Here is a 144179-nt window from a genome sequence, read left to right on the forward strand (position 1 = left end):
CGTTGACGCCGTTTGTCGTTGCGACTATTTGGCGCCTCTTGCGTGGAAGGATTTTGGAGAGGGAAAAGTTGCGGATGTATGTGTTTGTGTGCGCAACCACTCGCCGCTTAGTGCGTGCTTTGTGTGTATTTTATTTGACATGCGTAGGAGAGGGTATATGTGGCGCAATGATTGGCCAACCCATTTTAAAGGACTGCATGTTATTGGCCACAGAGTGGGGTACGTTGATTGGTCAACAGACAAAACTGGAATTTTGGGTAACGCTAAGAAAGGAGCGTTGGACGGTTGGGCTCGGAGCAGGGTTGGGATCGGAGCAGAGTTGGGCTCGGAACAGAGTTGGGCTCGGACGAGAGCGGAGAGCAGACGGGTTGTTCGAGAGGGAGGCTAGGCTGACGGAGGTCTCAAGGGACTCCGGCCTAAAGTGTAGCAGGAGGCCAAGGCCTGATTCTGCTAGCCTCTGACCTCAGATCGTTCACCAGTCGCAGTTAGCCCTCTACGTTTGATGTCGCATCCGACGACATTTGTGTAAATACGCCAATTGTAAAAAGTGTAAATAAACGTGTACAGTCCGAGAAGAGAAGTCGTCATCTCCGCACCGCAATGTGTCACTGAGCCACGGACGCAGCGGCGGTCACCAACACCACTCGGTACGAGCGAAGGCAGCAGAAGAAACAGCAAGAACACCTGCTGTAAGGGGAAGACCATCCATCCCCCACGCCTTTCGCCCGTTTAGTTTAACTGACATACACTCTCGAAATTTTTTAAAGTTAAGAAAAATAATAGACAAAAGAATCAGGCACGAGCTCCACGTAAAATCCCTTCGAATATATCTGGAATCGGAAATTGTACCGAGAGGACTTACTCTATCCCTAACCCCATCGATGAATAACCTTTCGGAATCCCATCGACTAGCATGGACCAAAGAACTACTCGGGGCATCTTTTAAACTTTTGAAAATAACAATTGAGCACTTCGAACAGACGTTGGCATCATTAAACTTCGAGGAGAGGCGGGCGCGTCACAACATGTTGCTTTCAACATCACAGGCAACCGAGCTTGAGGTCTTCCAGTCTTGCAAAATTGAGCAAATTTGAACAAAGAAACTTAAAAAGTTCTCTCGGGATAACATAATTGTTGATGCAAACATAGACCCTGCAAAAGAAATACAACCAGGGAGCCACATACACCCATCCAACGAGAACCTCAAAACCGTAACCGAACACCTAACCACATTAGACCAAACACCCGAGGAACCACACCTTCCAGAAGTTATAATTAACCTCTCAAACTCTCAACTCACCTCCGATGAAAAGTCTCTTTTGTCACGCGGCCTAAAATTTTGTCCAAGTAATAGAAAGTATAATGAATTTCAATTATTCAAAGATCTGGATAACTTTTCTCGAAATCTTAGACTACGTGAATATTTTTTTCGGTAGACCAAACTCGAGTAATCCGCACTTCCCCCGACCTCAGGAACCGTGGACGCCCAAACCTGGTAGGGAAAAATATCTTGACATGTATATAAAAGCAGTACAAGGGGATATTCTTCAGGCCTTTGGGACACGCAGATCTGGCCCACCTAACCTCACAAGGAAAGAACGTAATGCATTAGGCTCACTCGGCAAACGAACTGACATTGTTATTAAACCCGCCGACAAAGGTGGAGGTATAGTCATCTTAGACAAAGACGATTACATTCAGGAGGGCAACCGTCAACTCAATAACCCAAAATTCTATAAGAAACTCTCATCGAACCCCACCGCTGAACACCGGAGCATCATAGGAAAAACTCTGACTAAACTAACCGATGAAGGTGGATTACCCCTACGTGTAAGTAAGGCACTGACGCCAAAAAAATGCCTCAGCGGGGCGCTTCTACATGCTCCCGAAAATACACAAAGAGAATTATCCAGGGCGACCTATTGTTTCCGGTATCGGCACACTCACAGAGCCAATTTCAGATTATATCGATTCCCTAATTAAACACATACCTCCGAAACATCCATTTTACATACGCGACACCAATCATAGCCTGAGAGAATTATCCAATATTACCTTCCCTCATGGCGCTTTTCTAGTCACCCTTGACGTGGTGTCACTTTACACTAACATCCCACATGACGACGGAATCCAGGCCATGATCGGAGCATACGAGAAATATAACATTTTAGACTCTCTTAGTCCAAGTACCATCGAGACACTAGCCAATCTGGTCCTTAAACTTAACACTTTTGAATTCAACAACTCATACTATCTTCAAACTAGTGGTACAGCTATGGGCACCAAAATGGCTCCAAATTACGCAAACATATTTATGAGCAAAATTGAGTCCGACTTTCTGTCCTCATGTGCAATTAAACCAATTTTTTACAAACGCTTTCTGGATGACATATTCATGATTTGGACCGAAACAGAGGACGAACTCGTCAAGTTTATCGCCTCATTAAACAACATACACCCTAGCATCTCTTTCACACACACCTACTCAACTAGTAAAATCAACTTCTTAGATGTTTTGGTTCGAGTTGAAGGGGGCGCATTAATCACTAGCGTTTACAAAAAACCCACAGACAGACAACAATACCTTCACTTCAAAAGCTGCCATCCACGCCACTGCAAGACTTCAATCCCATACTCGCAAGCTATCAGATTCAAACGTATTTGCTCAAAATCCATAGATTTTCAAGAAAATGCTAATCGCATGCGAGTAACACTACAGAAACAACACTACCCGCCCTCTATCATCGAAGATGCCATAAAAAAGGCTGAAATAAGTAATCGCCATCACACCCTTGCGGAATCACAGCCAACACCACAACACTGTAATCTAATTCTAACCTTCGCAGACAATATCCCGAATATTAACGAAATCCTTAAAAAACATTTCAATATCATAGAGCAAAGTCAACGACTTTCCAAAATGTTCTCGACGGCTCCTCAGGTAACATACAGAAGACCAACGAATTTACAAAACCACGTTGTCCACTCAACTGTCAATAAACCGAGACCTTTGGGTTGCACGTCATGCGGAAAAAGCCGATGTCAAATCTGTAAACACATGCAATCCACAGCACTGGCTGAAAGCACCCACTCAAATTTCAAACATTTTATACCAGAAGATTTAAATTGCGATTCTAGCAACGTTGTTTACATGCTCGAGTGTGGTGACTGTGGTATGCAGTACATTGGCCAAAGAGATAATTCCTTCCGATTGAGATTTAATAACCACCGCTCGCACGCTCAAACCCTTCCCAACCTCCCCCTTTCGAAGCACCTTCGCAAGGAAGGACATGAGTTGGATAATCTTAAAGTGACAATATTACAGAGTGGCTTCAAAAACACTCGTGAGCGCGAACAACGAGAATCATATTTCATTTTTAAATTTAATACTCTACAACAGGGCTTAAACGAAAACCACGGAGTCCTGTCCTCTCTTCCGATGTCACGAACACAGGAAATGTGCACACCTGGCCAAGTCGTCTGAGGTCATCACCTTTTTTGAATACCAAAGTGTTGGTGTGTTCTGGTCTTGTCAGAGTCACTTACCTCCTACCGCCCTCCCCCTTTCTGTTTTCTTTCGCTTGCTTCGGACATTTTTTTCCCCTACTCCCACTCTTCGGCCGTCGTGGCCAAGAAGAGTGAAAATAACCCGCATTCTTTCGCAGCAGAGACTATGAATCCAGGCACCTGTGTCAGCGCAGTTCGACAGGCCTGTCGAGCACCTGCGATGCACCTGCGATGGCACACCTGCACATCATCCTTCCCTACTGTATCTGTCTTTCGTCTGTCTCCCACGTTTTGTTTTCCTACCCAGGTGTGGTCTATGTCCAAATGCTTAAAAAGCCGCAACACTATCCAAGAAGATTCACTCTTGAGAAAGATCGGTCTCCGATCGAAACGTCGAGTGAAATAAAAAATGTTTCCTTTAATGAAGCGTATACTTCGCTATATGTATACCGGGTGTCCCAACTAACTTGAACCAAGGGTTACAAAATAATATATTTGAGGTAGGTCAGCGAAACCAGTTGCATACAACTACCAGCCTGCTTGCGCACTACAGGCAATTTTTTGTTTTGCAATTGGTTAATTGGCTAATTATGTTAATTTTTCTAATTTAATAAATATTCACCTTAGACCAAAAATGTGAATTGGAAAGTTGTAGAGCACCTTCAGAAACCCCCATTCCATTAACTGCGATAAAGAGTCTCACGTGTATCTTTTTTTCCGGGCTCAAAAGAAAGCCCGCGAAATACAAATAATACCACGTGACTAGCGCATTTGAGCGCAGCGATCGTGGTGCTCTCAGTCGTGGTTTGAGCGAACGGAATCAGCTGCGGCCGTGACCCGATGGTCCCGTTGCAGCGGCAGGCAGAAATGTTGGCGATGGTTGGAGCGAGCTCGAGCTCGCCCGTCGTCACCGCGATCTTGGCCAGGCCTGTGCACCGCAGCAGCCTACATCACGACAGGCGGATGACGATAAAGAGCCGGGAAATGAAGGTGCAGCGCTAATTTTAGTCGAGTCACATGTTATCTCGCTCCTTTACCCAAGCCTGTATGCGCAGATTCAGTGGCTGATACCTTATCGCTATCAGTTTGCCGTAAAGTTCGCTGATGGGAGAGAAGGAGGGTTTGTTAGAATCGCGGTGGTGTCGGCTCGCCGCTCTCGGTGCTACTTGCACCATCACGTGGGCCGGCTGTCGGACGCAGGCGAAGGAGCCATCGCAGGCATATCGGCCTGCCGCTTTAACGGGGCAAAGGAGACACGGCCGCAGCTAATTTCGTTCGCTCAAACCACGACTGAGAGCGCCACAATCGCGGCGCACAAATGCACTAGTCACGTGGTATTATTTGTATTTCGCGGGCTTTCTTTCGAGCCCAGAAAAAAAGATACACGTGAGACTTTCTTTATCGCAATTAATGGAATGGGGGTTTCTGAAGGTGCTCTACAACTTTCCAATTCACATTTTTGGTCTAAGGTGAATATTTATTAAATTAGAAAAATTAACATAATTAGCCAATTAACTAATTGCAAAACAAAAAATTGCCTGTAGTGCGCAAGCAGGCTGGTAGTTGTATGCAACTGGTTTCGCTGACCTACCTCAAATATATTATTTTGTAACCCTTGGTTCAAGTTAGCTGGGACACCCGGTATATATATATATATATATATATATATATATATATATATATATATATATATATATATTGCCACGTGCCTAGCGCCGCGCGACAGCCGTGTTTGGCACCGACGACGACAAAGCGGTTGTTCGCACGAGCGGCGCGCTGGTGCTGGACTCTGTGATCGGAACTACAAGCCAACCTTATTCTCGGGTCCTCGGCTACGTGTACCTTCACGGCTCCCTGTGGCTTCAGTCGTGACACTGCTGGAGGTGCCATCGATTATCCCTTCTCCTGCGGACGACCCTACGCGGCCGCCTCTCGTGACCACTCCTGCTCATCGTACCAGCTTACGGCTCCGAGGCTTGCCCCCCGAGGCCTTCCCTCTTGACGAATAGACCCTAGCTGTGGCAACGACACCGCCCGCCCTTACCATGACTGTCCCTTCCACCCCTTCGTCCTGTCTCATGCTTCAGACCCCACGTACCCCTAAACCATTTCACGGTGAGCAGTTTGAAGACGCCGACGACTGGCTAGCTCACTACGGAAGGGTCGCGACGTTTAACGGCTGGGACGACGATGCGAAAATGCGGAATGTCTACTTCAGCCTTGAAGACGCTGCTCGGACATGGTTCGAGAACCGCGAGGCCACATTCTCTACGTGGCTGGCCTTCCGAAGACAGCTCCTCGGTACGTACGCCAACAGTGACCGCCGAGAGAATGCCGAGCGTGCCGAGCGTGCCCTGTCCTCTCGAGTTCAGCGTCAGAACGAAGGGGTCACAATGTACGTTGAAGATGTCATGCGCCTTTGCCATCGTGCCGACCCGTCCATGAGTGATGAGAAGAAGGTGGGCACGGCGGCACGGCTTCAAAGACCAGCTTTTTTCCGGCCTCGTGCGGAACCCGCCCACCACCGTCGCGGCGTTTCTGGCTGAAGATGTGATCATGGAGAAACTGCTACAGTAGCGATGCAGCCAGTACGCTCGGCCGCTGAATTCCATCTCCACACTACCGCCGTCTGACCGAACCGACTACAATCCCGGGGCAGATATGAGCTCCCTTCGCGACCTCATTCGCACCGTGGTTCGCGAGGAGCTCCAGCAACTTCATGGATCATTTACTCCTGGCGCGGCTTACCTGGCCAGCATCATCCGTGAGGAGGCCCAGAACGCACTCACGCCGCCGACAAGTACAGTCGTTCCACCACCATCCCCGGGCCTCACCCAGCGGATGACCTATGCTGATGTCACACGCTGCCCAGCACTGCTACCTACCCTTTCGCCTTACACGCCACCTCAGGTCTCTGTGCATGCTGCGGCACCGCTCCCGCTTTAGGCAGATCGGCGCCAGGCGCCCCGGAAGACTGATCTCTGGCGCGCTCCAGATAACCGCCCTCTCTGCTACCACTGTGGCGAGGCAGGTCACCTCTACCGGCAGTGCCCTTATCGTCAGATGGGCCTTAGCGGATTTTCCCCCGACAGCCCTCGTCCACGGCCTGGTCAGCGGCCTCAGGACATCGCCGAGTACGTCACCCGCCAGCATAGTCCGCCACATTCTCCTGGTCGCGAGTCGCGCTCGCCTTCGCCTCGTCGCTCTTCGCCCTCTGGGCCACGGTATACTGCTGGGCGCCATGGTTCCTAGAGCCCTCATCGGGAAAACTAGCTCCGGCGACTTTTGGGGGCGAGGCCGCCGCACACCGATTCGCCGTAAAGCTTCCACCGCCGTACCGCTCGATTCGCCCCGACGTCGAACGCAGAATTCCTGTCCAGTTTTCGCCGCACAGACCAGATCGCCCCGACGTCGTCCGCATCGCCGACCAGTTATCACCGCCGTGTCGCTTAAATCGCCCCGACGCAGACCACACAACTGCCGCCCAGCTTCCGCCGCCGCACCGCTTGCTTCACTCCGACCGGCTGTCGACATTGAATTGTCCCGGCTGTCGACATTGAATTGTCCCGACGTCGACCACCCAACTGCCGTCCAGCTTCCGCCGCCACACCGCTCACTTCACTCCGAACCGACATCGACAGGCCCTGGTCTTGGCCGGGTCTCCCTGGACATCCCTGTTATCGTCGACACGAAGGAGGTCAGCGCTTTAGTTGATACGGGAGCCGATTATTCTATCCTTATCAGGCGGCTTAAAAGGACACTGAAAAAGGTGACGCCATGGAACGGACCAGACATACGGACGGCAGGCGGACATGTGGTTGCACCACTGGGTATGTGTACAGCTCGGGTTACGGTTCGAGGCTGCACATTTGTTGCGACTTTTCTTGTTCTACGCGAATGCTCTCGTTATGGTATTCTTGGGATCGACTTCCTTCGTGAGCACGGTGCCACTATAGATCTACCGAACCGTTTGGTGACGTTTTCCGCCAAACTGGCCTCTGAAAAGCATGAGTACCGCGGGTCCCACTCCACGCTGCGAGTGGCCGATGATAGCCTCACAGTGCCACCACGCGCCAGCATCCTCGCCAGAGTTACTTGTGACGAGCCACATCACGGCCTCCGGGTTGTTGAGCCTAATGTCTCCCTCTCACTCGCCTTGGGAGTTCCTGTGGCAAGAGGTCTTTGTTTCCTTCGTGGAAGAGATATAGAGGTGCTTGTCACCAATTTCTCCAATGAACATCGACATCTGTTCCGTGGCACTGTCAATGCTTACGTCGACCATCTGCACGAAGTCGCCGAATGTTTTGCTTCAGAGGAAGCTACGCCTAGCAGAGAACTGGATGATGCCGTACACGCTGTCGACATCAATTCTAGCCTCTCCTTCGTTGAAAAGAGGCAACTCCAAGATCTATTGCGGGAGTTTCGTGTGTGCTTCACGTCTTCATCTAAAGTGCAGCAAACGTCGGTCATTAAACACCGGATTATCACGCATGAAGGGACTCGACCCATCCATCAGCAGCCCTATCATGTGTCTCCTCGGGAGAGAGACGCTATCCAACAGCAAGTCAAGGAGATGCTCGCCGATGGCGTCATTCAACCTTCAAGCAGCCCATGGTCGTCGCCTGTAGTCCTCGTTAAAAAGAAAGCGGAACACTTCGTTTCTGCGTTGACTATCGGAAACTTAACAGTATGACAAAAAAAGACGTCTATCCGCTGCCATGGATTGACGACTCTCTCGACCGACTTCGCCGAGCCAAGTACTTCTCCTCCATTGACATCAGGAGTGGTTATTGGCAAATTGAAGTTGATGAGAGGGACCGTGAAAAAACTGCATTTGTAACACCAGATGGGCTCTATGAATTCCGCGTCCTCCCATTCGGGCTCTGCTGTGCTCCTGCCACCTTCCAGCGGATGATGGACACTGTGCTCACAGGTCTTAAAGGGCCACTGTCCAGGGAAGGCCCTTTTAAGCAAAGGAGCCTAGTGTTTCGATCAGGTACCGGAGATAGTCTGTGCAAAATGCTACAGTGACACGTGCGCCGCAAAGCATCGAAAATACAATTCAAATCTCTCATGCTCTCCTCCGGGAAGCCAGCTTCCCCGTTTCCTGCGCTGGCCCGACGGGCCACAGCAATGACGTACGTACCGCGAACGATGTCCATTGGTCAGTCTCGCTGACTGACGGGAGAAGGATGGGTGTCTACCGCTCGCAGCGTGCTTTTCCCTCGCCACTGCCAGACTGAATCCAGCGGCGCGCACTCCCTCGACCGTTTTTTTTTTCGCGCTCGCGGAGAGCCACGCCCCACCACCCGCCAAACGCGGAGGAGGAAGGGGAATTTGTAGTGCGGAGGCTAGACGACCTCGGGCAGGAGAGTGAAAAACCTTTGCGAGGGAACGGTAGGAGAGAGGCATGACAGAATTGGGTGATTGCGGTGGCTGTAACTGCGTTATTAGTTACTCTTTTCAAAAACATTTTGCGACCTTGCGTTCTAAGGGCGATGTCTCACAGTCACCGGGGAAGAAAATATTTTCCACCGGAGGGTGGACAGTGGGCCTTCAGGTACCAGACATGCCTTGTTTATCTCGACGACGTGGTAATCTTTTCGCCGTCATTCACGGACCACCTGCGCCGCCTGAGAACTGATCTCGAAGCGGTCCGGTCTGCCAACCTTTCTCTCAAGCCTCAAAAGTGCCACTTCGGGTTCAGCGAATTGAAGTTTCTTTGTCACATCGTGAGTGCTGATGGCATCCAAGCTGACCCTGAGAAACTTGCTGCCGTTGCTGCCTTTCCCGCCCCGGCCCAAAAAAAAGCAGTCCGACGGTTTTTGGGGCTATGGTCCTATTATGGTCGCTTTATCAAAAATTTTGCACAGATGGCCAGCCCTCTGACTCTACTGACTCGAGATGACGCACCATTTTCCTGGGGCGCCGAGCAGCAGATGGCTTTCGACGAGTTACGACGCCGGCTCCAGTCACCCCCTATCCTGGCACATTCGACGATGATGCCGACACAGACTTACACACGGATGCGAGCAACGTCGGCCTTCGTGCCGTTCTAGTTCAGCACCAAGAGGGGGTCGAGAAAGTAATTGCCTACGCCCGCCGTGCACTTTCCCGTGCTGAGTGTAACTATTCCACCACTGAAAAAGAATGTTTGGCTGTAGTATAGGCCGCTGCCAAGTTCCGCCCGTATCTTTATGGCCGACCATTTCGTGTCATCACTGACCATCACTCGTTGTGTTGACTGAAAAATTTAAAGGATTTTTGTGGACGCTTAGCACGTTGGGCATTGCGCCTGCAGGAGTTCGATTACGATGTTATAAGTCTGGCTGGAAGCACACCGATGCTGATAGCCTGTCCCGCGCGCCCGTCAGCCCTCCTTCGTCAGATGCCAACGACGACGATAGCTTTCTCGGAGCAGTCGTTACGTCCGATCTCGCCTCCAGACAGCGTGCCGACGACGAGCTGCGACTGATTATTGACCATCTTGAAGGTGGGAATCCTAGAATACCCCGGTATCTTGCTCGAGGGTTGTCCTCGTATTGCCTCCGCAATGGGGTGCTTTATAAGAAGAATTCTACGTCGAGTGCAAAAACATACCTGCTAGTCATACCGGCTGATCTAAGGCACGAAATCCTCCTGGCCTGCCACGGCGAACCAACTTTAGGGCATCTTGGCTTTACACGTACCCTAAACCGAGTTCGGCAGAACTATTACTGGCCACATCTTTCTCCAAGCGTTAGACGTTACCGTACAGACTTGTCGACAATACCAGCGGCGAAAAAAACCCACCCTCAAGCCATCCGGTATGTTACAATCTATTGAACCACCCCTCACACCCTTCGAGCAAGTGGGCATGGACCTTTTAGGCCCATTTCTTTTATCCTCGAACGGACACAAGGAACGAAGGCCCTTGCTCGAGGTACTGCCGGCGAAGTTGCTCGATTCTTTATGAACGACATTGTGCTCAGACACGGTGCACCGTCGACCATCATTACTGACCGAGGAAAGGCGTTTACAGCTCGGCTACTGCGGGACACCTTAACTCTCAGCCATACCGAGCATCGCACAACAACAGCGTATCACCCTCAGACAAATGGATTAACGGAACGACTAAACAAAACTTTGGCGGACATGATCTGAATGTACATCGACGTCGAACATAACATGTGGGACAAGATCCTGCCGTTTGTCACCTTCGCCTACAATACGGCGCCGCAGGAAACCATGAAGTTTACGCCGTTCCGTCTCGTATATGGCAGAGAGGCCCGCACGATGTTAGACGCGATGCCCCCGTGCAGGGAAGAAGCGGTCGAACCCGGTGCCGCCGATTTCGCAGAACAGGCCGAGCAAGCCCGTCAGCTGGCCCGCTTGCACATCAAGGAGCAGCATGCCACCGACGATCGACACTATAACCTTCGGCACAGGGAAGTCCACTACGAACCAGGGGACAAAGTGTGGGTGTGGACCGCCGTGCGCCACAAAGGCTTCAGAGAGAAACTACTCCACCGCTTTTTCGGACCCTATAAAGTCATCCGCCGCTTAAACAGCGTTAATTACGAAGTCATTCCAGATGGAACTGTGATCGTCAGTGTTCGACGCCAGCGGCGTGAAATTGTACATGTCGTGCGCTTAAAGCCGTACTTTTCGCGTGACTGAGCGCTTCCTGCAAGTGAATCCTTGCGTTATTGTACAGTTCACCTCACGCCTAATTTTGTTTTCTTCCTCTCACCTTGTCATCGGGACGATGTTTTCTTTCACTCATATCACGTGCCAATGCGAACGCAACAAAGCATTCCCCCAACACGAAGACCCGAGTGCGGAGCAATGGGAGAGTGGGTTCAACAGCGGCGAGCTCGCGACCCAAAGGGCCTTAGTGCAGCACGCGACTGATGCAGCATGACTCAGTGGAGCCTTGGAATAGGGGCCCACCCTTGCTGACGAGAAGCCTCAAGTCGCGAGCGCCAGAGAAGACGACGAAGACGTCACAACCGCGAAACCCTTGAAATATCCAATAAAGTTTTCACTCACTCACTCACTCACTCACGGGGGGGAATAATGCCACGTGCCTAGCGCCGCGCGACAGCCGTGTTTGGTGCCGACGACGACAAAGCGGTTGTTGGCACGAGCGGCGCGCTGGTGCTGGACTCTGTGAACGGAACTACAAGCCGACCTTTTTCTCAGGTCCTCGGCTACGTGTACCTTCACGGCTCCCTGTGACTTCACTTTTGACAACATATATATATATATATATATATATATATATATATATATATATATATATATATATATATATATATATATATATATATATATATATATATATATATATATATATATATATATATATTTATTTATTTATTTATCCCTTTATAAATCATTGAAGGGTTTCCAGTAAGTCGCGGATGGTCCATCGAGGTATGGTCAGGAGCATTGAATTTTCGAGGTTGTATTGCACTCACACTCGAGTAATAGGCCAGGCTAGAATCTAAGGGATTAATAACGCCTGTGCCTAAATGGAATGACCGGGAAAATGTGTTCTAAACCAGTGTTGCACCTTCCCGGGGGTGTTGGTTTTAGCATACGGTCTTTGTCACCTTATACTGGATTTATATCTTTGTTCACTTTATACCGGTGTTCACCCCAATCATCATCATCAGCCTGATTATACCCACTGCAGGGCGAAGGCCTCTCCAATATTTCTCCACTTAACCCGGTTCTGTGCTAGCTGCATCCACTTGACCCCTGCGAACTTCTTAATCTCATCCGCCCACCTAACTTTCTGCCGCCCGCTGCTACGCTTTCCTTCCCTTGGAATCCAGTTTGTTACCATCAGCGACCATCGGTTATCCTCTCTTCGCACTACATGTCCTGCCCATGTCCATTTCTTCTTCTTAATTTCTACTAGAATGTCGGTAACTTGAGTTATTTCTCTGACCCACTCTGCACGCTTTCTATCTCTTAATGTTACCCCTACCATTTTTCGTTCCATAGCCCTCTGGGTTGTCCTCAACTTAAGTAGAACTCTCTTGGTTAGCCTCCACGTTTCAGCCCCATAGGTGAGTACAGGCAAGATGCAACTGTTGTATACTTTCCTCTTGAGCGATACCGGTAAGCTGCTAGTCATAATCTGCGAGTGCTTGCCAAATGCGCTCCATCCCAATCGTATTCTTCTTGTTACTTCCTTTTCGTGGTCCGGATCTGCGGTTACTACCTGTCCTAAGTAGACGTATTTGCCTACTTTACAGTATTTCGCTACCTAATGTAAACTGCTGTTCCTTCCCGAGGCTGTTGAACATTACCTTAGTCTTCTGCATATTGATTTTCAAGCCTACCTTTCTACTTTTCCTGTCTAGGTCATCAATCATTATTTGCAGTTCATCCCCCGAGTTGCTTAGCAAGGCAATGTCATCAGCAAATCGCAGATTACTGAGGTGTTCTCCATCTACCCTTTGTAGTTAACTACACGAGGATATACGAAGACGAGGATTAAGTAGGTGAGAATATCACGAAGACGAGGATAAGGACGACGAAGTGCCGCTGCGCTGCTCGTGCTCGCTTGTGGAGACTAAGACTGGCTGTGTTCTTGTGTGGTTCGCCGTGAAACTTCGACAGGGCTATTATCCCTGTTAAAGCACAGTAAAAACCCCCTTTCACTTGGTGGAGGTGAGCATTTCCTGCCGCCCTGGAGCTCCGCAGCCGCACACTCCCGACACAAGCAATGACCGACGCTACTACCCCCAGTCCAACCGGCCCCTCATCCGCGGTGTTCTGCGCTGGAGCTTTGCGCCAGCGTGATCCTCCAATCTTCAGCGGAACCGGCGACCATGACGTGGAAGACTGGCTGGCCTCATATGAGCGGGTCAGTATTCACAACCACTGGGACGACAACCAAAAACTCAATAACGTCATTTTCTACCTAACGGACGTTGCAAACCTATGGTTCCGCAACCACGAGGCCGATATCACATCGTGGTCTACTTTCAAAGCTAGTTTTGCCGATATTTTCGGCCGGCCTGCAGTGCGCAAATTGCGCGCTGAGCAACGCCTGCGCGGCCGTGCACAGCTTCCTGGTGAGAATTTTACCAGCTATATTGAAGATGTCGTAGACCTCTGCAAGCGCGTGGACGCTTCAATGTCAGAGAGCACCAAGATAGATCACATTATGCAAGGCATTGATGATGACGCGTTCCAGATGCTTCTGGCTAAAAATCCAGCCACCGTCGTCGACGTTATCAACGCATGCCACAACTTTGATGAATTACGCAAGCGCCGTAACATCACTCGCTCTTCGCTCTCAAACCCCGCGCCGCTTGCAGCTTTAACACCTGAAGCAGACCAGTCCACCTTGCTGCCACAAATACAGCAGTTCGTTCGAGAAGAAGTTGCCCGTCAACTATCTCTCGTTCGCCAACGTCCTGACGCTCCCACTCCTTTAGTGCCAAAGCTGCAGCAAGTCATCCGCCAACAAGTTGCGGAAGCACTCCCCACGCTTCCTGAAGCTCCTTCTGTTGCTCCTTTGACATACGTCGAATCGCCAGTCCAGTATAGTCAACCTGCTGTTCCAGCCCCTTTGACCTACGCGGCTGTGGCTGCGCGGCCACCGCCTGAGCCGTCACAACCCATGCAGCCTGTTCTACGCCCTGCACCGCTTTCTCAAACCGCCCCGCTTCATCCGCCCACTGCGCGCTATTACAACCCTTGGCGTACTTCGGACAATCGTCCTATTTGCTACTACTGTGGTTTCGCTGGACATGTGGCCCGCCGATGTCGTCGTCGCATGGCCGAGCCTGCGTCTTCTGATTACTCGCCACCGCTGCTTCGTTCTGCCCACTCTCCGCCTGCGTATGCCCCAGAACAGCGTTCATATACAACGCGTCGTTCTCCTTCTCCGCGTCGCCGGTCACTGTCACCAATGCGCCGGCGACCACCACCTGCTGACGAGGGAAACTAAGCTCCGCGGTTCCTGAGGCAAGAACTGCGTACTCTGCGAAAAGCTCAAGGCCTCATATTCCACCCACGAACATTATAATGATTTCTATCTTGGTCTGTCCGTATATGCGCTGGTCGATACGGGTGCTGCAGTGTCAGTGATTCATGAGCAACTCTGCCGACGATTACGAAAAGTTACGACGTCATTTAACGGTTTGTCGCTCCGCGCTGCCAGTGAAGAGAGGATTGCACCTTTAGCAGCATGTACAGCGCGTGTCGTCATTGAAGGTATTTTGTACAGTGTCGAGTTCGTAGTTTTGTCATCTTGTTCTCACGACGTGATCCTCGGATGGGACTTCTTGTCTAAAAATAACGCCGTGATCGATTGCGCCCGAGCTGAAGTAGAATTTTCTGCACTGTGCGACGCACTGCCCGACGACAACCGTTCAGTGTGTCCTCAAAAGCTGACCATCGCTGAAGATGTCGACGTAGCACCAGAGGCTTGTGCCCTTGTGCCTCTTTCGTGTCCTGCCGCGTCAGACGTTAGTGTTTTATTTACACCGTCTGCATCCTTCATCCACCGCAAGCACCTGCCGCTGCCATCTGCTGTTCTCGATGTTCACGGTGGCTTCACGAAGCTACTCATCTACAATCCGTCCCCACGCCCGATTACTCTGCTACGTGGGGAGTCTCCCGGTTCCATTCAACCAGCCCACCTTCTCTCTGACCTGGATGCCTCCGAGACCTACCGCAGTAACTACATTGATGCTCTGCAGTCCGATCCGACGCCTGATTCGTTGCCAGACGACTTCTTCCGAACCGCCATCGATGACGCTCTTCCTTCCACCTACCGGACTCAGCTCGTGGCCCTTTTACAGACATTTCGCTTTGCTTTCGACGCCGCCCACACACCTCTCGGCCGCACTTCAACAGTCGCGCATTACATTCAGACCGGCTCTAACTCGCCTTTTCGACAGCGCCCCTATCGTGTGTCAGCGGCAGAGCGTCGCGTGATCAATGAACAAGTTGAGGACATGCTACAACGTGGTGTAATTCGTCCATCACAAAGCCCCTGGTCCTCATCAGTGGTGCTAGTGAAAAAGAAAGATGGCTCGTTTCGCTTTTGTATTGATTATCGGCGCCTCAACAAAATTACCTACAAGGACAATTACCCCCTTCCGCGTATAGACGACGCTCTTGATTGCCTCCAAGGTGCCGAGTACTTTTCATCTCTTGATTTACGTTCAGGTTACTGGCAAGTACCAATGGCCGCCTGTGACAGAGAGAAGACCGCATTTGTGACGCCGGATGGCCTCTATGAATTTAATGTGATGCCCTTCGGTCTGTGCAATGCGCCCGCCACATTCGAGAGGATGATGGATAACATCTTGCGGAAGTTCAAGTGGCACATCTGCCTCTGCTACTTGGACGACATTGTTGTCTTTTCCACCGACTTCGCTACGCACCTAGAGCGCTTGCGGCAAGTTTTGGTTTGCCTTACTGACGCCGGCCTGCAGCTGAATCTCAAGAAGTGTCACTTCGGTGCCAGGGAGTTGACTATTTTGGGGCACATCGTCTCTAAGGAAGGTGTTCGCCCTGATCCGGCCAAGCTGCGCGCAGTGGCGGAGTTTCCTAAGCCGGTTTCTCTCAAGCAACTTCGAAGCTTCATAGGTCTATGCTCCTATTTTCGGCGCTTCGTGCAGAATTTTGCTTCGATAATTGCACCCCTGACGAAACTACTCGGAGGAAACAGTGACTTAACTGCGTGGTCGGTCGAGTGCGATGAAGCGTTCAACGCATTGCGCCGTCTTTTGACTTCGCCACCAATCCTTCGCCACTACGACCCGACAGCACCCACCGAGGTCCATACTGATGCGAGTGGCGTTGGCCTCGGAGCTGTCTTGGCACAACGGAAAAACGGTTTTCACGAATACGTCGTCGCGTACGCGAGTCGTATCCTCTCTAAAGCTGAACGCAACTACTCAGTTACAGAAAAGGAGTGTTTGGCAATTGTGTGGGCATTAACAAAATTCCGACCCTATCTTTACGGTCGCCAGTTTGACGTCGTCACGGACCACCACGCGTTATGTTGGCTGTCCTCTCCTAAAGACCCGTCCGGCCGCCTCGCACGATGGGCTCTCCGCCTACAGGAATTTGACATCCGCGTTATATATCGCTCTGGCCGTAAACACATGGACGCCGACGCACTATCTCGTTCTCCCGTCTCCAATGAACCTGCTTGCTCTACGGCGGCTGATCCCGTCCTCTCCTCTTTAACCATAGCTGACATGCCTGCGGAGCAGCGAAAAGACCCGTGGCTCGCATCTCTTATCGAGATCGTGTCCGCTTCTCCTAACGCTGCTGCGCCTTCTCGGGCTTTACGCCGTCAAGCACCACACTTTGCCCTACGAGACGGTCTTCTCTACCGCCGCAATTATATGACTGATGGTCGACGGTGGCTTCTCGTCATTCCCCGCCATTTACGACATGAAATTTGCACCTCTTTCCATGCCGACCCTCAGTGTGCCCATCCTGGTGTAGTGAAGACGTTCCAAAGGATCTCTCAACGCTACTATTGGCGCGGCATGTACGGGTATATTCGCAAATACGTCCGCTCCTGCATCGCCTGTCAGCGCCGAAAGTCATCCACACCACGTGCTTCTGGCCCCTTACAACCACTTCCATGCCCGGCCCGCCCTTTTGACCGCATTGGCGTTGACCTTTACGGGCCACTTCCCTGCACGGTTTCTGGGAACCGGTGGATTATCGTCGGCATCGACCACCTCACCCGGTATGCCGAGACCGCCGCTTTACCCGCCGCTACTGCCCGTGAAGTTGCCCTGTTCTTGCTACATTATTTTGTTCTTCGCCACGGCGCGCCGCGAGAGCTGCTGAGTGACCGAGGACGCGTCTTCCTTTCCAACGTCGTTGAATCTCTACTAGCCGAATGTCGCATCATACACCGGACCACAACAGCCTACCACCCTCAAACAAACGGGTTGACTGAGCGCTTCAATCGCACTCTCGGAAATATGCTTACGATGTACGTTGCCGCCGATCAGACTAACTGGGACGCTGTCCTTCCTTTCGTGACATACGCTTATAACACCGCCACGCAGTCAACTACTGGATTTAGCCCTTTCTTCCTCCTTTATGGGCGTGAGGCGTCGTCCACGATGGACACTATTTTACCATATCGTCCCGACTCCTCCGAGTGTACTCTCCTTTCAGACGTTGCCAAACATGCGGAGGAATGTCGCCAGTTGGCCCGGTGTTTTACATCGGAATCTCAAGGCCGCCAAAAGCATCACCGCGACAAAGATCAGATGCCACACGTTTTTCCTGCAGGATCCCTTGTTTGGCTTTGGGTTCCCGGCACCCCACCGGGATTGTCATCAAAATTTCGAACCGAGTATCACGGCCCCTACCGCATTGTCCGTCAAACCTCCCCTGTGAATTACATCGTGGAGCCACTCACTACCTCTTCGGACATGCGTCATCGCGGCCGCGAAACTGTGCACGTGAGCCGCCTCAAAACCTACTACGATCCGCTCCTCTTACCCTCACCATAGGTCGCCAGGATGGCTCCTCCTCGCTCCGGGGGAAATTGTAGTGAACTACACGAGGATATACGAAGACGAGGATTAAGTAGGTGAGAATATCACGAAGACGAGGATAAGGACGACGAAGTGCCGCTGCGCTGCTCGTGCTCGCTTGTGGAGACTAAGACTGGCTGTGTTCTTGTGTGGTTCGCCGTGAAACTTCGACAGGGCTATTATCCCTGTTAAAGCACAGTAAAAACCCCCTTTCACCTTAATCAATACGCCCAACCAATCAATCACCCCAATCAATACGCAGCAACAACGAGATTGTAATTTTCGAAATCGAAATACTTGGTATTTCGAAGGAAATATTTCGCGCCCATTCACAGAAATATCAGCCAGGCTTCGCCTTCAGAAATATTATTTGGTAGATGTATCGCTCTGAAATCTTCAATATTACGTGGAATACATTGATTTTGGTTTGACGTTTTGACAGTGTGTCGTAAGCACAGAGCAGGCTGACACATGACGCTGTGCGATGTTCAGTCGGAGTCAGTCCTTTTAAGATTTTCGTTTTTCTTCCGTCATAATTCTATAGAAACGCATCTTTGCTAATAACAAGTTTGAAATGTACCATGGAAATCTTGTCCGCAGCATTGTTCTATATAATTATTATTTATAGAAGGTACTAAAATCTTGTAGCATCTGTGCTCTGGTGTACTTGAACCTCCTTAGGAATTATGGAGAAATTATATTGTCATAGTTCCGGTAGCGTCAGCACTTGCGGCTGTGCTGATTTAAAATCATGCTTGATGATGAAAACGACGTTTCCATGTCTATAGGAGTACGTGTGCATAGGCGTTTCGCTGTTTTTAGAAGCACGCCGTTTTAAGCAAACGGCGGAAGCAAAATATGACAGTTCTGTTGTCATGTTTAATCTTTTATGTATTTCCGGCAACTGTTCGTGGAAATAACATCAAAACCCCTTCATTCTATGAAAACCTTTGATCAATTTCACTGCCATTTGGAGATTATTACCGTGTCACACCATCTGCAGTTGTCCTGCACAGCTGTCGCCACGAGTACGACGAAACGATAATTGCTACATGTATAAAAATATCAGAAATTTATTTATATCATTTTTATTAACGTCCAGCACGTAATGAACAACGCAGCTGAACAGACAACAATACAAAGAGAGACACAAATAAAAACGATGCTGCCCTGACAACTCACTTTTCAAGAGGCCAACCATAAATTCTCTCCTCTGTACACGCGACAATTATTTACGCCCGCGGATCTTAATTCCTCTTCCCATCATATAACTACCGCTGTCGTTTTCGTTGACGGTCCTGATAGTAGGAGAAAAATTCTATCTCCTTCTTCAATAAAAAAAACGGAAACGCGACACTTTTGTGCTCAGGCTTCTACAATGTCTTGCGTTAACACGTCGGTATTTTTTTTAATCTTCAGCGTTATATAGGTGGGATGGGCAACTTTATTTCTGGAAAATCTTGCAGGATTTGCATTCCAACGCAAGGTTGCTGCCAGATTTCCTCATGTTGCTTTTTCATTTTTTTACCCCATTCATTCGCACATCTCCCACTAAGGCCAATGTACTGCTTTCCGCAGAACAGCGAAATATGATACACAATCACTTGAATGCATCCAGAATATCTCGCCCGCTAAGCCGTTTGACATTTAAAGTTATATTGCTGCCCATTCATTCGCACACACTACTTTTCGCACTCTTTGAATCATTAGCAATAATCTGAATACCATGTCTCCGTCCTGTATATATGGAAAAACCTTGTTGGGGACTCGTAAATTATAATTGATGGTTCAGATTAACGCTACAAAGAGCCCTGCTGGGACACGCCTTATTGACCGTGCAAATTTCGCACAATACCTTTCGCTAGGGGAATACGAAATACGCTGACGTTCATACTTTGCTCTTATCCTGGTAATCACTCTTCATGTTTAGCAGCCCAGAACGGCATAATAATGCTTATGGAATACGAAATGCTCATTTCATATTGATGAGGCCAGACATATAGTCGATGCAACGGCTTTATCATTTCCGCAAGCGTGACTGCTATGGAATCGTGATTTCGAGAGTTTTGATGCTGCTAAAAGTGCATTTCGCATAACATTTCTTCAAGTATTATAAATGATAAAAACTTAGATGCTGTACTTAGCTTCCAAGGAAACTGCTTCCGGATTTCGCGAAACGATGAAACTCGCACTCAGCCTATGCGTTTTGCTTATGTTTGCCGTCATTGTCGAGTGAGTATTATTTTTTCCCAATATCCATGTGGTCTACTCAACAAACTTTCGCCGTACATTATCGCTCATAACAAAATTTTTCACCCCGAGTGGCGGCATAGATGCCCAAAAATGAATCAATGAACATATCGGTACCAGACAATCTTCTGCACTTTTTCTATTTGTCTGAAACCTAACTCCTAAATTTTCTATAGCTTTACGCATGCATGCACGCCCCGTAGAAACATATGATCATAAAACATAACGCTGACAGATGTCCTAAGGTCGGCTATTTAGTGTTTTTCAGGAACTCTTTGCTTTCGATACGAATTATGTTTCCGGTTTTCTGTATAGCGTGAAGGTTCTATCGCTTAGTTTAACTTAACCTACAGGCTCCTTTATTCTCTTCATATGTCACTTCTCCCAATTAACATGGGTCATTATTTACATATAACAAAAATTATTGAACTGATATTTACACATTTAGCCCTATGTCTCCTTCATGGCGTGGCCTGTCATCTATGCACTGAGTGCACTCTTCTCTTGTCTGTTTTATCGATGGGCTCTCTTCGATGTCACTCCCTCTCCACATACTATTCGCCAGAGCACTGGTTGATCGTACTTTTTTCGCAGTTCCTTTTCGTATGGCAGAAGAGTAGTGGTTGGTCTCGAAATGCCAGCGGTCGCTAGAGGTGTCCACCGGTAGCCCCGAGGTGCGGGTCGCGGCCTGGAAGAATTCAAATTCCGCCGGGCGCAGCGTTTCTCGACCATGCACTCCCCCAACACACACACACCCACACACAAACACACATTTCGATGGAGGCGAAAAGCAAGGCGTCCGTGTGCTGTACGATGTCAGTTGACGTAAAAGAACCCCAGGTGGTCGAAATTTCCGGAGTCCTCCACTACGGCGTCTCTCATAGCCTGAGTTGCTTTGGCACGTTAAACCCCACAAACCAAACCAAACCAAACGCACACACGTAGGTGCAAGCACACACACACACACGCACGCAGGCAGGCGCGCACACAAACACACACACATACACAAATTTATGGCAATTTTTTTGGTCAGTGAGACGCGAGCGCGTGCACTTGACAGCGTCCATATCCTCATATTTATGAGAGAAAAATCAACTGTAATAAATCATAGATCAAAATAATCACCCTCGAAAGAAATGGCCTTCTACCGCATTTATGGATTATGCAAGTGAAATTTCAGATCATTCAGAAACATATGGAATGTCAACGCAGTATACAGTACGAGCGTTCTAATTAAGGAAACTTTCGTCACTATAATGAGCAATGTCACACAAAACATTCGTAGAAGACCTATTTTGTAAGAGGGTGCGTTAAAATCTAGGAGACGTTTGATCTAGAAAACATGTGCCGGTAGGGTTTTCGTACCAGGCGATTTAGTGCCTCAAGGTAAGCCATTGTTTTAATATGTTACTCGGATCTCACAAGGACGCCCGCTTTTGAAGGGCTTCCAAGAAACCTTGGTTCTAGCTGGCCCGTCGATAGACTCTTTAGACGTTGCTTAAAACCGCTTTACATGTTCAGAGCGTGTTGGAGATTTTACAAATCTGGTAATATTGGCTGACGTGTAATGCCTGGGCAATAATAAAACGAGTGCAGCAGTGTTAAACGTAGACATATTCTTATCAAAACCTAACTAACTCTCGGAGACGAGCAGCGAGCAGCAAGGTAAATAATAAACAAATATAGAGCTGCCACTTTAGAGTGTTCGAGTAAAGGCTCTACACCGACTGAGCGTAAACGAAACAACAAATGCTACAATCACCCGATATGTTGAGGAATGTCGAAGCTACAGGTGTAATCTACCTAGAAATAAAACAGGTTACTGAGTGAGATGGTAAGCATCTTTCTTTTATTTATTTCGACCAGTAGCATTCAAAGTTCTGCTGGCAGACACGGAGCGTATAAAAGGAGTCTTCATGATTCTGTACAGAGTTTGAAATATTCAGCTCCAGACCGCCTAGTTCCTATGGTGGTAGGGGTGTCGGCGTATCAGTTATTGCGGGATGTTTGCCCTTGTCCCAGAGTCACGGAGCAATAGAGTGCAAGAAAGTGCAAATCGCGTTGGTCACAACGAAGCTGCTGAAAAAACTAACCACTGTTTTTGAAGTTAAGAGCAGTGTGCAGGGCTTCAATCAAGTTTAAGACGTATTGTGTTCCTGATGCATGCATTTCATATATTGTATGGTATTTATTCCCAGCGCATCTTTTACCATTTTTCATGTTTTACCAACTCTTGCCAGCCAAACAGAAAATCTGATTGGATAAACGCATTTCTTTATTGTATTTTGTCCTTATCAAGATATTTCCGCCAATATCTGGCCTTAATCGAGACAGGTTTATTTCTTCACATAGATATTGATGTCGGCCGAGGGCTAATTTTCGAAGTCGACAGCTCTGATGCCCATTAAGCAGCCGGGCAATAATTTTTAAAATTTCGCTGTTACCGTGTCCTTTTTAGAGGACTCAAGTGCTCCTGTTAAGGACCCCCCTTTACAACCGCTTCCAAGGAAATGTCCTTCTGTGTAGGTGCTTTCCTCTCAATATTACCCGTTTGATTTTTTGTGTAAGTGCGGATACAATCGCGTTTTGCTTATGCAAAAGCTTGTGTGTTGGTTAAGGAACATACCCTGCCACCTCCATCTGGGCTGAAGAGAAGAAAAATATGCGCTTATTTGCCTAAAAAAAATCGCAGATAATCAGATATTATTATCTTTTCTTTTGGCGCTTTAATTATTTCTATACGCATTGCTCTTTTCAACTGCAGGCTTAATTATAGAAAACTACTCTATATAAATGAAGTGCCGGGAGCACCGAAATAATTTACTTAACATAGGTATTATATACTTTTGTCAGGTCTCTTTTCTAAGATTTTTAAATCTGCAAATAATAAACTAAACAAGGCTCATTATAGAAGCATAGAGAAGCAAAGCGGTAACAAGCTGGAGGCTGTTTAATTGGATCGGCTGCTGTAGATATTGTTTCTTTGGCAGATGAAGCCTGTGGGTGAAAATTGTATTTTTCATTGTAAATATGGAAGAATCTTAGATTATCCGGGACTTTCTCCACCGAACCTTGAGCATTGTCGCACAAATGAAATCTGATCTATTACACCGTCCCTACCACTGCTGAAACTCCAAACTGGTTAAGGTTGGTGTTTGACTACACCAACGTCCTGTCAAATATAAAAAAATGGAAAGCTTGCAATTAAAGCACATATTTTATAAATTTTCATGGTTCATTGTAGAAGCTGCTGCGAATGCTATTATCGACAGAACAGCGGCAGTTTTTGCATGGCAGCAGCCACGCAGAAGTCATAAAAGAATGCTGTATATTGCGCAAGATATTTGCGCTTTCCGTAAACATGTTTTTTTGAGCATGCGCCAATGTGAACTGCCCAGTGCGCAAAACGGACTAGTTCTTTTTGCACACGCCAAGTTGTATTCGTTAATCAGCAAAGCATCACTTAATACTCAGGTTGAGTTTCGCCATATAGGCTTCTCTGATACGTTCGCCTGTGCCTGTGCTCTAACTTCCATCGAGAAACATCTGTTGGTGGGCGCGTAACATAACGTGTTGGGGTTGCCATTTATCCCATCAATCTGTGACGTCAGGAATCGCAGTACTGCTGCTGTGAAAAAAATGCACCGCCTATTCAAGTGAACCATGGATTTTGAAGTTGTCAGCACTATTCAGTGATCTGGTATGGAAAAACCGAAACGAGCACTAGAATAGATCAATACGGTGATGTCAGGGACTGCAGCGCTTTTCAACACCAGTCAAATGTATGGCATGATTTGAAAGGCTCCTCAGATCATCATCCGCAAGAATGTCTGGAAACAAATGACAATCGAATATCCTGATCAACTAGAATGATCGGAACCGTCTAGGGTGCAGTTTCTTGCTCTTTAGAGACGAATGTCTACAACCCGAAAAGTACACTATTGGCATATAACTATAGATTACCTTAGTGTAGGCTTCTTTATTTTTATAACCGTGTTTTTTTAAAGAAAAATTAGAAATTGTTCACTTCTGATCCCTCAGCAAAGAAGTGCCATAGTGCACCTACACAAGGATTCGCTACAAGGAAGGGTGCCAGTGAAGCAATATACTCATCAAACTTTCATAGTAGAGTTTAGAATAGTGCCAATAACATGCGCTACCAGAGATTCCTAGCAAACAAACACGTAAATATAAGGGCCAACAAGCATTCGCTTCGAGTAAAGAATTCTCCCCGACGAGGAAATAAATACAAATTTCACCAAGGGTGGAAATTTATCATGCGCGTACTGCGCATGTGTGTACCAAAAGTAGAGATGTCCCCAAAAATGGACATTCCATTATCATCTGTGCTTTCAAGAAGTGCATTAACACTAAGAATATAGGCCATATGTATAGCATATCGCGACAAACTTAACAAAGCAACTCTCAAACTTGCATATTGGCAACCAGCAACTCGTAGCGGGGACTGCGTGCTTCCCTTTGTTGCATTTCAGTTTGTTATATTCGCTAGGGGCAGTTGCTGAACATCGCAATCAATTTGAAAGTAAAGACCACATCACTCATATTGGTCTCGTTTTATTCCTATCGAGCAACTCAGGCGGCAGTGATATACATGGATGGATTTATTGAAAAGAAAGGCAGAGAGGTCTGCCCGAATGAATAAAATCTGGCCTGCAATTCTGCACTGGGGAAGGGGAATGGAGAAGAAAGAGGATAATGATGGGTGGCGATGTAAGAGACGGCATATGAAAAAACATACACGCCGGGCAGCTTGCTTTACAAGCGTGAAGCAGGTCCGCTGGCGCACTAAAACGGCAAATAGCATGCACTGCCTGGACATCCTTCCCCTTGTCTTGCCAAGCGCCCAGCGGCAGTTCCTCCGACAGAAGCCTCTTGTGAAAGCGCTTCAAGGAAACGACTACAACATTTCTTCCACGAGCATATGATGGGCACATCAATAATATATGCTCCACAGTTTCGGGGAAAACACAAGTTGAACATTAATTAAATGCAAGTACCTGCGCGCGAAAGTCATGATTTAAAGAAGTTTATGTAGCAAACATGTATGATGGTGCGGAAGTCCACGCAGAACATAAAATGTCCATATTGCCGCGAAACCTTCAAAACTCTATTTCTTGTTTTTTAACAGCCGCCGTTATGCAGGCTTACCACTCTGATTCTGGATCGCGTATCAGTTCAGTAATCTTTGTTTGTTAGTGCTCGATGTCGCGCGTCGCACCTTTATCAGTTTCGTTGTAGCGCAAGATGCACCGAGACCTGCCTCGAAGATTCCGGCCACTCGTGTGTCTTTCGACAATTTTCCAACCCGTGCTGGTAGCTGTTTGTGACGTTATCTAGATTGTTCTGTGCAGCCTTTAAATTTAGCATTGACGAGTGTGACGAGCATTCTTTGTTCGACGATCGACCAGCATGTTTGTTGCTATCGCCACCGCCGAGTTGCTTAGTTCTTTTGAGGGCGCAAGTCAGCCAAATAAAGAATTAATTTCCGTACCATCAAGCCTGTGTCCTCATTTTGTGTCATCGACCCTGGTCACCACCACGTGACAATATTTGATCAAACCTTGTTAAACGAATGTGTCGAGCGCTTGGCTGGGCTCATCTAGTGGAATTTTTATGTAGTTAGTAAGAAGATACGTCACATCCGCTCTTGCAAAAGGCACAACGGTTTAGAGGCCATTGCTTGGGGCACGTTTTGCTGCACCATCGTCCTGTTTATTTGCAAGGGGCCTGCAGTGGGCAGGGATCAATTGAAGCATTATGATGTGGCTTTGCAGTCCGGCAGATGTAAGAGGTTTCATAAAGTTTAGTACCAGAGACTGGTAAGCAGTGTGGCGTAATAAATTTTCCAAATTTTGCAATGCAGTCTTCAAGGCCGTAAATATACACCATATCTGAGGTGGGTCCATGCATATGTAGCGAATACATTGCCTCAGGGTTACAAATTCAGCGGTGGTCGACTTAGAAGTATCTCCCAACAGAAATGTAGAGTTGTTTTCTGAGCGGATATGACCTCAGCTGTGCTGCCACAGATCCGTCAGTGTATATGTGAATATAATTTGAATAATCTAACCAGATGTGAGCCAGAGAAAGTTATTTGAGCCCACTAGCTGGCACCACTGATTTCTTTAGTATCCCGGGAACACAAAGGTGCACCAAATGTTTATCCATCAGCCATTGGGGTTAGTCGGGACGATTTGGGAGGGCATATCCTGTTGGTACTTGAGACTGATGGCAGCGGAGTGCACTTTTAAAACTGAAGTCAGGCCTCTCGTCCAAAATCTTGCTCAATGAGTGAAAATGGTGTCGTGTAACCGCTCGTAAATATACTCGAAGTGGTTCGTGTGACAAGTATATATATATATGCGCGAGCATGTGCCTCTTCAATTGCACCTTTGTTAGAGGTGCATGTGAAGAGTCCAAGGCATATTTTCAGTGCATACGCTTTCACACTTTCTAAAGTTCACCAAAATAAAACACTCATATCAGAGAGTACTAGGCGTCTGTACTGGACGTAACTTACAGAGTCTCGTAAAGCCATAGTAAGGAGCGCTCAGTTGAACCTCATTTGATTCCAGCTATGAAACGAAGAAATTGACAAATATCACCTGCCGTTTCTTCACCATAATAATATAAATCGACAAAAATAGTCTGCGGTCAATAATTACTCCCAAGAGTCTAACATTGGAGAAGTAAAGTATTATAACTTGATGAAGAGTAGCCCAGCCGGGGTGGTGCAGTGGTAAGACGCTCGACTACTGTGCCGGAGTACCAGGGTTCGAACCCGACCTCGGCGGCTGCGTTTCGATGCAGGCGAAACGAAGAGGCGTCCGTGTTCTGTGCGATGTCAGCGCACGTTAAAGACCCCCGGGGGGTCGAAATTATTCCGTAGTCCTCCACTACGGCTCCTCTTTCCACTTTCACTCCCACCTTCCTCCCTTCCCTTACAGCGTGGTTGAGGTGTCCACAGGAAACAAGTGAGACAGTTACCGTACCTTTCCCTTCCTATAAATCAATAAAAAAATGTAATCGGATAGCAGCAGACACATTTTGCCATAAATGCGATAACTGCACACTTTTCTGCCGATAAAAGCAAACATGGACGCTGTAGATACATCGATGTCGATAATACAGCGTCATTGCAATCTCGCACCTAGTTGTGAGCGCGTCGAACTAGAATCCCAGATGCAGATGTCATCAGCATATGCACTGACGTTGATATTAGTTGGCAGTTCACTCCTGCAGTTAGCGCATCGTTAAATAAAGTTGGGCTGAGGATACCTCCCTGGGGAGCTCCATGACTGACCTGATAGCAGGAAGTATCTCCATCAGGCGTAGTCATGCAAACAAAGCGCCCTTTCACATACAATCCACAGGTACAACTTACCCGCCCCGTTTGGACCAGTAGTGGAGTTGCTAGAAAAGCAACCCATGCCTTACTAGGTTCAGCAGAGCTTTCTCCAGAGTAAATAGCTTTAGGCATTCTAAATATGTCAAATATTTGATTTTCCAGAAAGTGTTTCGCGTGAATTTGTTATTTTGTGATGTATTTGTTTGCTTTAGAATGCGATGTGGCCGCCATCATCATTGTATTATAAATAAAATTCACTGCGACGCATATTTACCTTGATATGTTTCATCAAAGGAGCCTCGCAACCTCCATCGCCAAACCATTTTAGCTGCATGAAGCCGGTAAGTCAATAGTTTACGCCTTGTATTTTGTATGACAAAATGAAGCGCTCTTTGTGATTAAAACGACTAATGCTCCCGCTACCGAAGACGTGCATCGCAAAGTCTTTGAACCGTGAGGTAGCGTTAATGAAGTTAACTAAAACGTATAAAACAGCGCTGGCATTTTTTCCTTCGACAAAGCGAGCGCCGATGCTCCTAATGAATTGCAAACATCATTAGCCCAGCAATACAGAAAAGCAACATCAGAATTAGATCCCTTGATGAAAACTTCAGGTTCCTCCTACGCCCCTAAATCTTTAAATTCCCATCCTGTTTTTGCTAAAAAAGTCGATTCCAAAGAAGAAAAACCTCATAAACCACTAACTTTAATCTGTACTTGTTTTGTTTTGTTTTACTTCCAAATTTAATTATATGGCCACGAAAAAAACGAGCGGCAATTCACCTGCCATAGTAACAGAAAAGTAAGAAGGAAGCCCAGCGGCGCTTAAGATCTCGCCAGTATAATACACTTATTGCGCCTCTAGGCAGAGACGCATTTGAATTAACACCATTTTGTTTTAACGATAAGCAATACCAACGCGTTAACTCAAGGTATAAATATATTTTTTTTAAATTAATGCACCTGAAGAGCGACTACGAAGAAATAAAGTAACTAACCAACGGTTGACTAATTCCAGCTACTAGTCTACTGTCTGGCTACTTCTTAGGCTTGCTTCTATAACCGATGGCCCTGGCTTTTATTTTTAGAGACATATTAAAGAATAGGAAGCCATTTGGCTTTATCAGATATGCAGAACTCTAGTAGAGCATGCTAACTGCAAAGCTTGGACTTATAATGTTTCCTAAGACATTTGATCCCATAAGGTATGCATTAAAGGATTATTGGTATGCTATATAATTCAGTTCAGTCGTTCAATTGTGTCCGACTCTTCGCGCCCTTATAGACCATATCACGCCACGCTTTCTGGTCTCTCACTATCTTCATACATCACATAACGTCATCTACAGCGCCTCGAGGATGCCATCTAGCCGTCGCGTTCGCTGCCTACCCCTTCTCCGGTGACCCTCAGCCTTTCCCAACATCAAATCTTTCTCCAGCGACTCCTCTCTTCTCATCCGATGACCAAAGTAGCTGAGCTTTAACTTTAGAATTTGGCCCTCCAATGAGCAGTCAGGGTTTATTGTCGACAATACCGACTGATTTCATCTTCTGGCAGTCCAAGGAACTCTCAAGAGTCTCCGCCAGCACCACAATTCAAACGCGTCATGCTATATAGTACATCGTGGCAAAATTACACGCCACATGAAGCAAGCTGAAGTGGTGAAGTGATGGTAAATTCAATCGTCGTAGAGTCCTAATGTGCATGCTGAGACAACACACAACACCAGGGAGCATTATCTTCCACTGCCATCGAAAAGTAGCCCAAAAGTAAGTTTTTTAGTCGGCCACCTATCGCATCTAAAACGCCACTGGCGCACTCTCGAAGGTTGACGAAACTTAGTGTTCACCCTTTAAAGATTTTACGTTTTTGTGTTGTGGCTACGTCTTTACAAGAATTGAACCTTTTGGCGTTGTTGATAGCGGAAATATTGACGAACTCTAAAAGTCGCGCGCCCGTTGCGTCCGATATTATCTATATTAGCTTCATAGAATTGTACAGCTGCTTGTTTTCCTGTGAGACAGGTTTTTTTAGCTTTTTAAAATATGGTGAGACAATGTTAGGACAAATATTCTTTCCAATAATCTACTTATTGGATTCGAATGCACAAGCGATAAGTAAATGTTCCAGTGGAAACTTAAAGACTCGGGATATCATCTACTTCTTTTTTCCGGGTTTTTAAGTTGGCTAAATACGTTTTCATGTGATTTTCCCAGCGGCTGCTATATCACACATGACAATTGTAATTACCATATATGTTTGATAAGAGTAAAAAGTATGCATTGCAACATTACAGTAGGAGCGTAAATATAAAAATTGAAGGTTAGCTTCAGCAACGCCGAGAAGCAAACGTTTTGAAAGAAATTATGCATTGCATCTAGCTTATCTATTTCCTTACACGAAGTTGTCAATTTTTTCTAACGGTGTCTGGTTCACACAGTAACGGAGCAATGCAAATATAAAAATAACTAAAGAAGGAATATGATTTCCAGTGAATCCATCAAATTGGAACAGAGCTAAGAGATTGCATAACGAAACTAATCTGTGCAGATGGTATAGTAGACGCCAACGTCAGTCACAAAATTTTGTACAAGGGTATTCAGGAAGTAAATGGAAATAACACTTTATCGTGTTAAGCGTTTTTCTGTTTCCGAGCCATGCAAATCTTAAGCATAAGCCCAACACAACTGACTTCTGAATGGATTTAACAGTCAGAAAACTAACTATATATCTTGCTGATTACGTTATCCTAATACCCTGCATTTATGAGGAAAAAATGAAGGCGCTTTGATACTTCGCACAATAAATTTTAATTATTTCAGCAGGTCATAACGGCATGCATTCTCTTGTGAGACTGCCTGGCTATGAACAGCTTATACGTTACAAGGAAATAGCCTTTCTATGTTCGAATCCGTAGCATTCAGCTTGATGTATCTCTATTTCAACTTTAGACGCTGTGCTTATCTTAAACCATGAAGACCCGCAGACCGAAATAACCAAAATACAGGTAAACATTTCCGAAGGAGAAATTCCATCCCGAAGTTGTGCCAAACGATCCATTCCAATGAACATTTCATACAAGCACTCAGTCATCGACCCGCCTCCGCCTTTCATGTGCTAAGCCTACATAGCTAGCACTCACTGCCGCTATGTGGTGCAAGTACTCGAATTCTCCAAGATACTGACCCAATCATCCCCCAACACTTCGCTCTCGCACTGCAATTTTAAGATTGCAGTGCGATTGCAATGTTATCATGCGCTAACAGCAGAATCCCCATTGATCATTTTCCCAATTCGTAACGTTGACATTGAAACTGTAGGTCTGCACCAAATCGACATTGGACGCTACAAGCTAGCGGACATACTTCCCACTTAGCACATTAAGCTAATTCGTGTTTAATTTTTATTTATATCCCTTCAGGTGTTCAATCAAGCACCTTCTTTCCCGTCTTACATAAGCAAAACTTGCTATAGGAAAGTGGAATTCCTTACGCCACAACTTGCACACATTCAACGAGAAAAATGGTATGCGCCGAGCTAAGGGGCTGTAGTTTTCACAGTGAAACCCTATATCACCTGAACGTGCACTGTATACAACCTCTAAGGTGCCGAGAACAGGACGTTCACGGCACTAAGGTTTGGAAAGCTCGTTTACGCGACACCGTTAAAGGACTCGTTCTCGGGAAAACCTGGCTTTGGCGTTGTCGCCGGCGTGAGCGACATACAGCAGGTATCCTCCTTGCAGGTGCCAATTTCTAGGTAATATAGGCACGCACAGGTTGGTGCCCAGATTGTATGGTGTCACACGTTATATATATCATTGCAGAGTTAGTAGGAGCTCCTAACATATGCAGCACATTTGATTTCAGCAGGTGTGAAGAGATCTGACCATATAGGCTGGGTCTAATCAGACAAGCCATTCCTATGGGTACGAATGTTGCATGTTTGTATGTCCAGTTTAGGGCGACCCTTTTTTATTTTATATTTGAATACTGCAGGCAGCAGCGCTGCCCGAGCAGGGAAATGTCACTATGAACATTGTCACTTTGACCCTAGAGCTTTGTAAGACAATAGTGTACGTGCATACAGAAGACTCAAGCAATACCTGGCCGACTTCACTTGCAGCAGTCAGCAGAGCGTCGTGCTGCTTACCTCGCAGCAAAAGAAATTCAGTTTTAAGCTGTTTTCAGAGCATGCGCACGCTGTGTAGATCTGCCTATTGCATTGTGCACGGAACTATTAAATCACTGAAGCCCAGTTTTAAATGTTTGCCCTCTCAGATTACGCCCCTAGTATTAAGAGTTAGCTGGAAATGAAAATGTTTTGATTCATTGGCCTATACAAAAAGTTAATTGGAAGTACAGCTCAATTACCTTTGCTGTTGAGTCCCTGCAAAACGGTCTCGTCCACAATAATTTCAAATTCATCAAACTCCCAGTTGGGATATGGTGCTTCTTTGCTGTTGGTTAGTTTCAGAGAATAGATGCTATATAATACCAAAAGCGTTAATAATTATTTCAAACTGTTTATATATCTCGCAATTATGAGAAACAAAGCCGTCTGTTGGTCTCCTAGCGTGAAAATGGTACCCAAACCTTAATGTCTGTCAAGTGACACCTGACGGTTGCTTTCAGTATCATTGCTATGCCACACATCTGCAGCTCGTAGATAATAGTGGTCAAACGCATTCTCAGGGACAAACAAGCGCACGACAATCGCCGTGTCCACGCAACTATTCTTGCTGCCGTGTAAAAATTCAAATTTGGTGGGCTGAAACCATTTCCCCTCTGCACCAGTATTAGAAAACTTAATAGATCGCTATTGCCGTATCTAGCGTAGAAGCTACAAATAAAAACTGATTTACTTGTATATCATTTCTTAAAAAAGCTTTACTAACGTACAATGTTTTGCTGTTTTCAGTGCGATCCAATGGACCTGCGAATGCAATGCAAGCTGGGATGTCATTGTTTTCCAGAGACACGAAACGAACGATCTGGAGTGTGCCTTGACCCTAGTCTTCAGCTACCTTGGGGATTTAGACCTCAGGTTCATGGGCGTCAAAGACAACGACTGTTCCCAAGTTAAAATGCACTGCTATATAGTTGAATAAACGACCATTTCGATCTGTGAATAAGTTAGTTAAAGATATATATATAAACAAATATATTGGCTATTGGCAAATTCCTCTACATCCATTCGACCGTGAGAAGACTGCGTTTGTAACACCAGATGGTTTATACGAATTTAATGTAATGGCCTTTGGATTATGCAACGCTCCCACGACGTTCGAGAGATTTATGGACACTATCCGTTGTGGCCTCAAATGGGAAATATGCATGTGTTACCTTGATGATGTTAGCATTTTTGGAAATACCTTCCAAGCGCACCCCAATGAGAGGCTCCATAATATTCTTAAATGCATTGGCAAAGCGGGCTTCATTTTGAATTCGAAGAAGTGCTGTTTAGAGAGCGACAAACTTTAGTTCTTGGGCTCCTCGTCAACGAGGATGGTGTGAGGCCGCGGTGACCATTTCTTTAATATTTCGGCGCGCGCGCCGCAGAAAACGGCGATGGAAAGTTCTGCAAGCTTCGAGAATGCGGCAAGACCAATTACGTAACCTTGGTCACCGCGCTGCGCCTCCTCATCCTCGTCGTCATGGGCGGAGTCAGGCGTGCATTCCCCCGCATGGTCCCGGCCCTCCTCCTCACTTCGCGCGGGAGGGCCGCGCGAGCTGACCATGTTCGAGTAAATTCGAGACCCCTCCACAGGGCAGAGGGGTCCCCGGGAGGCATAGCTTTGGCAGCGCTAAGCTGTTTTCCGTTCCCCCTCCGCGCCTAGAACCTTCTGCGCTGCCTATTTAAGAGCACGCCGCGCAACCATCGACGGTTCTGGTTCTTATTTTGGTTTGATTCTCGCTCGGAGAAGACAGCATAGCAGGCAGGCCCCGACTGAGAGGTCCTAAAAAGAGCGATGCGCTGAGTTTGCAGTTAGTCTTTCGCCCAGTCTCGTTTGTAAAGTGTGATGTCTCACTGCCTTGTGTAAATATGCACGTCTCGTCTGACCATCGCAACTGGGATGCAGTGTTAATGTATGTGATGTACGCTTATAACACTACAAATCATTAACTTACCGGCTATTCTCCTTTCTATTTACTCTATGCAAGAACTCCCCACGTTTTCCTAGACACCATCTTCCCATTGTCCCCCAACGAGGATGCGTCTGTTTCCCTGATACTATGCCGTGCCGAAGAAGCGCGTCGTATAGCCCGCTTACGCACACTGGCTTCTCAAAGCCGCTCGAAAGAACACTACGATCTACATCATCGTGCAGTTGCTTACTCCCCTGGAGACTACGTCTGGCTTTTGACGCCCATTCGCAAGCGAAGATTATATGAGAAGTTTGTCTGCAAGTACGATTGCCCCTTCGTCGTATTGGACCAACTTATTGACGTGAATTACGCCGATCCCGCAAGACACAAGTTGTTCACATGGCTCGCATGAAGCTCTGCCATCTTCCATCTGCCTAAGTTTCTTGAGAACGAGAATCGTTTGCCCAGGGGGAATTTTTACGCCGCGTAGCGGTGTTCCGAGAAGCAGCAGGAGCAGGAGAAGAAAAAGCAGAGGAAGCGAGGAGGCACGCGCAGACAGATCCGGGTCTCTGAGCCGTGTGCGTCCGTCCTTCATACGACGTTATATATATATATATATATATATAGGGAGGGGGTTGAAGCTCGAATGGGTCCGGTAGGTCATAAACTTGAAGTAGAATGACACACGGTGAAAAAACAACACTTTAATCCGACGTCTCGGCCGGACTATATATATATATATATATATATATAAACTTGAAGTAGGTGACACACGGTGAAAAAACAGCACTTTAATCCGACGTTTCGGCCGGAGTCCGGCCGATACGTCGGATTAAAGTGCTGTTTATATATATATATATATATATATATATATATATATATATATATATATATATATATATATATATATATATATATATAAAGTATATATATAAACTACAAATAACAAACCATGGTTAGCAGCAACTAAAGGTGCGATTCAGGCAAAAAATCAACCAAGGCAGCAACACGGCCTCCGGTGGTGTGGTGGTGAAAGACATTTATTGGCTCAAAAGAGCATTCACAGGGAGCTGTATTGGGCTCCATGAAGTGTTCCCTTTCCCGCAGTAACTTTCTCTTGAAATGCGCTGAATGCTTTGCGCATTCTGCGAATTTATTGCATGGCAGGAATGACAACATCAGTTGGAAGGCGTATCATTATAGATCCTGATCAATCCTAAATTATGTAGCAGCTGCTAGCCGAATTGAGTACAATTGCTGAATCTTAAAAAAATATTGCGAGCTTCAGTGTCTATAATGACTCCTGAATTACTAGAACATAATCAGCGGCAAGATAATATTATGTCCCAGATGGGGTGCTGAGGCGATGCGCGAATAGAAGGTATTGTACACTAATAAAACGCGCAACATTATCGAGGAGAATTCTGCACGGACTATAATTATTATACGCAGCTACATTATGATGATCTACAATGGTTCAACCATTATTATGTGTGACATATAGAGTTCTACGTCCTTTCCCCTTACATTTGTCCTTCGTGCTTAACATTCAAGAGTCGTTTTGAGCTAATAAAAACAAATTTCGTCTTCTGTGCAAACTGGTTTTTCTATTTGATATTAAAACGACTTGTGCAAAATAGAAATCTTGGAAAGGTAAGAGAATAATGAATAGAAAAATTAGCTATAAACAACGTACTACGCACGCTCTATAATGGACATGAGGGAACTTAAAAACTCACACACACTGTCCACATTCGCGAAAATGCCCACATCTTTCCGATTGTTTCTTTGGGACAGCGGAATCGCGGGAATTAAGCTGATTAACCAGCTTGCCTCCGACATCCCTGCTCACGCAATCCGCTTTCATTTACCACCGGAGAGGAAGATGCCCTTCAGTATAAAGAAAAACCTTATGGCAATGCCAAAGAGGCCCACCTCACTGCTGTGCAACTTCGCAGAATGCAACATAATAGCCATCCCTGTCCAGACCTACGTCTACCGTCTTTGAACAGAGCCTGGTAAAAAGAGCTTAGTGGCTAACAATGTTTCTAAATAAAGTCCTTTGCTACTCTCAGAACACACCAGAGCAAAAACATAATTCTTTCTGTATCTCAAACAAGCTAATCAACATCAGCAACCAAAAATGAACATAAGGAATCAATAGAAATGGAATGTCAGAACCGAGCTCTGTTTCAGCAGCCTTTTACTCAAGAGTTTTCTCTCACCTTGGTGTATTTATGTTACTCCCATCTGGATGTTTTATTTTTATATCCAGGTAACTTTTACAGAAAATTAGTTCCGCTGCTTTAACAGTTATCTTAATACCTGTCATCTCCTGTTTACCTCCTTGTATTTTATGCTAGCACAAGCTGTCAAAAGTTTTATTTCAGTACTGTAGTCAAAGAAGCGCTGCATTAGAACGCCTATGGTCCGAATGCTTTTGTATAAAATACCCCCTGAGAACCACCGATATCAGCGTGATTAATATCCTGCGTCAAATATGCACAGCAGGTATGAGATAAGAGAACAACGGTTTCCGAATTATTCTTGAACTTTCCGAGTACATGTTTTCGTTGCAAGCGATCACAACTTTCAAGAAAATCGTGTCTTGTGTGCGGAATAATTTCTTTTTGCTTTGCTTTTTTGATAAATATTTATGCCGATGAGAAAGGAAAGTTTTATTTCCTCTTTAATGTGTCGAGAGCTGTTTAGCGATTACACTCATCAATTTTTTTTTTGCTTTGCTCTTTTGATAAATATTTATGCCGATGTGAGAAGAAAAGTTTTATTTCCTCTTCAGTGTGTCGAGAGCTGTTTAGCGATTACACTCAGAAGAACTTCCGCCTCTTGCATGTCCCGAAGATGTAAAGTTTGACAAAAATGTAGAGTGCAGGTGGTGGGCCCCTGAGCCACTTAGTGTGGGTTGTATTGAATATCCAGTGTTGCGAATTAGTTGGTTATAATATTTTTTGTCGTACTCTTTCGAGTAGGAAGGACCTCTACCAATGCTAAACGAATTTTGCTACACGGCTCATAAACAGACCACGGGGGCTATACACTTTCTAACAAGGCTGTACCCGTGAGACTGGAAAACAAACGCTAATAACATTAAATTTGCTGGCAGTCCTGTCTTCATGATCTGAAAGGAAGAAAGTCTAGAAGAGAATTTTGATATGCCTGCGAAGAATATAACTTCTTAATTACCATATGGAAAAAATCCTGACTATTACCCCAGCTGCTATATATTGATTAAGAAATGCGTAGCATTGCGTTGTTACAGCAGTCATAAATAACGTTTTCACCGCAGCACGAGCTTCAGAAGAGCCATTTTGATATAAATAAGCACTTTACAACATTGAGGTTATGGTAATAAATGTCTGGTAGATTAGGTATCCTACAGTTATCATAATATATTTCAAAATGCAGAAAATATGATATTTACGGTTGTTTTAAAACTCATTTAGAGCGCGGAAGAAATTTGAAAGCGTATTGAGCTACGTGTGGGAGTTTTAATCTATTCCAATCAAATTGTAAATATATCTACTTTTCAGCATCCCACAGTAGCTTCAGAAAATAAATGGATCCCGAAAACCATCATGCGCGAGATTCTTTTGCGCTATTTTCTTATGTTAGGTCAAATATATTGCCACTCGAAACTACCTTAACGGAGACATTTCTTCAAATGTTGACTACATGATACCACATTGAGCGCTATCCATTTCAACCCCTTCTCTTTCATTCGTAATGGTATTTAGGCATCGGCACGTGGCGGCTAGCAGCTTAGCTTTCATCACCTGAGAGGAATGGGCGAGGAACGACAGCATTTTAAGCAGGAAACCGTTTTCAAGGCCGATTGATTGAAGTATCCTAACGCGGCATGCCCTTATGACGTTCCGTTGGCAGAAGTACGAAGAGAGCGGGTACATATAGATGAGAAGCGATGTAGTCCTTGCGTGCACGGTGAATGAGCTAGCAGTCACGCGGGGGATGTAGTATCTTGAGCGAAAAGACATCGTGGAGGGCACGCATAATTACTATCTCTACGTACGTGCTTGTGCGTTCGTCCTTCCATATATGGGACAGTGCGCATGCTGAAAGCGTGCGTCTACGAGCCGAAGTAGCCGCTACGCTCCCTCGAAGCCATGTCCCTCCTTCCGACCTCAGTGGCTCGTCACCCACAGTCATAACGGCGGGACGACATTTGTGAGGTTTGACAAACATCTGCTTTGATAGAGATAACTTCGATTTTTTTTTTCGACGCCAACGCAACCGGTGGAGTCGGTTGGAGTCATATGAGGGTACCTGATCTCCGCTTACAAGTCGAAGAAAGGGCTTTCTGAGGAGAACCCATCATGCTTGCACAAGTATTATGCTGGCTTCTTTGCCGACCCTGTGTGTTGCAACGTGTGAAGAGGCTGTTGTGGCCTTCGGGGCTGTTTTCACTCTTCGCAAAATCATATCTAAACAGTTTTAAAAGTAACGAAGCAAATGTTTTTCTAAGCCGACCGAGGGTATATTTTGTTCTAGCTTTCATTCAGAAAAATATTTATTATTAAGTGAGCTATGTCCTGAATAATATTTCAGTGATTGCCGGCAGCATACATAAAACCCGACGGGAGTCGGTGAATATAATTTGCTAAACGAAGGAGTACTGGGACAACAGCAAACGTTGAGCAGCACCTTTTTTTTATAAAGAAGACCACAGTTTGATGAAAATTTGATGGCATTTCTTTTGATGGGGCTATAGCAATGCAGTCAGGATGATATTGAACAAATACTTTTTCCCTTTTCACATAAGCAGTTATACACTTTTGCTGGCCCATGGAGTTGTACGTTATTCAATCTTCTCCCTTTTTACTGGAAGAATTCTCTTTTGCCAAGGAAGCTGAAAGGAAACTGCTCTGTAAATTCTCTCGTTAATATAAGGTATGTTAATCACTATGATAAGTAGGTGATATTCGTGCTGTCGAACATCATATAATAGGAACACAAGGTTCCTCCCCGCGTCCCAGTTGCAAGGAATGGTATCAGTAGTTTTTCGTCTGACTACAAATAGCCAAACAGTGCAATCGGCTTTCAGGCAGCTTTTGATGTGAGACAGGTTGGACATACTTTGTACTGTCGTTGAATTTATTAATGCCGCATCCAGAGGGATGTCTTCAAGATCTGATGAATGGCAAGAGAGAAAAGAAAGAAAAGACTAAGTAATTTTAGTAACATGCCAGGCAGCGGTCCGACTGAACCAATGAAATATATACTCTTAGTAATCACGCCGGGCACCCCAAATTTGCCAAAACTGCCATCAGAATGCACACGCGCAAACACAACATATATATATATATATATATATATATATATATATATATATATATATATATATATATATATATATATATATATTTCATACAAGTCTTCCAGGATCCAGGTAGGGCGAGAGCGAATTTATCTATAACTCGAAGTTATAGATCAGTTCGCTCTCGCCCTACCATCTGATCTGCTGACCGTCCTGGTTAGCTCAGTCGGTAGAGCGACTGCCCCGGAAATGCGGTGGTGCCGGGTTTGATTCCCGGATCAGGACGAATTTTTCTTTAACTACGAAGTTTCTGAGAAAGCTGTATAGCTTTCCTTTGTAGCCGCATGGCTGCGCTTGGGTGGATGCAATGAGTAATTACTCCCTTATTACAAATCTACTCCACCTTGGGGGATTCCCCTAAATATTTGAGTAATCATCCTTTACACACACACAAAAAATGCAAAATTCAATACACGAGGCGCAGTCGCTAGTGAAACATACAGAAAAAGATATTTTTGTATGCTGACATCTAGAAAGTTCAAATCAAGGTTACTAGAGCACTCTTTTGTATTGAAAGCAAATACATGTAAAAACGTAAACATAGTCATGCACCTTCACTTAAATACTTGCGTCTTGGGAGAAAAAGATATTTTCCCTAGGTTTTCATTGAGACCACAAGTAACTGCATTGAATATATATTAAAAAGTATTCTCGAACCTCTCTTTCATGATGAGATTTAAAACCAGATTCCAGTATTGTGGCTGTAATGTTGTGAAAAGTATGGCTCGGAATCGCGACATGTTTGAAAAGCGAAAGGTTAGGTGAGCTTTTAGCATGGATCTGTGGTTATTGAATCGTAACCTGAACGGCAGGTCAGTGTGTCCAATGTATTGGAGTTCGCACATAGAACACTGGAGCAGATAGATGACATTGCTACTGTCGCAAGTGAAATCACCTTTTATTTTACAGTAAAAGTCTGATGCTGTGCTTTTCACTACTGTAGTGGTGGTCATATGATCGCACACCTTACAACGTGGCCTTTGGCAAGGGCGGCAGCCAGTTGAAAGAGTGTTAGTCATTTTAGATGAAGTTAGCAAGTCGTGCAAATTTCGCGACCTTCGGTATGCGACACGAGGTGGTTGTGGGAAGATTTGGGTCTGGCGACAGCTCTGCATAAAGATATTGTGATGTTTTCGGAGAATTCCGTTAACACTTGGTGCTGACGCACAATGGGTTAGCACTAAAGTGGGGTTCGGTGATTGTCAAGTATGTTCATGTGAGCTAAGAAGATCCTTGCGGTCCATTACATCGGCGCGTTTTATTGCGTCGTCAATAATTTGCGTTGGATATCTTTCTCTTGTTAGGGCATCACGCAGTTTCCCGCAGTTGTCAACGAAGTCCGAATCTTTTGAACAAATTCTGTTAAAACGAAGTGCTTGGCTGTATGGTATACTGGTCTTACAGTGCCTTGCACGGCTGCTCTCGAAATGGAGGTATTGACGCCTGTCAGTCGGTTTCCTATAAAGTTTAGTCACGAGTTTAGTGCCAGACAAAGACACTGTTACGTCCAAAAAATTTATTGACGATGCCGAATATGATTCTGTAAAAGAAATGGATGGGTGCACGCTGTTGAATCTTGCTATAAAGGACAAGTTCTGATTCACCGTGGTGCCAGATGAAAAAAAATATCATCTATGTAGCGCTTGTAATAAAAGGGTTTAAGCTACATCTACCAAGGAATTTGTCCTCAAGTAATCCCATGAAAATGTTGGCGTAATTTGGGCATATCTTGGTTCCCATCGAGGTACCGCTCACTTGTACAAAATGATCCCCATTGAAACCAATCTCTAATCCCGCGCATTAGGCAATCTCGCCTCACGTTCGCCGACGAAGGAAGAGATCCCCGACAGTGACAACGGCGATTGTCTGCGGCGAAGACAAGCTCGGCACTGCTTCGTTTCCTAAGAGTATCGAGCCTTCACGATAAGCTATGACAGTAACAGCGCGTGTTACGCTTAGTGTCTGGCTTTGCTCTCTTAATCCTCTCTCCTTCATATTCTTTAGAACACTTCGTCTATTTTCTACCTTGGGGATTAGCACCCAGCTTTTTTTCCCGGTTACCTTGCCTACCTTTCCTCCTCCTGAGGACAAAATTGCTCATTTTATAGTTCTGAAAATATACCAGTTCATCATTATTCACTGGCACAAACAAGCATTTTAGTGAAAGTGTCTTTTTTGTGTGTGTTTCAGCTAACTCAATACGTAGCTCAGATATCTGAAATATGTTTCAATGAATTACAAAGCCGAGAAAGTGTACACTGCATTTCACGCAAAAAGAAGTTAGAAATATATCGCAATAAAACTCAACACATCTGCTTGGTCCGGGCCGATGATGTGGCTGCGTGCTTATGCCTAGAAGCTATGGGAGCGAACGACTACACGGTGTTCTAGATTACCCAGTATTCTAAAAGCTACACAGCAAATGCGCATTTTATTATGTACTGTATTGTGTAACTTCCTATATAGTTACAACGGCCCTGAAACCCGTTTTCTGTATTTGTTAAAGCGAGAGGAAGGCTAATGAAACGTTATAATTGTAAAACTGCTTTCCGCATTCAATCACTAATATATTTTTGTACGGATACAATTTTTAATGCCTCTACCCAGGCCTCGATGTAGTAAATTGCAGTGAAGGTGTTTTTTGGAGCTCAAGATTTTGTATAAAGCTAAATAAGGCAACAATTCCTCCCAAATACACAGCTTTTGCCCTGGACAGTCACAATACCTCGTGCAGGCTGAGTAAAAGGTTACACACACAAATTCTTCCGGAATAATTGCATGTAGTTGGAGAGTATTTATAGAGCCCATACATATCTCCGATTTGCAATGTACGCTATCACTGTTGCCCTCTAGCTCGACTATCGAGGGCGTCAATCATTGGCTTGTGAAGAAAGTCCGCGGCCTGGGAGCCAGTGATGAAATCAAAGTGTCGGAAGTCCTCCTGTGGCATTTTTTGCTGGTAGACAAGATTCGAACCCAGCCTCTTCATGAGGTCAGCAGCGTCTTCAGTGTTGGCTACTGAATCTCCCTCAGACCAGTATAATTGCACAGGAACAGCGACGAGTTCCAGGGGGTACGAAGGTGGTGTGGCCTGAAAGTATAAAATTTTATAGCGTTTAGATAATTATAGAAATACATAGCAGTAATCCATAGCACAACATAGTAATTATTTCCAGTGAGAATTATCTTGCATGCACTTTACACACTGTGCTTACGCAAGGTCGACTGAAGGGATAAGAAATGAACCGTTCTCCATTTCATCATCAGAACGTAGGTACAAGTGGTCGACTCCGTGTTGGGCAAAAGCATTGCAGGCCTAGCAAGAGCCAAGGTCATCGGTACCGCTTTTCATCCTCAAGTGAAGGAGCAGGCTGAGACGGCTGTTATGCATATGAGGTTAACACTGGATTGAGCCAGATGCTGTGACGTTCTAAATATCTAATACATTTTAGCGTGGGCAATGAGCGTACCGCGCTTTCCCCCAAAACCACCGACTTGACATTCAAAAATCTGGTGTGACATTTACCTAATAAGGGTATGTGCCTAACAATCAGCGCTGCCGATAAATTGTACACTACGCCTTCCTTTCACTAAAACCTAACTCAAAGGGTAAAATATAGCGGATCCAAAAAGTGGTGTTACAACTATTACCGTGGCTACTCGATCTTTCGTTCGTATCTATGGGTTTAAGCAATGCTTGAACTCCCCTTTTTCCAGCCATTCTTTGTTCTCCAGAACCCAAGGCAGATGACTAATCAGGGTCAGCCTGCAGTCACCTACACACAAGTTTTGCAGAGACCATTGCTGCTTAACAAACCCTAAAAGCCATTGCTGTACAAAATTCATTACAGTCGTCACAGCCGCAGCCTTTACAGGCTTACAGTCGCCTGGGTCTAACTCAATGACGCTGAATTCAGATGAAAGTTAAAGTAAGCAAACTTCATGTATATAATTGTAGACTACTAAAGGAAAAGAGTGACGCCGTAAGTGTCATATTTCCTTGCTTTACTCGCGACCACGCCAGCGGCGCAGCTATGGCTAATGACAGCTGTGGCTCTACATAGATGCTGCTGTCCTGCGCCTCAGGGACGCTATACGAGCTCAGTAATCTACGAAATACGTACATTCAGGAACTCACTTTCCGTGCCCCAAAGGTTAAACACGAAGAGGAGGTTGCCATATTATTAGCCGCTGCAGGATCAGATTCCAGGGTAATCATCACCGACTCCTTGGATGCCGGCCGGAATGTAAACCGAGTATGCATCTCGTGACGTACTGGCACAATTAGGTGCGAGTAGCAAAATCGAACCGGGACGTTTGTCATAATGTGAACGATAGTACTAGCGGGATGAGACAAAAGCAATACACCAGACGCCTCAGCTCGCGCGACCAACCATCGAGAATCGCCTTAACAATCGCCACTTGGAGTGTCAGAACTTATCCCGGATATAACTTACAAATACACTGTTGAATTATATCAATTCCAGAATAGCTCTTCTCATCTCCCTGCGTAAGTGGTAACCACAACCGATGAGAGTTAGATTAGTCATTTTACATCAACGCAGTAGTATTGATGCCCAGCAGTGCTGAAATATTTCAATCCGGCTTTGTTAAACGCAGAGAGCCTGCGTTGCCGGTGCGCGTTATCGGACGTATACAACATGGTTTTGCCAGGCCTCTATATCTCCGCTAACCCCAATTCCCTAACCTACCCAAGAGATATAGGAGGCTGCCCTGATCAGTTTCAATATCATACAAGCTAACTATCTGCCGTGGATAGAGCCCGAGCTGCCGCAGAAGCAGCAGGTGTTCCGGAGTAGGGACGACTGCTTGAATGTTTCAGGGTGTGGCCCTTAAAGCAAGCCCCACTCTCTATGCAAATAGAATTGAATCAATACTTTACACCACTACCCCCGAATTTCAGCGCAATCATCGGATCTGCGCCGTAAGGCAAGAGGCGAAAGTTGTGTTTAGAAAACGTTTTATCACGTATTAGTCATTCACATGAGCGGCGACAAATGACCAAAACAGAAAATGTGCATAATCAAGAACAAAGGAAAGAGCACTTAACATACATCCTAAGAACCAGACACATCGTAAATCAGTTTTTACTTAGAGAATTTGGCTGTTGGTGCTGATGATACATACAATTTTAATAGCATTGTACAAGATAGTGCAGACCGCGTAGAATAATTTCCCAAATAAAGAGAGATAGAAACGTATAGCGCAATCGCATGCACAGTTGTATTGTACCTATGTGTTGCGATGTGTACAGCTTTGAGTTGATATTGATATTTACATAATATTACAGGTATCAATGTGGGTCAAAACCCCCCGGACGCGTGCATCCGACATGTGTGTTTCCACATGTGTTTTGCGATCTATAAAGCTGTGAGTTGACATAGATATTTACATTATATTACAGGTACCAATGTGGGTTAAAAACCACCCGCAACTCTCCATCCGAACCGGAAACAAAAAGGCACGATCATTAGCAAAGGAACTCCAGCTGCCTAAGGTAGAAAAGTTCCTCAGGAGAAAACTTACGTTCTCCTTTCGTTGACGCATCGGGACAGGGAAAAGCGCACATTGGCGCCGGCTCGATGCCACAGCCACGCAGCAATTGCGCCATATTGCGAAAGTGCCAGCTACAATCAGCAATCGGGCAAAGCCACCGTGAGGACATCTACCATTTATCACCCTATTTCTATTAACTTTTGTTTTAGCTTCAAAATGTGCGCGGTACGGCGCTTTTCCTTTCTGCTAAACCAGTTTATGTTCATATATATGTTCTGATTGATTTATAGGAAGGGAAAAGCGCGGTAACTGTCTCACTTGTTTTCTGTGGACACCTAAACAGCGCCGTAAGGGAAGGGAGGAAGGTGGGAGTGAAAGTGGAAAGAGAGAAAGAGGAGACGTAGTCTCATATATACGTTCATAGTAGATTAATACTACTATATCTCAACACCGAAAACATGTTCGAATCCTCTGAGTTCAGTTTTTCAGACTTTTTTTCAATTCACAGCATTCAAATAAATTACATCTTTCCTGCGGTGTGTTCCTGTTTAGGTTGCAATATGTAATGTTTTTAGTCCTAAAAAGCCGTAAACCCGCCACGAACAGACTGTAATGGTTTTGTTAGCTTTAACTTGGTGAATGAAAGCCAGTGAAGAGAAAGAAATTGAGGGACACCATAGTTGGGACAATGAATTTACACAGTTTAAAGCTTGCAATAAACAATATGAAAACCTGTTCTTGAAGTGGTTAGGTGTAGGTGTCCATGATTTTATAGTGTCCACCTAGAAGCAAAAAGCATCTTATGTTCCCAAAACCATAATTTAGCCGGCTGCGGTCGGGTTTGGTGTTCACCGGCTCGAACCCGACCGCCAACGGCTGCGCTTCGAAATTATGGAAAAACAACCGCGGATTGAAAGGTGGTGTTATAGATGCTATCGCTGGAACACCTACAGCTTTAGCTGTGAGCCTTCCTATGATTGACGCGCACCCCAATGCGTTCGGTATCGCAATACCCCCTGCATTCTCTCTCCGTCTAAAAAACCTTCCTCTCCGCTCAACTTCCTTTTCTGACGGCGCTATCTCCATCCTGTGTTGTCCTCTAACGGCGTGCTCTTCAGTAGATGCTCTACAGTAGTACAGGCGTAATGAAGTAACTGAGGCGTGAAATCCAAGGAAAATACCTTCGGTTAAAATCCGTATCAAACATTTACCTCCAGCATAACCAGAAAATGAGATCTGCATGGTAATAAAAAAGTAGTACTTCACTACGGGGTGCTTTGCAAGAAAAGCGTTTCCGTCTAATATGAGCATTGAAATGTGGAAGTCAAGCACGACAGAAAGGTCAGTTGGTGAAGTCTTACGATTGATAGGCTCACCAGTTAAGACAGGGGAGACTTCTTCTACTCCTGTACCTGTTATGCATGCGATTGTGTCGCTCGCCCCTTCGGTTGCTGAACAATGCTTATCGACGCCTTCTTTTTGCGCGTCGTGGAGTGTTGACAGCAAACGTGGCAGCCGGATATCGCGCAAGTATAGGTAAGGCCGGCTTTCGCTCCGAGAACTCTATTCGACAGCCTTGGTCTTGTGAACTATGCCAGAATTGGCAAACGGTTTTGAGAGATGTCCTGAATGTACTTTGTGCTGCAGTATATCTCAGGGACCATTATCAAGGCATTACTAGCTTTAAAGAAAATATTATCAGGAACTTTTGAGCACACGCACCTTGCTGCACAAATGTGCAAATAGAAAAGCTAATTAAGAAAAGCTTTATAGCCGGGCAATGTCTTCAACATACAATTATGGCCTTATTCTACAGATCACAAATTAATGCAAGGAAACCAGCCAATTAACGTTTAACGGAAGACCTTATAGCATTGATGATAGATGTGAATAAAAGAAAAATTGCACATAATTTTCTCACCTGGCCGTAAATATTTTTATTTTGAATTAGCCCATGGTCATACATCACAAAATTCTTGGCCCTGTAAATCTAAAAAAATCAAAAGAATGTATGGGGTGAAGAGTATACAAATTTATCCATATTTCGTCATGCAGAAACAAGATATCCTTTTGTGTGCAAAATAGTTCGTATTCTTAGTAACTTTTATGACTTCGGAATAGAATTGTATTGGGCCCGCGAAAGAATGAAAAGGTTGGCGCAATTCGAGCCTAGTGCCTAGCAGACATTGCAGGTTCCGAACCGCGACGTTTAAAGGCAATCCTCAAGAGATTTTCTTCCTAAATTATAATCGCCACTCGACAAAATGTAGTGTGCCTTAGGACTGAAAAGAATTGCTTTTACTGAGGTAACAGGATTGTCTTATATAAGTACTGCCATGGATCGTGACAGGTTTAGGATTTTGTTTTTAATGCAGGTGGAACTTTCTAAGACACTAGAGCCATGTATGAGATAATAATATAGCCGAGCAAATGTATGTATACCGCTTTATCTAAGAATAAGTAATATCTTTATTAAACTTTATCAAATTATGCAAAAATAAAACATTTCCACTTAGTCATAGCAAGAAATCGGGAACATCAGATACCTCTCTTCATTTTGCAGGCTTAAGAAATAACCTGACATCGCCCACCTCCATCTTACGTACATACTAGCGTTAGCAAAAGCCGAAATCGAATCGATATGTTTCGTTTAAGACTAATTGATCTGTGAACAAAATGAAGAAAGCACCAGCAATCGACGTAATAGCCTTGCCTCCAACCTAAATATTTTTCACACACTCTTCTCTTCCACCCGTATTCATTTCATCGAAACATTCTTGCTAATGGAGACAACCACAAGGCACTAAAAGCAATTACTGAAACGAAGAAAACAATCATCATTCATAACTGCTCTTGCTTCTTTCTGGCATTACGTTTTATAATCACATACAAATTTTGCATTAAGTCTAACTATACAAGGGAAACTATTGGGAACACAAATCAAGAAATACAGCTCCTGGAGGTTCTTCGCGGATTGTATAGGTTATTGTTAACAGCTCATATGAATGGAATGTGGTTTTCTTCCTCTGCGAATGAGAGGCTTGTGTACCTGTAACAGCACTGACAGCGAGAACGCAGAAATGCAGTCATATTTGGTTCAGAATGTTTTCGGTATTTTCTGTAGTTTTGATTACTTTTATGTTCTCTAATTCTTAATCAAGTTCGCCTAATATGCGGCTGCAGCAATGCTTATACATCTCAATGGGAATCAATTGGCCCCCTTCGCAGCTGATCACTTCACCAGGTATGTAAGAGAGCAGCCTGTCCATACGCCTCAGTGGCCGACGTAGCCTCCTTCATTTTGAAACGATTCGTCCTTCACGGCGCATCTCGCGAACTGCTCAGCGACAGAGGACGCGTCTTCTAATAAGGCGTAGCCAAAGCTCTGCTTAGCAAGTGCAACGTCATTCATTGATAAAGCACCGCCTGCCATCCGCAGATTAACTCTTTATAGAACGAGTTATTCGTACGCTTTGCGATATGCTTTCTAACTACGTATTCTCCGACTAATCAAACTGGTTTCTCGTTCTTCCACCTATCCTCTACGCCTACAATGCTGCAGTGCAGTCGAATACTGGCTTCTCTCAGTCCTAAGCTCTTTACGGCCACCACCTTTCTGCTCCACTTGATATTCTCTCGTACCAACCTGATGCATATCAGTATACTCCACTATCGCAACCTGCCTGACACTCTGTTGAGTGTCGCCAAATTGTCCGCTCCCTCACCGCTGACACCCAGTATCACCAGACATCACGCCACAACCGTCATCAACGACTCTACACTTTTTCTCTTGGAGACTCACATGGCTCATGATTTACTGCAGTAATCCGTATCTCTAGAAACCTTTATACCAAGTTTCATGGTTTTTACGGAGACGTCGAACGCACCACGTCGGTTAATTATCAGATGGAAGCTCTGACACCCACTGCGGTTCTTCGCCGGCAAGAAAGTGAGACTGTTCATGTCCAGTGCCTTAAACCGTGTAATGACTCTACCATCTTGCGGACGGTGTAATGCGCCAGCATGACGGCTCTTCTCCGCGGGGCAATTAGAACGAGGAATAAGTTTCTTGAAGAACGTCTGAACGTCATAGTGAGCGGTATTACGATCGCTTCTGTGTGTTCTCGGACATGACCTGTCTGACCACGAACCGCTGCCGTCACTGCCCAAGTTGTCCTAATGCCTTCTAATAAACCCTCAAGTAACAATTAAAAAAATTATGGCGCACTCCAGAATCGGCATTTTCGTAATGCGAAAGCTCGGATGCTGCTGTTGGTTGTTTCTGGTTGCTTCTAGTTGCTTAATTCACTTCTTGTTTACCCATTGTAGCCTTTGCTACTTTCACATTATGTGCAAATTTCTTCCTATGCCCTTTTTCGGCTATACGTCTTTGTTGCGTGACGTCACATCCTTGACATCGTATTAATTGACTTCTTGTTTACCCGGTTTAGTCTTTGATGCTTTCAAATTGAGTGCCAATCCTTTCCTATGCCCTTTTGTGGCTCGACTTCAGGTTGCGGGACGTCACATACTTGACGCCACCTAATTGACTGATTTATTTAACTATTTATACATTCAAATGTGATGCCAAATCATTGGCTAATATTTCCCTTTTCCTTTGAAATGTTTTGTCTATAATTAATTACCTTACTAACGTATTGGCCAAATATGTTTACGACAACAGTACGTCACCTTCTATCGATTTCAACCACTCATTAACCTGTATCACTTCTCAATTACTTACAACCATTGCGGACACCATATTGCGAACCGTTCGGTGGACGCTTTCTGCGGAGAGATATTTGTGAAGATAGAGCAGTAATGCTTTCGCATTAATAATTGTTCTTAATGGAGAGAGTGCCGTTTACGCTGCCGTACTGCCCAGACTGATTATCTAATGAACTCAAGCACTTTGATTTTATGAGCGCTCTGATCCTCATCTTTCGAGAACTAGCAAACGTAGAATTTAGATATAGAGAAGGAATGCTGTTACTGGATTCATAAGCATCACTTTAAAGCGCAATATTCACGGCATAATTCTCAAGCATTTACTGAAGCAGAAGAAATAAATGTAGCTGGTTGATTGTTTTAAGTAACGGATCGAAATCAATTTTTTGACACGCGGTAGTTTGAAGAAAGGGCTCGAAATTCAAGCTTGAATGTAAGTGCCATTTGTGTATATCTCCATTTGTGTATATCTCCTGGAATGTAAGTGCCATTTGTGTATAGCTTTCTCCTTGTTATAAGGTAACAGGTTTTCATGCATAAAAAGGCATCAGCAAATAAAGTGTCTAGTGCATCAAGTCCACAGTTTTACTCAAAATTTCGCTCTAACCTGTACAAAGTGCCGCAGGTTTTGAAACGATGTACCGATGGGAGCGTGGGACAAAATTACTGGAGACCTCGTCTGAAAAAAATCAATTTTTTATTTAGACAAAATCAAATTTGAATCCGAGTTTTTTGAATTTATAATTGTAATTCAATCGCTTTCCCCAGGAGTGATTAGCACCGTTTGTCTCTTCATTTACTAACGATCCGAATATTTGATTTAAAATATTCACCACCAAGATTTACCAACTCTCATTGAGTGCTACCAAGATATCCATTGGTAAAATACATTTTCGGTATTTTGGTATTTGGTATTTTAGTACTTTGGTATTTTGGTACTTCAATGAGCGCGATAAACTAAAAACCTGAATGATTTGTATCACTGGAAACCTTGTCACATGACTGACATTACTCGCCGCTGAGGAGGCTTCAATCTCTATGCCTAAAATGATTTTTGGCACTCTTTGCGCAGCAACAATCGAATTAAATACAGATTATCCATTGACGTTGCTGTAACATAACGCTATAGTTATACTAAGACTAAATGTATAAATTATTAAATTTCTAAAAACTTTTTGAGCCCAAGGTTTACTTGCTTGAATTATCTTACGTATCATGCTTGGTATTTTGTACCTTCTAAGAGCATTCTGATGCCCTCTACCTTCTCAGTAAAAAGAGAACGATTGAATATAAAATTCAGAAGTAAAAAGATCACTTTGTTGACTTTACTACTAACTACAGGGGCGTTGATATAATTACAGGCTACCTTGTGATGTTTCATAGCCAAAACACCAATCTTGTAAACACAATATCAAGGACGAAAAAAACGCCCTTCTTTGGTACTTGTTATTGATGCTGATTATTGCTTCTCTCTTACACAAGAAAGATCAAGTGCAACTTCTGCCCCAAACCTCGTCCTCTTTGTGTGCATTAATGGCAGAACATTGTACAACAACATTGTCGTTTAAAGAGGGATGCATATCAGCTATATTTGATACTGCAATATGAACGTTTTCTAGGACTACACGTTGTGGTCTCCAATGCAAATCATCAAGAGTTGGGGTAATTTTACGTTTGGGGAGGCAAAAATGTTTTCTTATTAGCGTTCTCAGCAAGTTTTACTTTCTCGTACATCGCGCCTTATTGATTATCAGTATAAGTTAAAGAAATTGGCAGCAGCATATGTTCCTCTCTTGCAGTAGATGCAATAGCGCGTATAAATTCAATCTTCATTTCTCGAAATTCTGGTATCGATGAACTAGAGCAATGTTTTGCAAAGAGACGTATTTACCTGGTTTTGATTGGGGAATGAAAGGGTCTGTATATCGTACTCTCGTCAGGTACCTCACATTATAATTAACGGCATGAAATTAGAAGTTGTTCATATAGTTAGAATATCTATCGAAAAGCACCATCCAATCCCTAGCAGATGACTGATTAGTGGAAAGAGAAATGGCATGACACCAACCGTTTGACATCCCGCCCGTATTTTTCCGAAGTGTTGTTCTTAATGCTTGGTTAAGGCAATGCCCACGCATGTGGGAATGAACGAGCCATGTACGCTCTGCACAGAAGGTAATCTAGGCCATCTTCCCATTGAAGAGGCACGCTCGTTATCATGTAAGTAAAAAAAAAAATTCTAGTCACTTACTGACACTTCCGGTGCACTATTGCGAGAGCAGTGGTGTTAGAGTAACTGTGCGAATCTGTTACGGTCTTCCTTCTGTGGCTGAAATATTTACCACATCTGCATGTTGATTTGGCCGCTCCTAGCGGTTTGCGTGGCCAAGTAGTAGTCCGTGCTGATGAACATGAATTATCTCTAAAAGCCCCGTTGTTGCGGTTCCGCTTGCAGAACCGTAGGGCGTAAATGCCTCATTTGTAAATTCGCATTCTTTTGCTGTAGATCTATGTACTGTGCTCAGTTCTCAGCGCTCCGTCACTCCCCTTCCGACCTCCACGAGGAGCCGGCGCATTACTCACCGCTCTAACTGTGCGTCTTTATTTCTTCTCCACATATCCTAACATCTGTGAAGGAGGAGGAAATTGATGTGTAGGCTCGCTAAATATACCGCTATAGGAAAAAGGAATCCTGCGGTTAAAAAAGAGGAGTGCGCAATCTGCGCTGATGTTTCCCATGCATTCACGAGATTTGAGATAGATGTTTAAGAAAGTCCGAAATGTTTAATCTTTTATTTGTCTGCCCCTGACGGTCAAAATCAACCGCAAAACGTTTGATGCGAAACATAAAACAAATGACTGCGTTTGGGTGACTCCCTTACGCGTTTCCTAAATGGTAGGTCACCTTTTACGGTGACCTAGGCTCTAATGCCATTCCCTTCGTTTCAAGCAAGTATATGTCCTGGTATTACCGATGAACCACGAAGGAACATTTTTGTTTATTCATTTTAGAGATGCACCTTTGAGGAAGGAGAATGTCATGAAAGGGAAATTATTACAGGTAGCTCGTAGGACTGGCCAATTCAGCTACTACTCCGGCAAATGCAATTATTGCACCTCTAGAGAGCATTGAAAGTAATGTGTTTATCATGCGCAAATTTACACGAGAGCCTCTGTGATTGCAATAATCTAATCGAACCGTACTGAAATATTATATGCGCAGGAAAATACCTGATGGTCAAGAATACCATTGCATATTGAGGCCGTGCAGGCGTCTAGGGTTTCCATTCAGTGGTCGTTAACGTTGAACGCAGTGCCTTACCTTGTTAAACTGCTGGGGACTGCTGAGCAGTGGCAATATGTAGAGCAAAGAACACGGCATTCCTTGAAATACGTTGCAGAAAGATTCCAGGAATTCTCTCGGAGGGTCAGGAAGATAGAGATAGCCGCTGTTTCCGAAGGGGTCAACAAGAAGCTGTGAAGAATATATTCTGAGCATAAGAGAAAAATAAACCGTTGCGCATCTAAATTATCTGGCCCCTTGTTGATAACGTTTTCTGGTGCAGCAAATTTGGGGAGGTTAAATATACCTTTTACTTTTCGGTGGTAAGTGGTAAACATGAGAATAGGATGTCTAAGAGGCCAAAAGTGATTTCTTGAACAACATATTGAGTTCGTCTTATTAAAAATAAAGCCTGAATCTTAGAGACTGTCTCAAATATTGATATTAAGTCCCAATTGCGAAATATTTGCTCATCTACTACCTTTGTCAACTATAGGTCGTCGAATGTTGCAATCGAAGGAAACTAATTGTCCAATAAAATACTACGCTCTAAATTTTCTACAATTACTTTTGACATGACTGCTTGTGTTACGTGGGCAGTGAATAAATTCCACAACACTGTTGCTGTTTCACTTCCTGCAAACTTAGGTTGCAGTACATCATGGTCATTACAGAAATATCAAAGTCACTCTTGCCGCATTACATGGACCAGTAAAGGGTGTTCAATATACAAATATCAAAGTCAATCTTTCCAAAAAGCACCATGTTTAAAAGCGCTGAAGCGTTAAGGAAAACAGCATATGATAACTCCAGCCGGCTAATATTAAACTGTGAAGCGCATTTAAAGGAACAGTTCTGCGTTCTATTGCATTTTGGATGCATTTTCCGCTTTGGGCCACCTTTGAAAGTTTTTGTCAATGAAGGCTAGTGTAGCTTGTAAATTCTTATCTAAGAGGAGGCAAATAAGCTTTTTTATTTTGCGTGCTTGCTCCTACTCTTGCATTCGGTGTCTATTTAGACACACAGAAGCGAGATTTGGCATCAAAAATGACGCTCCTAGAGAGCGGACTTTTTCTGTGGTTTAACTGCTGTACTTGAAGCTCCACCGAGAGTCGTATAATAAAAGGTCCCAATAATGGCCAAGCAACTAAAACTGCCTATTTAGGTATAACTAAACTGTTGTTTCTGAAACGAGTTTTTGGATAACTTCATTTTTTGATTTGCAGCCCCGTTTGGCAGTGCATCCAGCACCGAAAGATGCTGAAGTGAACTGTGCGTGCGCAGACAAAAGCAAGGATTGTTTTGATGTATGCGGAAAGTCTTTCTCTCCAGTCAAGTGTCGAAGTTATGCTCTTTAAACATCAACATTTGACGCAAGTTTAAAAACAAAATTTCTGTAATTTCTATAGGAATGTCTCTAAAATAACTTTTACTTGTGACATTTTGACTTCTTTTAACTTCTGTATGTGTAAGAATTGTGTAGGTTCCACTGAGTGCATTGTAACCATGCACAGAATCGTTCGAGATTTTAATTTCCTCTATTATTTGAGGAGGTACAATACACGTCAAGAATAGAACCACACCCATCTCATAGCATTGTTTATCAACGTTCCACTGGGAACCGATAATGCAGTCCAGATACTAGAAGCATTCAATTCCAAATTGTTTCTAAAAATTATTAAAAGAGATCAATATCTTGCGAAGGTATTATAACTCATGCGGCACAGCTCAGTCTGCAGAGTAACCACTGCAGGCTATCTCTCATTTTAAACAGTAAAGTGTCATACGTAAGAAATGATTTCAAGTTTGTGCGAGGTTTTAAAAGACGTCACGATGCTGAAAATATTTACCTTTCTTCTTTTATTGATTTTCTTTAAAGATTTTGACTTACGTCTCATTTATACAGCTAGTCTGAATACAGGACATCTTAAGGTGTCATAGCATCCCGTTAAAGAATGCCAGTCTTTATTCTTATTTAAAGCCCTTCCATTCACACTGAACACAAAATCCAGAAACATTTCGCGGATAAATCAACACCGACTGACCCAAGCAGCACACCAGCATTGGTCCAACAATGGTTCATCACAGGAAAAGAATGGCATCAATATTGGACTGATATTGGCATTTGGGCATTTTACTACATTCTCCATTCTTGGCCCATCTTTCGTTCCAAGATTGGTCCAGTGTTCAACCAAGCTGGAGCCACCAATGTAGGCACAATATTAGACTTTCCATTCATGCACCATGATTCTTGCCAATACTGTCCAGCATTATACCATCATTGTATTACCAATATTTGTTTAATACCAGCTATTCCATTGATGGCCCATTGTCAATGCCAGTATCATACCAATGGTTAGCCATTGCAGGTGCACTGGCTACTCCATTCATGCCGCATATTGTCGATACCAATATTAATCCAATGGTTTGAGTACACCGGCTACTCCATTCATGTGCCATTGATGATGTCAAGATTACACATTTTTTGGCACTGTCTGTGCAGGCCATAAAATGCAGCCTTTTTCATTCTAGCCATATTCGTGACAGCACATCGAACTTGCTGGGACAATGTTGGCCTTTCAAATAGGAGTGGCCATATAAATTCAAATTGTTGCTCATGAGCAACCAGTAGATATTCACAAAACAAGGGCATCACAAAAAGATAATATTTATTGCAATTGTTACTATAGACGGCAGTTGTTACTAGCCAGCGCTGAGGGCACACACAGCAGCAGTTAGCGGGGCAGTGGCAGGGTTGGTCAGGGCAGGGCGGGCTCTCGGGAAGTGGAAGGGGCCAGGGAGCTGGAGGGCACACTCATAGGCGTAGTGAGGAGGCTGACCCTGCAATTGCATTCACAGGTGGCATGCCTGGTTCGCCAGGGGAGGTTTCAGCATAACGCCTTTTTCTTCCACCCCCCCCTGTCACAGGAACCAGGCAGCCACCTGCGAATAAATGCGTGTGCCTCCAAATCGTCCACCCCAACTTTTTCGCAAATGGCACCAGCACAAAAACAATGAGGAAACAAAATTTACAACACTATTACGAGGCATATAAAATCACGTGCATTATTTTAGGAAGATGTCGAAAATTCCAGGATTCATGTACCGAAATTTATGGTCAATGAGAAACACTATACTGATGAGTTCCAGACTAGTTTCAGCTGCCTTAGGTTTATTAGGATGAAAGACGCACATACATTGCATAGCATGTGCCCTGTTGCATTTTGATCGCCTCCACAGCAATATGGCTGAGACAGCCAGTGTTTCATCCCACACTAGGAATTAGTGCTTGATTATCGGCTGTCTCCGCATATGACTGGCGCGCTAGTTTTTTGCCGCTCCTATGCTTTCTGCGATGTGCAAACAGTTTATACTAATAATCGTTACCAAGAGAATGTTCGTCGACCATTTTCATTTTTTTTAAATGGCTAGATATAATATACACAAGCGATCTAAGCCCACGACTGCTGCACTGGCCGCCGGTTAGCTGATATACGCTTTTGACTGGTTTTGTGGGTAGTTCACTTAAACGGGAGCTCACTTAAACGGGTAGCTCACAGGTGCATCATTTTTACACATATACTGCTTGTCCAAGCAAATTTGATCCAAGGGATAAAAAAAAAAACATTTCGGAGGCAGGCAAAGGAAACCAGATATATATTGCTGGAAGCTACCTTGAGCGCCACAGAAAAGGTTTTGTTTGGAATCCTTATTGACATTATTTACCTAAATTCCAGATTAATGCCTTACACAATAAATGGTGTTGCTACTTTGAAGAGTACCGGCACAATCCACGTTTGAATATTTGTGATAAAGAACCCTCACGTCTGCATTTTGAACGCCAGATACAATAGAAAACCACGAAAATACAGAAATCTGATTCCCGGACAATACAATTGAGGACTTGGCTTGGCTCGACAGCCCTGTGTAGCGTTAGAACTACAAGTTGCCTATGGTTTCTTCGTCCGCGCCAGCACATCATCCAACAAGACTGTATTTGTATTTTACAGCTGAAAAATACTGTTAAACTCATTTATATCCTTACCGCTTTGTAGTCATTAGCCGCATTGCAAAGTTCGGCGCGCTCATTGTAACTTGAGCCTTCATGTGCGCCAAAGGGCCGACGCGAAGCAACCATCGCCAGCATATCACCCTTACTCATGCATGGGGCTAGCAATCTTAGCGGCAGGTTGTTTTGTCCGCTCAAAATCATGTTGTGAGCAGCACAGTTGAGGTGCGCGAATGGGCTGGTAACGGTTTCGGTATCTACATAACCCGGAATTTATCTACAGCTGGAAAAAAAGGTACACATGAGGTTTCTAACCGCAAATATTGAAACAGGGGTTTCCGAACGTGCTCACCGACTCTGTAAGTCCTATTTATTGTCTAAAGTGAATATTTAGTACTTGAAGCGAATAACCTCACTTCCCCACGTACAAAATAAAAATTTTCTGCGCTGTCCTAAGTGGCTGCCAGCAATGCACCACCGGTTTCCATCGTCTGTTTCTAATGGTTTATTTATAACCCTTGGCTCAAGCTATGGGGCGCAGCAGGTGTAATGTAGCTTGAATAAAACCTGCAAGAGATCATATATATGGGTAAATTTGTAAGGTTTACAGATTTCACTTACAAATTCTACAGGAATCGCGTCACTGCGGCCTTTCTTTAAAATTGACACGTAATAGCGCTATATTCGTGGCTAAAATAAAGTAATCAACTGCATTAATTCAGCTTAGCAAATGCAGCTGTGACAGAAAGTGAGGGCTGGCTACACCTAAGGTGTGCCTAGCTTTCTAATTTTCTTAGATGGCACAACCGTTCGAAATATGGCATATTAAAAAAATGCCCTTGATATTGGCTTTCTCACAGCGTATTATGGGTGCCTTAGATAAGAAACATAATCGAGGTCCCATGGCCATCTTTCGTTTCCAATGAAATTCTTATATGTGGTGGGCAAGTATCTATACACAAAAGAATTAACCTTAGTTTTTCAAGATACGCGTAGTTTCCTCGAAAAAAAAACAATTGTATGGTATATCTCTAGAGGTAGAAAACGCTGTTTTTGCCATTTCAAAATGTTGCAAGTTTGGATACCATGATTTTGTCATCTGCTCTTTTTTACTCACTAAATATATGCAGGTTTTATATTTACAAACACTATTAGAAACCTATTTTGTTTTTGCAGTTGTGTTATTAAAAAATCGCAGGAGCGATACGCTGCAAAAATATTCATTTTTAACCTCATGTACTGGCATATGATGCATTAGGTTGGTTGCACTAAATATGTTTTCACTTCCTGACGCATGTTTTTAATTCCAGGCAGTATCTGGAGCTCCAGACCACTAGGTGTGTTCTCCACAACGCATCAAAATTGCTCAGAATTCGAAAAGAGCAGTAAAGGGCAAATTTGCTGCAATTAAAAAAAGATCATCTTCGATTTTCATTCAAATCCCTCTCAAAAATCTTCAGTACCTCAAAAATATCCCGGACTAAAAAGTGTTGCGTTATACTGTTTAAAAATATAACATTAAATATTAAACCAAGTGCTTGTGCTGATAATGGCCAAACTCAGCCTGCATTCTTGCAAGATCCAATAATATCTTGGCACAAAAACTATTTTTCTGCATTATCTAGGTTCCATTCATTATTTCTGAAAAAATTTGAAGCTCTAGATTTGTGTGTGTATCTGCATATTATTTTGAAATTGGACAAAAGTAAGAAAATGGTAAAATAAGGAAAACTGATTAGAATTGAAGAAACGGCCGCAACATCAATTTTTATCAAAATCTGTGGAAAGAATGCAAAGTACTTTGTTAATTTGAGTCACTAAATATATTGAATTCTGCAAAATGTAATATTAGAAAGATAAAAATGCTTGTTTTTGTTCTATAGATGTGCTTATATCGCTCCTCCTTATGGAATAGGCATCAAAACTTCAATTTAGTATTTGCTTAATTTAGTAACATTTTACCTTAAGTAAAATTTAAAACATTGTCAGCGCTTAACACCGTTTTTTTGCTTCTGGGACAAATACTTAATATAGCTTAAAATGGTATTAATTCACTATTTCTGTCAATTTCATGGCAGAACGCAAGTGAAGGCTGAACTTTTTCTCTTTCCTGCATTCTTTTTATTGCTAGGTGCAATAGTATTCAATCTAGGTTATTAATATATTATTCCATTTGTCAGCTTTGACCACCACTAACAATACTATATTTTTGAAGATGATTTTTCAATGTGTAGTTTTTATAATTACAATCTTAAGCAAATCGCTTTCCAGCATAATACTTTTGGTGGCGTTACAGAGAACACACATAGCAGCTTAGAGCTCCAAATTCTGCCTTAAATTAACAATATGACCTGCGTAATAAACACAGAATAGTTTAGTGCAAACAACGCAATGCGTCACGCCAGTATGTAAGGTTGAACATTAACATTTTTGTAGCGCGTTGTTCTTGAAGCAAAGTTTGCGATTTTTTACTAAATCAACTGCATCAATGAAACACACTTTTAATACTTCTTATACAAGTAAACGTTACCAAAATGCGGTGAGTAAAAAACAGTGGATGACAAAATTTTACGCAACCAGCCGGCCTCCAAACGTGCAACTTTTTGAAACGACAAAAACGGCGTTTTCCAGCTTTAGTGATAGGCGTTTTTTTTTTTTCGAGAATACTACGCCGCATCTGGCAAACCTAAGGGTCATTCCTTTGTGTCGAGACATTAGCCCACGACATACGAAAATTTAATTTAAAAAATGGTCATGGCACCACGATTACTGTTCCTGTCCGAAGACATCCATATTTGTTTTCATTTCGTCTCTTCAACAGGCTGGTTTAGCCAATGCGGTGAATAAAAATATCATCGCATATATTAAAGATTTTCGCGCTATATGTTATACCTAAAGCTCCCTATATTGTCACAACTGTCATACATTATTTGTAGCTGAAACATTACAAAAGGGATTCGATTGCAAATTGTTCGCTAATTAAATAGACGTACGAGATGACACACGTATACTTTGCAGAATACAATTTAGGAAAGAGCAGATACAAACTGCAGGCGAATAATGCTATGATATGGAGCATATGTATTACTCCGGTTAACAAAAAATCAACTTTTAACATATTAATATATTCGACAAACTATTGCATGCTCACATAGGAACACAATTAATGAGCTCATCCACGCATCTAATGTCTATGGGCATTAGACGTGTGGATGACTTCGTTTTATTCTAATTCGTGCGTCACTCAAAATAATTGAACGAGAAAAAAGTTAATGTCTACACAATTTTCAGTGAGTATACCACAAATTATACTAAGGTGCTAGTGCTTCATATATGTCACATCACCTAGCAAGTGAAATGGGATAACAGAAGTAATCAGACTCTAACTCTGATCAGCATTTCGCTTTTGAACCATCTTTGTAAGTTTTTAGGCAGGCTTATCCACTGATTAGCCTCTTCTTTATACCCCTGCCACCCACAAGACACAAATATTCTGGGGGTATACCGAACTGTTGGTTTTCGCACCAGTGATACAACTTAATCGATCCATTTATACGTAGAAAACACTCTCGATGCGCACCTAAAAAAAATGAAAGCATGTATGTGTAGGTGAATTCATTCACCGGCGATTTAATAATATGATTTGAACAATAAAATCAAAGGATCACACTCGAAGTAACAAAAAAGTGGTGGAGAGATAGGAATTGAAGCAATGAAAGGCGGTTGCTTTCTGCAAAAAGCCAATAGCAAGAGGTCCACCGTCTATAAGAATAGGCAATAAAAATAAGGCATATTTAAAGGTGCATGCAGCAGTTACAGTGATGCAGTGCTACCTTTTTTTAGGCAGGCTTTTCCGCTGATTTTATTCTTCTTTATTGCCCTTCCAACCACAGGACACATATCTTCTGGGGGTTGTCGGTTTTCGCACCAGTGATACAACTCAATCGATCCACTTCTACGTAAAAAACGCTCCCGATGCGCATCTAAAAAAATGAAAGCATGTATGTGCAGGCTAAATCATTCACACATGATAAAACAATATGATTTGAACAATGAAATCAAATGATCACACCCAGAGCAACAAGAAAGTGGTGGAGAGATAGAAATTGAAGCAATGAAAGACGGTTGCTTACTGAACAAAGCCTATAGTAAGAGGTCCTGCGTCTATAAGAATAAGCAATAAATTAAGGCTCGTTTATAGGTGCATGCAGCAGTTAAAGTGATGCAGTGTTACCTTTCTGTTTCACTGCAGTGATTGGTATAAATATTACAGCAATTGCTAGGCATCTCAGGTAACCCCATTGAAAACTTCATCCAAGGTACCGAGGAGCAGTGGCGTGTTATTTGCAGCTGTTAACGGAAAGACACGCTATCCTATGAGTGCATGCGCATTTCCTCCTTTTTGTATACTTGAATAAAAGCGACTGAACAGTGAGTGTTGTAAGAGGTGCAGCGTCCCTAGGAATGGGGAACAAAATTAAGTTTTAGTAAACAGAGGTACAAAAAGAAGCAAATATGCCTGCAATAATAGCATGATGGCCTACCTTTTGATCAACAGCTGTAAACAACCTGTCACTGCCAGTCGGTTCTTTAGATAAGCTTATCAATGCCAGAGCTTAAAGCTAAGAGCAATATGAGTAATGTTTATTGCGGTCACGGCCGTAAACAATTCTAGCGAAACACTCCATTACTGTAACTATTCAACCGTCCATCTGTACATATCGTTCATTAAAGAACCATGCACATCATATTAAGTTGCTCTTTTCTACTCCCAAATGATTTCCTATAGAATTAGAATACGTGGATCGCTGCTTCGGTTTCAACATTCTTGCACGATGGCTATGGCGTGCACTTCATGCATGCGGTACGGCACGTGAGGTACAAAGAGCTGTGATTGCCGAACAGGCGGACCTGACGTCCTGTCCCATTTCGCCTGAAAGTGCGCGCCGTCATCGAGCGCTTCGCGAGCAATATATTTCGGACGATGTGGTTGCCTCATACCGGCCGTCAATGTTTTGTACATTGTGACCCGCATGCACGTTGTTTACTTTGCAGTGACAGGGACGCAGTGCACACACGGCTGATGTGCCTTTTTGCTTGTATTGTTATTTTCCCCCGCCCTCGAAGGGCGTCTGCGAAATCGCTCTCCTATTGTCGCCGCTTTCTGATAACGCCCTCACCTGAAGGCACGTGCTCAGAAAGGGGGCGTCGATTAAGAAAATTTTGAGAAGGGGCTCACTTGCGCTGTTCACGGCTTTCAATTCCTCAATATGATATTAACCATTATAAAAGTGGAGGTTCATTATGACTTAATTATAGCCTAGTCATCAAGCGGCATCACGCACATGTCTGCCCCACTGTAAAATTCGCTTGCACAGATGGCACGAACAGTTTTCAAAACTTCGTCTGTACATCTGAAAACAAAAAACTGCCCTTAACTCTTAACAAAATCCAAAAACTGTGTGAACATGGCTTCCTGCGCGCAGAAGAGAGGCTGTCCAAAATATATGTACAAAGCCGGGCGCATAGTATCTGGTTACTAATTGATTGCGGCGCGCTGCACAGTCAAAAAACTGCGCAAATGGCTGCCTGCAGCGTTCTGTCACGTGTTGGTGGCATACACACCTGTTACGCACGGCTCCTCTATTTTCGGCGCAAATGCTATTCATATCGCAGCCAGCAAATAAGTCCACGCACTTGCTTGCATGTAACCCGGACGAAAATTCGCTTAGTTCTTGAAGTCATGCTTCGCGCAGTTGTTTCGAGGAGAATAAGGAAAGAGAACATTTGGGACTGGTAGGAGATTATATAGAACCAATTATGAAGCAATGGCATGCTGCAAAGATATATACTCACGGTCTAAGATGACGGCGTTCACTGAGTCCGAAAATGCCGATGGTATCCCGCCGTTGCTGTAATCCGTACTCCGGCGACATTTCACAGCTCAGCTATTCACTGATATGTAGCAAGCACCAACCGGAGCACATGGACATGTATAGGCGCAAGAGAAAATTATGCACAGCACAATGAAAAAGAAAATTAATGAGGGAAGAAATTAAAGAAAGGTTTAAGAAGCTGTCACAAGTCTTGTAGCGTCTCCAACAAGCTCTGAAATGAACGCTTCGGGAGGAGGCCGCACAGCAGCGCAGCTGGGGATGCTGTCTGTTGTGTCTTGCACGTAGACGCGTAGGCGAGGGGGAACAGCGACCCGCTCAACCAGCGCGTGATTCCCGCCGCGGTGTTGTGTTCGCAAGGGCTGCGCGTGGGAACGAAGGACCAACGACCCTCTCAACATTCCATTCGTCCTTTACCCAGCCCTCTTCTGCTTGCACCGGCCAGCCGTGACTTCGGACCGTGCCGATGAGCGGCCGCCAGCGCGCACCGCTCGAGTCGAGTTCTAATAAATAGTTTTGTTTTGTGTGTTCGCAAACGCATTGTTTCTTCAAGCCAACCACGGACAAACATTTTCTAAAAAAATAGAAAGCCTCCCCATCTACCATCCACATTCTTGCGTAAATCCATACAGCTGGTGCATCGACAAATGCGCGCGTCCCCTCCCTTTCGCCACCTATGATCGAACAAAGGATGGTCGTTCGACCTTTTATATCTACTTCAAAATATTATATACTGTTGCGTGATGACTGATTAATAATGTCAAAGAGGCGGAGTTCCGAGCTTCTCTTCTATTCTGGCCAACTTTGGTTATAGATTATACAAATTATGCTCAAGTTAGATAGCTGAAAATTATTCGACTAAATATATAGTACATGTTTTTATTTGTATTCAGTTAATGTTCGCTTTTCGGGTATGAGTAGATGTTTTTATAAAAATTCTAAACATCGGCCCAGGAAACGAAAATTTTCCTAATTTGCAGGCCTTTATTTCAGAAAAGGTTCATGGTAGAGCAGCAATAATTCCACAATATGTTCTCAGCATAATTATCCGCAAACAGCTAAAGCTCATACTTTTATGACATTTGGATACAGAGATACGATCGCGCTAATTTACAGAAAACAGCGAACAGTGAAAATTTTTAGGAAAACAAAAACAGTTTTCACATTGTTTAAACTTTTTCCACCTATTCTACACTACCTCAGCTTTCAAAACCATTAATACACCTTGCATAATTTTGTTGCGCAAGTAATTATGGCCACATCGATAAAGCCTTTGTCCAATTATAGCGCACCGCGCTGTTCTGAACATTCTACGGAATTTGTGAATTGTTCAAGGTTTTTAAATTTTGGCATATAATTTTGTAACAGGGAGAAATATATTTACAAAAGAGGATTAAAGATATATACATTGAGGAACAGCCAAGGAGCCAGGCTACGAGGGCCGCCCATTCGACGCACTTCTTTTTCTTAATCTTCCACAAACGAGAGCGCCACTTCGTCCTCATCATTCTCCAGCTGTAACAATATTTCTTCGCTCATGTTTTGTCTCGACTTCGCAAATCGACGGTGACAGACACAGCAATGAATGATTCAGAATCAATTTTGTGCGCGTCGAGGTCCTGAAGCGCTGTGGCATCAGGCAATACACAGACGTTTTTCGCAATCACCTTCACCTTAACGCGGATTGCACAAAAAGACGATAACGTTCAATGAGCAAGCAACGTATTCCAAATCATTTTAGTAGAATGAAAGAATTGGAAAGGGCATGGAAAACTGCCTCATTAAAACAGTGTTTGTAGGCTGCATTCGTTTTTTCGAATGACTCGACAGCGCACAATATTTTCATTCCTGTACAGTTTTTTTTTATTCCTTTGCCACCGCCTAGCGCGGTTGGAATGGTCAAACTCTAAACTAATAGGCGGAAAAAACTATTTTTTTTTGTTTATTGGCGATATATATGTTGTGCGCCATATAAATGTACCGGGGCCTTCATGCTCGCAGTCTGCACGAAAAACTGTCATTTTTTTTTACCACCGTGTGAATGCCCAAAACTAAAATGGTAACCTCGCGAGTCTTCCAGCTTTTCATTTTCCAGTGATTGCGTCTAGAAAGTACACACATCGTATTCGGTCCTTTCTCCAGGTAAACAGACGATGCTGCGCGTAGTTCCTTATGGATAATACAAAAGCACTAGAACAAAAACATCGCTGAGAAAATGGTCATTTGTTCCTTCAACGTGAGGCAACGTTTTCCTTCTCGGCAATGAAAAAGCTACCTTCTAATCAATAATTTAAAGTCACATGAACATGCTATGGCGACACGATTTCGTTTTTATGCGCGTTCTCACTGACGACTGGATTTGCACTATAGGTTACGTATAGATGCAGGGATGTAATCGGCGTCCAATACAGGCATATTGGGTCGTGAGTGCTAGCCGGTCTGGGGTATACATATGTGGTCGCACGGTCGTGCTATCATTAGATATAATTGTGCGACAAGCGTATGCGCCTGCGACGAAATCTGCATGCATGCCAATAGGCTAAAACCATAAACACATATAGCTGACCCCCAAAAATGCGCCGCATATGAGCGCACCGAAAAGACGAATCCAGACAGTTTCAGCGGCACGTGCTTGAATGCGTTATATTAATTGTCGTCCCGTACGTGGTACTTGGTGAGGTCCGAACGATCGGCTGAAATGTTGTCGGAATTAAATGCCGCGGTTTGGCGTCCAGCGCACGTGTATTCAACCATAAAAATGGAGAATTTGTTTTGATTGAATAGTCAACAGAAAATATTCACTTCGGCAGCCCATTAAAGCTGTGTTTTTAGGATGGCAATGACATTTGCGAGATCAGGGGAAAAAGTGGTCCATCGTGGGCAGTTTTCATACAGGGATAGCTAGTACTGGAAAAACACAAGACAAATTGCAATGGTCCATTACAGCCAGTTTAAAACAACGGAACGGTCAACGTCGGAAGAACACAGGACACCTTGGTCCATTGTAGCCAGTTTTAAAAACTGAACGGGCAACGCCGGAAGAACACTGGACAACATGGTCCATTGTAGCCAGTTTTAAAAAGGAACGGCCAACGACGGCGGAACACAGGACAACTTGGTCCATTGTAGCCATCTTTAAAAAACTGAACATCCAATACTGGAAGAACAGAGGATAACATTGTCCATTGTAGCCATGTTTAAAAACCGGAACATCCAATGCCGGAAGAACACAGGACAACTTGGTCCATTGTAGCCAGTTTTAAAAAACGGGAAACCCAATGACGGAGGAAGGCAGGACAGCTTGGCCCATTATAGCCAGTTTTAAAACCCGTGCGACCATTATTGGAGGAACAACGGCAATCTCGGTCCAACATAGACATTCTGTACGTACGGCAGCGCCAATATCGGGAACTCACTGTACATCTTGGCCCAAGCTAGCCAGTGTTGGCTACTGGCAGCGCCAACACTGGGAGAGCACTGGCTAGACTGGGCCATTGTTGGACATTGTGTTGACTGGCATGTCCTATGTTGGGAGCATGCTGGTTAGGCTGGCCCAATGTAGGGCCACTGCTTGCCGTCGTACTTACAACATTGGCCCAATGCTTCGTGCTGCCTGGGGATGATCTCCTCGCGCACGAAGACTAATGTCATAATTCCGTTCATTTTCTGCCCTAATGAATAACCTTCGAATCCACTTCTCTGTTACTTACGACATTTTAGCAACGGGCGTAAGAAGATATATGCTCTTATATTTCACCTATTCTTAAGACAATTTTCCTCATAATTCGATGCATCTTCACTTTACACTTGTTCACTTGTTAATAGAACATCGGGAAGCTTGTTTCATAGTGCAAATGATGAATCGATTCCTTCGAAGTAGCAGCTCCACCCTTTTGACACCAGCACTTGCTTCAAATTAGTAGAACATGTGATGTTTTTGCAATTAGTTGGTTCCTAGCATCTCCGCTCGGCATGGCGTTTGGAAATCATACTCATATAAAACTCAGCTAGGGTCTCGTAAGAATAAACAATAACATCTTAGTCCGCCACGGCCTACGGCCTACCTATTTGCAATCTAGTATCCAGCAAGGTGCCTCAGGCTTCTACTCCCCAAACTAAAAGAAATAACTTTTCAGTGTAGTACTCTGAAATGGATTGAATCTGTCCTGACTAATCACTTCTAATTTGTTACAGTGAGAAATAAAGCTTCTCGCTTACACCTTTCTGCATTGTATCGCATAAGGATCTGCGATTGAACCCCTTTTACTCATTATCTTGATAAATAACATTTCATAAATAATAAGCTCCAATATTTTGCAGATGATTGCGCTATTTCCGACAGATGTAACTAAAGCATTTACCATGAGGTTTGCAAATAGATCCAACTGTTCTATGAAAGTTGTCTAGCGTATGGGAAAAGAGCTGAAGACTAACATGTGTAAAATTATCAGTGTATCTCAGACAGATAAGGTTCGTCACGTTACTGCACAAATATAATTGCTTTAGAATGCCTTATCTCAGAAAAAATAATTCGGCGTTATGAAGCATTGAAACTGCCCGGGATACAAATATATATATTATTAATACTGTTAATCACATGCCCCTTTACCTTCGCAGTAGTTTCTGCTCTGTTCCATCTTGCCTAAAACATCTGTTCTGTATACACAACTATGGTCGGAACTTGAGCACGTGTCATCACTATGGGACCCGGCTAATATGAGTTTATAAAATTCTTTTGAAAGTGTTCAACATAATTTGACTTCCTATATTCTTCTTAAGTTGGACTGAATAGCCTGCACGTCAGCGATGAAAATCAGCCCTCTCCTTCGTCTCTACCATTACGGCTGAAATCCTTTAAAGCCATTTAATAAACCTTTTGCCAATTTCGTGCTTATAGCGAGCTAATTATAAAGTCATTTTGTGTTCCCATCGTATTCACAACATTTCAAAGTCGGTATTTGTTGCCCTATAGAAACATGTTTTCTAGCAATTACTTCTGTGACATAAAAGGAATGGAACCGCCTTGCCAGTAAAGTTTTGTTGATGATAACGTAACCTTTCGCCGTTCTTTAGCTACAGCTTTATATTAGGAGAAGTTTGTTTCTATAACGATTTCCTGCCTTCAATGCTACTCTGTATTACATTGTTACCGCTTTAATTTCTGATTCCCATGGATTTGACAATAAATAAATAGAAAATAAAAGCTTGCCATTTCAGCTGCTTCAAATAAACAGAAAATGCATTAAGGAGCTAAGATCGGTACTACTGAAGGAAAACATTGCTTTCATCTGACTTCATTAGCTTTGACTGAACTTGAACGATTATGAGAAGGGTAAAAGGAAAAGATTGAGACCAGGGGAACAAGCAAATATTCTTATAAATGTACACGGAATGCGCAATAGCCAGCTTTTTGTTCTCAGTGTGAATTGGCGTATAGGAAAAGGCACAAACCAACCGCGATATATGCAAGTTGGGTTTATAGAAGCTAATAACAGCTAGAAGGCTAGCAAAAAAAGCGGCAACCATTTTTGTTACAACAATGATACTTCAAGCAATTTTAATAACATCAGAGAAGGAGATATTACACTTTATGCCTACTTGTCACGCTATACTACAATCCTATTAAAGACTATTAAGAAGAAGATTTGGTCAATGTCAGCATGTGCATTGTGGCGTCTCAGTACATAGTCATGATGCCTTGTGTCACGAAACACCTATTTTAACTCTCTTTTTTTTCTCCTTTCGTGGTGCTATGCAGTCCTATACGTTGCACTATTATATATAAAAAGCTTAATCATGACGTATACCGTGTATACACAATTAGTAAGGCAACGCAGCAGCGTGGTATGTAAAATGCATAAAGGCGTTACATCATCGGGGCGGCGTTCACTAAATAGACGTAAAAATAATGCCAATGAATACATTACTTTCTGATGCAAACTTTGAGCGCAGCTCATCAGCTGTTCACCTTTTGGATAGATTGAGGCAAAGATTTCGAGCAAGACACGTATGTACAATTACAGACTTTTTTTAATTTTTCACGCGCATTCCTTCAAGAAACACTCCACTTACAGTTTCTGACTGTCATGAAGATGCTTTGGGGTCGAAGAAAAGAAAGCAATTAAGTTGTCGGGAGGTTACAGGAGGCAGCACGTGGGCCCATGGGAACGTTGCGCGGCGAAAAAAACTGATGCCACAAGCTACAGACGAGAAGAAATCATCTTCGCAAATGTCTTGTAATCCAGATGACGAGTGAGATATCGGAATCATATTTTATTTCAACGGACAATAAGTGCGTCAACAAGACTTCTCTTGTTCTTTCAAGCAAAGAGGTGTCTTTTTTGAGTGATTTTTGCCCAGCATGTGAGCCCAGGGGTTGTTTCACGTGAATGTTTCGTTTTCTTCATGTTTGTTATAGCTGTGAGTCAGCGCTTGTACTGTGGCTTTCTTTCATCTTGTCCTTTGTCTTCGTGTTTGTGCTGTTGAAATTAATAATGAATCGGAGAAGACTGCCGCCGCCACGAAGGCAGACGAGGAGGGGGGTACACGCAGCGGCAAATGGTGGCGGCAGGAGTGCACGCAGCAATCGGAGAACACTCGCAGTCGCCGCCACGCAGAAAGAAGTGGAGGGGGAAGGGGGGGGGGGGGGGGTTGATGCAGCGCGCGCTGCTCCAACTGCGGAGCTGGTTATGAGAGGCAAAGCAGACGGTGGTGGCGACGCCGACGGCACTTGGACTACTAGTCCACCTATGCCACGGTATATATCTACTTAATGCATCTTACTCCACTTAGATTTTTAGCTAATGTTCGTAAGCAGCCTTAAGTGGCCTCAGGAGCATTCGTACTCCTCACACTTTCAGGGCGAATTTCTTCTTAGCCGCCGTTTAAGCACATGTGTTACTCACTCAGGTACTGCTGTAGTGTTTTAATAGTAGGGTTTGTCTTGCTAGATATTTTCACACAAGGAGCGATGAGATTTTATTTTAATATTTTTCTGTAATATATAGTTCGTGAAATTTGTGTTCCCTTGCCCTCAACCCTACATGACCTAATGTTTGCAAATGGATAGTACCTAGCATCTTTTATGCGGCGCATACCTTCGTAGCGCAGCCGAGCGGATCTGAATTGCGGAGGCTATTCGTGGTAATATGAATAATATGACGAACCTCGGCCTAATAATCGGCATAATCAGAAATTTGCACAGGTGGCTGGGATAATGCAAACGTGGATGCTTAAGTCTCTAAACCTGCATCTGAAACTTTTTCGTTGTCTTGGGGTAGCTCTATCAGATTATATAATTTAGGCAGCACGTCATAATCAAGCAATAAATAGTGATACGAATAATAAAAAAGGAACCGCACGGACGCAGTATATTTCGCGGCACATAAAATATATATTGTATACATATATTCCTTGTAGTGTTAGCGACATGTACAACAATGAATACCTTCAATGCTCACTGGAATCATATAACGTAATTGTCTCAAGTAGATTTCAGAGAGGTGTTACAAATGTCAGAGTCCTAGGTAAAAGACAACACATGAAAGATTATCATAACCTCTTCAAATTTACTTTTCAAAGCATTTTGGCTGGTCGATATTTCGAAACTATTCTAAGCATTGATTGCATGGTCAAACTGTCAGTGGAGAAGATAAAGATTTCCTTCACAAGGAACTGAGCGGACTTTTGGCGCCTAGGTAACATTTTGTACAATAGCTTTTTGAACGCTTTTAAAAGACCGGGTACATAAACAATTTTCCCACATCCTTTGGGTAAGCTTGAGCACTTCGGTATGCGTCTCAGAAAACTAAATCAGGTTATATGATGAGGGCTCTCGAGAAAACTTCTTTGAACATACAATATACTGTACGATATAAGCAGCTGGTAACGTGGTAACCTTCACTGAATACAAATAAAGCTGCGTAAATGTTAACTTTGGACAAATAATACACCTAGTGGTTTCCATTACATATTTAAATTTTTCATTCGACCACAATGTTTGTCAAGGCAAGAATTTAGAATTAGGTATGTACACAATAGTATTATTTTATTAGTATATTACCCCTGTAGAATAAACATCGCTGGATGTCACTCTATCAGTAAAACATTTTTGGTTCTCTTTAAGACACTCCGCCTTCTTAGCAGGATGATTGCATTTACCTTGGAAACCTTCTACAATGAAATGGAATGATACTTGTCCAGAGGGTTTCATAAAACTTTTTTGATATATGGTTCGCGAAAGCGATGCTAAAAAAGCGACTTTTTACACTATAGGCATAGTATAAACGCACCCCTGCACCTCGCTTAATTTCTGGACGAAATTATGAAAAGACAAAATAACAAGTGCTGTTTTCTTTATTGACATAATTTCATGAAGAATGTATCTTTCGGGTGTAGAATATTAAACACTAATAGGTTTTAAAGTTCAGCTCATAAACTATTCTTATTCGAGTGTTATACAGTTTGACGTTCTCTTTTGAGGATCCAGGTTTTATAAATAATATCTGACGCATTCATGCCACGCCAGCCCTCAAGGGGCGCTGCACAGCAACATGGCCTAGGGTATATAAAACAAATAGAACTCACGAATAATATATCCGAGATGGCTATTAACAGCGGAAAAGGAAAACCAATATGAGTCAGATTTGCAACAGGAGCGTATCCTATTAAGACATCCACCTGCGAGGTAACGTTTCAGATTATTAATTATGAGCATCTGTCATAAATAGGAAAAACATTTGATCTAGCTCAGGTCAACGCATGAACCGAAACTTCTGTTGATCGGACTGTACCTGAGGATGCGGCTGAAAACATTTTAGCGGTCTTGTACATGGGGAAATATTTGCACATACGCATTCATTGTATTTCATTCATAGAATAACTACACTTAATTCAACGCTACCACACGAAATATGCTGTAGTCTAAATAATGATTCGCATTCAATCCTTCTGCTTAAATAATAACTACTTTCTTCGAGATTATATCTGATGATTTGGTTCTGAGTTTTATAGATAGTGCATATAGTTCCTATATTCTGGCTGTCACCTGTTGTCACTCAATTGGTAGCCTTCCGTGTATATGCATGATTCATACACTGCAGTTAACATCACCTAAAGAGAACGGCACATGTAGACCAAGATTAAATAATAGCAAGGAAGAGGTTCATACATTTCTTGTGATACAATGTTAAAACGAAAGATGCGGTGATAATTGGATTTTGATGGAAATAAATATGCTTACCTGGCTCCGTGACATTTCAAGAAGCAATGTGTTGCTGCCCAAACAGTGTTTTTACAGTGTTTTACTTTTACATAAAATGCCAACTCAGCAGTTACGATTATGTACCAGTGGCATCTAAAGCAAATTTTGTAATACAGAAAGAATAATTCAAACATAATATTATTAGGGTACGCAGTCTTGGAGACGACGGCGAAGTGCTGGAGTATAGTGAAAAACACCGACGCTGAAGCTAGGTTGTGTTGGTGCGCCGATTGTGCTCCTAACGGCGAACTGTTGCCGCTACAATGGAGTGTGCTTCGTGACATTTTGCTAGAGGTGCGGGGTGCATCACCAATTTCACAATCTGGATCTCTTTTCTAAAGGCTGCCACCGTGGTGCAAGCATAATGCTGTCTGGCGCAGCCCTTTCTACAGCGGTACAACTAGCGCCAACTGTCGCCGTGGCACAGCTTCGTAATCCGGGCACCTTTTGCGGCCCCGATGACGTCGACACCGAAGACTGGCTCGCTATGTACGAGCGGGTTAGTAAGCATAACCAATGGGACGCAACCATGATGCTTGCAAACGTCATTTTGTGCCTGGCGACTGCAGCGCATGTCTGGTTTGAGACTTCCGAAGAAGATCTGACATTCTCTAATTTGTGCAAAGAGAACCTTCGGGGTTCTTTGCCAAGCCGATCGGACGCAAACATGGGGCTTAAAAGGACCTAGCATCGCGAACACAGTCGTCGACCGAATCATATATCTCCTACATACAAGACATCCTAGCTGTATGCCGCTAGGTGGACAGCGCAGCGTCCGTGTCTGACAAGGTGGACCACATCGTAAAGGGCATTGCTGATGACGCTTTGGACCTCCTCCTTTCCAAATACTGTACGAGGCGACTCTGTCCTCGCGGTATGTTGGAGGTGTGATCAAGCTAAACACCGTCATATTGATCCCCGATTAGCCCGCTAGCAAAACACAGCTGCTACATCTTCGTGTGCAGATCTCTCAACACTTCAGCGACTGTCCCATCAGCAAATTTGACCAGGAGCGTTCGCAGAAAGTTGGAGGCTATGATCCCTGCTTGCTTTATACATGAGCCGGCGGACGCTACCATAGCTCTGATCCAAGCTGCCTTTCGACAATAATTACGTAAGCCTAAGCTCTGGTCAGCTGTCCACACAGCCATCTTTCCAGCACACAATTTCAGTGGTAGCTGCTGGGGCTCCTATTGCCCCCTTCCCGTTGCGATACCGCTATCGCTAACGCAACCCGGAACAATGGCGAACCTCGGACGACCGACCCATTTGCTTCAACTGCTCACGTGTCAACCACATTTCTCGCCAATGCCGCAGCCGTTGGGTTCCGCCACCTCGACCTAACTACTACGTGATCGCAGCGAAGCCTACAAACCAAACCTAAACTCTCTCCATGATTTGCCCTCTCGTGATTCTTCCCCTCCCTCTTCGTGATACACCCCGCAACAATATATTAAACTATAAATACATTATGATTCTAGCTGTAAAAAAGAACTGATTAATCACATGACATAATATTTTTATACCCGCGGGAGGTTTATCAGCCGATAAAATTTATACACCAAAAATGTTCGCTAATGGCAGCAGAATTCCGCTATTTGTCTAGCATCTGTGATATAAAACCCGAAGTCAATACCAGCTACAGAAACCCTTTTAGCAATACAATTAACATACTTCGCACAGTATATCTTCCTGTATTACACAATACTTACTTAATATGTACGAATAGGCAGCGGAATTCCAAATTCCTCAATAGCAGTAAAAATCTAAAATGCCTATTGCACTTCAAGAATTTTTACGCTACAATATACACAGATACACAGATGCGTGTGGAACGTTTTGAATGTAACCCTGCTATCAATAAACCTTAGATGTCAGTGCGCGCTCTTCCTGTGTACGGGGTTCCTGCTTTCTTGTGTATCTGTATATCGTAGCGCGAAAATTCTTGAAATGGTAAACCAACTAGCCCCTATTGCCGCTTTGCTTACTCTTTGCATACTACGCTGAACCCCTTTTGAATAGCGCACCTTGTCGTTGTACTCAGGCCTCGTGGAGAGAAGTATTAAGCTTGCAGTGAAACCTTGGGAATAGCCAAGCAGAGCCACCTTGGCTGCCTTAGTGGCATTTCGAACGAGGTCGATGGCCGCAGAGACGTCCAGCCTGCCAATCTCATCAAAGCTGTGAGAAAAACGCTTGTTATGAGACACGCTGGGGATTAGTGGTTGTTCTATTACAAGAAAAAAGCAAGGACGTCTAATGCCACATTAATGAATAGTACTTTGCACAAAATGAAATGATCAGTGGCACACATCTCAAACCAGGAGAATACTCTGAATAGGTAGCTGACTGTGTTATTATTGGCACTTAAACTATTCCTGTCAAGAAGCACTTTTCTAACAGAGAGATAAAGGCGGTCGTTAGCAGAACTCTCATGAATAGCAACTCATGAATAGTAAAATACGTAAGAGGGAATCCATTCGGCGCGAATATTAAGCAAATTTAGGCTATCGCGCCATGTGCACTGGGCCTTACTATCAGTCCTGCAGTAGCCCATCCTCGCGTACTCTGCTTGCCTTGAGGACAGCATGTGCCGCTATTCGCTTCTACCGCCGACACCTAGAACAAGACTTTGCAACCTTTGTAAGTTTAGTGTCATCGGCTGAATGCAATTATTTGCGTCTGGGCATTTTGGAAGAGCACGCCAGATGGCGGAGGTATTACTCTGAATTTGTTAACCGCACCTCTTAGTGTATGCACCTATCCAAATTATAAAACCCTGTACGTTTCTACTTTAAAGCTGATAAATGCATTTCATGGCAACAAGGAGCTTCTTGGTAGGTAAATCTTTAGTAATGGAAATGAATTACCATCATATTGTGAGCCTTCTGTGGACCTTCTTTCATTTGTACATGCCATGATCTTCTTCTTTCATTTGTACATACCATCATCATCGTCCCGCGGCATGTAATGTTAACACATATTTTACAATATGTGTTAACATTACATGCATAAAATTTGATGTCCGCAACGTTCATAACTTATTATAACCAAAACCTTTGCCGTGCCTCAAATGCCGGGATTTGAATATCAATGGCGATTTATCTCAAAACAGCTTCTATAAGAGGCAGATAAACTAAAAGCTTTAACTCTAAAAAGAGTACTTCCTTTCCACAAAGCCACAAGTTCTCTCAGATATATCTTAATGACTTCTCATGCAGTCCTTTGATGTTCTAAAACATCTATGCTATAATTCTATTTTAAAAATATTTATGTCTGCCACAGTCAATTAGCTCTGCACTCTATAAAAAATTGCATAACTTAATAACTGCTGGAGTAAACACAGTGACAAGAGATACTTGCAGATGATAACCTTCGATCACTGCTCAGTGGTGTAATGTGCGATGGTATTACTGGGATCGACAATTTTTAAGCACTGCCGATGGCCCCGATCCGTTGAAAGTAGAAAACAAAAGGCTATGTTGTGACGGTTATTACGACTGTGTATCTGGGGTGCGCCATCTGAATTCAAGCTGAATATTGCATAAACCCCTGGTCTTGCACGGAGTATTCCTACGTTTTGTTCCACCAGAGAGTCGCCGAGAGAGCTGTCGGAATGATATGGGAGCAGACTTCATGGAAAAAAAAGGTAGCGGACAATACAACCTTTTCAAGCATTTTTTAGCTGCCGTCTTGAAAATTAGGTAGCCCATTGGTTTATCCTACCTGCAGCGCCACATGTGTCATATGTGCTTCTAGAAAAGAAATCAGACTCCACTACTGTTCTAGCTTTATAAAAGCAAGACTTGCACCTTGTCCGTCTGGCAAAAAGCAACTAGCCAGCACGCTAGCCTGCTCAAACTCACTTGCTCTGGAGCGACATTTTGGCTCCCGGATTGGAGGCATAAGCCCTATGTTTGTCAGGATTCATCAAGGCGGGCCGAATTTGAGGTATCTCTTGAAGTGAGCAAGGACCCATTAAGCTCTTGGAATAGGGCTGATCCGGACTATCATCGTGATCAACGTGATGTTTCGCTATTCAGTCATTTTCCTCACTAAAACAAGGGTTATTTATGTACCAATAAATTGGCTTGTTTTCATTCCCGAAGGTCAAAGATTCAGTGCTTCTTTAACCAAGAAACAAAGGAAACTACCAGATTAATCCCAGTTTTCACCTAATATCAGCGCCACTAGGCATGCAATGTCACAGTGCCATATTGATGACCAGACGGGGCAAAGTATTCCGAAACGTTCTGCTATGGCATGTCCCGCACTCCCTCTCTCTCTCATGTTTCTTACGCTGCATTCCTCACCCTTGATGTGATTGCGCATTCAGTGCTTCACTGATTTCTTTTTCTGGACTGTATATGCAAATATGAAAGAAACTAATACTAAAATTCAAATTTCGCTTCCTATCAGTACCCGTTTAGGCTGAATTCTTTATGGGGACTAGCTTGCTCTCCTTAAACTTTCCCGTATTGCAATGTAGTCGCGTCATCTATTCCTTCTTTCGCAAAAATATCCCTAAACCTTTCATTTCATTTCATCATTTCATCATCAGCCTGTATATACCCACTGCAGGGCGAAGGCCTCTCCCATATTTCTCCACTGAACCCGGTTCTGTGCTAGCTGCATCCACTTGACCACTGCGAACTTCTTAATCTCATCCGCCCACCTAACTTTCTGCCGTCCCCTGCTACGCTTTCCTTTCCTAGGAATCCAGTTTGTTACCCTCAGCGACCATCGGTTATCCTCTCCTCGCACTACATGTCCGGCCCATGTCCATTTCTTCATCTTAATTTCTGCTAGAATTCGGTAACTTGAGTTATTTCTCTGACCCACTCTGCACGCTTTCTATCTCTTAATGTTACCCCTACCATTTTTCGTTCCATAGCCCCCTAGGTCGTCCTCAACTTAAGTAGAACTCTCTTGGTTAACCTCCATGTTACAGCCCCATAGGTGAGTACAGGCAATATGCAACTGTTGTATACTTTCCTTTTGAGCGATACCGGCATGCTGCTAGTCATAATCTGAGAGTGCTTGCCAAATGCACTCCATCCCAATCTTATTCTTCTTGTTATTTCCTTTTCATGGTCCGAATCTGTGGTTGCTACCTGTCCTAAGTAGACGTATTCGCTTACTACTTCCAGTATTTCGCTACCTAATGTAAACTGTTGTTCCTCCCCGAGGCTGTTGAACATTACCTTAGTCTTCTGCATATTGATTTTCAAGCCTACCTTTCTACTTGCCCTGTCTAGGTCATCAATCATTATTTGCAGTTCATCCCCCGAGTTGCTTAGCAAGGCAATGTCATCAGCAAATCGCAGATTACTAAGGTATTCTCCATCTACCCTTATCCCTAACCGCTCCCATTCTAAGTCTCTTAACATATAACCTTTTTATATAAACTTTACAATAGACAATTTATATGTAGAAATGAAATTAAGGTTTTAAAGTGTCTTTTTTTTTTTTTGCTGAAAGCAAAACAAAGTGTACTTTAGGAACAGAGATTTTGAACAGGGATGCTAGCAAATTCTAACATTGCTAGCATCAGTGCAAATGTCAGAAACAACATGCCTGAATTGCCAATATCGGTCGTCCTCTTGGCTCAGCTCCAGATGATGTGCGCGGAATATTATATCCCGTGGATTCATTGCCCAAACGTCGTAGCCGCGGTCTGCCAAGAGGAAGCCTGAGAAAGAAGATACGTAAATAGCACTGAATTTATTTAGCAGAAATTGATTTACCCCCCTATTTCAGTTATCTTTTGTATAGAAAACGTTGTTAGAAATCAATACATTTTGCCTGACCGAGGCAACCTTACAAGATGCGTTCAAGGCTCATGGAGGGGCTGGGTGATAATACTACGTGAAGTATAAAAGCACACCACCTATGCAAAGTAGGAAGCTGAGTTAACCTTTGTCCGTGGTTAAGACTCACTGCCGAATGTTTTTGTGCCTAATACTTATATATATTATGCATTATATTATATTCAGGTGGAAGCCTTTCTGGGCTCCGGGTGAAAATCACGCGTTTGCATTTTGTCCGCCAGACATAACAATAGGTTTAGACGTCGACATTATTTCTCTTTTCAGGTACAAAGGCCTTCATTCTCATATGACGAGGAAAGGTGTTAGGAGTTGTCGATGGCGATGATGAAGCCAGACAAAGAAAAATAAAATTAGAACCTGTATACACAAGCATGTATTATAGAAGCAAAACGGTACAGGAAAGAGGTACAAGAGGAGGAGCGAAAGTTTCCTCATTCAAGCGCCTTAAAAAGCTAATAGAAATCATGTACTGTTAGAACGGGTCGAAGGAGATACATATGGAAATATTTCAATGATAATTTTGCCGCACAGAGAACGGCTAGATGTCTATATAGTTTTGAGTCTTCAACTGCTGTGCTCTATAGATCTCATAATGTTACTTTCCACTAAAAATTACATTGCCATCCGAGTTCCCACGTAATTTAATGTACATTTAAGACGAAATACATCATGTTCAGCCAAACTGCATCAAGTCAAACATAATGCAAAACACGTTTTGAATAAAATAATATGAGGTTTTAGAGGTAAAGAAGGATAAGATTAATGTTTCTCTTTAACCCGCTCTTCTTTACGATCCTAGCTCTTGAACAAATAGTTTTGCTGCTAACTCATTCGCTACTCCCTATTTTTATTGATCTGGCCAGTACCTTAAGCATACAGTTGTATGTGAAAGGTCGCCTGATAAGATTTATATCTCATCCTATTAAAGCGGCACTTATTTTAGAGCTAGCATGTCCGGAGTTGGCAACTTGTACCAAGTCTCTGATATCTTGTGCTCATCTGGCGTAAGAAAAACATACGGCGATTCAATTCCTCACCATTGCAGCCACCGAATGCTACCTGCCAGAATCATGCCCACAACACTAACGTCGACAACCTTGACGCCAATTTCTGGAGAAATGATATCGTACGTCTACTGGGTTAAACATAAATATAATACAATATTCGTTATTCGGAAAGTGAAGGCTCGGCTATCTACTCCAGGTCTGTCTAACGGTGAGGGCTGCTGCATGCATGGGTGGAGTAAGAGTTGAGTTTTGGTTACCACAAACTTATAGTGATGTTCTAGATTAAGAGGAATTTGCTCACACTGACTTCATGATACTGTTATATGTTTGTCCTTTTCTTTTCCAGAGTTCTAGTTTCCTCGCATTCCACTCAGCAGTGCTTGCTGATTTGTTGACACTGTCAGATTTGGAAGTTTTTTCGACATTGATTGGTACAGACGTGGCTGCACCGCCACGCATATGTAGCTCGTCGACGCCGTTGGTTTCATAAATGGTCGTACGGTTTGGACAGTACAGGTGCATAATGCGCCGTGGATGCCTTCATTTTAGGTTCTCGTCGTAAATATCGATTGGTAGTGTTTGTAGGCGACTTGTTTCTTACTTCTGCACTGTCATACATTATATTTTTATAAAACGATGTCATATAATAAACAGAAACGCTTGCATCGGTGGTCGGTTGTAGGGTGCTCGCCTGTTATCCCGAAAGATGTGGGATAGAATCCCGGCCGTGGAGGTCGCTTTTCGATGGAGGCAAAAAGCGAGACGCGTCAGTGTTTTGCGATATCCGTGTACGTTAAAGAATCAAAAGTGGTCTAAATTTCCGAGCCCTCCCCTACGGCGTCATTCATAGCCTGAGTCGCTTTGGGATGTTGAACCCCGGTAACTAAGCCAAAGCGATACATGGAAACTGCGTCGTGCAATGCCCAACCTTGGGTGTTTCAAGGAGTAACAGGGGGTGCGAAAATTAAAGACGCAGTATACTGTACTAATGGGCGACCTCAATGCCAAGGTAGGGAAAAAGCAGGCAGGAGACCAGGCAGTAGGTGAATAGGGAATTGGTTCTAGGAATAACAGGTTGGAGTTACTAGTTGAGTTTGCAGAGCGCAATAACTTAAGAATCATGAATACCTTCTTCAGCAAACGGAAGTATCGAAAATGGACATGGAAAAGTCCTAACGGAGAGACTAAAAATGAAATTGACTTCATACTATGTTCAACCCCCGCTATTATGCAAGATGTTAGAGGTAGTCGGGAATATGTGATGCAGTGATCACAGAATGATGAGGTCCCGTATGGTCTAAATCTTAAGAAGGAACGAAACAGGTTAGTAAAAAAGAAGTCCATCAAAGAATTAGCGATGAGGGGGAGGGCTGAAGAGTTCAGGATCTCGCTACAGAATAGATATTCAGCTCTAAGCTAGCATGTCGACATTACCCTTGAAGCAATAAACAATAATTTCAGAGATATCATTACCGTGTGCGCTGAAGAAGTAGGCAGTAATCTGGCTAAGGAGAGGAAAGATTTGATTAAGAAACGCCAGTGTATGAAAGCACCCGATCGAACATACCAGATAGAATTGGCCAAAGTATCAAAGCTAATAAATAAGCGTAAGGTGACCGATATAAGGAACTATAACATGGAACAAATTGAGCATGCTGTAAAGAACGGGGGAAGCCTAAAAGCGGTAAAGAAGAAATTGGGCATAGGCAAAAACCAGATGAATGCGATAAGCGACTGGGCGGGCAACGTCATCACGAATATGGACAAGAGTGTAAAGTAGCCGAGGAGTTCTATAAAGAGTTCTACAGTAGGCAAAGTAGTCAGGACCGTAATGAGATTGGCAGTAGAGAAAAACAGTCAGACGTTCCACCAGTGACGAAGGACGAGTTAATAAAGCAATAGAAACTATGAAAAGGGGTAAAGCAGCTGGGGAGGATCAAATAACTATAGATTTGTTGAAGGACGGGGGGGATATAGTGCTACAAAAACTGGCTACCCTGTATACGCAGTCCGTGGTGTCATCGACGGTACCGGAACCATGCAAGAACGTGAACATAATCCTCATTCATAAGAAAGCGGACGCTACGGACCTTAAAAATTACAGACCAATCAGCTTGCTGTCTGTTACGTATAAGGTTATTACTAAGGTAATCGCTAATAGAATCAGGACAACCTCAGACTGCAATCAAGCAAAGGATCAAGCAGGGTTTTGGAATCGGTAATCTACTATTGATCATATCCATACCATCAATAAGGTGATATAAAAATGCTCGGAATATAACCAGCCCTTATACATAGCATTCATTGATTACGAAAAAGCATTTGACTCAGTTGAAACATCGGTGGTGATGCAGGCATTGCGAAATCAGGGGGTAGACGAGCCGTACGTGAAAGTGCCGGAATATATATATAGTGGCTGCACAGTAACCATAGTTCTGCATAAGGAAAGTAACAAAATTCCCATAAAGAAAGGTGTTCGGCAAGGAGACACAATCTCCCCAGTACTATTCACAGCTTGTTTAGAAGAAGTATTCAGAGACTTGGAATGGGAGCAGTTAGGGATAAGGGTAGATGGAGAATACCTCAGTAACCTGCGATCTGCTGATGACATTGCCTTGCTAAGCAACTCGGGGGATGAACTGCAAATAATGATTGATGACCTAGACAGGAAACGTAGAAAGGTAGGCTTGAAAATCAATATGCAGAAGACTAAGGTAATGTTCAACAGCCTCGGGAAGGAACAGCAGTTTACATTAGGTAGCGAAATACTGGAAGTAGTAGGCGAATATGTCTACTTAGGACAGGTAGTAACCCCAGATCCGGACCACGAAAAGGAAATAACGAGAAGAATACGATTGGGATGGAGCGAATTTGGCAAGCACTCGCAGATTATGTCTAGCAGCTTACCGGTATCGCTCAATAGGAAAGTATACAACAGTTGCATCTTGCCCGTACTCACCTATGGGGCTGAAACGTGGAGGCTAACCAAGAGAGTTCTACTTAAGTTGAGGACAACCCAGGGGGCTATGGAACGAAAAATGGTAGGGGTAACATTAAGAGATAGAAAGCGTGCAGAGTGGGTCAGAGAAATCACTCAAGTTAACCACATTCTAGTGGAAATTAAGAAGAAATGGACATGGGCAGGACATGTTGTGCGAAGACAGGATAACCGATGGTCGCTGAGGGTAACAAACTGGATTCCAAGAAAAGGAAAGCGTAGCAGAGGGCGGCAGAAAGTTAGGTGGGCGGATGAGGTCAAAAGTTCGTGGGGGTCAAATGGATGCACCTAGCACAGAACCGGGTTAAGTGGAGAAATATGGGAGAGGCCTTCACCCTGCGGTGGGTATAGTCACGCTGATGATGATGAAGCCGAGATTTGAAAGCTTTGCGTGAAGCCGTTAATTTGCAAATGATATTAAGACGGAACCCTTATTAGGCTCAAGAACCGAAATCCCCTGCGCTCGAGTTGAGCGCGGTATCTGTGCGTCGAATCTGTGCGCTCATGTGTCACTTGCTAATAACCGCTGTATGAGGAGAAAAATTAGCTTTAATCAACCTGATGAGTCATCCGAAAATGAAAGTTCTGTCTCTTACGGGGATCGAATATCTATTTTTCGGACCCCCAGCCGAGCACTTTAAGCAACTGCGCCGCGTCTGGGATCTTGAAACACACATCCTAAGGCCCCTTTACCGCGAGGATACTAGTAGCAATGACAATGACGCTACAATTCGTGATAATGATAATGGTTAGAGTAGCGATGACAATGGCGGCCATTTATATTGATAATGATAATGGCAGCGCTCTTCATGCACCGTGTGCAGTAACAAGGCTCAGCTATTCGCATTTCTGCAGCCTAAATTCCGTACTGCTCTCGGAATTTTTAACAAGTGGCCCTCGCGATCTGTTTGCTTCATTTTACCTGCGCGTGGACACGGGTTGAGTTTATTAGGGAGAGGAGCATACTTTTTGATGGTCCGTATGTTCTGTGCTTATGCTGCTAGATTAAACATTTTTGCGTTGCAGAAAATACTGATGTGACGCCTATTGCTAATGCGCATTTTATACTCCTAAAACATAGCTTTTTCAGGGGCGTTTTACTATTCCTAAATTCTTAGGTTATTTTCCACATCACCGGGTGGTAGTTTTGAGTTAGTTTTTGCTTACATATCTATCAGCCTATTTATGCCTTTTTCTTCCGTTTTTTTCTCTTCATGTTTATTTTTTTACATCTAAACATGGGCTTTTCTTCATCACTTGATTCTCATGTATTCTAGGTTTCTGCATGATTTACATTAGTTGTTTTTTTGTTCATTTCTTCTGCTTGCATTTCGGAATTAGTGCCTACGGTGTTCACATATCCCAAAGGCATTTTTTCAAGATAATGCATGGTGATAGTCCATTGGTGAATGCAGGCCGATGGTCAATCACATTCCGTTCCGCACATAATAAAAATGAAAGCCAATGCATTCGCCCTTGGAAAAACAATTCCCTTATTGCTGCATCGCCAGTGCCGTTTAATCAACACTCTAAGACACCTCTACAATCGCACCCCGTGCAATATTTATAGTCATACGCCTTAATGTCCACACTGCAAGAGATTTGGCCCTCCTACAAACCTAAAAACCATGTCCAGCAAGCGCAATGGCTTTCATATCAGGCAACGCGTCTATTATATCCGTGCACAAACCATATTTGCAGCATTCTAAGTTTGCCTCAACATATTCCGCTTCCTACTCGCTTACACGTATTTCGGAGGTAGACATTTCAAGCTCGGGGTGTTTTAGAAATGTCAGACAGAAAGAGATGCAATGGAATGTAAATATTTAGTCACCTGGGCTTTGCTCCGGGAAATTGACGAACCATGCACCGGATTCGCAAAATATTCCTGGCACAAGCACAATGGGTTGAAGCTGTGTTGCATTTGTGGCATTCCCTTGGGCAAGTGTTTCCACTCTGTCTATTTCGAGAACGTACCCATCAGATGTGGTGGCCTCAAATGTCTCACAGGAATAGCCGAAGTCTTGGACCAGCTCACACTGTCAAAGACAGAAAAAAATTGATCATGGGTGCAACAATTCGCAATCTTTCTTCCACTGTTTTAAAGCTACTCAGAGCAGATTGTGTGGGCAAATGAGGTTGTCTAAATGACCAAATTAGTCTCAATATGTTATATTATTAAAACATGGTGCATTCCTTTCTTTGAGATTAACGCAGGATGTTGTTAGCGAGCCGTATATGCAAAATCAATGGACTGCTTCAAGTGATTACCCGCCAATACGATAACATACTTTATTATTTCCAAATAAGTGAAGGTTGACTGCGGCAATTTTATTGCATAATATACTGTATCCCACAGACATGGAGGATTATAGGTTTAAAATGCATGAGAGATGCCAAAGCTGTTGCGCACATAATGGGCATTGACTGAGATGAGGAGCAATGGACATCGAGAGTGTGGATTTCCGCACGCTGGGTGCTACAGCTACTGAACTACCTATTCGATCTCTCTTTACAAGAAAGCCTAAACTCATAATCCACTTTACTGCAATAGCTGATATCAGTGCTTATAATATAGAAGTACATCTAAATGCCCTTGTAATATTGGCTAGACGGCGAGGACCTGCGACCACCCTTGCACCTCAACACCTCTCTAGTAAGGACAAGCCACACGGAGAAACTGCTCAGAAGACAGCACTCAACGCCACTCGCTCCACGCCGCTTTGCAAAGGAGATCGCGCAAAGGACCCACAAAAGATGTCATTAGGCGACCGAGCAGCTGAAGTCATCTCCAAACACCCCCCCCCCCCCTCCCCCCCCCCGCCCCACCAGGAGGATTCATGTGGCAAGGAACTCAGGGCCCTGCGGGAAGAGGTAAGCTGTCTTTCCTCTCTTATACAGACCCCACACCAACCCTCCTCATCCACCCTCCTTTCCCCCATCCCCCCTCCTCCACTATGGCGGGGAAGGAACTTAAGTTCCCCATTTTCTAGTGAAATTGCCGCGGCTTCCGGGGCAAGCGCGCGCCTTTCCAATTACTCGGTCCCATCCTTCCCCATCACCACAAATCATCCTTCTCCAGGATAGGGCCACTAGAGCAACACTTTCTAATTTTATGCCCTACCACTCAGATGCCACGGACAAACCTAAGATGTCCACACTTATTCACCGTTCAATCACCCACCAAACACGCACCATTACGTCAAAGTCACACTGCGTTATCACACAAACAATGCATCACGCACACACAGTACCCTTCATTTTCATGGCGAATATATACTTCTGTGGTTTTTCTGTAGTATGCTTCGGTTGTCTGTAGTTCCGTAGCACGTTTCTGTTATAAGTACAAAAATTTATTATGTTGGTAAAGAGCGTGATGTTTTCACAAGAAGTTTCACGTGAAAAACCACACAGAAATGTTACCGTAACAGCAACTTTTCTGCAGTTTTTCCGATTGGGCGAGATGTCATCAATTTCATCATCATTGCCAGCAGCCTAACGATCATTCTATGGCAACAAAGTCTCCCCTTTCCTTCAAATAATATGATCTTGTGCCAGCACTCCTCATTTGAATATCGCAGGATTTAAGCTCATCCGCCCAGCCATCCTTTTGCAGACACTTTGTTTCTCTTCGGTGAGAAAACCCGTTATCTATTTCATTAGGCGAGCATATAGGCACGTATTCTGCTTAGCCGCCATGCGTTGCTTTTGTTTCCAAATGTTCTTGGTGGGCTGCAGCTACTTGGGGCACTCTTCAGTCTTCCCGCTGCCTGCCTACCTTATTAATATGCGCAAAACTGCGAATAGGCAATGCGCACGACTAAATTTATCTTTATGGCATTCTGCGCTGACCTCTAACGCTGGTCAATTCTTCAGAACATACTTCTCATCTGGTCATAATTACAATATTAATAAAAATAATAGGTTCACAGAAAGGGAAAGTCGCCGTATCTGTCACGCGTGTTTCTGTGGATACCTGAACCGCATTGTAGGGAATGGACGAAGGGAAGATGTGCTAGAAGTATCATGGTCCACTCTGAACTAATCGCAGAATTTGCTTTTTTGAATGTTTAACTTCACACTACAACAGAACTACAATTAAAGAAATAGCACCTGCAATCGTTTCAGCATCTACGCAGCCTAAGGGGTTGGTAAAATACGCTCAATAGGCTGCTAACTCAGCAGTGCCTTGCTGGTATTCATGCAACTGCGTGAGATTCTGCTTTTTATCGAAAACAAGAATGTGCAGCTGCGTGTCACCACAACAGGATAATTTGGCCTTTCATTTTTGCTGACAGAAGTGCATGAGACGGATACGCCGCATTTCCTGTAGTGTCCACACAGCTGCCTATGCATGCTAGTCTGCGCGTCAGCTGCATTAACATCTACTCTTATTTTGCCTCCAGGACATTCCTCGAAACACGCCTACACTGTTTGCGGATCGCCTAATGTAACAGACAGCCAACCTAATTTATTGAAATAACTCCCTACTTCTTTTTCTTGTATAAGTGTAAGAAACAGTTAAGGGACGAATTTGTGATAACCGCTTGCGTGCGGCTTAGTCAGCAAGAAAATTGCCCTTTGTTACGAATATCGGTAAGACAAAATTTTAGCTCAGCATCTGTTTCTCGGCCATCAATAAAGTCGCCTCCACGTCTTCATTCATTCATTCATTCATTCATTCATTCGAAGCTCTGTTGCCAAGGATATTATTAGCGGTCCTACTCTAACATTCGTAGGGGCGTAGGGGGACATGCTATGCTGCCGCTGGTGTTCTCACCCCACACCTCAGCTATGGCTCTTCGGTGAGAACGTAGGAGAGTGGGCTGCTGTCCTTCATCCTGCGCTTTATTTCGAAGTTGGCTCTTGTGAATACACAAAGGATAAAGCTGACGGTGGTTCTCGATCAACAGCTCTATAGCGGCGAGTAAGAACTGCACTTTGGGACCTGTGCCGAGGTGTTTACCAAGGAATTAATTAGTGTGCAAAAATAATGTGGGATAATAATTAACGGAAGCGCAAGGCCATTGCTGGTATATACCTCTTCTTCACATTTTTTGCGATGTGACAGCGCTTATATATTTAAATATGCCTGAGATACCTCCTTCGCAGTTGCAAGTTATCAATTGGATACCTCGCGTTAAAGAAGCAAAAACTGCCATCATGCACTAAAATGGAATGCTAAAAGTCTAAAATCGCAAGCTGATTGCCAATGAACATACCGCGTATAGGGAATTGTTCCTGTTAAGCAGCACATGGGTTCGATAAAGAGAAAGTGCTAGTGCAGAAAACACCTTCTCGAGTTGTGACATTGTTTTATCCTCTTTTTTTATTAAAGCGGCTCTCACACTGGTCAAACTATTTTATCCCTGTTTACAAAAGTATACAGGCAGCATTGGGTTATCAATATTACAAGGAACTGCCAGTGGTACGTTTTGCTTTAATATTTTACCAGGTAATGTTTCAAAGTACATGAGCCACTATAATCACTGAGGGCATGCTTCATAAGAGAAAATAGGAACGTTTCCGGCTCACAGATTATCTTAACTCTTAAAATATGCAACGGTGCCGACGCCTAACAAAAACTTCAAGAAGATCACTCAGAATATTTCTATACGTATTCATTACGTACGTATGGCTGGTAATACTCAGCACTGAGAACAACTACATAATATTTGTCTCTGATGATCTTCGAAGAGCTGTTGGTGGCCCGTGCAAAGGTCGTAAGTAAAATAGCAATAAATTGTCACTCGACACTTCTAAAGACACCATCCCTAAAATAAACGTTCATGCATTTCTCAAATTACGGAAGAAAATTGAAGCAGAACCCGTGATAGGTATTCAACCACTGATGTAATAAATTAACCATAACTGTTAAATACACACGTTAGACATCTGCATAGAGAAAATGAATAGTGAATTATTAGAATAGCCTGAATTTGATGCAGCTCCGATCAGTTCTAGCTAACCCGCAAAATTGAAAAATGCCTCCTTTAATAAAATACAGCCTTTAAGTTCCCGGCACATCATGTGGTTCCTGTTTCATCTCAAGTGCTTTCGTGTTTTACATACGTCTCTTGAAGGGCATATATATGATTAGCGAATACGTTTTTTGTTTAAAAATAGGCAGCGGTAATTATTCATTTCGCCTTCAGGCAACTTACCGTAGTCATATCTGCTTGGCGTTCCACATCAGGGGCGTAACCATTCGACAAGGTCAGAGTCATCAAGAAAGCGGCGAGGGATGTATGAAAGCACGAGAATCGGCACTCTTGTGGCATTTTGACGGCAGTACTCACGTTGACAGGAACCGGGGTTTATATGGGGCTCGAAAGGGGTTTAAAACTTTCTTTCTTTATTCAAGTTTTTTCTTCATCAGTGTATTTGTTACTCAGCTCAATTTTAAATTCAGCTTCAGAAAACCACTCTTCCCACTACGTGCTCGTGTGAATTTCAGCTCCCCATTTAAAGCCTCGAGTCATTGCCCCACAGGCACGTTGTGATCGTGGTAAGTTATGCATTAAGAGTGCATTGCCTAAACGGCATACTGGGAAACGTGTGAATGCAAGCCGCGAGGAATAACAACTAATACGATGTAAGGCGTTTGAAAATTGGCTCTTTTTATATTGTTATCCTTTCAAGAGGGTTGTGTGCAAAGGATGGTAGAATTTGCTGCTGGATGAGGGCGTCCAATTTACCAGCTTTCTGAAAAATAAGCATTTGTCATCAAGGATAACAAGTTTCTGCTCATTTCCTAGTAACGTAATTTCGTTAACTATACCCGGCGCATGTTTAGAACGTTTTAAATATGTCATTGCAAGTGCTGCACCTGAGCGTAAAAAGTAAGCCTCATTTTAGCTTGAAGCTTGTAGTGCATTACTGAAGACGTGCGGTAGGAATTATGTTCTTTGCGGGAACGTGTAGTGTTAGAGGTGGGATGCAGGTGTCGCTGGACGGATCGTCGGCCGTAGCGACGCCAGCTGCACCTCAGGAAGTACCGCTGAGCGGAGTTAGGAGTTGAAGGACGAAAACTTGATTTATTAACATTGTCAGTAGTAGAAAAAACTCCGGAGAAGTGATGATGCTCGCACACACATAGTTTTAAAGGGTTCATGTTTCCCAGGTTCCCTATGTAAAGGGCCCGCTCGTTGTCGAGGGAGTGTCTTTATCACTCTAATGTCACTCAAATTGCCACACTTTCTCTCTCACAGACGCGCCCCCTCGAAAGTTTAGACTTGGTGGGGAAGGAGGAAGCCGCTGTGGCGGTGTAGAGAGCAGCACACAAGGAGCTCGCTGTCTGCCGGCATCGCATAGTCTGGGACACACCTTTGTCGGACAAGCCACTGAGCGCCGTCGGCAAGACGAATCGGAAAAGCGTTGACCGCCGGTGCTTCATGGTCTGGGCACAAACGTCTGCGTCACATGGGCCGCTGCGCGCTGTCTGCCAGACGAAGGCGATGACCGCGTGACCGCCTTGAGGGTACTGACTCATGCAAGAGACGCCGGGATTCACTTGAGCTTTTGTGTTTCCCGATGGCCCAACAAGGTGGAGTCTCACTGTCGCCCTTCTGGACCCCTCCACCTTTTTCGATCGGGAATTCTTGTCTGGATGGTTGAAAGCGGCAGCTCCCGCGCCCGTCTCGTGGTCGCCATCCTTAACAGCTCCTCCGCGGCCGGGGAATGTCTTCATCGGCCAGTGGTCGCAATCACTTGCCGAAGAGAGATGGTCAGGGTTCTGGTGTAGGATGCTGTGTTTTCCTCTGCGAGCTTCTGACCCCGCTCATGCAGCAATTGATTCGACCTATTCGAAAATAGGTACAAATACTGTAATGAAACCGCGCGCGAGAGAGCGGCTTCTGTCGCTTACTCTCCGAACTGGCCCGAAATCACTACCCTTGCCATCGGAAGGCATGCACTTTGATCTTCTAGCACCTGCTTTATCCATGCCATTTCCCCAGTCAAGTCTTCCTCTTTAACATAGGAAGGATGAACAATGTCCGTTGTGTCCCCGCTGTCCCTAAGGGCTCTGTGCGGCTTTCCATTTATTTTGAGCTCGTGAATGTACGACCGTAGGAGCTCCAAATTTTCGTCACTGTCATCTGCGTAGGAAAAGGCTACCCGCGGCCTTATGCATCTTGCTGCAATGTGTCCGGTCTCCTGACAGATGAAACAACGTAACGGTATTCTCTTTTGTCAGCGATTTCGGCGCTTCGGTCTGCCTAGAACCACCCTCAGTTTTTTCCGTGACCTGGTGTGCACCTTCCATTGGCTAGGGGTTTCTATATTGTGCATTTTTCGGCACAAAACGCATTCTCATGCAGAAACTGTTCATTTCAGGGCCATGATAGGCCTGCCCAAACTACTGGCTGATATCCCCCACCTGCATCACAGCACTTATGCTGACGAACTCACGCTTTTGATCACGCGTTGCAGTGACGCCCAGATTGAAGAGGCTCAAGAGACCGCCGCGAGAGAGAGGTAGATGGAGAATACCTCAGTAATCTGCGATTTTCTGATGACATTGCCTTCCTAAGAAACTCGAAGGATGAACTGCAAATAATGATTGATGACCTAGACCGGAAAAGTAAAACGGTAGGCTTGAAAATCAATTTGCAGAAGACTAAGGTAATGTTCAACAGCCTCGGGAAGGAACAGCAGTTTACATTAGGTAGCGAAGTAGTGCAAGTAGTAGGCGAATATGTCTACTTAGGAGAAGTAGTAACCGCAGATCCGGACCATGAAAAGGAAATAGCAAGAAGAATAAGATCGGGATGGAGCGCATTGGGCAAGCACTCGCAGATTATGTCTAGCAGCTTACCGGTATCGCTCAAGAGGAAAGTATATAACAAGTGCATTTTACCTGTACTCACCTATGGGGCTCAAAAGTGCAGGCTAGTCAAGAAGGTTCTATTTAAGTTGAGGACAACCGAGAGGGCTATGGAACGAAAAATAGCAGGTATACATTAAGAGATAGGAAGCGTGCAGAGTGGGTCAGAGAAATAACTTACATTACCGACATTCTAGCGGAAATTAAGAAGAAGAAATGGACATGGGCAGGACCTGTAGTGCGAAGAGAGCAAAACCGATGGTCGCTTAGGGCAACAAACTGGATTCCAAGGGAAGGAAAGTGTAGCAGGTGGCGGCAGACAGCTAGTTGGGCGGATGAGGTTACGTTCGCAGGGGTAAAAAGGATGCAGCTAGCAAAGAACAGGGTTAATTGGAGAAATATGAAAGAGGCCTTCGCCCTGCAGTGGGTATAGTCAGGCTGATGATGATGGTGAAGAGACCGTCATCGAACGGATCAGAGATTATCTCAGCACCGTTGGTGTCACCTGGTAAGCGACAGTCAGAGTATACCATCATCCCGTCTCCGGGACGACGCCCTGCAAGAATACTTCCTGACATCTATCTCCAGGTGCATGGAAATCCGATTCATCGCACAGACCACATCAGAATCTTGGAATTACACCTGCAGGGCGACAGGTGGGGGTGGTGGGGGTTATTTTTTGTACATACAAAAGGAAACAAAAGATGTTTGCCAGCCCCGGTACCTGCTATCTGATATCTGAAGCACCTGAACTGTGGCGGCGGAAATAAAGGGACTGCGAGGAAAAGGTAGAGTAAATCAAAGAGGTGAGCGATAGGGAGAAAGAAAAGGGTAGGTAAAAATAAAAGAAATATATACACCATGGTACAGTGTACAGTAGTTTGCTTGAGGCCCACCCGCAAATGTCTTAGCTCACTGAGGATTCGGCACATCGGGCGGGCCTCCGCAATAGCTCTGCATCCTGGCAACTGTTCACAACGCACGCACTTGTACACTGTACAAAACACTGATGGCTGTCGTGGGCGATCGGCCATTATTGTGCAAAATAGCACACGCGGAGCGTCCATTCACAGCGCGCACTATCTGGCGAGGTGCAATAGGCGGGTCATCAAGCCCGCCTTTTCGATTACTCACACAGGCTCATGTGTGCTCGCTCGCGGTCTCTCGCACTGCCCGGCGGCCAAAGGAGCACAGCTACGCTGTCCGGGATTACCCCCTGCGCTCTCTAAGCCGCCAGCAACTCACGTCGTGGTTCGGCTTGCGGGGCGCAGTGCAGTAGATGTTCAAGAGTTTCTACCGCGCCACAGCCGTCACACACGTCACTGGTGGCAAGTGTATGGCGCATCCGTCGTTCCGTGGCCGCACACGTCCAATGCGTGCACGGAGGACCAATGCGCGGTGCAGCCGAGTCAGCGAGCGGCCACTGACGCTGTGAATGCGCTCACCTCTTGCGATGTGTGGGTCGGAGTGCTGCGTCCGGAAGTGGTCGTCGATTACCGCACGCACGTCCTCCAAAGCGAGTTGCTCGTCGCTAGGAGGGAGTTCATGTTCTGCGGTCGCGAGCTCGTCGGCACGTTTGTTGCCCTCTCTGCCGCAGTGCCCTGGAATTCACTGTGCCCGTATAGCACTGCCGCGCTCTGCCAAGCGCTCGAGACGCGCGCGAATCTGACACAGCAGCAGAGTTCCCCGGCCGGTGTTTCGAAGGCGGCTGAGGGCAGCGCGGGAGTCTCATAGCACGGCACACCTCGGTGGCGGCGGAGTCAGTTTAAGTAGTAGACCCAGGCCTAGGCGTAGGCTCAGCAGCTCCGCCGTGGTAGAAGAACCCAGGAATGACAGGTGCAGCTGTCCGTGCAGTTGCAGAGCGGGGATGATAGCCGCCGCTGCTAGCGAGCAACTATCTCTGGCCACGGAGCCGTCGGTGTAAACGAGGAGGTGGTGTTGGAGTTCCTCGTAGATGACGGCTCTGGTCAGTTGCTGCACTGCACAGAGCGGTGTGGTGCGTTTCCCCGCGATTCCGACAATCTCTCGCTGAACCTCCGTAGCAGCGGGCCAGGGCGAGAAGAGGTCGTAGAGGGGCGTTGCATGGGTGAGCTGCTTGTACTCGAGCAGCGCCGCTCCAATGCGCAAGTGGCAATGATGTCGCAACCGATGTAATAGCGGGCCGCCGTCCTTTGCGAGCTGTAGGTGATCGATGTGTCGGAGCGCCCGCCGCGTGGCTTGAAGTTGTAAAGGCTACGCACCTGCCTCGGCCAAAGTAGTTGCGCATTGAGAGTTCTGAGGAAGGCCAAGGCAAATGCGAAGCGCCTTGCGATGCTCGACCTCCAGCTTCTTCCAGCATGACTTGCACAGTGTGACGAGCGGTAGCGCGTAGATATTGCCCCCACAGCCGCGGAGTTGTACAGCCGTATCGCAGCTTGCTGGGAGCTGCCCTGGCCTCGAGCAGTGAGCCTCTGTACGGCAGCGGTGGTTCTCTTCATCTGCAGGCAGGCCTTGATCGCGTGGGTCGGAAGGAAAGGCGCTGGTCTATGTCCAACCCCAGGTACCGCACCGAACGTCGCCACGGCAGGAGGGTCCTGTCCAGTGTGAGCGGCGGTGGTCGCTTGCGCGAGCTCAGACCACAGGCCATTGCGACGGACATGTCCGCGCTGAGCGAGAGACCTAGGTCGTGCAAACAGTTGCTCACCGTCGTCACAGCTGCCTGCAGGCACGCGCGCACCCGTGCTGTCTCCCCGGCGGTCCCAGGCACCACAGAGCAATGCCATCTGCGTATATGGAGATGTACACATGATGCCGGCAGCCTGCAGGCAGGCATCCCGGCACCACCGACGTCGCCATATTGAACAGAAAAGGTGACAGGATAGAGCCCTGCGGCACGCCTAGCCCAACCGGGTGAGGCGCCTAGAGAGCACCCCCTACGCGAACGCGCATGGAGCGCGCCTGGAAAAAGCTCCGAACGTATTGTAGCAAGCGTCCGCCCACGCCAGCCTTCTGAAGCGTCGCGAGAATGGGAGCGCTGCAGACATTATCGCGCCCAACACGTCCAGCAGTAGAAGCAAACGTCATGCTCAAATGCATCGACCAGTCAGTGGTACAGATCGGACGTCTGCTTAGGCGAGTATCCAACAAGCATCCTGGCATGCGAGAATCCAACCTCCTGCGCCTCGTTCAAGCTTTAATCTGCTCCCGCATAACCTACACAGCACCCTACCTACGTCTCACTTCTGTCGAAAGCGAATGGCTAGAAATGTCACTTTCCATGTCCACAGCTTCTCATAAGCTCGTGGGTCTCGGGATCTCCAATACCGTGAGTGAACTGATAAAAGCAACCCTCACCGCCCAATATGAGCGGCCCTCACTCAAACATGCTGGCCGAGCGGTACTGCAGCAAGATGGGATATCTGTGCCGAGAGCGGCCCCAAGTTATACTGAACGTCGGAATATCGCTTTATCCTCCGCATCCCTCCCATTCACAAACGGATGCTTCTGGAGCACCACGCCGAGAGACGGGCTAACAGCGCACGTCAATTCCAGAAACGCTTCACCGGACACCCAGACGTCACGTATACTGACGCCTCTTACCATCACTCGAAGCGAGCGATGGGCAGGTAGCTCTCGCCCTTAATCGCACCTGGTACACAGCCTGCAGCATTCGCAATACAATAACACTCACCGCAGCTGCGGAGACTGCCATTGCACTAGCGCTAGCCGACCCTAATACCGAAGTCGTCACCATTGATTCTATACAGGCTATTCGCGACTACGATGCTGGCCGTATCTCTTGCTAGGCGTTACTCATTCTACGTTCTACAGCACCATCTTACACATCTCGCTTAATTCTTTGGGCTCCAGCCCATTAGTCGCTCAGCGGAAACGCCCCGGCGCACACTCTCGCTCGAGATCTCAGCTGTTGACCCGAGAGAATCCTCAGCCACCCTGCTTCCCCCGACACTAATATCTCACACGCTTCTCTACTCACCACTTACACGGACATATTTCAGCTCTACCGACTCCAAAGATGCACATATCCTCCCGCACACCGCGACCTAACATGGCGCAAGGACGTTAATGGCGCAAACTACTAACCGCAGCCTCCGACACACCTCCTTATACAACAGGATCTTTTCGAAATAGATAGCCCTAATGTGCAAGCACTACTCAACTCCGTCCACTCTCATACACATGGCGTGGACTTGTACACACTGCAACACAGACAACTTAAAGACCACACAGATGTGGGAGTCTCTCTTGCGTACTTCCGAGCCAGCAGACTAACACCGGCGTATCCAGGGCGCTGTGGAGGCCGCGACAAACCAATGTTATCCATGCGGACCTCCTCTAAGCCAGCGCAACCAGTCCATTGACTGGTACCTTGCTTTTGGGCGCAATAAAAGAGTTCACCACCACCACTCTACTCTCTACTCTTGGCTCTTGAGGAGGGTCCCACTAAAGGAAGAGGCCTCAAGGAGCGAAATTTGCTAAAACTAATCCAGGCATACGTAATAAGCAGAATCAGTTACGCCACGCCCTACCTGGACATCAAGGCCGGCGAAAAAGAGAAGTTAGACTGCCTGATTCGAAGATGCGTTAAGAAGGCGCTAGGACTGCCCATGGGTACCTCGAGCGAACGACTGCTCGAACTCGGAGTGCATAACACGTGAGCAGAATTGGCGGAGGCAGTGCGAGTCTCCCAATTAGAGAGACTAAGCACGACCGAGACGGGCAGGGTAATCCCTGCAAAAGTAGGCCTCAACCCAGACAGAGGAGTTCAAAAAAAGTCACAATTAATAGTGAAATCAGGAATGCCTTGGTAGCCCCCCCCCCCCCCCCTTCCCTGGGATTATGCATCCAGAATTTAATGTCGAAAGAAGGGCCAAACGAGCCGAAGCTCTAGAGCGACAGTTCAAGAACATGGGAGCAAAGGAAGTAGTCTATCTTGATGCGGCAAGTGGCAGAACAGGTGCGGCAGTAGCTTCGGTAGTTGATGGCCGAGGGGCACCGGTATCCGCGGCAGCCATCAGAGGCCGCAACATAGAGACTGCGGAGGAAGTTGCGATAGTGCTAGCTTGCGTAGGAACAGAAGCCAAGTTCATAATTAACGACAGCAAAACTGCCACTCAAAATTTTGGGAAGGGGAGGATATCACCGCAGGCGGCCGAAATCCTCACCCGAAGAACGATAAATAGGAAAATTCAGTTAATTTGGGCACCCGCTCACGCTGCCGTCCCTGGTAACGAGGCGGTTCACGAGCTAGCCCGAGCTCTCTACTTCCGGGTAGCCGTCGAGCTCCCCGAACACTGGGCATACGACCAGCGTCTGCAAAATTACGGGAAAATCATCGACCATTATAAATTGGGACGTAGACTGTTACCCCCGCCAGATGTTAGACTAAATAACAGAGAAGCTGTCGCGTGGAGGCGGCTACAAACTAATACGTTCATGAACCCGGTCTGGGCGTTTCACGCGCTACCAGACCTTAGGGACAATGATCCCTGCAAATACTGTGGGGCGAGAGGGACCCTCGACCACATAATTTGGGAGTGCCCGCTATCTCCAGGGATAGGGCAAAATATTACAAGTAGAGAAGCCTGGGATACCCTGCTGAGAAGCGCGAACCCTGCGATCCAGCACCGCACCGTCCACCTGGCGGAAGAAGACGCAACAAGCCAAGGGCTACCTGCCAGCCTCTAATCCGCGGGCGCACTACTCCCCGTTTCCGATGGAATTAAAAGTTGTACAACCAACCAACCCCACCGCGCAGCAGAGGAGTCGGCGGCAGCTGCGACGTGGTTCTTCAGCTGTGCTCCGTGTGACGTGACTCGCTCCTCGTGTATGCGCAGCTTGGCTCATCGGGGGCTCCGCGAATTGGCTTAGCGACTGGCGTAGCGTTTCTACCGCAACAAAACTTTACTACACAAGGCAGTTTGAGCAGTATAGTATTGTCGGTTTTCACATTGAAGTGACCTTGACCGATACTCGGCCTTTGCTTTCTTATAAACTAATTTACATTGTAACCTAAACTTTCAGCACGCTAGGTATTGGAGGCCTTCGTATGACACTAAATTTTCCCTTCCAATCACTTTGACTAAAGTGTGTTGTCGGCGAATTCGACTCACCCAAATATATATACTGCGCCTTCCTTTTCACAAAACCTAACTTAAACCGCTTCGCCGTGGTGCTGCAGTGTTAAAGGTGCCCAACTACAGTGTACCCGGGTTCAATCTCGGCCATCGGCAGCTGCGTTTGACTGAGGCCACCGAAAAGAAGAGGCGCCAATGCGCTGTGCAATGCCAGTGCTGTTGTTGTTGTGGCTGTAGGAAGAAGGAAAAGAAAATGCAAGGGCCTGCTACTGGCGCTGTAGCTGTGCCACCTCCGCTGCCTCGTGCGGACAGAACAGAAACTGATTGATTTATAGGAAGGGAAATGCGTGGTAACTGTCTTACTTGTTTTCTGTGGACACCGCAACCGCGCCGTAAGGGAAGGGAGCAAGATGGGAGTGAAAGTGGAAGGAGAGAAAGAGAAGCCGTAGTGGAGGGCTACGGAGTAACTTCGACCACCTGGGGATCTTTAACGTGCGCTGACATCGCACAGCGCGCGGACGCCTCTTCGTTTCGCCTCCATCGAATCGCAGCCGCCGAGATCGGGTTCGAACCCGGGTACTCCGGAACAGTAGTCGGCCGTCTCACCACTGCACCACCCCGGCGGGGCACAGAAGAGAAAATAGAGAAGAATAAAAGTAGAGGGAGAGACTGACGCGTGCCGACACAACGGCCATCGTCCACCACCACCGAAGCGGGGGCGGATGCAATGACGGGCTACAAGAGATTGATTGGTTGATTGAATGGCCTTTATTGAATGGGACGGCTCATGGCCATGGATGAGGATAAAGGGGAGTAGACAGAATCTTCATTGTTTAGGTCGTCACTCGAATCACATTGCTCTAACCAGGCCACTAAGCGAGCCAAACTTGGCAAATATCATCTGTGTGTTAGCATCAGTTTCTAGAAGAGAACGGTAGTTCAGGCGGTAGGGTTTGATCGCGGAGCGTCCAGTATAAAACGCAGGGCAATTACAGAGTAGATGAGATATGCCGCCGCAGATAGAGTCGTACGTGGGGGCACGTAAAAAGAGACAAACATTCGGTGGCTGGCTAGCCCCCGCCGCAAGCGGCGTTGACCTACCGTCCCAGCCCCGTAGGGGCAGGAACTGCCACCCTTCACCACCTCCCAATGCCGGTGCGCGTTAAAGCTCCTAAGGTGGTCGAAATTACTCCGTAGCTCTCCACTACAGCACCCCTCGTCTCCTTCCGCTTTCACTCCCACTTTTCTCCTTTCTCTTACGGCGCGGTGCAGGTGTCCATAGAACAAGTGTGACAGAAGTTACGCCTTTCCTTTCCTGTGAATCCATTATTTCATTAATATTAATGGAAGGCCGCACCGCCATGGTGACGCACTTGTTAAGATGCCCGACTACTGTGTCGGAGTATTAATAACAACAGTAATAATTGGAAAAAGAGTACCCGAGTTCAATTCCAGCCTCGGCGGCTGCGTTTCGATGCAGGCAAGACGAAGTCCCTAGTGCAGTTGTTGTTGTTGTGGCTGTAGGAACAAGGAAAAGAAACTGCACGGGCCTACTGGCTCTGTAGCTGAGCCACCTCCGCTGCCTTGTGCAGACAGAAGAGAAAATAGAGAAGAAAGAAAAGAAAAAAGAAGGAAAGAAAGACGCGCGCCGCTACAACAGCCGTCGTCCACCACCGCAGCGATGGCGTTTGCAATGACGGCCTACAACACCTGTCCCTGCCCCATGAGGGGTGATCCTACCCTAGTGCAGTGCGATGTCAGAGCTGTTGTAGTTGTGGCTGTAGGAAGAAGGAAAAGAAAAATTTGGAGGACGCTTAAGCTTCGCCTTCAAGAGTGGAACGCGATAGCGTTATTGCACCTCGTCGAGAAAACTTACTAAACGCAAGGGTATTGGGGCATCCTCGCACCGGTACCCGCGCGGCCCGAAGGGGAGAAGCGGGTGAGCGAAGATAGTGATCTAAAGAAAGGAAAGACGCTTGATTCTACAACCTGTGAGGGTGCACGGCGAAACGTCAGGGGCGAGTGGCGCGCCACGTGTCGGGGCAGCGCCGCACATTGCGAGGAGGGGTTCTTCTGTGTTTGCCGCAAGATGGCTCTGCATGTGCGCAGAGCGCAGAAGAAATGTAGCGGAAACGTACTTCGCTACTCGTGTAACTGCGACTTCTGTAAGTAACATGCTCATAATTACCGATATACACTGCAGTATAACCATCTACGGCATGTTTCTAAGGCAACACTGCATTCACTAGAAGCGCTTTTGTACCGCTTTCAAGCATCGAACTCGTGGCTGAGTGATCTCCCTCCCAAGTCACTTTGCTTAATATGTAAACAGCCAGAGACAATAGACCATGTATTTCTGCACTGTTGGGAGGGCGTCTATTTTTGGGATGTGCTGCAACAAACTGTTAAAAAAGAATTACCATTAGACTCATACGGGATTAGATTCCTGCCAACTGAAAATAATGATGGGATTCCACTTGATACGGTTATGCTAATAGGCCTGCACAGTCTATGGCGGTCCAGAATGGCGGGTTTTCACTGTGACCCTGACGCCCGCCCTGCAAGGCTCTACTTCCGCGAGAGTATACACGCATTGGTTGAAATGTATAGTTGGAAATTGAAGACCACGGTGCCAGACTGGATTTCAAGAGTCGAACCACTATGCGAGCTGAAGGAATTTTAACTTGACAAAGGCAACTCGTATGAGCCTGCCGGCTTCTGTATTAAGTGCCATGCTTGTGGTAACCGCTCTGGTGTGAGCATTCTGTTTGTAGCGCGTTTTTGTTGGTTTTGTTGTGTGGTGGTAATGACCGGCAATAAAGAAAAAAAAACTCGTGGCTGAGTGGTAGCGTCTCCGTCTCACACTCCGGAGACCCTGGTTCGATTCCCACTTAGCCCACCTTGGAACTTGCTTTTTATTTATGAAGTGCACGCCGGGATTTATCGCTCACTGGACGCCGACGACACCGGCTTTTCTGCGACACGAGCTCCTTAACGCTACTGCGTTAAAATGCACGAGCCTGCTACTGGCTCTGTAGCTGAGCCACCTGCGCTGCCTGATTTTATGTATAGGAAGGGAAAAGGCGCGATAACGGTCTCACTTCTTTTCAGTGGACACCTGAACCGCGCCGCAAAAGGAGGAACTTGGGAGTTAAAGTGGAAAGATAGAAAATGCACGGGCCTGCTAATGGCTCTGTGCTTGAGCCACCTCCGCCGCCTGATTTTATTTATAGGAAGGGAAAGGCGCGGTAACTGTCTCGCTTGTTTTCTGTGGACACGTGAACCGCGCCATAAAGGAAGGTACTTGGGCGTGAATGTGGAAAGATAGAAAGAGGAGCAGTAGTGGAGGGCTACGGAGTAATTTTTACTAACTAAGGATACTTAACGTGCGCTGACATCGCACAGCACACGGATGCCTCTTCTTTCGCCTCCATCGAAACACAGCCGCCGAGGTCGAGTTCGAACTCTGTTACTCCGGCACAGTAGTCGGGCGTCTTACCACTGCACAACGGCGGGGCACCCCCGCTGCCTTATTGACTGATTGATTGATTTATAGGAAGGAAAAGGCACGGTAACTGCCTCCTTGTTTTCTATGGACATCTCAACCGCACTGTAAGGGAAGGGATGAAGGTGGGAGTGAAAGTGGAAAGAGAGAAAGAGGAGCCGTAGTGAAGGTCTAAGGAGTAATTTCCACAACCTGGGGATCTTTGACGTCTCGTGCGGCAAGGAGAGAATAGAGAAGACGGGAAATAAAAAGGATGGATAGAGGAAGAGTCAACACAGCGAAGCGCTCAAAATCACAAAGGACGAGGAGGGGACAGGACAATAGCGCTCGTCCTTTGTGATTTTGAGCGCTTCTCTGTGTTGATGATGAACCAACACTCCCAAACATTTTCCCTTCTAGAGGAAGAGGCCCGTCGCAACGGCCGTCATTCGCCATGGAAGCGGTGGCGGGTGCGATGACGGCCTATAACAGGTACAACCACAGGTGGCCGGCTAGCTCCCCCCACCCCCCTAAACTGCTGGGACCTACCCTTTGAGCCCCGTAGGGCCAGGAGCAACTGCCCACTCCTCTTTCCATGATAGTGCTCGTTAAAGATCAGCACGAGGTCGATATGACTGGAGCCCTCCAATACAGCACCCCTTTCTCTTTTTCAACTTCAACTCCCAACTTGCTCCCTTCCCTTAGAACGCAGTTCAGTCGCCCACAGAACAAGTGTGACAGTGAGCCTTTCCTTCTCTTTGAACCAATTCTTAATATTATTTCTCTTTTCAGAAACTTTGCTGAAAGTCACGAAGAAGGTATAACTGAAATGTCTATGCAGTGCCACACATGTTTTGAACAGAACACTTTTGTGCAATTATCAGAGTGTAGTTTAGCTATAGCGCAATTGGTGCCAATGAAAGTGAAATTTGTTACATTCCTCGGTAAGTTGACACTTCTTGCTCCTGTCTGTGCGCGTTTGGTAAGATATCATACAGGATACTCTTAAACTGTGCGACTTCTAGAACAGTGAGTTCATGTACCGTCTTTGCCAAAAGTAACCAGGCTGCTCCGAAGGCTGGCGGAGCAGGCACGCGGCCGTGTGGCGGCGTTGCGCTCGCTGTGGCTTATCGGTGCTCGCTCGTCAGCTTCGAGGGTACAACAGCTAACGTAACTTCGCACCCTCACTCTCACCTGTTGGATGAGAAAAACTAGGCGCGTATGATGTGGGTGCTGCGGTTTCACGCGTGTGAAGCCTGGTTGTGCCCGGCGATAGCGCTCAGTATAGCGACGGGCTATTCGATCTTCTCGGCCACTGCGGAAAACAGAAAAATAGGTGATAGTAGGCACGGTGAGCTCTTGTTGTTCGTTTCTAGGACGAATATGTGCTAGGTTTGCCAGACAGTGTCGCCCTGAAATAAAGGTTCCGCGAGCGAGAAAGCAATCATGTGCATATAATGGGTAAGCGTGAGGAAGGTTTCATTTTAGTTCTTTACTTAAACCAAAACTTACCTACAAGCAAATGCAAAAATTTGTTCCAATCAATCATTGCACATATTTTTAAACAGCTACCCCGAAGGGCTAACGCAATTTCGCAAGCCTAAAAGTGAGATAAGGTGGCTTGAAAGGGTTCACAAGCTTTCCCTAGTTCCGACCGTAATGTGGCACTACGCAAGGCACCTTGAAGAAAGCATATTGCAATTTCGAGGTGCGATGCGCAGGCGCATCAAACACACAAGAAAGCGCAATTCTGCTGGTGCGTTTCAGCAGCGGATTACAGATCACAAGCGCGTATAATTATACAGCGTGAAACGCGACATATTATCTGCTTCAGGGCAGTTGCCGAGAAGAGCGAATGGCCCCGTCATAGGGTGCCTCGATTAAAACGGCACTTACTTCATGATCGCGTTTGCACTAGATCTTGCATCGAGAACGCATCAGAGGGCAGGTTGGCGTTGCCCTCTGATGCGTGCCTGTTGTGACGAGTTACCTAGCCGGTAGCAGTGCCTTATTAAATCATCGTCCTTTGGAGTGGCTGCCTGGCGTGAGAGGCGCAGCCAATCTGCACATCCCGAGGTGCTTCGATCTGCGCGGAGAATTTATATCCATAGCTCGACGTTGAGAGAAGCGCTCCCCTCCGCGTCCCGTCAGACTAATGATGGTTGGTTCACAGGAAGGGAAGGATCTGTCACACTTCTTTCTGTGGACACCTGAACCGCGCCGTAGGGGAAGGGAGGAAGGTGGATGTGAAAGTGGAAAGAGAGAAAGAGGAGCCGTAGTGGCGGGCCACGGAGGAATTTCGACCACCTGGGGATCTAACGCGCGCTGACATCGCACAGCACACGGACGCCTCTTCGTTTCACCTCCTCTGAAACGCAGCCGCCGAGGTCGTGTTCGAACCCGGGTACTCCGGGAAATAGTCGGGCGTCTTACCACTACCCCACCCCGGCGGGGCACCGTCAGACGCGAGACTGTGTGCGCTTTTTGGCGCACCTCAGAGACACGGCGTCTTTGGATACCACGAATGAAGTAGGGGCTGTAGAGAGGCATCCAATTTTAGCTTGGCTGCAGCTGGTGAGCCCTGAAATGCATGACGTGCTTTGCGCACTTCAAACTTTAGGAGAGTTCAAGAGTACCTTAGAGTCAATGAAACGCAGGTCCGCGCCTGGGCCTGAAGGGCCCGCTGTAGAATTGTATTGAGCTTTATGAGACGTTGTCTGTCCTCTACTGACGAATGTCCTTCGCCAATGTTTTGAACCAATATTGAAAGACCCAAAGCGTGATCCTGGGCGAACTTGTCCAAAACAGTGGAGGCCGAATATGCTTCTAAATGTAGTTTACAAGGCTATCGAAGCTATCGTGGTTCGGCGCTTGAGGAGTGTGATGGCCTTCCTTATTGGTTCCCATCAGATGGACTTTGTTGCTGGAAGAAAAATACATTGGTTGTCGTATACCAATTTTGATATCATTGATTACGCACAGAAATGCTTAGCTAGTGGTATTCTTGTTTTTTAGATCGAGAAAAAGATTTTCATCATCTAGAACATGGCTACAAACTCGGTGTTCTCGATACTTTTCCATTCCCGCAAACTTTATTTATTTACTAATGTGTCTATAGCGCCCATTGAGGGCATTTTTGGAAGGGGGATACAGTATCAAAGTGTACGTTGTCGCGCAAGTGACAACTTGCAAAAAAATACAGGAAACAATCGGTATAACAAAAATACAATGTATTCCAATACTGAGCAAACTGATAACAAAACAATCATGAAAGCAAGAAAGACGACAATGGCATATTGATACATTAAACAACTGTGACAAGGAATTTAGAAAACGCACACCAGCCCAGCACATAAAAGAAGAAAAAAAGGTTGACTCAACAAGAGACGCGACAGAGCATTTTCAATTAAAGATTGCGGGGCTAAGACAACTTCTTGCAATTTATTCCATTTCATGCACTGTTCTACTAAAAAGTGAGTTTTTAAAGACATTTATACGGCACTAGTATTCTTGAACCTTTCGAGACAGCTAAACGAGAGGATATATAGCCGGGAGCTTTTGTATAAATCTTTAAGCAAACCTGTTGCGCCTATAAATACTTGCGCCTATAATATTTGCACCTATGATTAATTTCATATGTTTAGTTGAAGGCACCTATGAGGGCATTCAAAGAACACTGGCGATGGATGGGTGGGAAAGTGCCTCTTTCCCTGTGACCCGCGGAGTCCGACAAGGCTGTTCCCTTTCGCCTCTTTTGTTTGCTCTCAGCTTAGAGCCTTATTTAAGGGCAATAATTACAGACCACAGTATCCGCGGCCTCTCGCTCCGGGGATGTCAGAAGCTGCGAGTAACAGCTTACACGGATGACATTACGTAATATGTGTGTGATGAATCGAGCCAAGGGCGCTGCGTTAACCTTCTTGACAGCTACGCAAGTGTCTGGGGCCGCTCTCAAATTTGGCAAAAGTAAATATTCTTTAATGGGCAGCCCAGAAGCACGCCTCAATGCTGCCCTACAAATTACACACAACGACGTAATCCGTGACCTTGGCATTGATTATGAGGCATGTCGGAAAGCATATTCGGTATGGAGTTTCGTCTTAGACGAGGTGCGCAGCAAGGTGGCTACGGCTAGTGCTTCTGAACTACCCATGCTGGAGAAGCGCGAATTTGTCCACATTGTTTCCTGAGGCTGAATATGGTACCTCGCACAATTAACGCATCCTTCTCTCACGGGTTCATGTTCCCTTTTCTCTCTTGTGAGCTCATTTTTTTTGGGCATGGCGCACGGAACTGGTATTCCGTGCGGCACTCTGCCAGCCGTGTTCGAAGGGTGGGTTTGCCTTCCCTTCTTTGTCTGTCTGTTGCCGGCTCCTTGCTCTGCGCTACTTTCTTTGTTTGCTCCAAAGAGGTAAGTGCCTAGCAAAAGTGCTTGCCTACAATTTTTTCATCACAAATGCTATTAAGCTTGTCCCTGATATACCGCTCACCACGTGTCCACAGGCTTTTCGATTGCCGGTTCTTTATTCTTGCATTGTGGCACTTCGGCGCCACACCCGCCATGTGAGCCCTGACTTAGACATTCCGGCGAACAGGGCAGTAGAGTCAATGGGAACTTTACTTCTTCCGCTAGTGCCTGCAGAACGCAGGCGAAGGGCGGATTCCATTCCTTGGTTGCCACTCACAGCATCGTTTCTGTCAGAGCATTTACGTGACTTTATGTGGCTCTTGGAGGGGGGGTGGGTAGGGTTTGTCCACACGAGACCGGCTCTAATGATGGGCGGCATTGTGCGGTGGTCGTGGTAAGAATATTTATGAGTTATAAAAAGGCCAGGGGGTATGTTTGGATCGGCCCTTAAGGAACCGGTCCTAAAAGCACAAGGTGGAGGTCTGTAGTTTTAACCCCATTGGCGGTTGCCGCCGCCCGGGCGCGCACGACTAAGGCTTGCTGGGCCTGTAATTCGTGGCAGCCGAGCAAGATCACCTCCCAGTCCTCCCGGGCTGGGTTCGGGATGGGAGGAATAGCCGGGTTGGAGGGGCAGGCCCACACCTTGTGATAGATGTCAGAAGATACTGCTCCACAGTGTGGGCAGCTGCCGCTAAAGATGGTATCAAAATGTTTTAGAGCTGCCGGGCACAGCAGCTGATTGGTGTGAAGGCGAAGGAGCCGCTCATCTGTCTTTTTAAGGCCTTTACATGGGCTGGAGTAAAAGCGATAACACTTTTGATAATACGTCGGGATATCTTTGAAGGTGTAGACCTGATTAAAATCGGGCTCCTGATCGGGTGGGGAGGAGAAAACAACCCGGTGAGAGAGCACGTGGGTGGCTGCGTCTGCTGCCTCGTTTACTACCAAACCCTGAAGATCAGGGGCCCATGTAATGTAGCGGTGTGCGGTGTTCGTATCCCGTACGCAATTTAAGTAGATTCGTTAGGCTACACAGGGAGTCCAGCCTTGTTCGACGTTCCCACAGGCCCCTCGCAAGGGGGCAATTATATATTCTGAATCGGAGTGTGAGGCCGCGAGAGCAGTAGCCACCTCTTCTGCGTTGTTTGTTCTGTGGGCTCTAAAGGTGAGACTCTTGACCACTTTGCTGTTGTGAACTACAGCTGCCGTATGCCATCCCCCATGGTGAGGGCCGGAGGCGTCCACGTAGTATACACCTGGTTTGTTGCCATAATGTAGGGGCTAGGGCTTCCGCTCGTGCCAAGCGCTGACCATTATGGTCTTCGTGTGACACATTGACTGAAAGAGGTCGAACATGGAGGGCGCGTCTCCACAGTTCGGGGATACGGGACATTTCTTCCATGAGAGTGGTGTGTTAGATACCGAGTCGAGCAAGAAGGCGGCGACCCGACTCCGTTTGCGATAAACGTGTGTACTGGTTTCTAAGGTACGCCTCCAGGAGCTCACGGAAAGTATTCACCACCCCAAGGGCCATAAACGGCTGCTTGAAGTAATGATTGGGAGGTCCAGGGCACGCCTAATAACTTTGCGAAAAAAGAACTGAAGCGCATCCTCCTCTTGTTTCCCTAGCAGGAGATAAGGTGTCGAAAAGAGAATCCGACTGGTCTCGAAGGTGTTTGTCAGCCGCAAGGCATCCTTACTTCGTAATCTCCCGCGTTTGTTCGAAACCCGGCGGACCATGCGGCCTACATGGTCCGAGTACTCGTATCTCGTCATCTCGACAGACTCGTGTATAGGACCACCCTCGAAAGAAAGACTGATTTGAGTTGTGGGGAACACTGAAGACCACAGCGGCGGGCGTAGCGGTCTGCTATCGTCGCCGCTGTTTGCAAGCTGGTTTCAATGATCCCTATGCTGCCATGAGTGCCCAACAGGATGATGTTATCGGCATACAGGGCGTACTGTACATCACTGACACCATCCGGCTGGGCAGGCAGGTGAATCTTAGTCAGATTGAAGAGCAGCGGGAAAGTACCGCGCAATGGTGGGTTCCCCGCGTGCCGAGTAGTTAAGGACCATGTTCATTATCGTGCTAGCGAATATAGGATTGATTCGTGAGAAATAGCTTTTGTATTGGAATATATTGAGGCTACAGTCAGTCTGGCTTAGGTTAGTAAGTATGATGTTAAAACAGAAGCTTGGGCATGTTGGTAATCCATTGTGTAGAACAGCGCGTAAGTATGATCTTGTGTGTTACATTATCAAGTGCCCCTTTGAGATCTAAGGCAAGTAATACCCGCTCATTATGGGGGCATTTGAGTGGGTCAAGGACTTCCCGACAGAGTTGCAAGAGCACCTTTTGAGCGGATCTGTGTGGGTGTAATCCAAACATGGTGCCCACGAATACATATTCGTGTCCAAGATATTCAGATAGCCGGCCCCCGCACGATCGTCTCTATTAGTTTGCCCACACAGGAGGTGATAGAGATGGGACGGAGGTCCTCTGTGTGAAATGGTTTGCCTGATTTAGGAGTAAAGGTCACCTGAGCCGTTTTCCAGTCGCTTGGTGTAGTCGAGGAATCGCATTGGTGTGGTCGAGGAAGGACTAGTATGCCGAGTCGGCCAGGTTCGTCAAAAGCTTGACGGTGACCTTGTCCCTTCGCGGTGCAGTGCCCCGTTTCATTTTGGGAAGAACCGCACGCAGATCATGGAACTGGAAAAGTTCCTCCAGTTCTATGTTCACACTACTTTCATAAAAGTATGCTAATCCATGGGGGCTTGACTGTACACAAATACTGTTCCCTGAGTTTCTCTGCCAGTGGTGTCGTCTGGCCAGAGAAAGCATGCATGGCTCTCCGCAAATGTTTGTTTTTCGGTTACTGTTTGGGTTGGGTTGATGAGGGCTCGAAAGAGGCGCCATGTATTGCGGCCGGACATTTGTTGCGCGGCTGTGTTGCATCTATCCAACCAGTTGGAGTCGCCGAGACATACCGCGTACTCAGCCACTGTCTGCGTGAGCTCGGAAATATGCGCCTTAAGCTTTCTGTTGTGTTTCTGGCGGCGCCAATGACGGACGAGGCTGCGACGGGCTTCCCAGAAGAGTAGGAGGTGGTTATCCACGTCCGTGACCGCCTCTGAGAGCTGTTGGGACCATGCTGAGTAGCTCCTCTCGGAAATAGTGTGTTATCAAGTGAGTCAGAATTTTGCCTGAATTTTGTCCAATCTGGGGCATAGGCTTGTGTTGTGTGACGCTTCAGCGGGCGTGTGTGTATTGTATTGTTAATGATGCAGTGATCATTACCGAGGGTGTACTCGGTGTCTAGCCAGTCGGCGTGTCTTATGTTGCGAGTGAAGGTTAAGTACGAACACGTATCCTGTGTCATGGAGTATCCTAACCGTGTTGGGTAGACTAGGGTCAGTGTGACGGGTGAGGCCTAACGAGCAGGCAAGTTCCGCCAGCTTATTTCTCCTTGCGATACCCCCACAGCTGACTGGGAGCGTTAAAATCTCCACAATCAGGAGGGGATCGCGACCCGCTACTCTTAGTGCGCGGCTTCAGAGATTCGCGAATGTCACTCGCTTGAGTTTTGAAGAACAGTACACGTTAAGTATATGCAATGGCAGGTCCCTGCGGCGGTGTGGTAGAATATTCACCATTACATAGGAATAATCTAGTCGAGATCCACTAAGTTTGCTGTGGATGCTTTGTTTACGAGAAGACAAGACGCGGGATCCTATTGGAACGTCATGCAATTTCAAGTGTGGCGCCCAGGCCTGGCTCCTCGAGGCCACCCAGGGCTTGTCAAGATTTCAAGCTAGAGGCGGAAATTTACCCGCTTAGTGCGGTCCTTAAAGCCTGTACAGTTCCATTGTGTTACTGAAGCTCAGATGGCCGAATTGAAGGTGGGAGAAAATCTTTGACTAAGGTGTCTCGCCATGATTAAACATTTTTGTGGGGAGGATGAGAGAGTGGCTGCCCCAAAGCCAGCTACCTGCGGCACGAAGGGGGTGGCGAAAGGAGTGGGGAAGTATTCCTCATTGTCCGAATCAATGATCCGACGGTTGAATTTTGAAGGACGGGATAGGTCCCTAATGGGCCTCGACCAACGGAGAAGGCGGGGTTTGTCCGACAGCGCAGCCCCCCCCCCCCCCCCTCCTGCCCACTTCAAAAATATAATCGTCACATATGACCCAGCAAAGCATCAGTGGTCGTGCCTTTTAGAGGGCAGTTTATGCCGGTTTCAGAAGTCTTGTTATCAATCGTTTTCAGATAAATGGTGGATTTTCCCGCGGTCATTTTGGAGGATGGCTGATTATGGCTGGGGCTTTCGTGTTATTGTGCAATCGTTGTGAGGCTGTCTCCTCAAGCCGGTGCCGACGTGTGCTTTTTCCGATCCTGACGCGTCAGCGAAGGGAGATGATTAGGTTTCTGGCTGCGGAGCGTTTCCAAATTGGCGAGCATGAGTTCCTTCGCCAATGGTCTTGCCTTTCGGTTTCCGTGTCGGATCGACGTGTCCGGGTGGTTTTCAGTCCGCCTTGGTACTTGTATTATAAGGTACATTTCTATGCTAATTGACAGCTCTATACATCCCAAAACATGTGTAATATAAACTGTGCACGCGATTGCTGTATATGTTCGTATCTATATTTATTTGTCAAATTATTCTACAATGTGTTTATTTCATTTATATCAACTATAAAAATTGTATTATCATCACTACTGGTAGAAAATTGTTTTTCCGGAATGTAAGCAATATTTTATATATTTCCTCGACATTAGGTATGTTGTGTGCATGTCTCTTGTTCTTAACCGTGTACATTTTCAGTTTTGGTCATTTGTCATCACACATGTCAATGTTTATTGTCTAATACATTTTTTCTAAACAAATAAGGATTTCTTTCTAAACAAATTCTAAACAATTATAAACAAATAAGGATAAATCGAGGTTAGCGTCTATGACGCCCTCATAAAGAAAATTGAAATAAAATCGGCATTTGTTGTTAGTCTCTTGTGCTTTGAGGCTGGAACGCGTAGCCATCTTAGCTTCAATAGCTTCACTAGCCACCATCGCTGTACTTCAAAGCACCGCGCGCACAGCGCGGAAGCAACTGGGAACGTATGTTAGAAGCGAGTATTAAAGCGTAGTGTAAATGCACACCAGCTATATTACTCTTGTGTGTTGTCAAATTTATCGCCTACACTTCTAAAGCGCAGCGATGAAAAGTGAGAAAGCTGCAAAATGCGTTACGAATATTGTACTATAGCATCAGATGCAATTTAGTCGGACGCGACATAGCGCCTTTTGTTGTCCAAATGACTGAACGTTTTTTGTCAAGTGTTGTTCTTCCTTTATCAGCCACAGCGTTTACAATTGGCGTCACACTAACTCAATAAAAGGCGCGGGGGTAATAACTGAGATTTTTTTGTTTTATTCTGCGATGCTGGGTAAACTTACGAGACCCTCTTGCTAGATATCAAAATATTTGTTTCGCGGAAAAGTTTCAATTGCAAAGAATTAGTTCCCCTTGGAGTACTAGGTTGAATATTCTGCAAAAACGTTCTCGTTCAGAAACCTTCTTTAGGTTCCAAAAATAACTAGTCAAATAAGGCTGTTATTATTGTGAGCATTGTTTACCAGCAATGAAAGATTGCTGTCGATACCAACGTTCATGATATTAAGGTAGCGCTTAATATTGCACTATCCCCGACAAGTGCAAACAATGCGGCTTCAAACGCTATAGCTTCCTCCTGAAACGCAGTTTCGTCACAGCTCTTATAAAAGGGGTTATTAATCTGGTGGGTAGAATGCGGCTTGCATTTCTTGCATTTCTTTTCCCCACTGATATGTTTTTTCTTTACTTCCTTTCTTAGACATTATTCCCTTGATAATGTTTTCTAGCGGCGCCATTCATCCACTGCTTACTTTTTTCTGTCTCTTTTCTTTGCTCAGTTTTCGCATCTGCTCCTTTGCTCACCTCGCCGATTACCTCTTTCTTCCCTTCTTCACCTGGGCGGCAGTAGTTTTGACTTCATCGCCTGGCTAGCCAACAAGGTTTCCGCATGTCTAAGTCTTTATTGTCCTGAACCTTGTTGGCCACGCCGTACTGGTTGTGTCTATATAATGGCTCTTAACTCAACTTGTCAGCCACATGCTTTACATGATTTCAATTTGCTAAGAACCTGCCCTTCGTTTAGATCGCCTTACGTTTGTGAGAAAAACTACCAGCTTAACTGTTTGCAATGGTGTACCGTTTGCGTAGCTCCGAAATGAAGGGTGTGAAATTTAAAATCTACTACTTGAGAATAGTGTTACTTCAGCACACCTGATAAAAAAAATTCCCCGTCTCTTATATTCCGCATTTAGTGTACCTGTCGCATCAGTTTGGAGTTGGAAAGTTTTCTTATCTCATTTTGAGTACAAACACCGCGCGTACTACGGAACAGTAAATGGGTGCGAATATATATCAAGCCAGTATCTGACTCAGCGTTAATGCGCACTTCTATAATAATATTCATGGCAGTCAGCGAAATCGAAGAAATCTATAGGAACATACATAAATAACTCTGTCATCAAGGAAGGAATGGGTCTCCCGAACTTGCGAGATTTCCTTTGATACATCAATTCAAACACACAGATAACACATCAAATGAAACATCGTAAAGGTTTGCAGGAGGTCGTGTTTAGCTGCGACACCCGATGCATCGCGAAATGAAAAAAAAAAAAACACATCTGTTGTCCCTTGTCAGCGCGCCCTTCGCGGGGCAGCAGACCGAAGCGCAACCTATGCTTCTTTTTCTTTCTCTGGGCTCGCGCTCCGCCGTCTACTTGCGAGTCCGCGAGGGCCGCGCGGCCAAACAGCCGGCACTAGCCCGGTCGCGATACGCAAGCCGCGATGTAGAGTCACGTAAGAGAAGCGAGCGTGCTCACTGGTAAGTCTTTCCTGGGGCGAAGTCCGTCTCTTGACGGACGACGGCATCGCAGAGCAAACCCCACGACGCCGGCCACCCGATTTCGGGGAGCACTGGCACCATTAACGTCCTTCGTCAAACGCCAGCGCGACGTAAACGACGGAGGAAGGAAAAAACCGTCTATGAGAATGAGGCCTTAGGCTGGTTAGTGAAAGGATAACCTCGGTTCCTCTTCTTTTTGAGCAGTTCCAGCGCGTCCTCCGCCAGCGGTGAAAATCGATTCACTGTCAGGGGCCGTGGTGCGTTGCTATTTGCATGCATCCCCCATTCACTGCACCACTTCAATATTATGCTCAAATCTGTTTAAAACACAGCAAGACCAAGTGGATTTGTCCAATATGTACACAAAATGCAATCGTAACCGAATAGTATGATTTTCGCACCGGGACCTGTGACATTCACGATGTCATTAATGTAGTGCGTCAAGTATAACGAGGGTGCCAAAAGGCTCCTTTGTGCACACATGAAGTGCGTGGCAGAGTGGCCAAGCTACGACCAGCAATTTTAACGTAATGAGCTCGTTTACAACAATTTTAAGCTTTAATAATACATTGTACTGAACATTATCTAAACGCTTTGGTGACATCTAAAAATATTACATCTGTTTTGCGATTACTGTTAAGAGATAAATCAAAATTATGAATTAAAGATACAAGTAGTTCTAGACTGGATTAACCTTTTCAGAAGCACTGGTGAATCTCTGGTGGCACATTGCTTTCTGCAAAGAATTATTTGATGAATTTTGCCAAAATATACTACCAGAGCTTGCAAAATTGCGATGATAAAAATAGAGCGAATAAATAATAGAAACGTTTGTGTAAGTTTTTGATACTGGAACAACTCAGCCCACTATCCATTCATCAGGCAGTTGTACAGAGAAACACGAAACAGAAAAAGTTTTCAAAAACTGTCCCCATGTTCACCATATCGCTTAAGAAACATGTTTGGTGTTTCGTCACGGCCGCAAGTTTTGGTTTTCAGATTTACCAGCATACTGGCTATAAAAGCATTTTACGTGAACCTGATGCCAAATACATGTCTTTTTAGATAACCTTGTATTTTCGAATCATTAAAGTATAGGACTATATCGTCGTCATAAGTTATTTGTGTGCCCCCACTATTAATTGCGAAATAGCTGTTTTTTCTAGCATGTACTATCAGAATTTGTGAATTATTTCTGAGAAATGGGGCAGTGAAGAATTATAATATTTGATCCATTCGCCTTCTGCTCAAGCGTGTCCTGGAATTCTTACTTTAATTGAACCAGCATGCTTTTTATTTGACATTTATAAATTACGTTCACGATTATATGCTTGTGAAAATTCTTTCTCTTATTGGGTATTGAATTTTCCATAGAGTAGAGACAGATACATTTGAAAGTATTTGGATGACAGCGTACACTGGTGCTAATAAAATCAGTTGGACAGTTTTTCTTGTAATCACTAGTAGAAACAAAATCAGCGTGACAATAATCTCAAAGCACTAAAGCTCTGTTCTCTGCACAAGTGGAAGGGCAATGCCCACCTTACGGCGATCTCACAATCCCTCTTCTGAAAAAAATTCCGGGGTAAGGAACACGAATCAAGAATTGAACTGCAAGTTCATTGAACACGTGTTGGCTCTATGCCTTGTGCTTCTAATTATAGCCTAGCGCAAAGTTGAAAGCAAGGCTAATATTGTTGTACTCATTCCCAGCATTAAGACGCTCCGAAACGCCATTTGGCACATCAGCTACCCAATATTAAAATATCATTGTGCTCGTGCTGGACAAATTCGTTACCCAGGGTCTGAAAAAACTCTTCAGGGGCATCCAGTTGCCTGCACATAGCATAAACATTAATGCTGTGTCGCCAAGAGGTGACCATGATCCGAAGCGTTGAATGTGAGAGCGTCCCCTCCTTCCCTAGAAATATGCATCCAGAATTTATTGTCGAAAGAAGGGCCAAACGAGCCGAAGCTCTGGAGCGACGGTTCAAGAACACGAGAGCGAAGGAAGTAGTCCATGTCGATGCGGCAGGTTGCAGAACAGGTACGGTGGTAGCCTCGATAGTCGATGGTCGAAAGGCGCCGGTATTCACGGCAGCCATCAGAGGCCGCAACATAGAGACTGCGGATGAAGTTGCGATTGCGATAGCTTGCGTAGGAACGGAAGCCTAGTTCATAATTATCGACAGCAAAACTGCCATACAAAATTTTAGAAAGTGGAGGATATCGCCGGAGGCAGCAAGAAACTTCGCCTAAAGAACGCTGAATAGAAAATTTCAGTTAATTTAGACACCCGCTGACGCTGCCGTCCCTGGTAAAGAGGCGACGCACGAGCCAGCCCGAGCTCTCTACTTCCGGGTAGCCTTCGAGCCCCCCCCCCCCCCCCCCAAACACTGGGCATACGACGAGCGTTGGCAAAATTACGGGGAAATCATCGACCATTACAAATTGGGACGTAGACTGGTACCCCCGCCAGATGTTACACTAAATTATAGAGAAGCTGTCGCGTGGCGGCGGCTACAAACGAATGCGTTCATGAACCCGATCTTGGCGTTTCACGTGCTACAAGACCTCAGGGACAATGATCTGTGCAAACACTGTGGGGAGAGAGGGACCCTCGATCACATACTTTGGGAGTGCCCACAATCTCCAGGGATAGGACACAATATAAAAAGCAGAGAAGCCTGCGATACCCTGTTGCGAAGCGAGGACCCTGCGATCCTCTTACGCAACGTCCATCTGGCGAAAAAGGCCGCAACAAGCCGAGGGCTACCTGCCAGCCTCTAATCCACGGGCGCACGGGGAGTGGCCCTGCGATCCAGCATCACACCGTCCATCTGGCGAAAAAAACCGCAACAAGCCTAAGGCTACCTGCCAGCCTCTAATCTACGGGCGCACGGGGAGTGGACCCTGCGATCCAGCACCGCACCGTCCATTTGGCGGAAGAGGCCGCCACAAGCCAAGGGCTACCTGCCAGCCTCTAATCCACGGGCGCACGACTCCCCTGTGCGCCAGTGTATTAGAGGCTGGCAGGAAGCCCTTGGCTTGTTGCGGTCTTTTTTGCCATATGGACGGTGCGGTGCTGGATCGCAGGGTCCGCGCTGCACACGAGTGCCAAGGGCGGGGAAAAGGACGCCTATTTTCGATGGTAATCAAAAGTTTTGCATACAACCAACCAATGCATACAGGAAGCAGACCCCACCGGGCGTCTGATCCAGGTGTCCGTGTGGCGCCTTTCATTTGACGCTTCCTCGAACGCAGGCATCATCGACGATTGAAATTCATTTACAGGATAGAGAAAGCGCAGCATCTGTCACAATTCTCCGCAGAGACATGTACCACGCCATAAAGGAATGGAGAAAGGTGGGAGTGAATAAAGAGAAGGAGATACAGGTGCCGTAGTGGAGCACTACAATTCATCGCGCTATGATGGCTTTCGCCCCATTGCACTTTAGTGGTCACAGATGCCCTCTAGAATTTATTACGGAAGAATGGGCGCGGAATATGTCTGCCGTTTACAACGAAATCAAACAGCGTAGAAAATTGTCGGGGGAATTCCTCATTAAAATGTGTGTATAGCATTGTCCTTAGCATATAGAACACTGAAGAGAAGTTTATTGCACCTCATATACACATATATTCATATACATGCTCATATACACAAAATATACTATACACTCTGTTTAACAATATACCAAACAATAATATACAAGGACCATTGCTCTAATGCGAACTAAAAAGCACACAACATCTCTCCTCAAAAAAGGGGGGAAAAAGGGACGGGGGGGGGGGGTGTACACGACACTTTATAACACGCCATACAGCAGTGCCGGCATGGCGAGACCATCCGGACGAACAACAAAGAAACGTGTATGCCAACGCCGCAGGAACCGCGACTCCCCATCTGTTTCCAAAAGTTCGGACAGGTACGTCCAGAGGAGTAGATGTAGATTTCGAAGCGCTGGATGCATTGCGCGTACCGGTTGCCTGCGTGCTTCCGCCAGACAGCGGCGACGCCACAAAATAAACATGACACAGCTCACAACCAGGCGCGTAAACAATCCGCGCGGGCGACGATCTCCTGACCCGTAGTGTACAGAAACATACGTCTCACGAGAAGCCGCATGACTCGCGCCACTGAGCAGTCAAACACTACATGGTAGACTGATTCTGTCGCGACGCAGTTGGGACAGCTGTCGTTAGGCACGACGCCCCATGAAGCCAGGCGCTGAAGCGTTGGCAGAAAACCCCAGCGCTGCTCAACGCTTCAACGGGGGGTGGAGGGGGGGGGGGGACGGCAGGCGGCTGACTGTCCAAGGCCTCCATCTATTATTTTAGGTGCGCCGCTGATCGTCTGGGTTGAGTCGCAAGTTGGCGACCACCTCACTAACTACCGTCGGTGGAACCGCATCTATGTCCGCCTCGGGTAGGTCGGCGTTTAGGGCCTGCCTGAAACCTGCTGCGACGCAACATAACGGGTGTGGAATTTCGGCCTGCGGGCCACTATGTCTATCCGCAATAAAAACTCGACTGGCTGAGCTCATCCAGTTGAGTAAGTGCGGTCGCCCCGGGTACCAATCCCTATCTAGCAGTGTCCCCCGAGCCCTCCTCTGCTAGTCGGTAGGTGAAGGAGCTGGCGCGCGACGAGAGCCGTCCCACCATCCCACACGAACGCGCCTATCAAAGACGCGGGACGGCCAGCCATACGCCGCTGCAAGATGTCCACTCGCGCCACATAAAATGTGAATGCGGACGCCTGAGATTTTACTAAAGCGACCCTGGAGTTGAGCGACAGCTCGAAGCGCGCGGCGTCAGCGAGCATTCGGGTCATGCGTGAAACTGCTTCGTCCCATGTGCGAGCCGATACTCCGCTTGGTTCAAACAGTACTCCAAAGTACGCGGACCGCGCTCGGCTGGCAATTAACCCTAAAATGATCCAAATCGGAGCACATGACTTTTCCTAGTGTTGAGCTGAGCCCCGGATATGGCCGCGTACTCAGAAAACACTCCCAAGAAAATCCAGCAAATGGAAAACCGCGAATGCGCCTATCAGCTGCAAGTCAACGTAGAAGCGGATCGAGTGCGAGAATGAAAAGGGAAGAGAATGAAACGTAAAAGGCTTCAACCGTGACCAATTCTTGCGGAATCAATAAACCAGCGCACGGCCCTCAATTTCATATTAGAAAACGTGTTTAGAAGCAGTAGGTAAATTTCTATATTCTCTCCAATTCCATGGAATCGCGATGCTGAAAAGTAACGTGGACATAACATCCGAAATTTTTCCTGCAACTACAAAATGATGTTATAAGTCAGATAGGGACGCAAGGGCAATTATTTTTTACTTTTATCGAATCGAGTATTCTAGGTTGGCGATCAAGAGCATGCGTTCATCCTGTTAGTCACTGTGAAACTAAAATTTTACATATATCCGCTCTAATTGCTCATTCGATAGAGAACAGCAGCATTTGTGAGCTCTGCACACCAGGTTTATTGTAGTGAAAGCTAGGTAGATTGATATCAGCAATATAAAAAAAATTCACATATATTGTTAATTTTCAACATATTAAGCAGTGACAAATTCTTTTTGGAAGTATTAAACCATGCAGGTTTTTTTAGAAAAAAAATATTTTGTTTTGTTTATGTGGGGTTTAACGATTTAAAAACCATGAGATTATAGAGTTCCAGTGATAACTCCATGTTTGCATGCTTCTACACGAAGCGCATTTCATCATTTTCAAGGTGTCGAGTTTGAAACGGAGATGCAAGATTCGAATAGTCTTGAATCTCTTCTCATATTTCCATATGCAGGAACTTCCTATTTTGGCAGTTATTTGGAAGCCGATCCTGAAATCCTGTCTCTTAACGCCGCATAAACCGAATACCAATGACATAGTCGAAGACATCCACAAGTGAGAGATCAATGTGTGCCAAAGTACCTGAAAACTATACCGTTCCTGAATATATAATATTCAGGAACGGTATAGTTTTCAGGTACTTTGGCACACATTGATCTCTCACTTGTGGATGTCTTCGACTATGTCATTGGTATTCGGTTTATGCGGCGTTAAGAGACAGGATTTCCCGTTCCGGTTTTACTTCACATTCAAGTTCCATTTGACTTATGTGCTCCAGAATATCAGTGATTTCAAGACATCTTGGAACCTAATCTTCAATTTCCAAGGTAAGAAAGGCTTTTATCAGTTCACCATTGTACCAGCCTATCTAAGACATCTAGACAAAACTCATTACCAAGCTAAAATTTTGCTTTTCAATATATTAAATTTATTGTTGTTCTGAATGAGGCATTCTCTGGCGCTTAATATTGGCTTGTTCAAAGTGACACAATAGGAATCGCAACCGCCACTACAGGCATTGTTCTCAATGCTAAATAAAGCCTGGCACAGCTCAACAGAAGAAAATCTGATTAAACCAACCAACGACACAAAAACACAAGAGGGGCACATGGGATAGAAAGATTCGCCCTGTCTATCCAAATGTTCATAATGTTAAAGAAAGTCTCGCACTCACCAGACCGCGAAGCCAATAATCCAGAGTAATCGTTCATCTGCAGACATAGATTCATCACACAGCTGGGCTTGTTGCACTGTTCCAGCCTGACAGTTGAGCTGCTGAGCATAGGGTTGAGTACATCTCACTGCTAGCGACCGTTGCATTGATCCCACCATTGAGAGCAACTTGTTGTAGGGCCAAGCATGGCACATCTTTGGAAGAGGCTCCGTGCCTCTGGTGACTCGGGTAACCGCGGGAATCTTTGGCAGGACCCGAGAAAGATAAGGCTTCAGCCACACAAGAACAAAGTTTATTATCTCATCCCGCCACCGCAGCCAGGCAAGTAGGTCAAAAAGGAAATATGATAAAAAGGCAGATGTCTCGACGGCTTCCTTTTAAAGGCGCGACGATCGCTTTTATGCGCATGGGAGCATTCCGTAGGAATGCAAAATTTTCTAGCGAGATGTTCTGGAATATAGTGCTAAATCTACTCGCTGGGATCAGTAACGTGCTCACACTAGCCAAAGGCGACTACTCTCTCGTGCGGCGCACTTTACAAGCGTTCTGAGAAATGCATTTGTAACGAATGGGATGCGTTTATTCACATATGAATGCAGACGACGGGGATGAACTCGAGGTCGAACAGGCAGCCAGGGCACAGTTCCTAGCATTTCGTTAGCCTCCTCTTCCAACCACGCAGTCACTTTCACTTATTTCACAACTCTCGCACCGTAGTGCGTGTCAATTTCCCCCGTAGCCGACGAAGCTCAATCTAGAGCATGCCAGGTTGTACGGCGCACGCAGCGCTTAAGACGAGGCACATGGTCTACTTGGGTTATGAGGGAGCGGCAGTTGTGGGCGGTAACTTTAACGATCACATATTTCACTTCGCTTGGTCGAACAACCATGACGGAGAGCCCAGTGTACTTGAAGAAAAAGTTCTGATACAAGCCTCGTTTGTGTAAAGGTGTACAAAACCACACGAAATCTCAAGGAGCACATGTGGGCTCGAAGTGGCGCTTTTCAACCCGCTGTCGGGCATGAAACTGGGAGCACAAAGTGCACAAGTGGGCCAGACGACGAGCTTCTTCCGCACAACATATCACCTGACAGACAGAGGGGTTGTTCTGGTTTTTGTTTACTTTGTGCCTTTATTCCCTTTGGCTCCAGGCTGCTCACCCAACGTCCCTGATTGATTCTTGGCACCTTTTATTCCAGACAAAATAGAAAAAGCATTTTGTGATGTAGATGCACATGGCCGAATGGTGGTTGAAGTTTGGGAGTGGCGTTTCTACCGCTTGTCCACATCTTTAGAGCGGGACTGAGTTGGACATCCACTGACATGAAAAATTCAATACGACCGCTTGAGTTCTGGCCGTATGATCAACTCAAAACGCAGCATTGCAGTTCGGTAGCGACCAGAAAACTTTCAATTTTTGAGGGGAAGAAGGCTCGAACAGCTTGATTGAACATTTCGACCACCTGTGAATTAGCGCCGCCTGAATCTCATTGGAGACTGCGGCGTAGTGCCGCGTGTCAGTGAGCGTCAATTGTTTAATCTAATCGGTTGCGAAGGTAATTGGCCGATGACTGGGCATATCTATGTCTCTCAAACCACAGTCAACGGTGCCAGCGTGTTCGCGCATTTAAAAAGGCCCGTCTACTCCTCCTCGGCATCACTGCGCTACGATTAAACGGCTTCAGTGTTGGATTGCGAATGAATTTAAACAATAGCCATACTCCATACGAAGCCCGTCATCACTATCCCTGGGTCGCACTTTGTCGGAAGAGGAAAGAATCACCTTAGGAAATCTTTGTTGGACGTTTCGTTAACGCCGCGCATTGTCTAAACCAAAGTGATTGCTGAATAAGCATTATGTAAAAAGTACATTCTCCCTCCTCCGCCGCGACAGGAGCTTAGGGTACCCTCTAGAAAGAAGGAAGTTCAATTTTTCGGTACCCATCTTTTAAATACTACAGTTTAGTTCTCTATAATGTTCTGGTCATAGCACTTCGGCGACCTCCGACATATTTATGTGAGAGTGGCTCAAGCCGACACTTACCCAACAGTCGGCTACTTTGTAATCTTAGCCGGTATTGTCTTAATTGATGGTAGTGGCTAGGGCATTTGACATATGGAGTGTTCTATCAAATGTATTTTTATCCGGAGCCCTCCAATGTGCCTGACCACAAGCTACAATCCATCTCGCGTTTTTAACCTCAAAACCTACAACCATTACATTGATTGAGATCTCATTAGGGCAATTACAACTAATGAATGATCTAGAAATGACAAGCAGAAAGGTAGGCCTAAAAAGTAATATGCAGAAGACTGAGGCAGTGTTGAACATCTTCGTAAAGGACCAGCAGTTAAGAATTGGTAGTGAAAGGATAGAAATTATAAATGAATATGTCTACTTTGGACAGCTAGTGACCGCTGATCTGGGCTATGAAAGGGAAATAATTAGTGGAATAATATTGAGATGGAGCGCATTTGGAAGGCACACAAACATAATGACTAGCAGTTTACTGGTATCACTCAATACGAAAGTGTCAAAAAGTTATATTCTACCGGTAGTCGCCTATGGGGCTAAAATATACAGGTTAACGAAAGAGGTTCTACTTACGTTGAAGACAACGCAGAGGGCTATAGAAAGAACAATGGTAAATGTAACATTAAGAGATATGAAGCGTGCAGAGCCGCAGAGAGAAATAACTCAATATACTGACATTCTAGTGGAAACTAAAAAGAATAAATGGGCATGGGTACGACATGTAGCAAAAAGAGTGCACAGCCGATTGTCTCTAAGAGTAGCAGGGGTAGATTACAAGGGAAGCAAAGTTTATCAGGGGGCGGCAGAACGTTAGGTGGGCGGATGAGATTAAAAAATTCGCGGGGTCAAGTAGATGCAGCTAGCACAGGACTGAGAAATTGGAGGGAAAAATTAGGAAAGGCCTGGCTATGCAGTCACTATATTCAGGATAATGATGATGGTGATTGGTAATGACTGCAATGACTAGGCATAACTCAATATTACGAAGGGCCGACAAGTATGTCAAGCGACAACTTATAATGCCCACAGCTCTTTGGAAATGAGTATATATTTTTAACTTTGAGTGGTAACGACTGCAATATATTGCATGACTCCACCATGACTACGCAAAAAAACGCCTAAAGACGACCTGTATTGGAAAAAGATGAGAGGCAAATAATAATAGAGGAAGAGCAAGCTCTCAACGTTCTCCTTTTAAAAGATACCCAAGAGGCCTTAACAAGGCTGCCTGGATCTCCCGGATGCACTTCTCACCGCAGAAGACAGCGATGTCCATACGCCAAGTTGATGGAATGGCTGAACGGCCGGAAGCGCACCTGAACGAGACCAGAAATGGACATTGGTCGCTCAAGCCTCTAGCGTCTGGCGGAAAGGAGATGACCTCACATGTCGCAAGACTCTCTACTAGCGTGGACGGCAAATAGACGCGATCAAGTCTCGATGCCGTTCGACCTCTGGCCCACGTGGCTGAAAGGCGGCCGCCATAAAGCGATGCCCACGCATCCGTGAGCTTAAGCGGACGAAGAAGCTTCTCCAGTTCCGTTGCATGATAATTGGAGCTGCCCTGCCCGGGTCCTTCCATATCGCACCAAGTGTCTAGGAAGCAGTTCGAAATCTGTTAACGGGATGTGGAGCATCAGCTCAAGAAGTTACGTTGCGATGGAACGAAAGAAACTGTTTGTCAGTTCCCGCGTAACCGGTGCGTAAACGTTCACGAAGCGCACCTGCCGCCCATCCAAGAAGACATCAACCGCAATAACACAGCCATCCCATCCAGACGTGCAGTGCGCGCCTGAACGAAAGGCCTGCGATAGAAACACGACCCTACGCTGTAGCACCGCGAATCCGTTAAGGAGAAAAAAGCTTCGCTCTGGAAGCGTTCCAGGAATGACGTAACATCGGAAAGTGTGCGGAAATTGTATTCTTGAAGAAATAAAATGTCGGCCTTGCATAAGCGCGCTAAGTGCAAAACCTTCATCTGTTTGTCGGGCGAACGGAACCCTTTTACATTAAAAGTAATAAAACTAAAAATACTAGCCATACATGGGTATCAAATGATACTGAAGCTGACGTTTGCACTACTAATGCCTGTACACTATAATGAAAAACACTGTGTAGTGTGCTGGCTAAATCTGCAGTTACCAATCCTGCTCAAGAAATATTACGATCATATAGAGATGGTTATGTGAAAGATTCATTTTAGCTTTGTGATCATTCTTGGTTTTACATTGAGTACGATGTTTATGAGAAAGCATTATTTTAGACTAGTTATCCTTCTTGGTTGTAGCTTTATATCAATCCATTAAGACGTGATGTTGGGCTAGTCGGTTTATGGTTATACCAAAACAGAACTGCGCGAAGGAAACACGACAACAAGGCACGAATACACACACACACAAAGCGCAGACTCTTGACTGGCATGTTGACAGAGCAATGATGTTGACATAGGGGGTTGCAGTTTGTCCCTTGTTGATAGCAGGAGTGGTAGTGGTAGAGCCCAGAGTGGAAGAAATGTAATCCAGTAAGACGTGATGTTGGGCTAGTCGGTTCATGGTTATAACATGACAGAACTGCGCGAAGGAAACGGGACTAGAAAGCACGTTAAACATCCCGGGAAACTTCATCATCATCAGCCGGATTATACCCACTGCAGGGCGAAGGCCTCTCCCATATTTCTCCACTTAACCCGGTTCTGTGCTAGCTGCATCCACTTGACCCCTGCGAACTTCTTAATCTCATCCGCCCACCTAACTTTCTGCCGCCCCCTGCTACGCTTTCCTTCCCTTGGAATCCAGTTTGTTACCCTCAGCGACCATCGGTTATCCTCTCTTCGCCCGGGAAACTTAAAAGAGGTTAAAAAACCTGAAGCATAAAAAATGTGCATCAAGTGAAGGCTGTGAAGGTGGTAGTAAAGCGAATGTGTAAAACGGCACCAAATTAAAAATTGTGACGTCACTGAAAAAAAAAAAACACAAGGCGCTATCAATTCTGGCGTCTTTACTTTCTGTGGTCTACGAAAATAAAATAGCAGCCGATGCTTCATGTAATACCCCATTCCTGGGGCATTTGAAGTATTTATAATAAAAAAATAATAAAAATGGCAGCCTGAAATTAAAAGATCCAGTTGTTAGGCCGGTCTCTGTTATATATGAAGGCGCGCTAAAGTCCCCATATGATTTTTATGCTGTTGAGAACTTTTACAATGTTAGTTGCTTAAGTGACCGTACTTTTTACCGGATACACACGCGGGGAGAAGGAACTTGTCAGAATTGTGTGCAGGCGGAGTTATACATTATGCGGTTCGCTCACACACAAAGCCTTCGAATGACGTCAGTCCCTTTCGAAGGCCTGGCGAGTTGTGCTGACTAAAACAACACGAAACTTTCCTTGAACGGTAGAGGTGTACAGATAATTATACCTTTTTGGTAATAGATCAATAATGAGACCTAAATATACAATAATAATTTATTTCAACTGTTAAGCAGGCATTCAGGCACTGGTAGCGAGAAGAGCCGGTTTAACTTTGAGTCAGCTGGTCCGCAAAAGCACTTCCTTTTCCTCTTTCTCGGCTATCTGTCCGCTTAATCGGAACTTCTTTACAATGTGGCCCCCGTAGAAAATAGGAGCCATCCTGGCGACTCAAGGTGACGAAATGATAGCAGGATCGTAATACGGTTTTAAGCGGTCGACGTGAACAATTTCACGCCCACGGCGGCAAAGGTCGGTAGAAGCGGCTAGAGATTCAACTAGGTAATTGACGGGAAGAAGTCTGTTGGAGTACTAGATAGGGACCGTCGTACTTGGAAGACCGGGTGGTGTGGATGGGACCCAGATCCAAACGTGAGAACCAGGAGAGAATTGGGGGACAGAGTGGCTGCTGTCGCTGTGCACTTTCTTCTGGTCTTGCTCGTCCGAAGTAAGCGAGCGAGCCAGCTTGCGACATTCTTCAGCGTGCCTAGCAGCAGCTGAAAGTGATGTATACTCTGAGATATCAGGAAGGTAGGGGAGGATGGTGTCAAGTGGAGACGAAGGTTCACGCCCGTACAGCAGAAAAAAAAATGGCGAGAATTCGATAGTTGCTTGAACGGCAGCGCTGTACGCACAGGTTATAAATGGTAGAATCTTGTCCCAATCGGAGTGGTCGGAGGCGGTTTACTTGGACATCATGTCACCGAGAGTGCGGTTGAAGCGCTCTGTGAGGCCGTTAGTTTGAGGGTGGTACGCGCTGGCTGTCCGGTGGATGGTCTGACATTCACGTAGGAGCGCTTCGACAACCTCGGATAGGAAAGATTTGCCTCGAGCACTTAGAAGTTCACGAGGGACCCCATGACGCAGAATGAAATGATGAAGAAAGGACGTAGCCCCGCCGGGGTGGTGCAGTGGTAAGACGCCCGACTACTGTGCCGGAGTTCCCGGGTTCGAACCCGACCGCGGCGGCTGCGTTTCGATGGAGGCGAAACGAAGTGGCGTCGTGTGCTGTGCGATGTCAGCGCACGTTAAAGATCCCCAGGTGGTCGAAATTACTCCGTAGCCCTCCCCTACGGCTCCTCTTTCTCTCTTTCCACTTTCATTCCCACCTTCCTCCCTTCCCTTACGGCGCGGTTCGGGTGTCCACAGAGCAAGTGTGACAGTTACCGCGCCTTTCCCTTCCTGTGAACCAATTTATTTAAGAAAGGACGCAATATTGCGTGCGGTGGCATCCTGAAGTGCTGCTGTCTCCGCATAGCGAGAAAGGTGATCGATGGCCCCGATGATCCAACGATTCCCTGCAAGTGTATATGGCAGAGGTCCATACAAATCGATGCCAACACTATCGAATGGTCGGTAGGGGCACGGAAGATGCTGTAGTGGAGCCGGCTGATGGACAGCAGGCGGCTTGCGACGCTGGAAATCGATGCACGAACGCACATACTACACCTCCGTATTGATATCTGCGCATCTTATCATAACGATCCGCAGTGTAGCCATGTGGGTGTATTTAAGACTTATGAACGGTTGCGACAGCGCTTCTACTGGCGCGGTATGTATACCTTGGTGACGAGGTACGACTAGCAGCCACTTACGACCATCTGGCATATAATTGCGTCGATAGAGGAGACGGTCACGAAGGGCGAAATTCTGCGCTTGACGACGAAGGGCGCGAGGAGCCGGTGAAAGTGACGAGTTCGTTAGAATATCGATTAGGGATGTTAGCCACGGATCCTTGCGCTTTTCTGATGGCATGTCGTCGATGGACAGGGAAGACAAGACGGAGCTGAAGGCAGAGAACAACGGAGCGTCAGGAGGCACCGGCGAGTGAGATAAAGCTTCTGCGTCGGAGTGCTTGCGCCCTGTACGATGGATACCTCGTATATCATGCTCTTTCAGTCTAAGCGACCAGCGCGCGAGACGGCCGGTGGGGTCTTTTAATGAAGACAACCAGCACAAAGCTTGGTGGTCTGTAACAACATAGAAAGGGCGCCCATACAAGTAGGGGCGAAATTTCTGAAGCGCCCAAACAATAGCCAAGCATTCCTTTTCTGTCACCGAGTAGTCGGTCTCGGCCTTGGTCAACGATGGACTTGCGTACGCCACAACGTATTCATCATCACCGGGTTTTCGTTGGGCAAGAACAGAGCCGAAGCCGGCGTCGCTGGCATCGGTGTGCACTTCGGTAGGAGCAGCCGGGTCCAAATGGCGCAATACGGAGGGTGAGGTAAGTATCGTGCGCAATTTCATGAAAGCAGTATCGGAAGCCGGCGACCATGCAGAAAGATCTTTGTGAGCGCTGAGATGTCGAGTCAGAGGGGCAATGATGATCGCAAAGTTTCGAACGAAACGCCTAAAATAGGATCATAAGCCTATAAAGCTGCGTAATTGCTTGATAGATGTCGGCTTCGGGAACTCAGCGATAGCGCGGAGTTTAGACGGATCCGGAAGAATGCCATCCTTGGACACTGAATGCCCTAAAATAGTGAAGTGGCGAGCGGCGAAATGGCACTTTTTCAGATTGAGCTGCAAACCGGCATCGCTAAGACATTGCAAGACAGTTTCAAGTCACGTTAGGTGGGCCGTGAAGTCTGATGAAAATACGACGATATCATACGAGTAGCAGAGACATGTGTGCCACTTCAAACCGCGGAGAATATTGCCCATTATGCGTTCAAAGGTGGCGGATGCGTTACACAGGCCAAACGGTGTGACATTGAACAAATAGAGCCCGTCGGGGGTGACAAAAGCTGTCTTGGGGCGATCCTCCTCAGCCATTGGAACTTGCCATAGCCAGAACGTAAATCGATTGGCGAGGTAGGGCGACGACACATCCGTGACGGCGAGCGACTACGCAGAGAGGTTGAGCGGTGGTCGTGCGAGAAGTGATCAAAGTGAGACGAGGGCTGAGGTGGCGCACGGGGTGGGGACGGCGGCTGTGCGTAGGCAACCGGGCTCTGATCGGAAGGGTACGGAGTCGAGCGACTACGGCACACGCGTGCAACATGGCCAGGGAGACCACATGCAAAGCAAATGGGCCGGTTGTCAGATGTGCGCCAAGGGCGTAGAATATGTGGCGCACGGCGCTGAGTGAAGAATGCGAGCTGAAGCGGACCATACGACGGCAAAGGCGTAGGGGGAGGTGGTCTTGCGGCAACCTCAGCATAAGACAGTAGAGTGGGTCCGGACGTCGGAACAGCGTCGGCATGAATGAGCGGTGCTGTCAGTGGTGCGGCATGAAGAGTAGGTATTCTAGGGGGCGGAAGTGCATCGGCAACTTCTTCCTGAATAACCTGGTGTCACGAAATCGGCGCACATTTTCATCAAGCCGGCACGGCGCGAGGCCCGCGCGGCGTCGCGTGGAAAGCATGGAGAAAAAAAAATCTCCTTCCCCATGCGGGAGAGCGCGTAGCTTTGTACGCGTTACCGTCACCCTCTTTCCCATGGCCCGGGGAGGACGGTGGTTCATCGGTATGAAATCCGCCAGAAAATTCCGGAATCTTCTATGGGACCTAGCCAATGACGGCGCGCGGCTCGACGGGAGGAAGAGAGAGTGCTCTAACCAGCGAAGCTAAGTGTGTGTGCGCGCTAGCTTTGGCGCGTGTTAACAGACAGACGCGGCGCGCCTTATTTAAAGAGACCGCACCGCTTGTTGGTCAGTCAGTTCGTCAGTCTTTGCGATGTGTTCGCCTCTGCTTCGGCTGGACTCCCGGGGATCACTCGCTGCTGGCAAGCCCACAGACCTGCAAGGGAGCGGCGCTCGTCTCGTATGGCGGCCACATCGTGACTCTTGAGGCGTCGGACTGCAACAGTGCCCGGTGAACAATTTGGTGTTTGTTTATGTAACTCTTTCGTGTTTGATCTGCTGTAAAGCCCCTGTGTTATTGAATCATTCTGTAGTTGCATGCTTAGCGTTTGTATTCTGTGAACCTCTCGTCAATTGAATTTCACGTGATCTTGTGTATTCATTGTATCGTCTCTTGCTCTATATAAATTGTGTTTTGTTTGTTACTTCTGACTCCGACCCTTACTCTGGTTCGAACCGGCGACAGATGGGCACCAAACGGCCACACCCTTCTGTCACTACTAGGTAGTTGAATTCCGGCTGAGTTTGCCACGCAGGTCGAGGCATCTCCTTCGCGACCGGAACAGCTATCCCCACTCACTCTAAGGGCGTCTCGGAGTGTGCGCACCGTTAAGGGCGCGTCGTTAATAATACCCCCATAATTATTAACGGGTGACAATTATTCTGGCGTCCGCGACAGGACGTTTGGTGCACTCAAGCTTAGAGGACGGAGAAAGAGTTGGAAGAGTTTACGAAGAGGTCGTAAACGGTGTAGCAGCAGAGCTATAGCGAGAGGTACCGCGCTGAAGCGGTTGTGTAAGGTCCATTGAGAGTGCTATGTGTTAACATTAGGCAGTTCAGATTGAAGATGAATCTCAAGGAGATTATTGCGTTGGGCCTAGAGAAAGGTCTTAAAGTTAAAAGTTAAATTGGTTCACAAGAAGGGAAAGGCGCAGTAACTGTCACACTTGCTCTGTGGACACCCGAACCGCGCCGTAAGGGAAGGGAGGAAGGTGGGAATGAAAGTGGAAAGAGAGAAAGAGGAGCCGTAGTGGAGGGCTACGGAGTAATTTCGACCACCTGGGGATCTTTAACGTGCGCTGAGTCTTAAAGGAGCTGAACTGCGAGAATGGGTGGACCGAAAAGAAAGGGAGGTTCTAGAAGAGGCTAAGAAGGAAAGAGAAGAGGCTGAGAAGGAAAGAGAGAGTCAGTCAGTGTTTGCGACGTGTTCGCCTGTGCTTCGGCTGGACTCCCGGGGATCACCCGCTGCTGGCAAGCCCACGGACCTGCAAGGGAGCGGCGCTCGTCTTGTATGGCGGCCACATCGTGACTCTTGAGGCGTCGGACTGCAACAGTGCCCGGTGAACAATTTGGTGTTTGTTTATGTAACTCTCTCGTGTTTGATCTGTTGTAAAGCCTCTATGTTATTGAATACCTCTGTAAGTGCATGCTTAGCGTCTGTATTCTGTGAACCTCTCGTCTGTGTATTTCAATTGATCTTGTGTATTCCTTTGTATCGTCTCTTGCTGTACATAAATTGTGTTTTGTTTGTTACTTCTGACTCCGATTCTTACTCTGGTTTGAACCGGCGACAGCTGGGTACCAAACGACCACCCCCTTCTGTCACTACAAGGTAGTTGAATTCCGGCTGAGCTTGCCACGCAAGTCGAGGGCATCTCCTTTGCGACCGGAACAGCTACCCCCACTCACTCTAAGGGTGTGTGGGAGTTTGCGCACCGTTAAGGGCGCATCGTTAATAATACCCCCTAATTATTAACGGGTGACACCTGGCGTATGGTCGGAGCCAGGTGTGAGCTGGAATGCGGAACGTGTAGAATTAGCGATAAATGCCGTGCAACTTCTCCTCGTACGAAGTCCGATTTCTTGAATAAGTTTGGTGCTTGCAGTGGCACCTGACATAGCCGAGATCGTAGGTTCAGGTTGTTGAGGGACGATGCGTTGGCGACGAAGGTCGTCGTAACTTTGACACATCGTGACAACATCACTTACAGTGCGGGGCTTTTTTGCTATGAGGATGTTGAATACACCTTCATTGATTCCCATCATAATGTGGCGAATCTTTCCGGCTGCACTCATCGATGCATTTACACGGTGGCACAAATCTGAAACGTCTTCGATGTTGCTAGTGAAGGATTCGCCTGTCTGCTGCACCCGCTCGCGCAAACGGTGTTCGGCGCGAAGCTTGCGGACCGCAGATAGGCCGAAGACATTCACAAATCGGGATTTGAGCGAGGCCCAAGTTGGAATGTCGCCTCGTGATTTGTGAACCACAACTTTACTACTTGGGTCAGGTAAAAGATCACGTTGTTAAGTTTCAGGATGTCATCCCACTTATTGTGGGTGCTTACGCGTTCATACGAAGAAAGCCAGTCCTCGACGTCCTGATCGTCGGTACCGCTGTAGATCGGCGGGTCCCTCTGTGGAAGCACCCCGGTGCATGGAATAAAAGGGGCCGAGGGAGCGGCGCCGGTGGTGTTTGTGCTGGGCTCAGTCATTGAGGTCGTAATTCGGCGGCTGCGAAGCTCCAGGGCGAGAAAATACAAGATAAATCCCGCGACCTCCACCAAGTGTTAAGCGGGGACCCAGGCCACGGCCGCTCCATTGAGCGGCCGTGCCCAGGCAATGGTAGCGAGAGGAATCGGAGCGGTGGTGGTTTAACTTTGAGTCAGCTGGTCCGCAAAAGCACTTCCTCTTCCTCTTTTTCGGCTATCTGTCCACTTAATCAGAACTTCTTCTTTACACAGCAACAGTCCAGTGGTTATAACTTAATTTTAAAATTTCAGCTATTCTGCGTCCGCACTATTTGCACGTTCCCTTGGTAATATCGAAAATAAATATCTGGTTCACAGGAAGGTCCACCTGAACCACGTCGTAAGCGAAGGGAATAAAAAATAAAGGGCACTGCAGTATCATCTGCATTGCAGTAGTGCGAAAGCACGGATGCTGCTGCTGGTTGCTTCTGGTTGCTTCTAGTGTTCTAATGCATTTCTAGTTTGCCCATTTTAGTCTTTGGTACTTTCAAATTGCGCGCCAATCCCTTCTTATGCCCTTTTTTGGCTTTACTTCCGGTTGCGTGATGTCATATCCACTACGGCACCCCATTCTCTCTTCCCGCTTTCACTCCTACTTTCGTCCTTTCCCTTACGCGCGGTTCAGGTGCGCACAGAGCAAGTGTGGCAGGTACTGCGCTCTCCTTTTCCAGTGAACCGGTTAATTTAAATATATACCTAATTACCTTTTAGTCGTAATTTTTATACACAACATTACGTCCCCCTCTATTTCTTGATACTACGCATTAAGCTCTACTACTTCTCAATTACAACTGTGGCGGTCACAATTTTGCGAACATGGCCTGTGGACACGTTCTGCGAACATACTCTGCGAACACAGCCTGAACACACGGCCTGCGGTCAAGGTCTGCAGACTAAAAGCTGTGAACAAGGCGAAGTAATATTTTCGCAATAATATTAATTAGTTAACAGGAGATGAAATGCTCAGTATGTGTCCCTGCGGGCTGTCAGGAAACCGTGTTGTCAGAGAAAGGAAAAAAGTGAGTGGAAAGTGGAAAGATAATTTCAGGAGCCGCAGTGGAGGGAGGCGGAGTAATTTCGACCACCCGGGGAAATTAACTGTGCGCTGTGCGCTGGCAACGCACAGTACACGGATGCCTCTTCATTTTGCCTCCACAAAAACGCAGCAGATGCAGTCGCCGGGGTGGTGCAGTGGTAAGACGCCCGACTACAGTGCCGGAGTACCAGGGTTCGAACCCGACCTCGTCGGCTGCGTTTCGATGGAGGCGAAACGAAGAGGCGTCGTGTGCTGTGCGATGTCAGCGCAAGTTAAAGATCCCATGTGGTCGAAATTGCTCTGCAGCCCTCCACTCGGCTCCTCTTTCTCTCTATCCACTTTCACTCCCACCTTCCTCCCTTCCCTTACGGCGCGGTTGAGTGGTCCACAGAAAAAGGTGTGACAGATACTACGCCTTTCCCTTCCTGTGAACTAACCAATCAGCATACAGTCGGGATTGACAAGCGAACAAAGGAAGTCGGAGTGAAAGTAGATTAAGAAAGGGTTGCCGTAGTGGAGGGCTCCGGAGTAATTTAGGCCTCCTGGTAATATTTAATATGCACTGACATCGCACAGCACAGATACGCCTCTTATGAAGCAAATTCTGAAGCCCTCCAGTACAGCCGGGGTGGAACGGGCTACACTACAGCAAGCTGCGGACATTGTCGACAACTGCGCTCGTCATTTCGGCGTTCAGTGCTCCCCGTCCAAATTGGAATTTGTGCACATACGCCCCTCACCAAACTGTAGCACCTCAATTGACGTCATCCTTACCACGGGACCCAAAGCCGAACACGACGAGTGACGTATACTGGACCTTTTTATTCAGAAAAAATTAAAGAGCACTGCAGAGTCTGCATTGGATCATGCGAGAGCACGGTTGGTTGCTTGTGGTTGTTTCTTGTTGCCTAATTTACTTCTTCTTTACGCATATTTCTCTTTGGTATGTTCACATTGCGCACCAATCAGTTCCTATGCCCTTTTTCAACTGTACTTCCAGTTGCGTGACGTGACATTCTCGACGTCACATTAATTCACATTTCCTTAAGCAGCCAGAATCGCTAACCTGGAAAGACAAAGACAGAGACGAGATCCTATGCTGAGTTGAACTCCATTCAGACAGAGGCCCACAGACAAAATCGTCTATCGCAGCAAACATAAGAGAAAACACACTGGTACCACCCTTACATCAAAACTTGCACCCAGATTACAACAAAGAATGCAGAAAGCACATAGCCAAAGCCATCGCAGTAGAGGATGTTACTTATATAGATGCATCATACGGACGACACGGAGAAGCCGTCTCGGCAGTCGTAAATGGAGGTGCAACTAACATTGCGGCCTCATTACGCAACACCGTGATATGAGTACAGCTGAAGAGGTCAAAAAAGAGCTCGTACGCACCGGCACACAGGCCACAACTATAATAAGCGACAGCAAAACGGCTGTCTGGAATTTTTCAAAAGGACAGATCTCAGAAGAGGCTTAAAAGATTCTTCTCACAAACACCATTACTAGAACCATGTCTATCTAATGGATGCCAGCACAGAAGTCTGTCCCTGGCAATGAAGCTGCGCACCTGCTTGCCAGAGATCTCTACCACCGGGCAGCAGTAGAATAGGCCGATACAAGGGAATAAAAGATTGCGCTATTACATACAATGAGAGCAGACTTGAGCGGTGAACTAGTTCTGAATGGCCAAATTTCAGCAGCTTTGCGATGACGCGGGGAGTGCGTCAGGGGTGTCCGCTCTCGCCCAGTACTCTTCATACTTTCGGTTGACCCGCTGCTGCGTATAGTCGTCGCGGGCAGGCGTAGTCGAGGTTTCCTATCAGTTGAACAGGAAACTTTCATTGTGTCTGCATACCCGGACGATATTTAACTGTTCGTGCATGACAATGACAGTTTCATTGTTTTTTGTTTGAACATCTTTTCAGAATACGCAGCTTTATCTGGAGCACAGCTCAACACGAAGAAAAGTAACGCATCCGCTTCGGTCAGTTCAGGGGCTCTTTAGCCGCCGCCGTACCGTTTGTGGACGCTGTTTTTGGCTTGCTGTTTGAGCCGAGCGGGGTTTCTCGCCGTTCCTGGGACGTTGTTCGCTCGCGAGCAATGCACGTCCTGTCTAAAGCAGCACGTTGCAACCTCACGCTCAATGCTAAAGTCAGTGTCGTCAAGACACGAGCGTGCGCTTCTACCCTTTATGTGGCTCGTATCGCGACAATCCCGCGCCCTGTGATGAACAGACTCGCGTCCCTTATAGGGACCTTTGTTTGGGATAGCAGGACAGCGCTAGTCTCCCGTCACATCCTATGCCTTCCGAGGAGCAGGGGAGTCCTTGGCCTGCCGTGCATCCCGACAGTATCCCGAGTACTCGCGTTGAGGCTGGTGGAGAGGCTATTGGCTGACGAGTCTTACCTTCGGCGTTCGCTCTCCTGTACTGGATGAGCACAGCGCGTCATGTGCTTACACCGGAACATTATCTAGGTCCACAGGCGGACAGACCTCTGCCTGTTTACCGCGAGGTTGCAGAGACAAAGTCGACTCTTGATGAAGACCTGTTTGATATTGTTGCAGGAGACCTACCTGCCACACGCATCAGCGAACTAGTTGCCGTTCGCAGGCTTTCAGCTGATGAGCAACGAGAGACCACGGCCCAGATGGCGAGCGTGGGCTGCTTGTCGGCCACCAAATAAAGTGCGAGATTTTGACTGGCGTAGGCGCTGGGGCGTCCTCCCCAATAGACAGCGCCTTGCCAGATGGGGTATTATACCCAATGACTAGTGTGCCAACTGCGGTACTCCCGAGGGCCTCTCACATGTTTTTTTTTCGAGTGTGTAGTTGCGAGAACATTGTGGCAGCTCGCATATAGGGTGTTTAAACGTCCGCATGCCCCCCAGTGTCAGGCACCGGCGCAACCCTTTTGAACATCTTGTGTTTACTGTGGTTCAGTTTGTGTTGTGGCGCCGCACTCCCGCCCGCAATGTACCCAGCCTTGCAGAGGCTGCTCCTCGTCGTCTGGAAGTATCTCTGGACAGTTAGAAACGGACAGCGATACGTGATTTCTGTGGCGCTGCCACGCGCGCTTATGTGTTGTACGGCGGAGCAGAACTGAGATTCCTGTAGTCCTTTATTAGAACGTCCCCCATCCTTCTATTGTTTTCCCCTCTCTGGGGAATCATGTTTTTCAGTTTAATATGCATATGTACAATTGAGTGTTTTCTATAGTGATTTGGTCTGTGAGTATTGTGCGTTTTTGTATGTATATATGTACCCAATAAATTCTCTTTACACATCTAAAAGACCACCCCACCCCAGATCGGTCTCTCACTAACAATAAAGCATGCATCAGGAGGCGAGAACAGCCCGGTAACTACTTCTGCCCGGTCTGGGTTTTCTTAACACAGACCGGGCAGGAAGACGATCCAAAATTAAACATTGTGGCCAAAACCTCGCACTATGTCATGTAATATGGGAATGCGGCAACACCCCAGGCACCAGCATTAACATTGACACCAGAGAAGCTTCGAAAGTTTGGCTGCGGAGCTGAGATCCCACCGTTCAGCGGCACGCAACCCTCCTGGTGACTGAGTTCGGGAAGAGTTCTTATAACCTCACCTTACCTCAGCCTGCGGGGCTCTCCTAAGCCGCCCCCGGCCGGCGTGCCGGGGCCAGGAGATGAAGGCCTCATTTTCGGTTTCATTCATTTATTCATCATTTTAGTCTTTGGTACTTTCAAATTGCGCGGCAATCCCCTCTTATGCCCTTTTGGGCTCGAATTTATATTGCGTGATGTTAGCCTAATTGACTGATTTAATTAACTATTTAGTATCTGATACATCTCAACGTAACCCCAATTGACAGCTTTAACAATTTTAGTATTTGATACATTCAAATGTCGCGCCAAGCCATTGACTCACAATAGACGAACGGAATTATGAACAGCGCTTCACGATCCGAGGTATGGCGCAGGCATGAAGCGCTCGGCTGGGGATCCAAGGAATAGAGGTTCGATTCCCGGTGGAGACATATTTTTTCATGAGCAGGAGTCTCACATCCCTTAGGCATTGCTAAGCAACGCTGGCAAAGCTTGGCGAAGGGCTGCGCAGCTGGCCTTGGCTGTGGAGTCACGCGCATGCGCAGAACTAGGCAATGTGGAGCTACGCAAAGCTGTGGTCTGACACGGGTAGTGAAGCTTTCGCCTAAAAATCGCAGAGCTGACATAACATTGGCCAAATTGCATAAGTTGGGGGACCAGGTGTGCCGCATGGTCCCCCGGGTTTGTCAGTGTGGAGCGTTACGATGCCAACACGATTTGCGGCTGGCACATGCATTTCTAACTAGTCGACTCCTATTGTCGGATTCATACCTCCACCTGGACATAATTGACGAGAATGCGGCTGAAGCCATTCTCCGTAAATAATGTAGCGTGCTCTCGGCCTTCCGCTAAACACCTCCAACCAGCACCTTCCTGGCCTCGTGATGGTGAACATCTTCAAAGAACACCTAGGTAAACCTTTGATCAACCAACGCACAAGACTGTCTAAAACGCTGTCGGGTGGATGCCTTCTTGTCTGACTACACATCCACCCCTCAATACATTCAGAAGAGTGCGTACATGTCCCAGCCGAGTGTACATATGCCTTGCACTTACGCTTTCTACCGGCCAACATAAGATGAGGATCATAGTGGCAGACATCTCGCGCGGGCGGAAGCCTTGGCTCACCGCTACGGACACAATCATGAAGTTTTCTGAGTAGACGCCTCTGGCCCGCACCATTGCGTTTGGTACACGGTCGCAGTAGTCCGCTAAAATTCTGTAATAAATAAACAGAGGTTTTCATCGCCCTATCCGTTGCAGATCATTATTCACGGGTCATCAGGACTGACCAGAGGTGGTGGTGGTGGTGGTGACAAATATTTATTGATTCAAAAGGGGTGGATGTATGCAGCCGCCGGATCTATGAACATCCAGCCCTTACAGATACTGGGTGGGGTCCCTAGTACGGGACCCCAGTGGCATCCGTCGCTGCCCGGGTGCGCTCGACCAAGGCCTTTTGGGCCTGCAGGTCATAGCAGCCGAGCAGGGTCGCCTCCCAGTCCTCCCGAGTGGGGTTGGGGTGAGAAGGAACAGCTGGGTTGGGTGGGCAAGCCCACACCATATGGTAGATGTCCGAAGACTTCTCCGCACAGTGCGGACAACTGCCCGTGAAGGAGGGATTAAAACGTTTTAGTGCTGCCGCGCACAGCAGAGTGTTTGTATAAAGACGGAGTAGAAGCCGCTCCTCCGTCTTAGATAGACCTTTACTTGGGCGAGGGTAAAGGCTATGACAAGATTGATAATAAAGAACAATGTCTTTAAAAGAATACGCGGGTTCGAATTCGAGATCCTGATCAAGGGGGTCGAGATGGGAAGCCCGGAAAGAGAGCGCGCGGGCGGCGGCGTCGTCTGCCTCATTCCCCTCAAGACCCATATGAGCAGGAGCCCATACTATATTCCGGTAAGCGGGGTCCCCGGTGTAGGTGCAATTTTGAAGTAGTCGGTAGGCTTAGTATGGCGCCCAGCCTTGCTCGATGTTCCGACAGGCCCTTCGCGAGTCGGAGATAATTTTTTTACAATCAGTGTGGGTAGCTGCCAGCGCAATGGCGACCTCCTCCGCGTGGGTTATGTCACGGGCGCGAAAGGTAAGCCCGTTAACAGTTTTGGACTGGTGGACCACTGCGGCTGTGTACCATCCCCCATGGTGGGGGCCAGAGGAGTCCACGTAGTAACTGCCGGGTTTCGAGCCATAATGGCGGCCCAGGGCTTCCGCCCGCGCCAGACGCCGGCCATTGTGGTCTTCACGTGTCATGTTTTTAGGAAGAGGGCGTACGTGGAGGGCGCATCTCCACTCGAAAGGGAGGCGTACACGACCTTCCATAAGGGTGTTATGTTGGATGTGTAGCCGGGCAAGGAGGCGGCGACCCGACAGTGTCTTAGAAAGACGTGTGTATTGGTTGGTTAAGTGAGCCTCTCGGATCTCCCGGAACGTATTCACCATGCCCAGGCCCAGTAGACGCCGGTTGGAGGTGTTCACGGGGAGATCGAGGGCTCTCCTAAAAATTTTGCGCAGGACGACTTCGAGTGCATCCTCGTTTTGTTTCCGAAGATGGAGGTAAGGAGTCGATTACAAGATTTGACTTGTCACGAATGCATGCGCCAGCCGCAAGGCGTCTTTGCACCGCAACCCCCCACGTTTGTTAGAAACCCGGCGGACCATGCGGCCCACCTGGTCCCCCACCTTACGGAGTTTCGCCAAGGTATTGTCCGACCGTCTATGTTGATGAATGAAGAGCCCCAGTGCCCGGACTTCTGTGCGTTCAGGAATTGATCCTGTCTCTAAAAAGAGCTCAATTTTGGCCGTACACTTACGTGAGGGGCGTATGTGTAGAAATTCGGATTTTTGAGGGGAGCATTGAAGGCCGCAGCGGCGAGCATAACGGTCCACTATGGTGGCCGCTTGCTGCAGGTTGGCCTCAATATCTCCAAGAGAACCTTGCGTGGCCCACAGGGTGATGTCATCAGCATACAGCGCATGCTGCACACCAGCGACAGCACTCAACTGGGCCGGCAAGTGCATCATGGCCAGATTGAATAAGAGAGGAGACAGCACTGCACACTGTGGTGTTCCTCTGGTTCCAAGTTGGAACGGGTCATGTTCGGTGTTCTGGATTTTAATGTAGGATTGGCGATCTGTCAAAAATTGCCGAATGTATCTGAACGCGTTGCGTCCGCAACCGGTTTGTGAAAGATGAGTGAGCATTACCTCATGAGTAACATTGTCGAAGGCTCCTTTCAAGTCTAATGGCTCGTTCACACTTGAGCATTCGGCGGCGAGAGCGAGCGAAATTCGCCGCCGCCGACAGGCTCCTTCGTTCTCACTTCACAGCAAACACATCGCCGCCGACGCGATATCGATGTTGGCGCCATCTGACGACAGCCCATCAAAGTTGTCCTTTTCGCGCGTTTTCGCACGCGCGCTCTTGAGCTATATTCTAGGCACTATACTTGAGCTGCGGGTCGGTCTGTTTTCGTTGACGCTCGCCATGCTGCACCACGGCCGGTCTCGAGGGAGAGCGCGCGCTCTCCCTCTCCCTCGAGACCGGCCGTGGCTGCACCTTTAGCTGCACCGTGCGACACTGGCGACACCGCTCAAACCTTCCTCGCCTTCCTATTGGCTGATGGGATTCGGCGGAAAAAAGTCCGGCGGCGAGAATCGGTCCCGGACCGATTCAGCTTTCCGCCGCGATTTGCGGCGGATTCTCTCCCGCGGCCGCGGAAATCGCGCGCTCTCGCCGCCGAATGCTCAAGTGTGAACGAGCCATAAGGCGAGTATGACCCTGTCGTTGTGAGGGCATTCGACCGGGTCAAGAACGTCCCGATTAAGTTGTAGCAAAACATCCTGTGCGGACCTGTACGGGCGAAATCCGAACATGGAGTCTGCAAAGACGTGTTGATTTCCAAGAACTCGGACAACCTGTCACGCACCATCGTCTCCATTAGTTTACCCGCACACGAGGTTAGAGAGATGGGGCGAAGGTTGTCCGTTTTTATAGCCTTTTCAGCTTTTGCAATGAAAGTGACCAGAGCAGTCTTCCAATCTGACTAGAGGGGTGTCTGCTGCAATATCGAGCGGGGGTACATATCGTACTTCGGCTGGAAAATTTTACAAGACCGCTACTATCTCAATGCTCTCGCAAATGGAACGATATAGTAGGTTGTGTAGTCGTCGGCTGCGGTCCCCGCTGCTTGCAGGCAGTGCTTTATATGGCCCAGGTTAGTGCTAAAGCCTGAGCGCTGCTGCACAGAATATATCGCGAACCCTTTGTAGAGCTGCTAGTAAGGCCGGGACTTGTGCCGATAAGTGGAAATTTCCTTTCCTTGGCGCGCATTCCTTGCAGTGCAATATATAGCTATATTCGGCCCGCAGGAAACGAAAGGCGCAGTATCTGTCACTGTATCCGGGAAGTGCGAGTTTGGATGGTACACAATCGCTCCTGTGGCGTGGTGTTTCTTGGCACGCGTTCAGTTGTGAGGTTTCACGTGGCATGAAATATTCTAGTTTCCTGTAGCTTGAATCCAAGCTCAAGTTTCAGCGCACGACTACGTTGTCAAGAGGGCAAAGCGACGTTACTGGGAATAGCTTGGCCACGACCAGCAGCCGGAAGCCCACTCACGGAACGGCGGCAAATTAATTGTTTTTTGGTCTCTTCTAGAAAAAGTTTTCACCGTCACCGCCGCCAGCATTACCGGCAAGGTCTCTGACGCTGGACCGCGTGCACACGTGCTGTTCTTCAGGCTGGAGCGCAGCGGAGTCTTAGCATATGTAGTTTGGTGCGCTGCTTCGACAGCGGTGTAGAAGCAGATTTTGCTGCTAAATCAACACTAAGTTAGTTGCTGAATCATTTCTTGAAGTACCGATGAGCCAAGCTGCGCATATGCGAGCACTGTGTGACGTAACACGGGGCACAGCTGGAGAGCCGTGTTGGAGCCGCCGCTGAATCCTCCGCTGTGCGGGCGACTCAGTTGTCGCCTCCGCACCAGCTGCAGATGCGGCAGGAGAGACTGACATCACACGGTGCACAGCTGGCGCGCGGCGCGCTGGGGCCACCGCCGACTACTGCGCGGCGCTGTGACTCAAAGGTGCCGCAGCTCTCGCGTTTGCGCCGATGATGTATGCTCAATTCAACTCGGGATGGCCACTGGTCAAACCACATCCAATTTGTTTTTCGCGATTGCAGAAACGGCCCAATGAAAACATCACCGCCTTTCACGCGCGCTCTCCTAGCGATGGAAGAGAGATGGGGATGGTACTGGTGGGTCACCGCCGCTTGCAGCGGGGGCTAGCCTGGCACCAAATTTTTATCTGTTGTAGGCCGTCATTGCACACACCACCGCTGGTGGTGGACGACGGCTGTGGTTTCGACGCGCGTCTTTCTTTCGCTCCGCTTTTACTTGTCTATATTCTCTTCAGTCTGCACTAGGCAGCGGAGGTGTTGTTGTTGTTGTCCAAATAACTTATGGCACATACCCACAGAGGGGGATCGGCCAAGAATTGGGTAGCAAAGAATTTTTTTTTTAAATACTTGCATAAAAATAAATAAATATATATATATATATATATATATATATATATTAATAATTTGAGGGGTAGAGGAAACGAAACAAAATGGGAAATGAGTGAAATATAATATGAAAAGTGGTAACACTCACGGGAGATTGACATTCTATTTGTAGGACAAGTGATGTTTAAATATTTAGCAAAGAAAACGATTTGAGTGCAGTAAAAAATTTTGCAAAGCGGTAAAAATAGACCTGTGACTGTGCCCAAGGATGGTGGCGCCAAATGATAACAATGTCGGGCTGCTTAAACTAAGGCCAAGCTGTTGCAATGGCCTTTCCATCAACTGTTTTCTCAGCGTAGTAAAGCGGCGGCAAAACAATAAAAAGTGATCTAATGTTTCTTGTTCACCGCAAAATGCTCAGACGGGAGACATTGCCAAACCAGACCTGTGAAGATAGAAATTTAAAGGTGGGATGCGGCATCGCAGCCTTGTTAGTGAAATCTCAAGTTGCCGTGAATGACATAATTTTCTATTCCAAGAATAATTTAGATGCAGGTAGTCCTCAGATCTTAAAAGATGTCCGTTTTTCATATTTAATAGAACGTTTCTTCGAAACCTCGCTGCGGTGATGTACGCGGTCGCCGGAAGGATAGATAATACGGGGCCATTAAGGGACTCTTTTGCTAAATTGTCAGCATATTCATTTAAATCCACATTGCTGTGGCCTGGTACCCATACCATATGTACAATTTTCAAATGTTTTGGGATCAGGGAGACAAAGGTTTTTACTATTGCAGAATCCACCGACGAAGAGAGAGATGAACACAAGGATAGAAAGTCGGAAATTACTGCCACTTTAGAAAAAGAGGAGTCTAATTTACGTAGAGCGAGTACCACCGCCAGAAACTCCGCCTCAAAAATTGGGGTGAAGTCCGGAAGCCGGACAGAAAAAGACCAGTCTAAATGTGGACAATATATACCCACTCCCGCCTTTTCATTACTTTGAGATGCGTCAGTAGCTACAACTAAACTAGCAGAAAGACTTCTTAAATGATCTTCTAATAATCCGTTTAGAATAACGGATGATAAGTTTTTAGCATTATTCGGGAATATGTCGTCAAAGACAATTTTAATAGATGAACCGATGGTTTGTATGGGTAGAATACTAGGAAGAGAAACATTTAAGGGGTCCAGCAAATTTTTGACCATAACAACCTGCGGGGTGTGAAATTTAGACCAATGGACACCGAAAAAGGAGGTCGGTTGACAGCAAAAAATAGACATGGATCGGTGAAACTCTGATTCATATATCCTTAAGTACGTCTGAACGGTTAGAATTTGTAATCTATATATCAAGGGTGGAATCCGGGCTTCAAGGTAGAGCACATTGTTGGCAACAAATTTTGGAAGTCCCATACACAAACGAAGCGCTTCTCGCTCCAAAAGAACAAGCGGTCGAATTTTATAAGCTGCTGATCCAGAAAACAAGACTGAACCGAACTCTAAAATTGGACGCACATACATAACATAAATCATTAAAAGGACATCTCTCCGCATTCCAGACCTGGGACGACTAATTCGGCGCAACATGCCCACGGCCCGAGCCCCTTTCGTAGCAATATGGTTAATGTGGGGCTGCCATGAAAGATTATCATCATAAGTGACCCCTAAATACTTTAATGATTTAACCTGTGGTATTATTTGTTGCTGATACATTACAGACAGACTTATAGAATCTTTTATATTAAATACGAGGACTGCGCTTTTGTTGACATTTAATGTGAGACGCAAGCCACACAACCAATTCTCAATAGAGTTTAGTTACGTTTGCAAGTGGAGATAAAGGGATTGAATATCCGATGCAGTTGCAAAAAACGCAATATCATCAGCATATACGTAAGTGCGAACGTCATGATTAACAGGTATTGAGCTGAGTAGTATATTGAAAAGGACTGGTGAAAGGACTGCTCCTTGCGGCACTCCCCTGGCTTGCTTATATCTGCCAGAATGGACGCCATTTAATGCACAGTAAAACTCTCGGTTTTGGAGGAATTCGGATATCCAGGCTACTAAATAATGTGGAAACTGAAGAGATTTTAATTTTTGCAATAGAATGCTATGCTCAACGCTATCATAGGCCTTGGCTATATCTAGCGTTATCAAGGTAGCGTGCATTTTTTGGCGCCGCGCTAGAAGAACTCGACTCTCGAGATCAGCATGCGCATTCCAGATGGAACACTTTTGATGGAAACCAATTTGGCAAGGACTGAGGATATTTTCTTTATTCATGAATTCCGAAACACGTATAAGTATGACTCTTTCAGTTAATTTTACAATGTTTGATGTTAATGCAATTGGTCTTATATTATCAATAGACAAGGCACCGCCTTTATTCTTAAGTAAAGGAATTATTTTGGCAAGTTTCCATTCTGGGTGTATCCAAGCATGTTTAATGGAATAATTTACTAGCTCTAATAACGTCTGAGGTGACTCGTCAAAAAGAATTTTTAACAATTTTGATGTTACTTTATCAGGACCGGGAGCAGCGGCTGGTAATCTCATAACTATTGGAGTAAGCTCAGAAACGGAAATTTGAGGATCATAATTAACAGGTTCCATTGGCATTACAGATATCGAGCCCGAAGGTAGTGCAGACGAGAAACGTTTCTCCAGTCCTTTGGCAATTTTTTCAATTGTGCCTATTGCTTCATGGGGAGTCAAAATAAAGGAATGTAGATTTTGTGCTTGCGGAATCTTTTTCCGCGAGCGTAAAAAACCAAAAAGTGCAGTTCGATTGCCTGATTTAGAGAGGAAATCAAAATGCTTTGCATCATACTCGTCCTTCGCTTTTGCAACTGTACGTTTAAATGTAGCTGCAATGAACTTGTAATCCTGCCAGTTCTTCGGGCACTGGTTGTGGAGAAGCTTTTTCCATGCCGCCTTTCTACGTCTGTAATCTCGGGAACAATCAGCATTCCACCAAACAGCTGAAGAATTCACCTTCGAGCTCCGTACCAAGATCTCAGACTTCTTACGGCAATCCTCAATCACCGAGCATAAGCGTTTTGATTTTTGTTCTTCATCCGTGTTAGTCAATGATTCAAGATTAGAGCGTAACGTTGACTGAAAGTTATTATAGTTGATAAATGACCTCAACTGAGAAGTCGCTGGAGTTACAGGGTGATTAACCTCAAACGCAATCGGTATGTGGTCACTAGAGGTGCCACAATCAAGTGTTGACCAATTATTAACGAAGAGACTGGGAGAGGTAAAATTTAAATCTAACACAGATTGACTGTGTTTTCTTATAAAAGTGGCCGAACCCGAATTTCTACAGGAAAAGTTATTATTTGTTACCCAATCCCAAAGACGCTTGCCACAACTATCTGTCTTGTAGCCCCATGACACATGATGCGAATTAAAATCACCAGCCAGAAGAACTGAGTTTCGACAATTAATTAATAGCAGATCTAGAGGTTTTGTATCTTGTACTAATGAAAACGGACAGTGCCCTGGAATTTCAAAGTCTAGGGCCAATAACTCACAATCTATAGAAGATAACTGGGAAGAAATCCTAGCCCTGTGACAGAATTTTGTACAGACAAATATAATTAAACCTCCTCCTTTTGATTGGCGATCTTGTCTGAATGAATTATAATTTTGTAAATAGAAATGCTTTTCAGCTGTTAGCCAAGTTTCTTGCAAAATAATTATATGTGGATTATATTGAGAAGAAATGTAAACTAAATCTGTTGAAGCTGTTAGAATTGAACGACAGTTCCACTGGATAACTCTTAGTGCCCCTATGATTGTGGAATCTTGGCAGCCGCAACTGCCTGCCCCAAAATATTATCCTTTGGCTTTAATGTATGCTGATGTTTCTTTGATTTTGGTTGGGACCGCGGAGAAGAATGATTGGACATGGGAGACCCACACCGTTTTAAAATTTTTACATCTGATTCTACCATCTCTGCGTCATTAATGTTTTCATCGTCATCTGGAGGAGCAGCCCTGTTAGGCGAAGCAACAGCAGTGCTTTCAAGCGGTTGAGAACTTTCAGAGGGCATATTTGCTATGAAAGGGGCTGTTCCTGATTGCAGGGCTTGCGTTAGCTGAACTGCCAGAACGTTAGAAAAACACTCTGTGACAGTAGAAACTATTCGGTCGACCATTTTAGTCATTGATGATTCCACTGCAGTCATTATCGCCTTTGAGATTGATGCATCCAGAGGCACACCTGATCGGGCTGATACACCTGCATAACCGTGTAATCGTTCCTTAACCTCTGTTAAAGCGTCACGACGCGAACAGCGTTTTCTATCTATTACCTCTAGAATTTGCAGCTCCTGTTTTCGAGATGGACACTCCAAGGAGTTTGCAGCGTGGGCTCCACCGCAAAGGCAGCATTTATCGTTTTGTTGTGAACAAGATGACGAATGATGACCATCGCCACATTTGGAACACCGCACGGAGGACTTACAACCACGAGCACTGTGACCATATCGCCAGCAATTA

At 45.8% G+C, this 144179-nt stretch overlaps 1 protein-coding gene across 1 annotated transcript; it reads right to left on the reverse strand.

Annotated features, from left to right (window-relative positions):
* Positions 1-41933: 41933 nt before the first annotated feature.
* Positions 41934-89313, reverse strand: LOC146174458 (lipase member N-like). Its single transcript, XM_084585399.1, has 10 exons — positions 88950-89313; positions 87788-87894; positions 83458-83662; positions 77365-77479; positions 73818-73968; positions 71115-71207; positions 52665-52817; positions 49950-50021; positions 46536-46604; positions 41934-42188 (listed from the first exon to the last, which is right to left on the reverse strand). Exons 1-10 carry the CDS (start codon positions 89311-89313, stop codon positions 41934-41936), a joined length of 1584 nt encoding a protein of 527 aa, XP_084441525.1.
* Positions 89314-144179: the final 54866 nt, after the last annotated feature.

This window comes from Amblyomma maculatum, chromosome 11, assembly GCF_055883805.1.
Source record: "Amblyomma maculatum isolate TAMU_Amacu chromosome 11, ASM5588380v1, whole genome shotgun sequence".
NCBI lineage: Eukaryota > Metazoa > Arthropoda > Arachnida > Ixodida > Ixodidae > Amblyomma > Amblyomma maculatum.

Bases quoted from the DNA above. Each gene is read 5' to 3' on its own strand.
- LOC146174458 (XM_084585399.1), bottom strand. From the start codon at position 89,313: ATGAAGACATTCCCCGGCCGCGGAGGAGCTGTTAAGGATGGCGACCAC. The intron at 87,895-88,949 runs GTGTGTCCCAGA...AAATGCCACAAG, and splicing joins CAGTGGCTTGTCCGACAAAG to AGTGCCGATTCTCGTGCTTT. The intron at 73,969-77,364 runs GCATGTTGTTTC...TTTTTCTCACAG, and splicing joins GACCGATATTGGCAATTCAG to CTTTGATGAGATTGGCAGGC.